Source organism: Drosophila bipectinata, chromosome XL, assembly GCF_030179905.1.
Source record: "Drosophila bipectinata strain 14024-0381.07 chromosome XL, DbipHiC1v2, whole genome shotgun sequence".
In the NCBI taxonomy this organism is placed as follows: domain Eukaryota; kingdom Metazoa; phylum Arthropoda; class Insecta; order Diptera; family Drosophilidae; genus Drosophila; species Drosophila bipectinata.
The window spans coordinates 10,351,586-10,466,125 of NC_091734.1; the positions used below are offsets into that span (position 1 = coordinate 10,351,586).

The 114,540-nt window shown below is 37.1% G+C and overlaps 9 protein-coding genes across 24 annotated transcripts; 4 read left to right on the forward strand and 5 right to left on the reverse strand.

Annotated features, from left to right (window-relative positions):
• Nucleotides 1-7,331: 7,331 nt before the first annotated feature.
• LOC108134057 (pre-mRNA-splicing factor 38B) lies at nt 7,332-11,086 on the reverse strand. 4 transcript variants are annotated; one of them, XM_017254219.3, is made up of 6 exons: nt 10,922-11,086; nt 10,667-10,840; nt 9,309-9,433; nt 9,082-9,217; nt 8,552-8,658; nt 7,332-8,469 (listed from the first exon to the last, which is right to left on the reverse strand). In XM_017254219.3, the coding sequence occupies exons 1-6, from the start codon at nt 10,929-10,931 to the stop codon at nt 7,774-7,776; spliced, it is 1,248 nt and encodes a 415-aa protein (XP_017109708.2). In that variant the 5' UTR covers nt 10,932-11,086; the 3' UTR covers nt 7,332-7,773. The 4 variants fall into 4 exon arrangements, with proteins under 4 accessions (XP_017109708.2, XP_017109709.2, XP_017109710.2 ...); XM_017254222.3 differs by having other exon boundaries at nt 8,291-8,469; nt 8,541-8,658; nt 10,922-11,085; XM_017254220.3 differs by lacking the exons at nt 9,309-9,433; nt 10,667-10,840; nt 10,922-11,086 and having other exon boundaries at nt 9,072-9,206.
• Nucleotides 11,087-12,816: 1,730 nt separating this feature from the next.
• Nucleotides 12,817-32,636, reverse strand: LOC108134050 (homeobox protein 5). Of its 5 annotated transcripts, XM_017254203.3 has the most exons (6): nt 31,484-32,636; nt 28,930-29,184; nt 17,675-17,872; nt 16,076-16,158; nt 14,645-14,757; nt 12,817-14,577 (listed from the first exon to the last, which is right to left on the reverse strand). In XM_017254203.3, exons 1-6 carry the CDS (start codon nt 32,119-32,121, stop codon nt 14,341-14,343), a joined length of 1,524 nt encoding a protein of 507 aa, XP_017109692.2. In that variant the 5' UTR covers nt 32,122-32,636; the 3' UTR covers nt 12,817-14,340. The 5 variants fall into 5 exon arrangements, with proteins under 5 accessions (XP_017109692.2, XP_043065791.1, XP_043065792.1 ...); XM_043209856.2 differs by lacking the exons at nt 28,930-29,184; nt 31,484-32,636 and adding an exon at nt 23,229-23,397; XM_043209857.2 differs by lacking the exons at nt 28,930-29,184; nt 31,484-32,636 and adding an exon at nt 22,903-23,009.
• Nucleotides 32,637-32,866: 230 nt separating this feature from the next.
• On the forward strand, nt 32,867-34,888 carry LOC108134043 (inactive peptidyl-prolyl cis-trans isomerase shutdown-like). 3 transcript variants are annotated; one of them, XM_070279039.1, is made up of 3 exons: nt 32,867-33,036; nt 33,105-33,338; nt 33,397-34,888. In XM_070279039.1, the coding sequence occupies exon 3, from the start codon at nt 33,398-33,400 to the stop codon at nt 34,592-34,594; it is 1,197 nt and encodes a 398-aa protein (XP_070135140.1). In that variant the 5' UTR covers nt 32,867-33,036; nt 33,105-33,338; nt 33,397; the 3' UTR covers nt 34,595-34,888. The 3 variants fall into 3 exon arrangements, with proteins under 3 accessions (XP_070135140.1, XP_017109684.2, XP_017109685.2); XM_017254196.3 differs by having other exon boundaries at nt 32,869-33,338; nt 33,397-34,178; nt 34,251-34,888; XM_017254195.3 differs by having other exon boundaries at nt 32,867-33,338.
• Nucleotides 34,889-35,064: 176 nt separating this feature from the next.
• Nucleotides 35,065-37,400, forward strand: Rab40 (RAS oncogene family member Rab40). 3 transcript variants are annotated; one of them, XM_070280489.1, is made up of 6 exons: nt 35,065-35,331; nt 35,401-35,501; nt 36,107-36,243; nt 36,308-36,531; nt 36,598-36,820; nt 36,887-37,400. In XM_070280489.1, exons 3-6 carry the CDS (start codon nt 36,111-36,113, stop codon nt 37,102-37,104), a joined length of 798 nt encoding a protein of 265 aa, XP_070136590.1. In that variant the 5' UTR covers nt 35,065-35,331; nt 35,401-35,501; nt 36,107-36,110; the 3' UTR covers nt 37,105-37,400. The 3 variants fall into 3 exon arrangements, with proteins under 3 accessions (XP_070136590.1, XP_017109679.2, XP_017109681.2); XM_017254190.3 differs by lacking the exon at nt 35,401-35,501; XM_017254192.3 differs by lacking the exon at nt 35,401-35,501 and having other exon boundaries at nt 36,338-36,531.
• A 3,956-nt stretch (nt 37,401-41,356) lies between these two features.
• LOC108134044 (uncharacterized) lies at nt 41,357-43,058 on the forward strand. The gene is made up of 3 exons (XM_070282052.1): nt 41,357-41,374; nt 41,540-41,710; nt 41,780-43,058. Exons 1-3 carry the CDS (start codon nt 41,372-41,374, stop codon nt 42,824-42,826), a joined length of 1,221 nt encoding a protein of 406 aa, XP_070138153.1. The 5' UTR covers nt 41,357-41,371; the 3' UTR covers nt 42,827-43,058.
• Nucleotides 43,059-44,257: 1,199 nt separating this feature from the next.
• Nucleotides 44,258-45,774, reverse strand: LOC108134047 (uncharacterized). The gene has a single exon (XM_017254199.3). It carries the CDS (start codon nt 45,596-45,598, stop codon nt 45,020-45,022), a length of 579 nt encoding a protein of 192 aa, XP_017109688.2. The 5' UTR covers nt 45,599-45,774; the 3' UTR covers nt 44,258-45,019.
• Nucleotides 45,775-47,637: 1,863 nt separating this feature from the next.
• On the reverse strand, nt 47,638-70,148 carry Pkcdelta (Protein kinase C delta). Of its 5 annotated transcripts, none has more exons than XM_070278191.1 (16): nt 69,924-70,148; nt 69,108-69,281; nt 66,037-66,488; nt 64,870-65,198; nt 64,693-64,808; nt 64,537-64,622; nt 64,335-64,464; nt 51,176-51,277; nt 50,683-50,766; nt 50,316-50,452; nt 50,070-50,243; nt 49,160-49,314; nt 48,682-48,829; nt 48,423-48,602; nt 48,215-48,355; nt 47,645-48,147 (listed from the first exon to the last, which is right to left on the reverse strand). In XM_070278191.1, exons 3-16 carry the CDS (start codon nt 66,148-66,150, stop codon nt 47,998-48,000), a joined length of 2,046 nt encoding a protein of 681 aa, XP_070134292.1. In that variant the 5' UTR covers nt 66,151-66,488; nt 69,108-69,281; nt 69,924-70,148; the 3' UTR covers nt 47,645-47,997. The 5 variants fall into 5 exon arrangements, 4 of the variants coding, with proteins under 4 accessions (XP_070134279.1, XP_070134286.1, XP_070134292.1 ...); XM_017254213.3 differs by having other exon boundaries at nt 69,914-70,148; XM_070278178.1 differs by lacking the exons at nt 50,683-50,766; nt 51,176-51,277; nt 64,335-64,464; ... (4 more) ...; nt 69,108-69,281; nt 69,924-70,148 and adding exons at nt 53,913-58,318; nt 60,190-60,343 and having other exon boundaries at nt 47,638-48,147.
• Nucleotides 70,149-101,846: 31,698 nt separating this feature from the next.
• LOC108134048 (uncharacterized) lies at nt 101,847-102,990 on the reverse strand. The gene has a single exon (XM_017254200.3). The coding sequence runs from the start codon at nt 102,757-102,759 to the stop codon at nt 101,992-101,994; it is 768 nt and encodes a 255-aa protein (XP_017109689.2). The 5' UTR covers nt 102,760-102,990; the 3' UTR covers nt 101,847-101,991.
• A 615-nt stretch (nt 102,991-103,605) lies between these two features.
• LOC108134045 (uncharacterized) lies at nt 103,606-105,461 on the forward strand. Its single transcript, XM_017254198.3, has 2 exons — nt 103,606-104,496; nt 104,556-105,461. Exons 1-2 carry the CDS (start codon nt 103,714-103,716, stop codon nt 105,366-105,368), a joined length of 1,596 nt encoding a protein of 531 aa, XP_017109687.2. The 5' UTR covers nt 103,606-103,713; the 3' UTR covers nt 105,369-105,461.
• The last annotated feature ends 9,079 nt before the right edge of the window (nt 105,462-114,540 follow it).

A 114,540-nucleotide genomic window follows, 5' to 3' on the forward strand; every position in this document is an offset into this window, starting at 1 on the left:
GAATTACCAAAGATATAGGCATCATAAGGGACCATATGCGAAAACACGGGCTTTTCAAGGGGTGTTCCCCACAAAAATTTGAAAAATTAGGAAAGAATATGTTTATAACCAATTTTGATGATGATTCATGGGAAATGGATCCTCAGAACGATTGAGGTATCCCTCTTGAGAATCGGATGAGAATTACAAAAAATATAGTATTGAAAAGAGGCCATATACAAATAAATATGGATTTTTATTTTTTTTTTTATAAATAATTTTATAACCCGGAATTTTACGAGGGTTCTTCCTCAAAATATATAATAAATTGTGAAAGAATATTTTAACCCAGGGCTTTGATTCAGATTCAGATATAATACTTGTAGATACAAAAATATTTTATGGTTTTTTTATAGCTTATAAATCTGATGGGAAATGGTCAAGATATAGACAAAATTTTGGGTCTCATATAGAAATCCCGAACTTGGGTAAATTATATGGGTGTTTCTATTATAAAAAAATTAATTACTTTCAATATCTATATTTTTCGATTTCCTAGATACCAAAAAGTGTATAAAAAAAGTCGACTATCTTTACTTTATAATTTTCTGGCTAAGAACCTGTCAATATCGTCTGAAAACGAGCTTAAACACTGAAAGAAAAAAGCCAGGCGGCTCGAGGGAGGGGTGGGTCGGAGGGGAGGAGCCAATAAGGTGCTGGCCCATCCATAAACTTGGCACATTGGCTTTCGGCTAAAAGCCCAAAATGGTCAAAACGAGCCGCTTGACGCATTCGAACATTCGTATTTCGCATTCGCATTCGTATTCGGAATCGGAATCGAATTCGCACAATCGCACACGCGTGAATTGTGTGCCGTTTATTGTTTTTACACAAGAAAAAAATGTGTGTGAGAATTGAGGAAATAGCTTAAATATTTATGGTCTTTAATGAGTGTTATGTAAGTTTTGTAGAAGGGAAGAAGAGCTATTATGTTTATAAAAAAAGCTCTTAAAGATTTTAAATAATTAAGTATTTACTTCTCTTGTTTAATTTTTGAATTGGTTTAATATTTTTATTTAAATGGAAAATAGTTCCTAATGAAAATATATAAATTATACTAATAAATAACATTCTTTAAGTAAATTTCAAGCTTAAATGTTTCAAATATAAGATTTTTCTTTTATTTTTGAGAGAAAGAGGCCTTTTTAGAATTCGAGTTCGAAATCTATTTCGAACAGGAATCTAGGATACATGTTCAAACCTGTTCAAATATATTATTATACTCCTGTTGTATACAAGTATATTATTTTTAATTTATTTATAAAGAACTAATCTTTTTAATTCTCATCAAAAACCCTCTTAAAAACTATAAAAAAAAATATTTTTTTCAGTGTTTAGTAGCATTTGATTATTCCAACTGACATTGATACGAATGTGAAGTGATATCGTAGATCGTGTTCATGTTTCGAGCCTGCGTGTGCGTCTGCCTATTTGCTGGCGGGGATCTTGGGTCTTGGATCTGATCTGATCTGATCGGATTATGGTTCGGCTAATTACATTTGTTTCGGACACCGTTTCGGACTCGAATTCGAACTCAGATTCGGCAACTGAGCGTGAGCTTTAATCGAAACGTAACGGAACGATACCGGTGCGCCCGAGAGGCGACAACTCGGCGCAGGCGTTGCACACTGACTGAAGCCGACACCGAATTCTCAAATTCGAATTTCGGATATTGGATATCGGAATTCGGAATCCGATCCGCACCCAGCCCGACCCCGTCCGGTCCGGTCGAGTCGGTCCAGTCCAGACCCGGCCAAGAGGCCCGACTGTCGCCTCACCTGCGCCCGGCTCACCGGCCTCACCTGCCCCGCCAAAATCTACGCAGCACAGGTGATTAAAATTCAGCTCAAAGCTCTCTTCAAGAACAGCCTCAATTTCGGGTACCCGGTGTTTTGGATTTCGGGTACCCCATACCCCTGCGGTTAAGATCATTCCCAATTCTCAAGCGGAGTACCTTACACAAATTCTCGATCCATTTTTCGCGATGGGACCCCTTGAAAATGGGCTTTTCCCCTATGGGGCCCACAGGGATGGCTATATCTTTGCCAATTCTCATCCGATTCTCAAGCGGATTACCTTAAACGATTTCTAGATCGATTCTCCACCATTCTGCATCAAAATTTAGAGACAAACTATTTTTTAAATTTTTTGTCCATTTTTTGTGATGGGATCCCTTGAAAATGGGCTTTTCCCCTATAGGGCCCACAGGGATGGCTATATCTTCACCAATTCTCATCCGATCCTCAAGCGGAGTATTTTAAACTATTTCTAGATCGATTTGCCACCATTCTGCATCAAAATCCTGAGACAAAATATTTTTTAAATTTTTTGTCCATTTTTCGTAATGGGACCCCTTGAAAATGGGCTTTTCCCCTATAGGGCCCACAGGGATGGCTATATCTTCACCAATTCTTATCCGATCCTCTAGCGGAGTACTGTAAACGAATTCTAGATCGATTTGCCACAATTCTGCATCAAAATCCTGAGACAAAATATTTTTTACATTTTTTGTCCATTTTTCGCGATGGGACCCTTGAAAATGGGCTTTTCCCCTATAGGGCTCACAGGGATGGCTATATCTTTGCCAACTCTCATCCGATCCTCAAGCGGAGTGTTTTTAACGATTTCTACATTGATTTGCCACCTTTCTGCATCAAAATCCTGAGACAAAATATTTTGTAGATTTTTTGTCCATTTTTCGTGATGGGACCCCTTGAAAATGGGCTTTTCCCCTATAGGGCTCACAGGGATGGCTATATCTTGGCCAATTCTTATCCGATCCTCAAGCGGAGTGTTTTTAACGATTTCTACATTGATTTGCCACCTTTCTGCATCAAAATCCTGAGACAAAATATTTTTTAGATTTTTTGTCCATTTTTCGCGATGGGACCCCTTGAAAATGGGCTTTTTCCCTATAGGACCCACAGGGATGGCTATATCTTTGCCAATTCTCATCCGATTCTCAAGCGGATTACATTAAACGATTTCTAGATCGATTTGCCACCATTCTGCATCAAAATCCTGAGACAAAATATTTTTTACATTTTTTGTCCATTTTTCGTGATGGGACCCCTGAAAATGGGCTTTTCCCCTATAGGGCTCACAGGGATGGCTATATCTTGGCCAATTTCTATCCGATCCTCAAGCGGAGTGTTTTAAACGATTTCTAGATCGATTTGCCACCATTCTGCATCAAAATCCTGAGACAAAATATTTTTTACATTTTTTGTCCATTTTTCGTGATGGGACCCCTTGAAAATGGGCTTTTTCCCTATAGGGCCCACAGGGATGGCTATATCTTTGCCAATTCCTATCCGATCCTCAAGCGGAGTGTTTTAAACGATTTCTAGATCGATTTGCCACCATTCTGCATCAAAATCCTGAGACAAAATATTTTTTACATTTTTTGTCCATTTTTCGCGATGGGACCCCTTGAAAATGGGCTTTTTCCCTATAGGGCCCACAGGGGTGGCTATATCTTTGCCAATTCTCATCCGATTCTCAAGCGGATTACATTAAACGATTTCTAGATCGATTTGCCACCATTCTGCATCAAAATCCTGAGACAAAATATTTTTTAGATTTTTTGTCCATTTTTCGTGATGGGACCCCTGAAAATGGGCTTTTCCCCTATAGGGCTCACAGGGATGGCTATATCTTGCCCAATTTCTATCCGATCCTCAAGGGGAGTGTTTTTAACGATTTCTAGATCGATTTGCCACCATTCTGCATCAAAATCCTGAGACAAAATATTTTTTACATTTTTTGTCCATTTTTCGCGATGGGACCCCTTTGAAAATGGGCTTTTCCCCTATAGGGCTCACAGGGATGGCTATATCTTTGCCAATTCTCATCCGATTCTCAAGCGGATTACATTAAACGATTTCTAGATTGATTTGCCACCATTCTGCATCAAAATCCTGAGACAAAATATTTTTTAGATTTTTTGTCCATTTTTCGTGATGGGACCCCTTGAAAATGGGCTTTTTCCCTATAGGGCCCACAGGGATGGCTATATCTTTGCCAATTCCTATCCGATCCTCAAGCGGAGTGTTTTAAACGATTTCTAGATCGATTTGCCACCATTCTGCATCAAAATCCTGAGACAAAATATTTTTTACATTTTTTGTCCATTTTTCGTGATGGGACCCCTGAAAATGGGCTTTTCCCCTATAGGGCTCACAGGGATGGCTATATCTTGGCCAATTCCTATCCGATCCTCAAGCGGAGTGTTTTAAACGATTTCTAGATCGATTTGCCACCATTCTGCATCAAAATCCTGAGACAAAATATTTTTTACATTTTTTGTCCATTTTTCGTGATGGGACCCCTTGAAAATGGGCTTTTCCCTTATAGGGCTCACAGGGATGGCTATATCTTTGCCAATTCTCATCCGATTCTCAAGGGGATTACATTAAACGATTTCTAGATCGATTTGCCACCATTCTGCATCAAAATCCTGAGACAAAATATTTTTTAGATTTTTTGTCCATTTTTCGTGATGGGACCCCTGAAAATGGGCTTTTCCCTTATAGGGCTCACAGGGATGGCTATATCTTGGCCAATTCCTATCCGATCCTCAAGCGGAGTGTTTTAACCGATTTCTAGATTGATTTGCCACCATTCTGCATCAAAATCCTGAGACAAAATATTTTGTAGATTTTTTGTCCATTTTTCGCGATGGGACCCTTTGAAAATGGGCTTTTCCCCTATAGGGCTCACAGGGATGGCTATATCTTTGCCAATTCTCATCCGATTCTCAAGCGGATTACATTAAACGATTTCTAGATCGATTTGCCACCATTCTGCATCAAAATCCTGAGACAAAATATTTTTTAGATTTTTTGTCCATTTTTCGTGATGGGACCCCTTGAAAATGGGCTTTTTCCCTATAGGGCCCACAGGGATGGCTATATCTTTGCCAATTCCTATCCGATCCTCAAGCGGAGTGTTTTAAACGATTTCTAGATCGATTTGCCACCATTCTGCATCAAAATCCTGAGACAAAATATTTTGTAGATTTTTTGTCCATTTTTCGCGATGGGACCCTTTGAAAATGGGCTTTTCCCCTATAGGGCTCACAGGGATGGCTATATCTTTGCCAATTCTCATCCGATTCTCAAGCGGATTACATTAAACGATTTCTAGATCGATTTGCCACCATTCTGCATCAAAATCCTGAGACAAAATATTTTTTACATTTTTTGTCCATTTTTCGCGATGGGACCCCTTGAAAATGGGCTTTTTCCCTATAGGGCCCACAGGGGTGGCTATATCTTTGCCAATTCTCATCCGATTCTCAAGCGGATTACATTAAACGATTTCTAGATCGATTTGCCACCATTCTGCATCAAAATCCTGAGACAAAATATTTTTTAGATTTTTTGTCCATTTTTCGTGATGGGACCCCTGAAAATGGGCTTTTCCCCTATAGGGCTCACAGGGATGGCTATATCTTGCCCAATTTCTATCCGATCCTCAAGGGGAGTGTTTTTAACGATTTCTACATTGATTTGCCACCATTCTGCATCAAAATCCTGAGACAAAATATTTTGTAGATTTTTTGTCCATTTTTCGCGATGGGACCCTTTGAAAATGGGCTTTTCCCCTATAGGGCTCACAGGGATGGCTATATCTTTGCCAATTCTCATCCGATTCTCAAGCGGATTACATTAAACGATTTCTAGATCGATTTGCCACCATTCTGCATCAAAATCCTGAGACAAAATATTTTTTAGATTTTTTGTCCATTTTTCGCGATAGGACCCCTTGAAAATGGGCTTTTCCCCTATAGGGCTCACAGGGATGGCTATATCTTGGCCAATTCTCATCCGATCCTCAAGCGGAGTGTTTTTAACGATTTCTACATTGATTTGCCACCATTCTGCATCAAAATCCTGAGACAAAATATTTTTTACATTTTTTGTCCATTTTTCGCGATGGGACCCTTTGAAAATGGGCTTTTCCCCTATAGGGCTCACAGGGATGGCTATATCTTTGCCAATTCTCATCCGATTCTCAAGCGGATTACATTAAACGATTTCTAGATCGATTTGCCACCATTCTGCATCAAAATCCTGAGACAAAATATTTTTTAGATTTTTTGTCCATTTTTCGCGATAGGACCCTTTGAAAATGGGCTTTTCCCCTATAGGGCTCACAGGGATGGCTATATCTTGGCCAATTCTCATCCGATCCTCAAGCGGAGTGTTTTTAACGATTTCTACATTGATTTGCCACCATTCTGCATCAAAATCCTGAGACAAAATATTTTGTAGATTTTTTGTCCATTTTTCGCGATGGGACCCCTTGAAAATGGGCTTTTTCCCTATAGGGCCCACAGGGATGGCTATATCTTGGCCAATTCTCATCCGATCCTCAAGGGGAGTGTTTTTAACGATTTCTACATTGATTTGCCACCATTCTGCATCAAAATCCTGAGACAAAATATTTTTTACATTTTTTGTCCATTTTTCGCGATGGGACCCCTTGAAAATGGGCTTTTCCCCTATAGGGCTCACAGGGATGGCTATATCTTTGCCAATTCTCATCCGATTCTCAAGCGGATTACATTAAACGATTTCTAGATCGATTTGCCACCATTCTGCATCAAAATCCTGAGACAAAATATTTTTTACATTTTTTGTCCATTTTTCGCGATGGGACCCTTGAAAATGGGCTTTTCCCCTATAGGGCTCACAGGGATGGCTATATCTTTGCCAATTCTCATCCGATTCTCAAGCGGATTACATTAAACGATTTCTAGATCGATTTGCCACCATTCTGCATCAAAATCCTGAGACAAAATATTTTTTAGATTTTTTGTCCATTTTTCGTGATGGGACCCCTTGAAAATGGGCTTTTCCCCTATAGGGCTCACAGGGATGGCTATATCTTGGCCAATTCCTATCCGATCCTCAAGCGGAGTGTTTTAAACGATTTCTAGATCGATTTGCCACCATTCTGCATCAAAATCCTGAGACAAAATATTTTTTACATTTTTTGTCCATTTTTCGTGATGGGACCCCTGAAAATGGGCTTTTCCCCTATAGGGCTCACAGGGATGGCTATATCTTTGCCAATTCTCATCCGATTCTCAAGCGGATTACATTAAACGATTTCTAGATCGATTTGCCACCATTCTGCATCAAAATCCTGAGACAAAGTATTTTTTAGATTTTTTGTCCATTTTTTGCGATGGGACCCCTGAAAATGGGCTTTTCCCCTATAGGGCCCTCAGGGATGGCTATATCTTTGCCAATTCTCAATCTTCTTCCTCAAAAAAGAAACAGTTTTTAAACAAATTACTTTTGACTTTATTTGCATAAAACACAACTTTGAAACTATTTAATCAGCATACGCATGGTCAAAAATTACAATATATAGCCTTAATGCTGTTCGTCTGATTGTGTCTAGGTGTCTGCGTTTACAATTGTGATCTGTGGGCAATAGTCGTATAGAACCTGAGTTTGGAGACCCCTCTGTCTGGTGGTCGTCCTCATATTAGAATAAATCATTTTTATAATTGACAAAAAAAAAATATGATTAGTTAGTTTGTTGCTTGGAGTACACAAAGTTGAGAAGCAACGTAAACAGTGGGCGGAGTGGGAGTGGACGTGGATTGGAAACGGGTCTAGGATCGGGACTGGAACTGAACTCTATGTGTGGCTAGGAGAGAGGGGAGGGTTTCACTTTTTGTTTGGATTTTTTTTTATTTTTTTTTTGGATAAGTCTTCACCGATAGCGTCGATCCCGCTCCTCGTAGTGATCGTTGTGGCGACTCCGGCTGCTCCGCTCATAACCGCTGACCCCTTCCCGCTTGCGCTCGTGCCGCTCGGAACGGTGGCGACTCCGGCTTCTGCTCCGGCTGCGCGAGCTCTGTCTGTGCTTGTGCTTCTTCTTGTGCTTGCTGCGGTGGCGGTCGTGGTCCTTCTCTCGTTCCCTATCCCGATCCCTGTCCCGTTCCCGCTCCCTGTCTCTGTCGCGCTCCCGCTCCAAGGGCGCCGGTGGGTAGTCCTCGTAGCCGCCACGTCCTCCCCGGCCATAGGAGGGTCCCGAGTTGGGGGCATAGTAGTCACGATCGTCATGATCGTTGCGGTAGTTGTTCATCGGTGGAGGTGGATAGGCGGCGGGCCGGCCTACCTGCCCTCGTCCTCCGCCACCGCCTCCGCCTTGATCTCGGCCGGGTCCGGCGCTCTCGTCATAGTCCTGGTAGTCACCGTCCTGGCCAGCTCCGCCGGCACCTGCCGCCGTCCCCGCTGGCGGGCGACCCGTACTCAACTGGCTGACGGTGATGCCCTGCTCGCGGCAATACTGCTCTATCCGTTTCTCGATCTGTTTCTGGATGGGCACGGGTATGCGCGGGAAGAGTGTCGAGAACCAGTCCAGCTTGGTCATGAACTGGTACACCATCTGGCCAATGGTGAGGACCTGAAATCGAGGCAGTTTAGCGGCAAAAACGCTTCAAGAGGGTGCTGGGGAGATGTGATTGGTGCTCATACAGTTGACTCACCTGGCCGCCGCCCGCCTTCACGTCGATCTCCTCCTCGTCCTGCAGGTAGTCCTCATACCAGTCGTACAGATCACCAGGTGGTTGCGTGTAACGTAAATACATGAAACCTAAGAAGGAGGATACTAATATTAGGGAGTGATTTAAGGATGAAGGGGACTAAAGCTTTCTAATGGGAGAGGAGTTGTTCGGGCGGGGGGGGGGATTGGCAATATAGCTTCTAGTTTAACCTCTTGAACCTTTTATTTAAAAACCCCCTTTTTTAATTAGCTCTTCCCTTCTTCAGCCTACCAGAACTTGAAACGGCAGCTGGAGATCGGATCTATAGTCTCTGGGAAACAATTAAAACTTGAAATTGGACCTATAGTGCAAATAAACCTGTTCGATGGGCAAACATCCACCGTAACCCACGACCCACCCCGTAACCCTCTATAAGGTCTGATACAGTGTGTAGTGCAAAAAAAGGGGGAGCAGGAGCAAGCGACGGCATCATCATGACTGTGGCTGAACTCATGCAACTTACCAACACCTACCTAGTGCCCGGATGTAGGCCGAGTCTGTGTGATTGAGCAGCCCGTTGATCTGTTTCCGGGTGAGGCGCAACGTATACAGCTTATAGAGCAGGCAATAGGCCGTGGAAACGATGCCGCCGGCGCCGACGCCACGCACCTGGAATAAAATACTGAATTTAGTATCTAACTTGATAAAATCAATGGTGAGCATCGCCAACGATTAGCGCTACATTTCATAAACCACTCACACCGCCGCACATGCCCGTCTGGCCGGAGGTCTTTCGGCTGCCGCGCTCCCAGGGCTCCATGTGCTTGACCTGGTAGTAGATCTCGTCCACAACCTCGTGGTAGGTTTTCAGCTTGAAAAGGTGTACTGGAATATTAGAGAAATGGATTATATAAGGGACTTTTTAAGAAGGAAACTAGTATAGTCTAGATTATGGGGTTTAGGGATGGAAAGTAGTTATAATTGTGTCTTAATGCATCTATTCTTTCTTATATAATTAGGTTATAGCTCTTATTCTGGTCTAGCTTGTCTTGTAAAGTCTATAAGGTATCTTAGACTAATCTATCTTTTCTTGTCAGACTCTTAAAAGATGGTTTCCTAAGAAAGCATCATCTTCTACAAGGTAATTCTATGCATGATACAGCTAGAAGTTTCTACAGATAGAATAGCTTTGTACTAACTAAGGGTAGTTAGCTGAGGTTATCTCTTAGATATACATATACTTATAAGAACAATAGACACAGAATAAAAAGAACAATGAACTTAATTAATTTCTAAACCTTTCCAGATAGGCTTAGCATCCTAGAGACTCCTAGATTCTTTTAAGGCCTGGTATTAGTTCTTATTTCCTCTCAAGCATGCTCCTTCTTCCCTTGCTCTAGAGAATAGTCTTCTTCCTCTGACAGTAGTCCTATCCTTGATAGTTCCAAGCTTCTTAGCTGCTCCTGCTGTGTCTATAAGCCTTTGCTTTCTTTGGACTTCAATATCCATTTTAGTTGGAGAGTAAGGATCCTTCCAAGCTTGTCTAGCATAGTCTTAACATTTGAAACTAAAAGATACACATTTTAAACTATAAGATAAAAGACTATGACAACTAAAGTCTTAGTTATCCTTAAACACTTCTAATATTCATACAAGCTCTTTACAAATATTGACTCTTTGAAGTGAATACTAACTCTTATATATACTAACTCTCAACAATTATAAGAACTATCATAGCAAGTAGTTATCCTTTTTTTTAAAACTTCTCCTTCTTCAAAAATAACAATAAATAGTCCCTCTTCTTACATAGAACTTTCAAGAACTTGTTGGGGATAACAGAGGTCATATATTACCAGATCTAATCATACATATAACGAGTTATGAAATAGACCACACTTAAAATATACTTATACAAGACTATAAAAATAATTTCTTTCAATTATCCATATTTCTCGCAATATAAACTATAAAGCTTGAAGATTCTTGAAGAAGCACCAGAAGAATCTATGAAGTCTTGGAAGATTAGCAACGCTTTCTTTCAACAAAAACAAAAACACACTGAAACTGGCAGAACAAAAAAAAGGCGGTAAAAATTTGATGGTCAGAGCACAGACTCACCTTTGAAGTAGCTAGAGCTCTGAATGTTGGCCAGGATCAGGGGATTGAGGTTCATTGAGGTCTCGTTGCCCCAAAAGGGCAGCGTGTTGTGCTGCTTGCCCACGCCGGCCTTCTTCCCACTGGCAGCTCCGCCACCGCCGCCGCCGCCGCCGGCCGAAGATGACGCCGAATACTCTGCTTGGTAGAAGGGGGGAGGTTGGAACGCATGAGTATATACTGTTTTGGAGGGAAATGCTGGACAGGATCTGGACTTACCTTCCTCCATTCCAACAACTAGTGCTTCTCCTCAATGGCGGGCATTAATTCCACAGCTTCACGGGGTATCTGCGCGCGAAAAATTCAACAGCAGAGCAACGAACACACAATTCGCCAAGCGAGACGTTCTTTTTCGTGGGCCAGTGGTGGCACTCGGCTGCCGATATCGAAAATATTTGCTTATATCGATATTTCGATAGTGACTGTGATCCGACAATCGATAGTTAGGATTGAAATTTGAAATAATTGTGTGACTAGAAATTACAAAATTTAAATATAAAGAAAATGTTACTTAAACTACAATTTCTTTGTTAAAATATATAAAAAAAAATCGTAATTTTTTAGTTTTTATATTTTTATTGTAATTAAACATATTTTTATTTTGTAATGTATTTTTTATATCGTTTAAAATACCTGAAATATCGCAAAAAGTATAGTTTTTATTTATTTAAACATGCGGATGTCATAATATCCAAGCATCATGTTTTGATTAAAAAATAAAATTAAAGAAATTAATTGAAGTATCTATACTTGATCCTTATAGCGTAGGAAACTAAAGTAAAAACGTACCAATATTTGGTAAATAAATACTATTAATAAAAATATCAAAATTAGTTACTTCATCATCATAAAATTACTATTTATTTTCTTAAGAGTGTGTGTGTGTATTTACACTGTAATAAAAAAATCCTTAATATTTATCTTAAATAAGGAAATATTAAAATTTCTACATAAAATAATAATAAACCTCAATTCTTGTTAGTTTATTGGTTTTTTTTTCTTTTAAAATAGAGAAAATATAAAAAAAATATGCAAAACTTCGCAAATTCTTCTTTTTTAACTATAGTTATAGTTAGTTATAGAATATTGATTTAATATTCTTTATAGATTATACTTATTAAGTTTATATTAAAATTTCCTTATTAAGTACTTTAATCTCAGTGAATTTAAGAATAATTCCAATAAAGCATTTAAAACCTGCCACATTATTTGTATTAACCATTTTATAGATAGATTATTGATTATTTAATTATCTGTCAAACAATAAACGGTTTCTTTGTCTCCAAACTTGAAATCAATTATCTATGTATATCGATTGGCTATAATCCACACATCCTTTTGTCATAAAATATATGTATATATGAGCCCCGAGCCTAGAAGTAGGCTTTAATTTTAGGATGACCCACAAAACTATGCTAAAGAAAACACAATTTCATAGATTTTTTATTTTCTTCTTTTTTATTTAGGATTTTTTTTTATACAATAACTTAACATTTTGTTGGTTTTGTTTTCTTTTTTTTTTTTTTTGGAATCGGAAATTTACAATATTAAATATTGATTTTATTGCTGCTCTGGCTGCCGGTTTTTTACTGATTTGTTTTGCGGATTTTTTGCATAATTTGGTTTGGAAACAATATTGCTATTTTTTTTTTATATATCGGTCTGTTTATGTATACATATACATATATATACTTGTTTTTATTTTGTATTTTGTATTTTTTGTTTTTTTTTTTTAATTTATTTACTTTACGTTTATCAAATGCAGCACATAGATGCTAGGCTGTAGGTGTGTAAGTGTGGGTGTGTGAGTGAGAGTGTGGGTGTTACTTCCTTTTTCGGTGTTCTCTTTACTTTGCTATTTGGTTGCTGCTTTTTTTTATATATTTTCGCTCAGTGTAAACTGTCTTGTACCTCGCTTTGCTTGATTTTCCTGCTTCATTGCTTTTGATTTTTTTTTATTTATTTTATTTTTTTTTTCAACTAAAAAAAATACTGAGTGAGAGGGGTGAGGTGGCTGTGGTGCAAAGGGGGTGGTGGTGTGGTGCCTAACTAAGCTGAAAAAAAAAACGGTGGTTCTTCCTTTTTTTCTACACTTTTCCTGGCCTCTTTTGTTCTCTCTATCTCTCTCTCTCTTTTCAATTGAAGCTTCTTCAAAGAGAAATGTATAAGCTTCTCTTATTTAAACCCTCTTTTGTCCCAGCACCGGTCGGTCGGTCGAGCTTACATCGTTTACAGTTATTTTTTCTTTGATCAGCCGCTAACAGTGGGCCCCAAAAGTCAGTGCACCCACACTTTCAGAGCCCACAGTGTGTGAATCATGTATATATGTATATAATGTTATTAAAAAATAATTTCTCATTACTTTTTTAGCCTTAGAAAATTGGGATTTGTTGTTTTTTTCTTTTTAATTTCATTTTCTACTATTTCATCTGTTCATCGTTCTCGTTTTCGCTTTATTTTTCTTCATATATATATATATATATGTGTATATATTTAGTATATACGCGTGTGTGTGTGTGTTTTGTATATGTATGTGTGGGTGTGTGTATATTTGTTTTAAGTTTTAACATTTAATTTACTTTCATCAGCATCATCGTCCTCATATAAATAAAAATAAATACATTTTTCTTTAGATTAATTTTTTTTTATGCTTTTCGTTTTTTTTTTTAATCATTTATGCATGAAAGCAGCAAAAACGTTCTTCGATTTAAATTTTTATATTTTTTTTGTTTTTCGAATTTTTTATCGAGGAACGTTCCATCTTTTAAAGAGCTGCACTAAATTTTACAATTATTAAAAATCCATACACATCCATATGTACACATGTATGTGTAATCTATATATTGAGTTTTAGGTCAAAAGTCGCGTTACAAAAAAAAAATAAATGTAACGAAAAAAAAAATGTATGTATAATGTATGTATAATAATGTTGAATTGCAATTATTCCAGACTAACAAATATATATAAATATATATAATTATATATAACATATACATGAATATATATATCTATATATATAAATATATAAGTATTTTTAATCTTAGATCCATTCTTTTTTTTTAAGGATTTACAATTCAAGTTTGGATTTTTTTTAGCCATTTTTTTGTTTTTTTGTCCAGCTGTTGCTATAATTTTGGCTCTCAGTGTTGCGCTGCTGCTGCTCCTGCTCCTGCTCCTGCTGCTTCTTGTTCTGTCGTGTTCTTCTCTCCGTTAGCTGCCAGATGGTTGCCAGATAGTTATATTTTTTTTTTCTTCTTAAGTTGTTGGTCAGAGAGCTTTAAGGTTTTCGTTCTATTTTTTTTTTTGAGTGTTTTTGTTTTGTTTTTGTTTTTGTTTTTGTTTTTGTTGTTGTTGCAATTGAAAGCAAAGCCAAGCGTTTTAGGCGGCATGAAAAATATCAACAACTCCGGTTCCGGTTTCCTGTTTCCCCAAAAAACATTAACATCCAAAAACACACCGTTAGCCGGAAAATAATGTCCCCCTCCATCTCTTCTTCTTTATCTTGCTCTTCTTCATTATCATCATCGCTTATGTTTATGCATTTTCGTCCTTTCTGATCTTCTTTTTCGTGTTTCTGATCCTCCTCCACCACATTTTCTCTTCTCTTCTCTTCTGCTCTCTTTTCTCCGCTGTGCTGATTATTGGATCACACAGCATCCCTTCTTCTTGTTCTTCTTCTCGTCGATGACCACGTGACTGGCAGAGGTGGGTCCCGGTACCACCTGCTTGGAGACCTGTCCCAGATTGGTAACCCCATTGTTGGCACCACCACCACCGTTGCTCTGATCCGCCGACGTCGCTGACTTGTCGCCAGCCTCCAGCTTGCCGGCATGGGAATTTGTACCATTTTGTGCTGTTGCTTGATTCTGCGAGAGCTGTAAAGGAAGGTAGTGGATGATTAGGTAACCCATTAAGGGGGGTATCTGCTATATATATACTCACGTTTGTTTTGGTCACGCTCTCGCCAATCACTGTTCCGCCATTGCAATTATCATCCGCATGTGCGCTACCATTGCCTATTGTACGGTCCTCTGTGGGTGTGATGGGTTTACCTCCTAAAAAAAGGGGGGAGGTCCATTACGAAATGCATCAAAGAGAAGAAAAAAAAGCGGAAAGGGGAAACCATCAGTATTACAGTTTATTATTATTTTCCCACCCACAAGTTTTTCCCACAAAACTAGTTATGAGGAAACCCCCTAGATCATTAAAATATTATAGATATTATAGATATTATATGTATTCCTACTAATTATAAACATTATAGATCATTAAAAGTCCATTATACGACTTGACTTTGATATTTTCTTTGAAAATAATGATTGAAAATAATATTTCAAGAATTTCAGGAATAAAACGTGCAATTTTCAATGATTTTTCCAAAAAGGAAATAAACTAAAATGTCAAAAAATTATATACTTTCTGACCTCTTAAATATTAAATCTTAATTTTGCTGGAAATGAAAAATAAATAAACGTGATGGAATGTGAAATAAATAAAAATATACAAATTTTAAAAGAAAATTTGGATAGAATTTGAAAATGTTTGAAGCTAAATCTTAATTATCTTAAGAAAATATAAGGATTTTTTAAGATTCTATAATGATTCTATGATTCTGATTATGATAGATGGGGCTCTGAAAGAACCAAATCCCTAAAACAAACCCATATTTTATTAAAATTTTAAAGTTTGAAGCTAAATTATAAATATCTTGACGAAAAATAGTACTTTCTTTGATTCTATAATGATATTATAATTCCGAATATGGTAGATTAGGTTCTAAAAGCTTCAAATCTTGAAAACAACCCCATAACTTATTAAAATTTAAAGAAATACTTCACTTATCTTTAGAAAAAATAGTGATTTTATGAATTCTTTAATGAATTCTATGATATGAGATAGTCTATAAGGCTATAGAAACCTCAAAACCCTAAAAAGAACCCATAACTCATTAATATTTAAAGATATACCTAAAATATCTTGTTAAAAAAAAGTGATTTGATAAATTCTACAGAGATATAAGATGTTTTATAAGGCCCCAAATATAGATGTTCTATATAGAAGCCCTAAATCCCTGAAACCCAATATAATAAACCCAATAATTCATTAAAATTTAAGGCTATATCACACTTTTCTTTAAAAAATAGTGCTTTCATAGATTCTACAATGGATTCTACGATATGTGATGCTCTATAAGGCTCTATAAGTTCCAAATCCCTAAAAAGAGCCCATAAATTATTAAAGTTTAAAGATATTTCACAAATATCTCAATAAAACATAGCCCTTTTATAAATTCTATAATGAATTCTATAATATATGATTATAGATCTGTAGGGCCTATAGACCTAGTTTCCAAAAATAAACCCCATAACTTACCCCTAATCATGTTGACGATTTCATCAGCCTCTCTGGAGAGATCGCCGCCTGGACGAAATGGGTTATCCCAGCCGGAATCAGTGCTGCAAGGCAAGGATGCAATAGGAATTAATATTATTATAATTATGAAATTTAAAACAATAAAGTATTAAAAAATATGAATAAGTAATAATAGTTATAAATAAAGTAGTAAAAACTATAAAGAAGGACTATATATCTATGCTTAGAATCTAGGCCCTATATATATTGAGTTTCTTGACACAGATTATGATGATCATCGCAGAGTCTTGAAGATCTAAAAACAGACTATGAATCGGGTTTATTATGCAGATCATGAATGTGATCTTGATATACTTTGGTATTAAAAGGTATATTGTAAGACAATGCTCTTCTTATTCTTATGAAAGGAAAAAGCTTATTTTTACACTTCTATTATTAAAATATAACAAGATCTATATAGATATTAGCTCAAGGAGTTGGAAGAGTTGTACAGGACTATTTAAAAAATGGTATTTATGTTGAAATATGATGGTTCTTATCTTTCTTGGAATTAGATCCCTGAGTTCCTAAGAATAAACGGACAGTTTTTATAAGAAACTAGAGTATATAATCTTATTAGGCTTCTTAATCTTATTATTAAAATATGAAAAGATCTACTAAGATCTTAACTTATAAGGTTAGAAGTCAGATAGGACTAAAAAAACCCGGTACTTATTGTGGTATATGAAGATTCTAAGTCTCATTTCCTTGCATTCCTCAGTTTTAAGGACAAAAGGAACTTTACATAGCCTGTGTTTAGGCAGAACTACCTATATAATTATATAATATTATGGAGATAGTCTATAAGAAACAGATAATAAAACAATTAAAGATCTAGATCCTAACTTTAGGTATTAAGAATCAAAGGACTATATGATATGCGGTACTTATAAGGAAATATAATAATCCTTACTCTCATTTCTGAAGATATCAGACAGAATATCAGACAAACTACATTATATCATCAATATTATGGGAATAGATCTAGATCCTAACTCATAATGAACTAACTTTTATTAAGAATCACATAGGGACTGTATGATAACCGGTACTTAAGATGGTATATTATGAACCATACTCCTATTTCCTAAGATTCTAGAGATTTTAAGGAGAAAGAGACCCTTTCTAAGGACAGTATCTATACAAAACTATATTATTTTATAATATTATAGAGATATTCTATAAGAAGCGGGTAATAACTCATAAAAGATCGAGATCCTAACTTGGAATTTAAAGAATAATAAAGAACTATCTAATACCCGATACTTATGATGGTATATAATGATCTTAAGTCTTATTTTCATCCATTCTAGAGATTCTAAGGACAAAAGGAGGTTTAATCAGGATTTAGGGACCTCATAAGGATCTCATTAGGACAGACGGACACTTTATACGGACATTTTCTACACAACACGATATAATAATCCTTAATAATAATAAGGATTTAATAATAAAACGGTATGAGATAATCCTTTGCCCTACTTCCTAAGACCACTTTTCATACAAAACTAATAATAATTTCTTAATACTCTTCTTATTAAAATACCCTTCCGATAGTACCTCTGTTGGCGGTCATAGGCCGCTCCCAGGCCGAGCTGGTGCTGCTGCTGCATCGCCGCCACCGCCGTCTCGTAGTCCAAGCTGTAGTTGTAGGCGAGTCCGCCGTCTATCGAATCCAGCAGATACTCTGCCGGTGGACAGATCTGCTGCGGCTGGTTGCTTTGGTAAATCGAAACGCGTACAATCGAGCGCTCCGCTCTGAAAAAAAATAAAAAAAATAAATAAATTAGAGAATTAGAAAGAATTCGAGAGAGAGAAAAAAAAATCACGCATCACCGCATGTGACCTTAGGAATAGTTGAGCAAGTGCGTCATCTAGAGAGGAGCTGGCCATACCCAACTCACCTCAATGTCAATTAAATTAAGTCATTTGCTAAATTGGCAATAGAAGTAGAATTAAAATAAAAAAAATAAAAAAAACTTTACTCTTCCATCAGGCTCTGCTTGACGGCATCCGATATGGGACTATTCTGGAAGGACAAGTCCACCACCTGATTCTCAACATTATCCTCAATATCTTCATACTCTTCATCATCATAATCGGTGGAACCGGGACCTTCGTCTATATACTCCATTGACTCATAGGCCTGCGCCATTAAATCTTCATCCTCATCTTCGGGAAAACTATTCCACATATAACGACTCATTTTCCACTTTTCTTTTCTTTTTTAGTTTTATTTTTCCAGGGAAGTTTTTTCTCCAAATATGATTGAAGGAATGAATACAATTTTCACCAATGACACGTTTGATTTGAGGGTCAGGGGTTACTTGATTTCAACTTAAAATTCCTAAAATGTATGGCCTACTTAAACTAAACCTTATTAAAAATTATAGAATCAACTGTTTTTTTGAATCATTTTTAAATAGAAGAAAACTTTGGCATAGTTTTGAACTCTTAATTTAAGCTATTTTTTGTCTAGGAGAGTTTTTTTTAGCTTTTATGAAAGTAAGTTACTTTTGAACTCCTTATTTAAACTTTTTACCAAATTTATAAGCAATTTTTAGCTTTTTTTTAAAAAGAAAACCCCTTAAAACCGCCTTCTCTCTTTCTTAACTTTAACTTTAAAATGAATATTTTTGAATGTCTGTTTATTTTTAATTATAAATATCTATAAAAACTACCTCAAAAATATAATTTTTTTAAAAGATTTTTCCCTGGCTATAATTTATAGACTATAGCTTGACTGAAAACTACAATTTTGATGGGAATATAAAGTTTTTAAGAATTTTGTATCATTTTTTTTAGAACAAACCCTCATTTAAATACCCTTTTTTCTTTAGAAACTTAAGCTTTCTTTACTTTAGACTCATTCTTGATTCAAAAAATGTTTATTTTTAGTTATTTTAACATTTTTTGGCCTAAGAATATAAAGAAAACCTAAAAAATATACATCTTTTTATGATTTTCTCCTCACTACAGTTTCGAACTTGTACCTAAAAATTCATTTTTGGTTTAAACTTTAAACTTACTTTAAATTCTTAACTTTTTTTACAAATTCTGCAATTATTCTTTAGCTCTTTTGAGTAGGAAACCCTCCTAAGCTCCTAAAGATGTATTTTTTCAATTTCCTAATGCTTTAGATGCGAACTCTGACCTTAAAGATACATTTTTAGTTAAAACTTTAACTTAGTTTATTGTCTAAACCCTATAAGCAAACTATCTAAGCAATCTCTAGTCTTTTTTAAGAAGAAACCCCCCTTAAAACCCCCTCGTTTCTTTATAAACTTTACCTTTAGACCCAATCTTGACCCTGAACTTGCTTTAATCCAGTTTAAAAACGCTTTTTTGGATTTTATTTTCCCAATTCTGTATTGGCCTTGGAATCAACTTGATAAATCAGTTTAAACAAATGGATTTGATTTTATGGCGCACTTTATTTTACAGGTAAGTTTTTTTTTTTTTTTTTACATTTTTTGTTGTTTTTTTTTTTATCTATATAACTGGTTTATGTCGATGACTTCATTTATGACGGCTACGAGATAGTGTAAAAAAAAAAAAAAATCCATAGGTTTACTGAACCGAAACGCACTGTAAAGCGATCTACGAATACGCAGCAGAAAGAGGAACAAAAATAAAAGAGACTCCAAGATCATCGCCATCTCGAATCATAATTTAATAGAATTTTTTTATTTTTTTTTTCCTTAAAATCGAACCAAACAAATCATTGACACACTATATATTAGCCCACACCACCCTAAAAACCACCCACTCCACTATCACCACCACACACACACACACACACACATACACATCTACTATCTGTTTACATTTCAAATACACTTCATAACCAAAAGTTTTTTTTTTTTTTTTTTTTTTTTTTGCCGAACATGTGAAGATTACGTCATGTGCCGAAATTGATATGCAATAACAACAACAACAAACAACAACAACTACATAACAAGTACAACTGTCTACAACTGGAACAAGAAGAAGAAGAAGAACAAGAACAAGACGAAGACCAACAACAACCAAAACAAGGGTTACAAGCTCAAAAAAAAACAAGTTTCCAACAAAAGATACATTTCCAAAGTGTATCTTTAAGATACAAACACGAAGCTCGGGGTTAGATAGAAGTACATTTTAAACATCAAGCTCATAAATGCGGATTCAAGTGCCCAGAAAATTAAAGAACTTAGAAAAACATGAGAAATTAAAAGCCAAAAAAAAAAAAAAAAAAGAGAAATAATAAGAGAAGAAACGAGAAAAAACTTGTTGCCATTAAGAAGAAGATCAGGAAGACAGAAAGAGAAGGCTGACCTAGCCAGGGAGGGGAGTGGGGGGCGATGGAGGAGGAGTAGACAAAGTAGTCGGGGGAGCAACATGAACTGTAAATGGGAAACTGAAGTAGATGCTGAAGATACAAAAAAAACAACAACAACAACAACACCAACAGCATCAGCTGCGATGAGAGCATCATCACATTGCCGCCAACGCTCCAAGAGCAGTGCTGAGAATCTAACCGTTTTCCCGCTAAATTTCAAAAGCAGGTGGATTTTGGCAGGTGATCTAGGGTTCAGTTTTAAAACAAGGTTTTTAGCTTTAAAACTAAGAGGTTTTTAAATAGTTTTTGGTGAGAATTTAGAGATATTTTAGAGATATTTTTATAGTTATGGAAATTAAGCAAAAAAAGAAGGAAATAAAAGCTAAGGAATCAAAAATAATGATTTTAAGAGGTAACTCTCCTATAACTCCTATAACTTACTCTTAAAATAGAGCTATTTTATATATTTTCCACTTGATAGAAATTTTAAGACACCATAAGGAGGAGCCTATAGGTCATACGTTTTTAAGAGAAAGTGGTGCAATAAAAACAGAAAATCTTCAAAAAACAGTATAGTATGAGAAGAAAGTGTAGTATAATCTAGTATAGTCTGTATAGTCTATACATAGTCTGTATATAGTCTGTGTAAGTATAGTACGTATAGTAAGTTTAATCAAGAAATACTTCATGTATAGTTCCTTATTTAGAGTTTCTCAGGGATAAACATCGAAATAGTTTCTAGAAACCGTAGAACATCCAAGAAACATAATTTTGTCCTAAAATCCTTAAGATATGTAGGATTTTTTATAGAAATTGTAACTTCTATCGAAAAAATACCCCTATTTTGGTCTACTCTAGTTCTATATTCGACAAACATTTTTTTAAAAAGACAAAATAAAACCACCAAAAGGCAACTTTAATTATCTAGTCATAATATAATGTCATAATAGGTCATAATAAGTCATAATCTAGTCATATATACGTATATTATCATAATATAATATAATATATCTAGTCAGTCATCAATATTTTAGTTATTCCTTCAAAGTAATAAAATCTATAAAATCTATCTATAGTTTTCAAAAGATTAAGTTACCTATTTAAGCATTTAAGCTTGAAAAATATATATATTTTCTTTCTAAAAATAATTTTCTTTCCTTTTAGGAATCTGAAATAAGGCTAAAACACATTCCAGTTGCTATTTCTTCATAAAATACGTGTAATTTCAACCATATTTTTATAAAACTAGAAATAAATTATACCAAAAAGAAGTAAAAAATTAATCTAAGTTATTAAATTAAAAAAATATATATAGTTTCTTGTTAAAAAACGTATAAACTATTATTTTTTTTAACTAAAACACCTGATTTCCAGCTAGAATCTGGCCACATTTCTAAGATCAGCTGGCGAGCTTACTGGGCAACACTGATGGTAGTGGGATATGACGCCGGCAGCGCGGCGGCTTTTCAATTAGTTTTGGTTTTTGTTTTTGGGGCACACACGCGAACAAGAAGAAGCAGCAGCAGCAGCAGCAAGGAGAAGGGCCCCAAGGGGGGGGGGCACTACTGACAAGGGGGCAGTATAGTAGTGAGTGCGACCGAGATGGCCATATTGAGAGTGAAAATTAATTTAACAAATTATGCGACCAGCTGACGGGCCCCACCCGCAAAAAAAAAACCTGGAAAGAAGAAGAAAACAAAAATCGAGAAAAGCGGAAAAAATAAAATCATTTTTGCTATTTTGCACTTGAAAAATGGAAAACCAACCAAACACACACACACATACACTAGCACACAATACACTTGCAATAAAAACAAGCACGCACAAGCGCTTGCAGGTAAATATGAGAGGAGAGAGAGGGGGGGAGTAGAGGGAGGAGAGGAATAACTGCAATACGGAGGTTTGTTTGTTTTGTTGTTGAAGGAATTTCATTCGATTTTATAATTTCAACACGTACCCTATACTATATTGTATAATATGTATATATATATATGTACATATAGTATAAATAACAGCGACTAAAGCTAATTTATGTACAAACAAGGCGCTATTTTAACACAAACACACATACACTAATACATTTATTTTAATTGCGTTCAGTGGGGTAGCTTAAAGTGACCAAAAAGGGGGGCTAAGTGGGGGGTGGCGGGGAGGGGAGGGGAGAGATCCACGGGTGCGGTGGCTCATCTACCGCTCTCTTCTCTACCGCTCCCGTTCCCTCTCTTATTTAGTATATGTATAGATGTGTGTGTGTGTATTATTTTTTGCGATGAACTCACTCACTGCGCGCATCCCATGGAGCAACTAAACAACAACAACAACAACAATTACAAGAGTACTCTACTAGCCGTTGTGTGGCATTAGTATGGGTTGGCCTGTGAACCAAATAGACCGAATTACTTTCACATTGTTCAATTTTTGTGCCATTTTACCGTATTTTGCTATTTAATTCAAGCCTTTTTTTTACCGTTTCCTTTTCACACACCAACCACTTGCACTTGCGTGTGCCTCTCTTGCCTCGCCTCGCCTCTCCCTAGCACCTTCTCTTTCCCACCCACCCACACACGCATACACCCTCTCGGGGTCTCACCCTAGCGCGCACTCTTTCCACACGCACGATTGACTTTGGCAAGGTAACTGTAACTGTTACTTTTTTCCCTCTTTTTTTGTTTTTTTTTTTTTTTGTATTTATTTAGATAGCTCTCTCTCTTAAGATTGCACTTTTCCGTTAAGAGTGATATTAGCTTAATATTACCAATTGAATTACTAACTAAAGTTAGTAGTAACACGCACCGTTTTGAAAAAAATCCACGCGCGCAAAAAAAAAATGTAAGAGGGGCGCGTATTTGATGCTATTCGTTTCTTGTTGTTGTTGCGCTTTTTTAGACGGCTTTTGCGTTCTGTTGTGGTTGCGATTGGATTGCCTGGCTAAACTGAATCTGAACTGAACTTGCTGCTAAAAAGTAAAAGATACAAAACAGCAACGCTCGCACGAGCACGCCAGCACGAATGTTTGCAGGAACTATGAGAGAGCGCAAGAGAGCGCAAGAGAGTGGGAGGTGAGTGCGGGCCTCTCTCCAAGTTTGTCCAGCGTTGCCACGTTGCTTAAAGTAATGGCGCGCTTTTAAAAGTTTGTTCCATGAATGGATTACTTTATGGAGTTTTTTTTACAAAAAAGACAACATATTTTTATTTAAGTTAAATATGACAAAAATAGAAGGCAAAACCCATAAAAGTTCAACTTTTGAACTCATAAATCACTGTTTTGAAATGTTTTATTTTACAAAAGAAGCACATTCACGGCAGAAGACACAAAGAACAATTAACATGCTGTTTAATGAGCTTTTTTTAATGTGCTCCTCCAGACACTCACTCCCCCACCCCCCGAAACACACATCTATCTTTTGTCATGCTTTTATTGCGATCTATTTTCAAGCGAAACAAAAACATTTCCCAATTTTTCATTTCGCACATTTCCTGGCTAGGAATATCTTTGCATTTCGGGACAAACAAATGAAAACAAACACACAGCCCCAGCCCCAGCACAGCAGCCGGCAAATTGTGGAATTTTGGCAGCTGCCGTAGAAAAACCAGATATGACACTAGGCTACAAAAAAATAAAATTGAATTTTTCTTAAAATAAAGATTTTGATTCATGTAAAATATTTCCTGTTGTCCAGTGTTTTTGCGTCGCATCTTGTAAATACACAACAAGATGCGCAATAAGAAAATCCGTACAAACCACAAAATAACAAAAACAACAAAAGAACAAGAAGCGCGCATTTTGTAAAATCGCAGAAAAAAAAAAAAAAACTGAAAACAAACAAAACGTAAATGCGCCACATCTGGCAACATTGCTAAAACCAACAAACATGACATCACTTTTTTGCGCACTCACCAAAGTAATAAAAGCACGCCCCGAGTTGGGGGGCTGGATGGGTGGTGGGGATTTGAAAGGGCGATAGAGAGCCAGCGCGTCGCCGTTTTGCCGCTCTGACTCTCTCTCTCGCCTAAGCTTACTCCCTCGCGCGCTCTCTCTCTCTCTCGCTCTGGCCCATGTTATACACAAGCAATGGAGAAAAAAAAATAATAATAACAAGAATGAGAGAAGTAAGCATAAAGGTAAAATTGGGGAAGCTGCTGGAATGGGGCTGATCGGATGGGAGTGGGGGTGGGACCATATGTACATATCTCTCCAGTTGATTAAAACAGTGTTGCCACCGGGCTGCCGAAAAAATGTTGTGCCCCAATCGCCCCCCAAAATCTTGGTCATTTATTTCCTCTATTGTTGTCAAACAGACGGTGAAAAGAACACAAAAAAAATAGACAAAAAAAAAAAAAAGCGAACCAAATGACACAAACTGACATCCCAGAAAAACATCCGAACAAATGCGGCAAACTATTTGGAACGCTCACAAGCCAAAGAACCATTTCATAGACAAGCACACCTGAGGTCAATGGTATAGGGAATTACTGCGACTTACAAAAAGTTATAAAATCGTATTATTTAAGGTTTAATTTATCTATAATATATAAGTATAAACTTTTTCATCGCTAGGTCCCATCTGTAGGTTCGATTTTTCTATCTCTTTAGATTAGATTTTATTAGATTCACTTCTAATCATTAAATCTTTGTTCTCTAACAATAATTACAAGATACAGATTTTATAAGATGTTTAAAGATAATAATTTTATTAATTTATGTTTTTCATATTTACATCCCATCTCTAATTAGTTAAAGATATAATGCCACATAGTTTCATCTCTAATTCCTCCCATCTCAAGATCCCTTCTCTAATAATATAATATAATAATAATATAATTCCTGTTAATAACATCTCTAATATAATTTAAATATAATTCCACATACTTCCATCTCTAATTCCTTTTATCACAGGTTCCCTTCTCTAATAACTATTGAATATAATTTCCAATAATTCCATCTCTAATTCCTTCCATCTCAAGCTTTCATCTCTTATATTCTTTAAATTTAGTTCCTAATAATTCCGTTTCCGTTTTAATAATAATTTGAAATATAATTCTTATTATTTTATTTATATGTATATATTTTTTTATATTTTTTATCTCCAACACCTATTTATCCCTCTCGGACTGTACCTACACGTAACTAGGTAATAGGACCAGAGTGCACGGTGGGCTGGCAGCTCAAAAGCGATCCCATTTGAATACGACATCATGCATAACTAAAGGTCTGACCACAGAGCTCTATATATAGAATTTACTACTCCCCGATTAATTCTTCGCTTGATTTACGCTCCCCAATATTTTCGGGGGCCTTAAGTGATTTGAGATTATTTTTGGTTATTTTTGATAACTCCACTCCGCCAGCCAGCTAACAAAAATGATAAGGATTCGCCTCAAAGATTGATGATGACATTGGTATCAAAATAAATGATATTTTATTATTTTTAAATTGATATATATTTTTGTAAAGGTATATAATAATTAAAAATACCATTTTTGGCACAAAACTATAGAAATTGGCATTATTCCCAAATATATTGCGATTTTTCCTAAAATCGAAACAAAATATATAAATATAAAGATGGTCTGTGATGTATTTGGAAAATATATTTATATATATATCTATATTTTCTTGACTTATTTGAGGTGATTGATGGATTTTTATTAGTTTTATGGCTAATAATATGGCAGAAATATTTTAAAAATAAAAGTTATAAATTATTTTAAATCTATAACTACAATCTAAAAATAAAAACCCCTTTTGTTATATTTTTTTTTAAAGGAAATTGGTAATTTCCATAGCCACCCAACAATGGGAAGATCTAAAGCTATAGTCTCTATGGCTATATAGACGGTTTGGTAATTACACACGCACTGCTGACCAGCGGCACAATTACCGTTAGCATTACAAAAAAAAATAAAAAAAAAAAATGTGACAATGGCTTTTCTCTTTTTTTTTGTTGTTTTTGTTTTTGTTGCACTTGTCTGCCTATGATGATAATTATGATTATGAACACGATTATGATGATTATGATGGTATATGCATGTCAAGTGTGCCGTGGGTACCGGAAAATCAATTGACTGAGTGACAGGCCGGACAGTTTTGAGATGTGATGTGTACTTTCACAATAGCTATAGATATGTGCAAGGCCCACCACCATCACCAGCCGATCGAATTTCTGTAGTTGGGGAGCAATAACAAAAAAAAAATTGGAAATGAAATCATGTCGAGGTCAGCATCTTCAAAACAGCCACCTTTCATAAGGTATTAACTGAAAAAAAATATTATAAGAATTTTAAAAATTAAAGAACGATAATTAGAAGTATCGTAATCCTGCAAGTACCATCTCTAGGAGCTTTAGAGATGAAGCTCGAACCAGGCTTGCAAAAATTTTATGAAAAAGATCTTTCACCTTAATTACCATATTTTTTTGTAGTATTTCTAGGTAATCAATAGGCAGATTGCGGGCCTTTCTTAGCTGTTTTTTCTTCTTCTTTTCATTTAATTGTTTCTTTTGTTTTTTTTTTATTTCTTTTTCGACTGACTAACTGTAAAGAAAGAAAGTTCTACAGCAAGTGACGAGCTCAAATCGCGATGACATCACGCTCTATCGGCAACTTTAAGCTCACCACACACACACACACACTTACACACTCTGAGACTCATAAAAGAAATTCAAAAAGAATTGGAAAAAGAAACACGCATAGCGAACAAAAAGGTCACAACATGTGTTAAGTCTAATCTCTCCCCAAAATGGAATATGCCACCTAGGCGGATCAAAGAATAAAAAAAAGGAGAGATAGAACGAGAGAGAAGAACAAAAAAAAATTGTCAGCAAATTTGATTTGAAGACCATAAGACAGGTATCGTTAAAAAAAAAAACACCTTTCCAAATATGGCATTATTTATGGCCATAAGAAGAAATAAATCTTTAAGATCTAATACGATAGGTTCGCCCTTTAATTAATCGCATTAGTTGCGCATATCTAAAGCTACAATCGATAAACGAGCTTAATAGCGCGCCCCTAATGTTATCGACTTTAAGCTAGAACTAAAAACTAAAGCGCTCGTTTCGAATTTCGGTTAACCCATTAGATACGCGTTCTGATACAGCTACAGATACAGATACAGATACACACGATGATGCAGTGCACCCGAAAAAGATGTGGGTCATCAACCACCGAATGAAGTTGACCCACTTATATACCTACACATATATAATGCTTTAAAATGCACACATACACACACACACACACCCACACTAACAGGCATCATTATGTAATAAAACGATGACGGTCTGTTTAACGGTATTCTGGTAAGAGCGCCGGCGCATTAAAACTCCCAATTTGGTGGAGTTCCCTAGGTGGTTGGGACGGACCCACATGCGAACAACCAGACGAAGAAGAACCCAAATAAACAAACCCATCTTCTTCCAATCGGACTGATAACAACTGAGAGCGGGAGAGTGCCCTGCAAAAGGAGTGGGAGAGAGTACAAGAGAGAGAGAGTGAGAGCAAAAGGATGAGCTTTCCAGGGGTGGGATGTTTTAGGTACAGTGGTTGCTGGACAGTTTGGAATTCTTATATTCTAAGCTTAGGGTTAATATTGATTTGATTTGATTTAATAATGATTTGATTAATAGGTTATTGCCTTTTGAATTATTTTTTTTTAAGTTCTTTTTTTTATTGCTTCCGCAATTATTTTTCATTTTGCCAATTCTGCAATTTTCTTATCATAAAAAAATTAACTTTGAAATATAAAGTCTAGGGTTTCAAGTACAGTGGGGATTGGGTTTTATTATAATTTTAATAAAAATAATGAAAATTTAATTAAATCTTTTGTTTTATTTGAATTATATTTAATATTATCTTTTATTTTATGAGTTATAGATCAAAATATAAGAAAAAAAACTTAGAATTTTAAATTTTAAATATTTTTCTCATAAACAGCTTTTTATAATACATTTATTTGCAAAATTTTAGCCAAATAGAAAGCCTTTTCTAAGTCCCCCCAAGAATTCTTTATAGTTAGAGACCCCTGTATGTGGTTTAAGGCAAACAAAGTTTTTAAATCAAAACTGCTGACGACGGTGGGGCTGTGTAATTATCGATTTTAAAAATTTGTGTGTCTCAGTCTGAGGCTTCCTGGTCGCTGGGGGCTTCGAGGAGGAAGGAAGGAAAGAGTTCTTTAACCGCTATTTGGGTTGTATGTCTATATAGGCTTATTATCTGTGTGACTTGGGGATCACATCAGACTTACATACATATATGGATTAGCCCCAAAAAAAACATTGCCTAACAAAAGTGAAAGCTGCCAAAAAAAAAAAAAAAAGTCATTAGACGGAAGTTTTAATGAGGTAAAAGTAGGCCCTATCCAGGGCACATACATACCAAAGCGTACAATCATTAAAAAACAAAAAAAAAGGGCCCGAAAATAATTAAAAAATTAAAAACACAAAGATGGGAAAAAAAGAGACTGCTTTTTTTTTATTGAAACATTAAAACTCACTCTTCCTGAACCTCGATGCCGCTATCGTCCATGTTCGCCTTGGTGTAGTCTCCACTGTAGCTACCTGACAGCGGCAGGTGCGACGGATGCGGATGCGTCGCAGCCACCGACTGCGGCTGTCCAGCGGCGGCAGCGGCAAATGCATCAGCGGCAACATCGAATCCAAACGTGGACTCCACGTGCTCCGACAAAGGAGTCGGCGTCTCGAATACCAGCGTCTCCACCATAGAGCCTTTCGAGGAGCCAAAGGAGACGCTAAAATTAAGAAAATGTATCAGTTTTTATTTTTAGGAAAGTATTTTTAAGAATATTCTTAAAATAAAGGCATCTAGAGGAGCATCTAATTATAGACAGAGTACAGGTGAAAAGGGAAAGAGTTGAGGGATCTTCTTCTCTTTAGAGGTCTCTATTTCTATTTATTTTATGATAATCTCATCTTATTCTTAAACTAATCTATAAAATCTACATAATTCTAAAAAGTAAAACCTGTCTTTGAAGAATATTTAAATATGGAGACCCCTTTAAGAGCTTTATTACGAAATCCTAAGTCCAAACAGTCCCAAAAGTTGGTATCCATATAAAGATATATCCAACCTTATATATTGTAAACCGAAAACCGGAATGGGAGTGAGACTTTTATGAGTTTTTTTTATTAAAAGAGTTGTTTTTTTTAAGTTTTTACTTCCTGAAAGCTTTAAAACAGAAGAACTAAATGTAATTATATGATTTAAACTATTATATGATATCATATCATATTATAATAGATCTATAATAATAGAATATGAATTTAATCGAATACCCATAAAAAAAACCTATATTTTAGTTATTTTTTAAGCCGGAAACTTAATAAAACTTGAAATACATTGAATATAAAGTTTTCAGAATCATTTTTTAAAAGAATCTTATAGATCTTAAGGATCTAGTAACCTATAGAGGATATATACATAATTATAGTTCCCTAAAAGACTTCCTAAAGACTTTCTTTTAATGATCTTATACGAATTTTATTCAATATTCATCTAAAAAAACGTATATTTGATGCATTTTTTAAAATAAAATCTTGGGGAGTATTTAAATATATATAATACTAAGTTTTTAGAATATTTTTTAAAGAATCTTATGGATCTAGTAACCTGTAGGGCTTAATATGGTTTTTTTAAAACAAGACTATCTCTTAAAGATCTATGTATGTCTTTTTAGATAAATTATAAGAATAAGATTCAATATTGATCTAAAAGACGTATATTTGAGGTATTTTTTAAAACAAAAACTTAAGAAAACCTAAGATTTAAGATTTTAGAATCATTTTTTTTAATCTTATAGATCCTATGGATAGAGTAACCTATAGGGAATAATATACATAATTATAGTTTCCTAAAAGACTTCCTAAAGACTTTCTCTAAGAGATCCTATAAGAATTTTATACAAAAACGTACATTTTACGTATTTTTTAAAACAAAAACATGACAAAACCAGAGATAATACTAAGTTAATACTGAGGAAACCTGAATAATACATTTAACATAAAGTTTTTAGAATATTTTTTTAAAGAATATAAGTTATATGTGTGATTTACTAAGTAATTCTATTAAAAATCAATAAAATAGTTAAACTATTTTACTGTTTTTCAAAGATCTTAACTTTGTTTTATTTAAAAGACTGTCTTTCAAATCTCAACTAAGTTTTCTGTAAAAAAAACTCGAAATTTTCGAAAAATTTTCTAGTTTTTCTCTTTATTTTCTAAATCTCTATGATTCTTTTTTATGAAATCCATAAAACAATGAATACTATAGCTTTTAATCAAAGATCTTAACTTAGTTTTCCTTAAAATCTTCTCCAAATTTAAAAACCCACTACGGTTCTATCAAAAAATCAATAAAATAATGAGTATTTTAGAATTTCATTAAAGATCTGAACTTAGTTAACCCGAAACCCAGAATTTTACTCAATTCTTCCAAGGTTTTATTAAAAACTTAATAAAACAAATAATTCTAAGGCTTTCTATTAAATATTTTTACTTAGTTTTCCTTAAAATTTCTTCTAAGTTTTAAATATCTTTAAAAATAATCAATAAATTAAAGAATATTAAGGTTTTTTATTAAAGATCTCAGTTATTCCAAAACTCTCTTTAAATTTTGGACTTCTCTCCCAAAACTCTCTTTAAAATCTACCTTTCCTTTCTCTCCTTTCCTTTCCATCTCACCTACCAGGTACATCTGTATATATGTATGTATGTATGTATATATTTTGTTAAACAAATCGCGGTATCCCATTGTTTCTTCCTCTCCCTCTCCCTATCTCCCCAGTCTACATCTTTTTGCCATTTTTCATGGGAATTCTTTGCGGGATTCCTCCTTACCCTTACCCTTCCCCTTGGCACCTTGCCCCTTTCTTCGTATTGGAACGATTAGCGTCTCTTGCGGGTATTTAAGTGGATTTTCACACTCGAGTGTAAATATTCTTATTAGCAAAAAACAAGGTGAGAAGAAGAAGTACAAAAGGTGATAAAAGAGAAAGAGAGAGGGGGAGGGGGTGAGGGGAGAGTATAACTTACCGTTTGAGGCCGACTTGCTTGGTGCCCAGTTTACTCAGTTTGCCGGGTTTCTTTTGGGGGCGTGGGAATTTATCGCTCAGATCGCTGGACAGATCCTCTTCATCAGCTGTTGTTGTTGTTGTTGCTATTACTGTTGAATTAATTTCTGTCTCTGTCTCTCCTGTTGCATTGTTGTTGTTGTGTTGATTTTGATTTTTATTCGTTTTATTGACCACATTTCTAACCGCATTATTGTTGTTTGTATTATTATTATTATTTTGTTGTTGTTGTTGTTGGGACGGTTGTATATTTGTTGTTGTTGTTGCTGTTGTATGCACCAGCGGCAGCGTTGTGGGCGGCGCAACAGAGACAGCAATAGCAGGAGTGGCGGATAAAGGAGGTGGCGGCGAAGAGGTAACGGTAGTACTAGTAGTAGTAGTAATCTCCTCCTCGCTCAATAGACGCGTCCGCTCATCGACGGCGACAGCAGCAGCGGCGGCAGCTGCGACAGAACCGTTTGACGTCGACTGCATTGCGGTTGCAGCAGCAGCAGAGGTCGCAGCAGCAGCAGTGGTAGGAAAAATATTCGATTTCACAGATGATGGTAGCAGTGGGGCATTTTGAGGGGGCGGCGGTGTGGGCGGGGCCAGGGCCAGCATAGGTGCACCAAATAACGGTACTTCGACTTAGACACACACACACACACACTTGTGCAGAAATTACCGCTTGATTGGATTTAAAAATTCAACAAAAAAAAAACCAACAAACACACACACACGGACGACACTCAGTTTAAAGGCAATTTCCGTCGCAATAAAAAAAAAAACACAATAAAAAAATAAACTAAAAAAACGAAAAAAACAACAAATATTAGCACATTAGCACCGCTCAGGAAAACAGCGACAGAGACAGCGACAGCGGCAGAGACGGTAGCAGAAGAAGCGGCAACGGCGTCGTTGTCGTCGTCAGTGACCTGCACTTTATAAAAAATTTATATATATATAATTCCCGAAACGATTGCAGAACTTGGCGCCCTAACACGAGTTTATAAATAAAACTAGATGTGCATTTATTAAAACGCGAACGCCAGTGCGAATGTGGGATTATCGTGTGTATATTTGGTTGCGCGTTCAATTTCTGTAATCCAAACGTCTCGTGCTCCGCTTTGTTTCTGTTTATCGTTGCTGGTGCTGGTTCTGTTAACCTTATGCGCGACCATAACAGAGCGCTGTTAAATTTATCGAAATACCATAACGATAGTTGGCAACTCTAATTAGTGGTGGGCCATTGTTGTGCCTTCCTTGGTGATGGCATGGCACTATCAATATTTTTGAATAGTTATTTTTGATCAGTAGGCCAAATTTTAATTCCTTTAAAAACAACAAGCTTACAATTCATTCAGTAACTGTTAGTCGACGAGATCAAAGCATTAAAATTGGTGTTCTATGTCAAGTTTAAAAATAAATAAATTTGTTTTTTCGATATATATCGGAAGAGCTTAAAAAGAGCTCATTTGAAATTAACGCCTTCATCAAGTAATCCTTGAAATTAAAACAAATCTGAAAAAGAAAACAGTAGGCATTGACAAATAAATTTTTAACCTTGTGAATAATATTTCTACATTGCTTCATTCCACTCGCAGTTGTGCTTCGGAAAAGTCTACCTTAAAACCAGCTCCATTTTTTGTTGTGTGGAAATAAAAATTTCAATTCGGTTTTTATTTTCATATAATTTTAATAAAAATTTATAGAATTCGTAAATTAAATATTGTGATTGAATTTCGGCATTTATTTTCATAGTTTTACAAAATTTCTAATATATTTTTGAAATTTGAAATTATTTCGTGAATCGAAATTTTGGATTGAAGGAAACTCAGGTAAATATTATTTCGAAAAATATTTCGAAAAATAATTCGAAATAATACCATACGACAGGATGGCGCCAACCAACTTCTCGACCATGATTAACCAGGAGCATCTCTGGCCGGAGAACGCCGGCAAGACATTGGAACAGCTCCGTGCCAATATGCAGCCCTTGAACCATTTCATGAAGAAACGTGTCGTCCGCGAAGGGGACATGAACTACGAATGCTATCCCCACGGCATTAAGCTACAGATGCGTTTCTGCGGCTACTTCGATGATGACCGACGCGACCTGGGCACCCAATGGGAAATGGATTTTGAAACTGGGCAACATCCTTATCCGGGATTCTTCTGGTGTTTCAATGAAGCCCTGACCTCGATGCGACCAATGGAGATAGCCGAGTATTCCATCGATCGTGAGATGCTACATGCCCAACTGAATAATGATCCGAGGTACCAGCAGAACGATGGCATCTTTTCGCTCGAGGTCCTGCATGTGGAGAACATGCATATGGTGCCGCTTCGACAGCCCCAATCCACATCCAGTGTCCAGGACTCGTCGCAGTCACCGCCGCAGTGCCAGTGCCAGACCCAGGCCCAGACCCAGACCCAGACCCAGGAGCAGACCCAGTCCCAAACCCAGTTCATGGGCGCTTACAACAAAGCGGAGATTGTGCGTCGCCGGGCCGAGGATGCATTGAATGGAAACAAATTCCAGCAATCGGTGCAGCTGTGCGAAGAGGCCACTATGCTCCTGAGACAGTTCAAGACCGAAAATGAGGAGGAGCAGGCGAAGCGTTTCAACATGCTGGTAACCATATCGAACCTATTGCTGGAGTGCTACGAAAAGAGGGGTAATTATTGGCATGTTACTGGTATTATGCGTGAGCTACGACGCCTCACCGACCATTTGCCATCCTTCGCAGCCCTTGTCCACGAAGGTAAGCAGCACGAGGACCTCGGAGAGCTGGAGCAGGCCCGCGAGACCTTCTTGGAGGCCCTGCGCGTCAATCCGACTACCATTACCATTCACGAGCTGATCGCTAACATCGATGCCAAAATCTTGGCAGAGGTGCAGGCTGGCAAGGAGAGGGAAGCCAAGGAGCAGGCTGACAGGAAGGCTGCAGCCAAGGAGCGGGCTGCCAAGAAGAAGGCTGCCAAGGAGGCTGCACTGAAGAAGGAGGATGACGTTGTCTTTCTTCCAGGACCCGAGTCCCCCACTAATGGCAGCGAGGAATCCATTGGCTCCGGAAATCCCCAGCAACGTTAAGAGGACCTTCCAAAACCGGAAATCCCCCAATAATTGCAGCCAGGTATCCGGAAATCCCCCAGAAGCAGGCGTATCTCGTTATTTAGTTACAGATGTTATCTCGTTATGCAACCCATACAACGTATTTTTTCGATGGAAGCTTGAAAATTCAAAATTTTCCCAGCCATATCTTTGGAATAACCATGTACCTCAGTGGCTATATGCTTCCCCCCATCATGTTTTGTCTAAATAAGCCTCTAAGAGGCTCTTAAATTATCTGTATTGTAATAAAAATACGTTTATGGGTTAAATTTATTTAATTTGCTTATTTATTTTCTTAAAAACTTTAAATTTGACAGAAAATTCAAAGAACTTTCAAGCTTTTCTGTTTTCTTGACAACCCTGTTTTGTTGGCTCACCCCTAGCAATCGATATTCACTATTACCGATTGTTTGCTCATCCCTAGCAATCGATATTCACTATAACCGATTGTTCATCTCTAACACTAGTGCGCATCTCTATGAAGAGATGAGCAAAATTGCAATTTTTTTCGCTTAGATTGGTTTTTTAAGCAATAAAAACATACGAAACAACTGTCGCCTAACTATAACAAATGGACGACATTTCCCCCGATTGAATTCAACCATCGGCTTGGGATTCAGACGCCCTTTGAAACGAGCAGCGAGTGGATTTAAGGGCGAGGGCTATCGCCCATCACTATTACAAATACGAAAATGAAATTGCGTGCATTCTAAATGGTAAGATAAACTCCAATAAAATGCTACCAAGGCATTCGATAACTAAGCTAACTAACACTATTCATGTAGAGTTGATGGTAATTAACAATTAATTAAATGCGGTAATGCAATTAGGCCAAAAACAAGCAACAACAACAACAAATAATCAAAACACACGCACACCCATGCAGGTAAATGTTTTATTTTTATTTTTTTTTCTCACATTTTTGTATGGTTGTTGTTGTTGTACAATACATGTGCATTAGTTAAAAGTTAAATAGTGACAGGTAATTAAATAAAAATTTTAAGCCAGATAGTGGGTTTTTTTTTTGTCGCCAAAAACACACCCAAAATGCATATGTGAGTGTGTGATTGTGTTTTTGCAAAAAAAAAAAAAATTGTTGCATTAAAAAATTCAAAGAAAATCCCTTTATAGGTTCTAAGGTATAAAAATAAACAAAAATATATATAGACATATATATATATATTCCACCGCCCATTTGTTTTGGTTTGGCGGTGCACCTTACGGATTGCATTGGAGGCCGTGTGGGCTGAGCACCCCGCGCGTGTGACTCACAAAATGAATTACTTTAGTTTTTGTGGTTGGTTTTGCAAGAAAAACATTGAATAAACAGAAATAGAACGGAATTCCGCCGGTGCATACCGGTTAGCCCGGTTAGGAACTATGCGCCAGTGTCACAAATCTTTCCCAAGAACTGGCCATTTTTTTTTAATGGGCCTGCCTAGCTCCCAAGAAGCCCTCTCTTAATAAAAAAAATATTAATTTATATTACAGCCACATGGGAACAATGACCAAGGACTATGACTATCTGCTGAAGGTTCTCCTGGTGGGTGACAGTGATGTGGGCAAGCATGAGATCCTCTCAAATCTGGAGGATCCCTCCACAGAGAGTCCCTTTTGCAGTGGTAATGGTAAGTTTAAATATTTCTCACTCTGTTATGGAACCTCAATTGGAATTGAACTTTAACCTAATAGACTGCACCTCTCACATCCTCAAAACGGTAGCATACAAAACAACGACCATACTGCTGGAGGGTAAGCGCGTCAAGCTGCAGTTGTGGGACACATCCGGCCAGGGACGGTTCTGCACGATCATTCGATCGTATTCGCGCGGCGCCCAGGGTATTATACTTGTCTATGATATAACTAATAAGTGGAGCTTTGATGGCATCGATCGATGGCTCAAGGAGGTGGATGAGGTAGGCTTGTGATGAGTCAATGGCTGATGTTTTTCTTTAATAATTTTGTATATTTTTTGGTTAAAGCACGCCCCTGGAATTCCAAAGGTATTGGTGGGCAATCGGCTGCATTTGGCTTTTAAGCGCCAGGTGGCCGCCAAACAGGCCGAGACCTATGCCAGCCGCAACAACATGTCCTGCTTCGAGATATCGCCGCTCTGTGACTTCAATATACGCGAGTCCTTCTGCGAGCTGGCACGCATGGCATTGCACAGGAATGGCATGGAGCATATCTGGCGTAGTAATAAGGGTATCCTTTTTATTATCCTTTATAAAAATATTGAATTATGATATCTAATCATGTACCTTGTTGCAGTGCTGACTTTGCAAGAGCTGTGCTGCCGGACAATAGTGCGTAGGACGAGCGTATATGCGATCGATTCGCTGCCACTGCCACCGTCCGTCAAATCGACGCTCAAGTCATATGCACTGACCACATCGCAGTGCTACAACTCCTTGACGCAGAGCTCCAAGAGCAAGAATCGCTGCAAGACGCCGACGAGCGGTAGCCGGAATAGCTGTGCGATCGCGTGATCGTTGCCTTGTATCCGCATCCGGATCCGGATCTGGATATGGATACCGATATGGATAAGCTGTTGCCACACACACTCCCACTCCCCTCCCCCCCTACGCAAGCGACATTAACTTTAAATGAACTCTACTTACGTACTCTAGGCTAACAAATACACACACAAAAACACACATCCTTACAAACACACACATCCTTACACACACACAAACACAACCAAATGGAATATCCTTTCCGAATTTCGTTTATTATATTTTTTATTATTTTTTTTTCATCGACAATTATACTTTTCTTTTTTTTTTTTTTGAAAAAAACAGTAAAGTTTACATTTATTTGTAACTCCCCCTCCTCCCAAAACCCACCACGCCCTCACCCACACCCACCCCGCTCTCTATCTTTTTGCATTACTCTAATGTTGTTAATATTATTATGTTTGTATAATTCTAATATTTAAAGAGCTGATTTTTTTAAGTACAGCCTTTTCGTACAGCAACACAAAAAATAAAAAATACATAAAATAAAAACATTAATATTTAAAAACAAACAAAAAACTGGAAAATATATCAAAAATAAGAAATCGCAAAGAAAAAAGAAAATCATTTTTTGTACGAATTAAAAAAAAAATGAAAATAAATAAGAAAAGGATAAATTAATTATTTTTTCGTTTGTTTACTTATCGGATTAAAAAAAATATTCTTAGAGATGTATTGTAATTGAAGCGAAACACACACAAAGGCGAATTGATAAAGATAATTCATAATGAACAAGAAAAACAACAACAACAAAAAAAGGCTTTTACTTTTTCGATTCTCCGTCTCTTTCAGCTTCCTGGTTGACCTTTATAGCCGTCTCTGTCTGTTTAAATAGGGAAAGTGTGAAAGTTTAAGATCTAAGCTTTAAAATTTGGAACGAGAAGAATTTTTTAATATTTTTATTACAATTTTAAGAGACATTTTTAAAGAATATGTGTTTTCTTTTTTTTTAATTTTATGTTTTAAATCCTTTAAAGTAACAATAATACTAAGTGTTTAAGGTCGTAGACTGCCTACTTTTTATAAAGCTTATTATTTGTACTTTTCTAAAAATCACCTCTAAATCTTAAACTTTTTATTAAAAAAATTAAAATCTTATAATTTGGAAAGGCTTATGTAAAATCAAGAGAAACAAAACTATTCCCACATCTGGGGGCTCCAACCACAAATTAGATTAGAGAAGAAACGCACTATATGGTGTATACCCTGGGAATTGGAAATGAGACAAGGGTATTATAGACATTATTTCAAAATTTTACTCGAAATTTTTAAATTTTATTCCAAAAAGTGGGATGTTTCAACAAATCCTTATAAAAAAGGAAAGAATCTACTAATAATTCAAATAAATTAAAAGGGGAAGTAAATTAAATAAAAATATTAATATTAATATTAAAATCACGCTGCACAGTTAAGAACTGCAGCACTATGATTAAAGAAAAGGATTCCCTGAAGCCCACAAAGGGCCACCTACATACATAGGTCATAGAAAACTAAGACTAACAATATATTTTATGAAAAAAGCTAATAAAAAAATATATGTAGGGATTTTCCAGTCTCCTACCCGAATATTATTAGTGTTGAAAAACGATTATTGTTAAGTGTTGTATTGTGCCTAGTGTTCTATAGTGTTGATAAAAAAATATTTACGTCCGGCTTTTCCCATGATACAATAATACAAGGTAGTCCATTCGGCTGTTATAGTCGTTCGGGATATTATTTATAATTTATAATTGTATAATTGTATCCCCTAATTTATAATTGTATCATGGCTTTTCCATTCTCCTACCAGTATATTATTTACTACAGTGTTGAAAAACGATTAGTGTTAAGTGTTCTATTGTGCCTAGTGTTCTATAGTGTTGATAAAAAATACAATATAGTATGTGGATCACGTCCGGCTTTTCCCATGATACAATTATACAAGGTAGTCCATTCGGCTGTCATAGTCGTTCGGGATATTATTTATAATTTATAATTGTATAATTATATCCCCTAATTTATAATTGTATCATGGCTTTTCTATTCTCCTACCAGTATATTATTTACTACAGTGTTGAAAAACGATTAGTGTTAAGTGTTCTATTGTGCCTAGTGTTCTATAGTGTTGAATGAAATAAGTAGGCCATGAAACTGGGAGTTTGGAAAAAATTTCCGTATATAAGGAGGTTCTGTTCCCGAGAGAATCAGTTTCTGCCCGTCTTCAAAGCAGTAAGGAACTCACTCTTATTTTCTTTGTTTTTTAAGTTTTTTTTAATTATTTTTCTTTTTTTCATTCATTATTGAAAAAGATGCAATGGTAGGCTTTGGTTAGGAATTCCGCAAAATTGTAGTAACCGTAGTACGATCTTTTTTCTCTGATTTTATTTTTTATTTCAACAAAAATAAGACTTTAATTTATTTTTATTTTGTTTTTAAACATTAATTATCAATCGGTTTTGTACTTACTACTGCTTGTTAGGGATGTTTGTTTTAATCATCATCATTTAATTCATCATCAAGTCTTATTCTCTTTTATTCTTTTTCCTTGGAGCTTTGTTTTTTATTTCATTAAAAATAAATTTAAAAAAATATATACATAACAGTAGAAGAGATTAAAAAAGAAACTTATAAGAAGAGTTGTTTATTTACAAACAACTTAGAACTGACTTTAACGAAATTAAAATTGAAAAACAAAACCGTTTTTCATAAACATTGTTAGGGATATTCAGAAAATCAATATAATTTTAATTAAATTTAAATTTAACAAAAGCTAAGAAAGTCTTAAAAATTAAAAACCAATAATAGAGGAACATAAAAAACATCTAAGAATGAATAATCAAAAAAATAAAGATACGAAAACTATATAGCCCCATAGATAGCTATAGCTATGTATATATAGCCCTAATAGATAGTTATAGGTATGAAGATATAGCCCCATAGATAGCTATAGCTATGTAGATGTGTACTTATTCCAGGGTATTCCCCTTTTCGATAGAAAGAAATCCTCTCTAAGAGTCTGGATCGATTTGTTTCGTTTTCAACATCTGGGGGTTGTCCCATGTCTGATGTGATTAATCGCCTCGCTGCAAACCCAATTTGATATTGTAATATTATTTAAATGATTCAAATTGCCTTTCCATCGATTTGGCTTAGCTTTTTTTTTTAACTTTTATTTTTTTGGCTAAAAGCCAAACCAAAAAAAAAAAAATAAATCTGTTTGTGGCTTCTTCGTCGACAACTATTTCTTTTACACAATTCCCCCCAGAGTTGGCCAATACAAATAAAACACAAAAAAAAAGGGCTGGAGAGGGGCGTGACTAGGGGGTCTAGGGGGCATATTATAGCGGACTCGTTATATTTTCGGAGCATTATAAAAATTTGGCGGGGAATTGGCGAGGGACTTAATGGGGAATGACGGCGAAATTAATGCAATAATTTGCATATCTTGTGACTTGGTTTTTAATTCAGTTTCTATTTACGTTTTTGGTGTTATTGGTTTTTTTTTTAAGATTTAATTTTGATAAGCTGAAATGATTTTTTAAAATTAAACTTTTAATTTAAATATGAAGTTTTAAGTGTTGTTTTTAGTGGTTTTTAAGGAAAAATTGAGTTTTTTTTAATAGCTGTTTAGATTGGGAAATTATTAGTTTGGTGTGTGATGTAAAATATTGATTATTGCTTATTTATTTTATATATATATATTTTTATATATATATTATATTTAGCTATTTAGTTAAATATTTTTTTTAATGGGGAATCTCAACAGCACTAATGAGACTATAAATCCTTAGAATTTACTAGATCTTCAACTTAATATATATACTTTTACTTTTAAAAATTAAATTTTTCAAGTACTGGAATGCAATTTTGAATATTGAATATTAGAGACAATGCTTTTTTTTAATTTTAATTTTTTTATTTAAGTAATCTGTCTATAAATCATTATGAAAACCTTCTAATAACTAATAAACAAACAAGTACATTCTTCATTTATGATAATATAATAAGTTAAGGATAATATTATAGTTAAAAAAAAATTTGTAACAAATATTTAGTTACTTTTTAATATAATTAAGTTATTTTTTTTATAATTATAGCTTTAATTAAAGTTTTACACCAAATACCAGATGAATTGGGGATTTTCCTCTCTATATTTAGAAACTATGCATGTAACTCTATAATCTGAACCCTTCTCCAGGTGAACTGACCTGACCCATCGATCAGGTGACCCGGCAGGGGGGCGGGGCCCCTAATCGAGCAGATGGTACGAGCCCCGGGGATTAATTTCGGTGGCTGGTGGCCCAATTATGGAACTGCTTTTTATTATTTATTTCGTTTTCATTTTTGTATCTCATTCGGCTGATTTGCATTTGGTTTTTGGGTTTCTTGTTGTTGGACCTCTTCTGATCCATTTTGGGGATGACGAAAGCCGGCAGAGAGCTTCGGAGTTGCATCTCGTAACGGAGCCCACAGAGGCGGAGCTATAAAAGCCCAGATCGGCTGGGAATGGAGCATCAGTTGGCATCCAGCTTCCTCTTCGGCTACGCGGAGTTCCCATCAGGTTTTCGACCCCCCAAGCAAGAAACTTCCAGCAATGAAGGTTCGTCTTTGTTTAAATCCTAAGAAATTAAAGAGGATATTTAATTAATTTTTGAATTTTTTCCATCAGATCTTTGTGTGTCTTTTGGCTACTCTGGTGGCCACTTCGTCCGCCGGCTTCCTCGGCGGCTCTTCCGGCGGTGGCGGCGGCGGAGGCGGTGGCTACAGTTACGGAATCGGTTCCGGAGGCGGTGGCGGCGGCTACTCTGGCGGTCACCAGGAGGTGAAGACCATCAAGGTGATCCAGGAGGGTGGCGGCTATTCCGGCGGAGGCGGTGGCTATGCCCTGGGAGGCGGCTACTCTGGAGGACATGGCGGCGGCTACTCTGGCGGTCACCAGGAGGTCAAGACTGTCAAGGTCATCCACCAGGAGGGTGGCGGCTACTCCGGCGGACATGGCGGCGGCTACTCCGGTGGACACGGACATGGACACGGCGGTCATCAGGAGATCAAGACTGTCAAGGTCATCCATGAGGAAGGACACGCTCTGGGAGGCGGCGGCTACACTGGCGGCTACTCTGGAGGTCATGGAGGTCACCAGGAGGTCAAGACCATCAAGGTTATCCACGAGGAGGGCGGACACGCCCACGGCGGTGGTCATGTCCATGGCGGTGGCTACTCCGGAGGTCATCAGGAGGTCAAGACTGTGAAGGTCATCCACCAGGAAGGCGGCGGCTACTCCGGCGGACATGGCGGTTTCTCCGGCGGCTACTCTGGTGGCTACTCCGGTGGTCATGGAGGTCACCAGGAGGTCAAGACTGTCAAGGTCATCCACGAAGAAGGACACGCTCTGGGCGGAGGCGGCGGCTACACTGGCGGCTACTCCGGCGGCCATGGCGGTCATCAGGAGGTCAAGACCATCAAGGTCATCCACGAGGAGGGCGGCCACAGCCACGGAGGACACGATCACGGACACGGAGGTCATGGCGTCGGCGGCTTCGAGGAGGTCAAGACCATCAAGGTCATCCACGAGGAGGGCGGCCACGCCCATGGCGGTCACTCCCATGGAGGCGCCATTTCCATCAGCAACGAGTACCTCCCGCCCAGCAACGAGTACCTGCCCCCAGTGTCCGCACCCGCTCCCGGCTACCTGCCGCCCTCGTCCAGCTGGAAGTAGGCGCTCGTCTCCGGAAAGTATCTCACGGATACACATCCCCACTGTGATTCGAACCGATTCCGTTTCGATGAGAGCTACTGATCCCCCAGTTTTTTTTTTAAACCTTGTTGTTAAGTAGTTTTAGGCAATCTATCCTTTTTTTTCTTCCCATCTTTTTTTTCCTGTTGAATCCATTTTACCTCACTTGTTACAAAAAAAATGAAAAAAATATATGCCATCTGTAAATTATAAATATCACGGAAGTGTTTGATTTTTGGGCGGGAAAGAGAGCTTTGTTTATTGATGGTTGTTTTTAGGGAAGTATATTGATACCTGGTACTATAACCTGATAAATATGGCTATTTTTTGGGAAGTATATCATACCTGGTACTATAACGTGCTACATATGGTTATTTTTTGGAAAGTATATGATACCTGGTACTACCATATAACCTCTATTTCTATTGGCTTAATATCATCTTTATGGAGGTTTGTTTCTTTATAGTTAAGGTCTTATTTTTTGCCGTTTTGTAATAGAGTTTTAAAATGCCTCCTCTTATAATAAAATGTTTTCTAATAAATTCCCTTTTAATAGAACCTACGCCCTGGAAGTAAGCCCTATAGTTCCTTATAGTTTCCTTCTCTAATAATAGAGGCTCTATAGTTTAAAATAGTAATATTTTATAGTAAATAGTTTCAATAACTTTTTTTATGATTTCATAAATTAGTTTAGCCTGATTCTTGAGGAAAATGGTTTAGAATAATACAACTTTGGGTATATTTTTGTTATAGAGCACCCCAAGTATACCCCAAGTATATAAGTATAGTATAGTGTAGTATATACCCTAATATACCCTAGTATATACCCTATGTAGTATAGTATATACCCCCAAGTATATACCCTAATATAGGAATTAGGTATTAGTATACCTAACATATGAGCCATATATAAACCTTATATAAACCTAACATATGAACGAGGTTTCGTTATGATTTCGATTTAAAATATATATTTAAAAACTCATAAAATGTACAATAAACAAATATTATTTGTAATGCGTTTAAAAAATAATTTAATTTTATGGTGAAATGATTATTAAATATTTCTATTAACTTTGGTATGTTAAAAGTAATTTAATGTGAGAATATGGATTAATATAAAGTTCGAACATAACATTAAGTACTTGAGAAAATTCGAAGAAATTCAAACAATATTCGAAAACGTAAATCTACATTACAAAAAAAGAGTTTTTTATAAGAAAACATAATATTATTGGGTGTGTCAAATCTACATTCCAAATCGGAAAAAATCTATCGAATTTTTAGGAATTGTCTTCACCAAAATGGTTCGATTTCCCAGTATCTATAATATTATAGATTCTTCAATATGCTATTGTTCGTCTAAAATATTATTTTGAACATATAAAAGTGTAAAATTGTGTACTGTTTCAAAAGAAAAAAGGAAAAGTTTAATTCAAATATTGAAAACATAGTGAAATATAGTTAAGCAACGTTCAAGACAACTATATAATCCATGAATATTAAAAACTACTTAAAAAATCAATATAAAATGTTATGAATGATATATGGTTTAAATATCTATATTTCTAGTCTATTTCTATGAAGTGTCTAAGTTTGAAATATGGAATTAAGAGCAAAATTGTGTGTTTAATCAATTTTTATGTTAATAGTTTCCCAGATGATTAGTCGTATGAGTTTAAAAACGTGTATTTTCTTTCACGAAAGACTATTTTTTAGAAGTGTAGCTAAAAAATGGAAAAAGTCAAGTATTTGAATATCAATAAATCTTAGAAACATCCGACAAACCATTCCCATTATTTCGGGCATCTAAACAAATAGTTTTTAAATCGAAACTTGATTCACAGATCATAAAAATAAAAGAATTAGCATTTTGGCTTTCAATAGATTTACTTTCGGATTGTTTTTGTTTTTCTTTTGGTAAGTTTCTGACTTTTTTTGTATTTTTATTTTCATTTTTATTTTCACTTTCAACTCAATCGATAAACCAAATGGGAAATTAACATAATCGTCTCGTCTTCTTAATTGTCAGTAGCTCGATGACCTCTTCGGAGTTGAGCTCGTGTATCTCACAGATACATTCCACAATCTTATGGATTAATTTAGATTTTAAATTGAGAATTATTTTAAACGATAATTATTTAAGTAAATAATCAGCTCCTGTCTGATTGTTTATTACTTGTGCGGCCAAATGTCCTGGCGCCTTCGTTTCGCAGGACTCGGCTCCAGGCGATTGCTTTGACTCAGATACTGATGCAGTGGCAGTGGGCGTGGCGAGGACGAGGTCACCGCCAAAGGATACTCGCTGGTGGGTCGCCACTTCGAAGGCAGCCAAGGTGAATCGTAGTCCTGATGGTATTTGCTGCGATACGGGGTCTTATCCTCCGGTGGAAGGATCTTTGGCGGCTCCTGATGGACCTTCAGATTGAGCAGCAACTCTCCATCATCGTCTATTAGATTGTAGAGCTGAACACCCTTGGACTCACGCAGGGGATGGGCTCTCTCCAGGCGCACCTGTTGCCGGATTGGTTTGGGCCGGAATGTCGGCTTCGGCCTTGGGGCCATAAAACGCGAAGAACGATCCGGCGACTGAAATTGCCTGAGGATTCCCAAAGGCAACAGCAGATCCGATTCAAAGGGCATAAAGCCACTGGCTCGCACTTTAATAATATTCCTCAACAGGGGCTGGTGGCTCTGATAGCTTCTGACCAGGCCGAAAAGGCCTAAAAGGCTCAGAGTGTTTATGGCTAGCATTGCGGTGGCGGCTTGTTTCCTGCTTAGCTCATTTTAGGATCACATTAAAAAAATATATACAACCGAATGATGTTATTATTTCGCTGACGAAAGACCCACAATGCCGACCCGCGTTGCACCAACTGAGTAAACTGAATAAACTCGAGTCCGTTCGAGTCGAGTTGAACTCGACTCACTGCCGAGCTCGTCTCGTGTGCACTGTGCGCTCGTAAAAGCGAATTAATTAGAGAAAATACCGTACGGTACACGACTGCACAGTGGGACGAAACTATAAAGAAAATGCATATTTAACTAAAATGAAATATTTATACCCAGTACAAGGGACTATAAAGTATAAATATTTATATTAGTTATACGATTTTATGTATTAGTTATTAGCTTGGAATGTTTATAGATCATCTTGATGAATAGTTTAATTTATAGATAATATATCTTGAATATATTTAATTTTATTTAATGTCATTTTTTAATATATAATATTATTATAAAGAATTCTTAAAAAATCCTAGGACTTAAAAGGACTTAGGTTTTGTTAAAGACTGACATTCAAAATACCTTTCAGTTTCAATTTAAGAGACCTTTTAAAGACAAAATTATTTTTTTTAAATAAATAGTTTGATAATTAAACAATATTATAATGGTTTAAGCTTGAAATAAAAAGTAAGTTCAAAGTTCAAAGACTAAATATATAGATTTATTAAATTCTTATAGATATAGAGTTAGAGTTAGAGTATGTATGTATCTCTAACTTAAGATATTAAGTTAGATATCGACTCCATAAGTTCTACTTTAAAAAAATATTTAACTAGAACTATATTTATTGTATCAATATTTAGTATATTTATTATAATACCTATAAAATTCTTAAAAATTCTCATATAGTTTCAAACCACTGTCCATAGCGATGTCCGAACACTTTGAATTGAAAATAAAAACATAACTGGCCGAGGCCTCTCGACGTTTATTGTTTATTGTTTGGCGACTTACTCTTTTTTCCTCTATTAGTTACTCTATTATTTCCACTATTTTTGTTGTGGCCACTGGGACAGTACAAATTTATTAAAAAAGCATACTGTGTGTGTGTGATTTATGCCAGAGATTTAACAAGAATAATTCTTTAGATTCTACTACGTGTTCCTCTTTTTTTTGTTTGTGGAATGGACATTAAACTGGTTCACACAAGCCGTCGGTTTGGGCCATTATGCCGGCCATTAAAACCTCAACCCCAAACCGTCCACTCTCGCTGCCATTGCCGGCTCTGACCCAAACACAACATACTATAGTACTACCTAGGTATGGTATATATTTCCATATCTGGTCCAGGCACAAGTGCCTATATAATGGGTCGTATCTCCGGCCCATTAGCATTAAAACAAAAGACACCCGCATTGAAAAAACAAAACAAAACTATAAAACAAACTATACATGTTTTGTGAAATTGAGATTTTATGGAAAATGTTAGATTTTTTCAGAATTTTCACTCGAATTATGTAGTAGTTGACAATTCAAAAGTTCAACGCTTCACAGATCACTCTCACTGCTCTACATTTGCATATGAGGGACAGTGCGGTTCATAACTAGCTACAGGTTTTGGGGAAAAGCTTGAAAAAAAGGGGATTTTTAAAAATGTGTGTTGGAGTTAAAAAATTTGTATGGGGGATGCTTATTTACTTACATATATAGTTTTATAAATTATATATCTAATATACTAAAATATGCTATACTCTCCAAAATATTTATAGGTTCTATTAAGTAAAAACCAGGAGTTTTAAAGACATCTATAAAATAAAATTATATTTCTTAACAAAAATCGTTAGGCTAAAAATCCACTAAAGATTCTTAGATTCCTATAGACCCTCAGACCTATCTTTTCAGATCCCCCCGCCCGGAATTTCCATTATGAAACGCACTATACTCATCCATAATCATGAGAAAACACACAACTAACGGTAAATACCATTCCAAGTTGATTGAGACACATTGTTCAATCACAAGCCTCAATCACCAGTCAACCTGTTTTGTTTTTAATTTTTTTTGTAATTATTTATTTATCGTAGACGTAGACTTGGCTTTATTACTAAAATTAAGAACAAAAATATTGCAAAAAAAATGGTTTATATAATAATGTATATATATATAGATTATGATGAGGAGGGATATCTGTACAATTAAAGTGTAGAGAGACTTAGATATACAAGTACTGCTAGCTGACTAGAAAATTATATAAGATTTTAAAACTTATCTATATAAATTAATCGATTTCTCTGATTCTTTATAGTTCCTTCCTTCGAATCCAACACATAATTTTTTTGTGGGTTTTTTTTGAAAATATTTACATATACAAATACTGTTGCTCTAAATATTATTTATCATTTAGGATATATTTTTAAGGTTAAGCTCTAGTCCAAGGTGATGTGCGGATTGGTGTACGTAAAGCCATGGAACTGTTTCTGATCCATAGAGGCCAGTATTTCCTTATCGATGGGGGTCAAGCGGACCCGTTCTCTGGTGAAAACCCGATCGAAATATTGGGTATCGAGTGGATGTTTCTAGTGTGGTATTATATAGATAAAATAATATAGTAAATACGATTTATTTTTGGGGTCTAATACTTACCACTTGGGGCTTGAAGGGTGGTTCTATTTGTCGCTTTTCCAACAGACCCCAGTCGATGGGCCGGAAGAATATATGATCAGCTATGTCTCCAGCTGGACTATATTGAGACCCAATACGCTTTGTATAATCCTTTTCCAGAAGCTGTTAAATATAATATAATATTTATTAGAATCTTTATAAAAACTTAACTATGTTCCCCTGATCTTACCCCTTTGAGAATTCCTGTTGCCTCGGCGGATATATAAACGGGGAACCATGGAATCTCATTGCAAATGGACCAGAAGAGCTCGTCCTCATCGCAGCCACTAAATGGCGACTGACCGATCAGCATTTCATAGAGCAGCACACCGAATGACCACCAATCCACATTTTGATTGTACTTTTCACCCTGAATATTATTAAAAATAAAATATATTCAATATAATGTATATATTTCAATGATTTATGGGGGGGGGGGTATAACTAACCTTAATGATTTCGGGCGCCATATAATCGGGTGTGCCGCAAAAACTATCGGCTGTTTTGTCCAAATAGATTTGCAATTTGCACATTCCAAAGTCGGCAATACGAACATGTCCCTCGTAATCCAGCAGGACGTTATCCAGTTTGAGATCCCTAGAAAAAAATATATAAAAATCATATTAAAAGGGGAAGCTTTAAATAGTCTTTTAAGAAGTTTCAAAACTTTTCCCTCAAAAACACAATAGCTATAGTTAGTCCTATCTTTTCTTTATATGATAGCTTTGGTATATAGTCAACAGATCCTGGTGATTCCAACATATATAATGTATTTGGGTATAATAAGGGTTTGTCTAAAATTTCAAGTCGATAGCTTTAAAACTGAGAGACTATTTTAGCTATAAGGCAGCTATAGCTTTCTATAAAAACCTACTTTACATTAAAATAATTCTAAAAAATATACTACCAATTTTAGTTATAACTCACCTATAGATAATGCCCTTTTTGTGCAGGAACTTGAGACCCGAGATTATTTCGGCGCCATAGAATCTGGCCCGTTCCTCGGAGAAGCGTCCGCTCTCCTGGATGTGGAACATGAGATCACCGCCATTTAGATACTCCATTACGAAGAACAGGTGGCTCTACAGGAGAAACAAATAACAAAAACAGCAAAAAAACAATTAAAAATGTATTTAAAACAATTAAGAATCGTCCCCCAAAGTCATAAATAATTAAAATACCTTCTAATCGGTGTCAATGCAAATGGCAAGATGCAGATTCATTTACGGGTAAAAGATACAGATACAAATGAATCTTTCAAGATGCATCTAAGATACAAATGCTAAGAACACGAAACAGACGGACAGGCACCCTGATCTACATGATGTCCGAATATCCGAACTCTCTGACTGTCCCTCCTGTCCCTCTGTCTGTCTGTCTGTCTGTCCGAATGTCGTGTGCCCCAATCGATGGCCAGCCGCAGTCCCAATTAAATCAAATATATATTTAATTATAGAGCGTTTTACCTTTCCTCTGGCTATTTATAAGCCCAATCGATTGTTCTATCTAACATTTGGATATATCTATATTTGTCCCACAGACACACCTTTTGTTTGTGGGGATTACCTCTAAACGATATGGTAATTGAAAAAAAATTAAGTGCCAATGGGATATACATACGATTTTGTGTTTTTGAATGGAAATAGTCATAGGATTACTTTAGAAACTAATTCGAAAATTTGGATAAATTCTTAAAGGTATGTTTTTATAATTTTTTATGTACTTTGTAGAGTTTTGATCTTAAATCACCTTTAAAACAAAAGCACCTTAAGCTATATAGTCCAATTTCTTTATGTTTTTTTTATGTAAACCCCTTTAGAAAAATTTTAAAACCCACCTCCGTTTGGAAAGTGCAAAACAAATGACACAAATAGGGATGTTTGGTGCCCAAGGCCAGGACCTTTCTCTCAATAAGAGTCGAGTCCACATCGTCATCCTCCAGAACGACATCCTTTTTCAGACACTTTATGGCATAATAGTACGTTGTATCCCTCAGTTCGGCCAGCAGGACCTTTTTTTTCAAAAAATTAAATATTCATATTAAATATATTAAAATAATAAATAAAATTAATAATATACTCACTTTGCCGAAACTTCCCTTGCCAAGGACGGCCAAAAAGTGGAAATCATCTACCGAATAATTCTTAAATCTAGGTATTACTGTGGCTGGCGCAGTGAAACGTCCGGATTTTTGGAATTGTGAATATGTATATGATGTTTCTGTGCAAGCGAGATAGCAAGATCAAAAGAGCAAGATAGAGAATATAGAGGATAGAATATCAAAGTTAGTTAAGATATTTTTAAAAAATATATATATTAAAATTGGATAGAGATAATGGTTTATGAGTTTCTCTTTCAGGAGATCACTTGAGTGGCTTAGAGGTATAATGTCTATTATAGAGTTTATATGGAGGGATCTAGAATACTATATCATTTCTATTCGGGCATACCATCGTGTTCTTCGCTGGGTTCGATCTTATAGGCTGGATTCAAGCTGGGCGGTGTACTGGGGGAGTCGCGAGCTTCTCGAGCGCCTAATATTTTTTTTAGGAATATTATTTATTTTATTGCTTAATATATCTTGTTTTTAGTTTTAATTTTTTCAAGGCTTGATTTTGCTCAAAAAATTGTTTTTAGGAATTATTTCTTTCTTAATCCTCCTTAACTATTTCCTTTTAAAATAAATCATATTGTTTTGAAACTAATTTAGGTTTCCTGTTTGCAATAAATTCATTAAATGCATTTCCCCCACTAATTGCCAATTATCACCTTCTAAATTTCTGTTTTTGAGCAAAATCAAGCCACAAATTTTGAAAAGCACAAATTATAAAGATTTTATTATTTTTTTTTTGGTCGGCCTTCAACCAGCTTGTTCTGATTTGGCGCCTTTTTGTTTGATTTTTTTTTTGTGACTTTTCTGCAGTGAGTTGGGGCGAATATTACCTCGCTTCACGTAGTTGAGTGCCTCGACGATGAGTTTCTGATTGACGCCGCATAAATTGGCCGTGAGCCGTTCGCATTTCTTGTGGCAATTCACGTCACATTCTGATTGTTTTGGGTTTTCAATGCGGAATACGGTCGGTATATATCGTTATATATGGCCCACGCATCGCATTTTATGTCATTTGAGGGGAATTAATTGCAAACAAATTTTTATTAAATTTTTTGGCTTAAGGTGGGTATAATTCAATATTCTGTTGCGATTTTATGGGTTGGTTTTGTTTCTGAAGCTTGCAAGACTTTCCTTTTCATTTCAAACTTTCCTTTAAAGACTACGATTTCTTACTAATTATTAAGTTCAAATAAAATCCTAAAAATTTTACAAGATCCTTTTAAAATAAACCTTTAATTCCCCCACATCCTAACATATAAGAATCAATAGTGGTTGGAAAATAGGTGCTTTCCTAAGCAAGTTTAAAATATATCTTTAAAAATAAAATCTTAGAACTTGTTTTCCAGTTAAGATAGAAAATAATTGTTTAGAGTTAGGACTCATTTCCGATATGTTTCTAGGAAACCCGTGCCCATATATTTCAAAGTGGAAGTACTCTGAACCCGAAACCTTCAAAAGCCCAAAAACACTTATTTCCGATTAAAATAAATAAACACAATTGATGTGTCTCAGTGTAGTGAGAACCATGAATTTCCGTTGATTATTTTCACCAAGGGGCACATAAACAAAAATCGAAAGAGCCATTGTTTGGGGCACACTTTGATTGCAATTTCAATAAATTTCTCGATCTCGCCTGCCCGGATATCACGTATACGCAGTGTGCTCGCACAGGCAAGGTATTATATAAAACTTTTGCAAAATCGAATCGAATTTACTATCTGGCTCATAACTGCGTTGTATATAGACTTGAATTTAGCCAGATTAGCTGCAGCTAATATACATATCTATATAAAAATATATATACAATATATTATATAGAGGATATATATTATTTAGTATATATGGTATGAAAAGCTTTCTTCTCTCACGACGATGACCTAAACAATTTGTTTTCATTTGTTGTTTTGGCTAAAAGTAAAATGCCAACTTGTCGATTGTCTAGCCAGCCACCCTGCCTCCCCCTCACCTGATATTCTTCCTCTCTTCACTGCCACTCTTTATATATATTATATCGTTTCTTTTTCTCACGCTTTCTTTGCTTTTCCTGCGGCTTCTGGTGGCGATTCTCTAGCAAATTCTCGCAAAAAGCATCAAGGAAACGCCGCCACGGAACAGTAATCAACGATAAACGATAAAATTCTCGGCGAAAAAATTACATAAAACAACGAAAGATATAGGAAGTTGATTTCCCATAATCCACTCAAAAAAATAAATAAAGAGAATATAAGAAGAATATTTCACAGGAAAGGGAAGTAACTTAGAAAAGGTCTTCATGAGATCACGGGTTTTTTAAGAATATTTTCCATATCTTCGGTTTTAAAAAATATTTTCCAAAATATGTTTCTTAAATTCATAAAGAACACTTACAAAAAAAATCTCCAGAAAACTGTATACAATATTTTCTTTAAAATCCAATTGCTCACAATTCACCAAAAAAAAAAATAATACAATTTCTGAAAACTCATTCACAAATCATATTTTTGCACACAATTATATTCCTCCAGTCGCACAGGTCACTGAACCATTATTTTTCTATATATTTTATATATATATTCTGCATCCGCAAAACGATTTCGATGAGAAGGACGGTGCTTTTCTAGCACTTCCTAGTTAACAGCTTGAATCGGGATCTATTACTAGGCCAAAAACTATCAGCCACTATATTTTTATACCATATTCTTGGGGGCATTGTTTTCCCCGGATCATGTACTCTATATATATAAGTATATATTAGCTATTGAACATTATTATGACTTTGTTTATTTTTGCGTTTTGTTGTTGGCGTTTCTACGGAATTGTTTGGATGCCTTTGGTCATCTCCATATAGTATATATCCCTCATATATCCCCCATATCTATATGTCCCGTCTAGAAAACGAAAGCATTCCGAAATGCCCCATGATTTCAGACAGTAAGAAAGCTCATTCTTATTATTATACGTATTTTTTTTTTGTTTTTGTATATATTTACTGGGACACGTGCCGCACTCAAGTGATCAACTGGGAATCGGGGTGTACGGGGGCTATGTTTTTGGTAAGATACACAGAGAAAAATTCTGGGGGGTTTTGGCTTTTTAAATTGTGTGTTTAATGGGAGTTTAAAAAATATCCTTTTTTTGGGAATAGTATGTTTGGAAAACGTATTGTTTACTTTATTTTTATTTAAAAAAATACTGGAAAAGTTATTAATATTTTTAGGAATATTATAGTATTTTTTTTAGCAAAAGTTCTATACCATTTTGTAGGATTTTCATATTAGTTTTTATTTTGTTTTTAATATTACTATTTAACTCATACTTTGTGAAACTTTTTTAGAAACTAATTCAAATCCAAAACTTTATACCTTTTTGGGAAAATAAGTATAATATTTTCAAAAACCTAAAAAATCATATTTTTTTTCTATTAAATAATTTATTTTCCAACTTAGTCTTCTAAAACCCATTATTTTTGCCCATTTCTATTATTCCTTCTAACCCCTAATTTTTCTCTGTGTACTTGGATTAAAGAGAATGACAAATAAAGACAAAGAGAGAGAAAGAGAGAGAGTGACTATGCCCCGCGGGCCTTACCTAACATCTTCTTGGGACTGGAGGGCGCAGTGCCGCCCTCGAATCCGGAATCGTTGCTGCAGGTGCTCATCCGGATGATGGAGGGCGAGGTGCCGGCCGGAGTCCCAACCACGCCCAGTGTCGCACCCACAGCCGCCCCCGCCCCCGAAGAGGTTGAAGATTCGGTCACCCCCGATGAGGAGCCGCCTCCCTTGGTGGCGCCACCGCCGCCACGCAGACCACCCGCCCCCGCAGATCCCGCCGAGCTCTGGCTACTGCCCGAGGAGCTGCACTCCTCGCCGCTCTCCTCATCGCTTGTCGCCTCCTCCTCCAAGGACTCGCTGCCCGCCTCGCTCTCGCTCTCGTCATCGGTATTCTCATCCGAGTAGACGATCTTCTCCCGCTTCCACAGGGGTCGTGGTGTGGCCACCAGGGGATAGCGTGGCGCCTCCTCCTTCACGTAGCACTTGTTGGTGGTATCGATTTTGATTTTCTTGTGAGGATCGAAGCGTGGCGGATCGGCGGCAGCGGCGGCCGCTTTCTTTTGCTTTCGCTTCTCCTTGCGCTGTTTCTTCTTCATGCTTTCACTGAGAACCCGACGGGGGGCACCGCTCGCACTGGAATATTCCGCCGAACTGTCGCCGTCGGTATCGGAATCGGTTTCAGAATCGGAATTATCCGCCGACGATGGTATATAGTCCTCTAATTCAGCGTCAACGTCTCGCAGACACTGTGCCAAATTCGATACTGTTGCAAACTTTGATAAATTATTGCCGCAGCTGTTGTTGTCTACATTCACATCGGCAACATCAGCTACACCAGCAACACCACTATCACCAATAGCTGTAGCAACATCTGATGTTGCTACCTCAACAGCAACATGCAATGATTGCTGCTGTTGCTGCTGCTGCTTCTCTTTCGTAGGCGTTGTTGCAGATTGCTTTAATTGCGATGACGCATGTTGCTGTTGCAATGTTGGTGATATTTTGGCCGCCTTTGTGGGGGCCAAAGTTATAAATTGATCGGCATTGATTGGGGTCACATTGCTCTCAGTTGTTGTTGCATCTACTGTTGCTCCTGTATTAGATGTTGCTGCTGCTGGTGTTGTTGCCTTCTTTTTGGCAGCATTTATTTTGCCGGCTTTCGGTGATTGCACCTTTGACTTGGCGGTTTCCGTCAATTTCGTTTTGGTTTCCGTCTGGGATTGCTGTTCCTTTTGCTGTTGTTGCTGCTGCTGGGCTGGCAGTTGCTGTTGCTGTTGTTGCTGTTGCTGCTGCTGTTCCTTGTGCGTTGTTTTATTTATTTTCGTTTCGATTGCCTGTTGTTGTTCAGGTGACTTGGCCATTTGCCCGCTATTTATTTTTGGCCCTGTTGTTTCGTTCAGTTTTGATTTGCTTGTTGGTGTTGCTACTGTGGCTGCTGCTGCTGTTGCTGGTGTTGCTGCTGTAGATGTTGCAGTGCTGCCAGATTGTTTAACTGTCACAGCTGTGGTTGTTGTTGTTTTAGTTGTTATCTTTGCAGCTGCTATTGTTGTCTTTGGTGTCAATGGAATTTCTTCTGTTTTTGTTGCCTGTATTTTGATTTGCGTTGGTGTTGCTGGTGTGCTTGTTGATGTTGCTGGTTTTGTTTGGCTTTCGGTTGTTGTTGTTGCTTTGACTTTTGGAGATTGCTTCTCTGACTTTGCAGTCGTCACTTCGACATGATCTTTTGTTGTTGTCTTTACGTCCAGAGTTGTTGGTGTAAGTGTTGGTGTAACTGATTTGGCCTGAACTGCTGTTGGAATTGCCGCCTTCGACTTCTCAGCTTCCTTAGTCTCGATTTTGATTAGATTATCCTTGGATATGGCTATTTTTGGCTTAGCTTCCTCCTTTGTTTTTGTTGGTGAGTCTTTTTTGGTGGCTGCTTGTGTTGTCTTCAGTTTGGCAACATCGGTTGCAGTTGTTTTGGTCTTGGCATCCCCCAATGGTGTAGTCGGCGTTTGGGGAGAGTCTACTGAAGTTGCTGGTGTAATTATGGGCTTGGTGGTGACACTTGTTGGTGAATTCACCGGCTTAGTTGGTGTTGTTGTGGCTTTGTTTTCGATATTGCTTGTTGTAATGGTTGTACCTGGCTTTGTTGTTGAGATTTCTGGAGTTTGTGGTGTCACTGGAGTCTTGGAAGTTGTTACTGTTGGTGTGCTATTCAGCTCTATGGTTATTTCCGACTTGAGCTTTGGTACTGTTGGTGTCTTTGTGTCTGGAACCTTAGTTTTGGCTTCTTCTACGATTGTCTTTGTTTCTTTTGGCGTAGTGGGTGACTGGGGTTGCTGTTCTTCTTCCAGAAGACGATCTTGCCTTTCGGTCAAGGCCTTTTTGCGATTAGTCATGTAGAGGGTTTCCCTCGATCCGATCTGAGACCAAAAGTCCTCACCGCTCTCTGACTTTTGAATGGCTTTCCTGATGGGTTTGGGTGTGGCCACACCCTCCACTTTGGGTTCTTTCTTCTCCGGCTCTTGCTTCTTTATGGCCGCCTCGTCAAAAGTGAAAATCTGCGCCACACTCACATGTTGCTGTGGTGGCGGCTCCTTCTTCTCTACCGGCTTTGGAAGAACCTTCTTCAAAGGCGATGTCTTGTTGGTTTTGGGAGCCGCCTTCATGAATCCCTCGGGTAGGGCTGGCTCTGGCTTTTTCTTCGGCAACTTGAAGACCTTGTGGATCTGATGGTGCTCTTCCACAGTCTCCACATTCACCGTAAATTTGGGCTTCGGACTGGGACTGGGCGTGGAACTGGAGCCCGAGGTGGAGACTAGTCCTTGACTGGCGCCAGCGAGCTCTTCATTCAGCTCCAGGACACTGGGCATGTGCTCGACTTTGGCAGAGGGGGCTGGGGCATTCTCCACCTCCACAATGGCGGTGATTTTGTGGCGCAACTTCTTGGACTTTTTGGAGCGGCGTTTCGACCTCTCAGTGCCGCTTTCATCGGCTGTGGTGGTGCTATCGTGGCTGGATCTCCGCTCCAGGTGGATCATCTGGAAGCTACCGGAGCTGGACTTTTGCAGCTTGTTGAGGATCTCCTGCTCCTGTTCCTGAATTATGGAGGCTCTACGTCTCAGCTCTCCGGCATTTAGATCATCGTCGATCTTGTCGGAGGATATATCCTCGCAGATATCATGAAATGTGGGGCACTGGACCAAACTCAATCTTCGGATCTTCTGCTGCATCTCCTCAAGGTCCTCCTGATCATCCAGGGACTCGGAATCTTTCTCCTGATCGTTCTTCTGGTTTTTCTCCTCTTTTGGGGCCTCACTTTTCTGGGCACTTTGTGGCTGAATTAGTTCCTGGACCTGGGCCTGATTGGCAACTGGTGCCTCCTCAGTGCCATCCCGGATGTAGAATCGTTCGCGCAGCAATTCTCCGGGGGATTTCTTATTGCTGGTCACTGGAAAAGCCGCCAATTCTTCGGCCAATTTTTGGCGCCAACTCAGACTGGGTTCGGTGGCTGGTGGCAGATCCCGGAACTGGTGTTCTGGCGGTTGAATGGGTTCGGTCTTGCTGGTAGTGGTATCCTTGAACCGATCCTTGCTACGACGTCGTATAGTGGAGAGTCGAACCACGGCGCGATTTCTTCGGATGGTGGAACGGCGCTTGGGTCCCGATTCGGGAACTTCAAGGAAGTTCTCCTTTGGTGGCTCTTCCGTTTTGACTTCTTCTTTTGTCTCTGTTTTAGTATCCTGTTTCTTGTCTTTATCCTTGTCCTTATCTTTGTCCTTTTCCTTGTCCTTATCCTTATCCTTGTCTTTGTCATCCTTTTCATTGGACTTGGGAGTCACTCCCCGACGATATCGCGAGGAACTCACATCGATATCCGCCGTATTTATGGCGATGGGGCGTGGTGGGATATATCGGGTGGTGGGCGTGGTTGAGGTGTAGCTAGTGGATGTGTACTTCGGGGACTGGATCCTGGTGAGGGGCATCAGGCTGCTATGGCCACTGTGCCTACCACTTTCGGTGATCGTCGTCAGCTTGGGCTGATATCTGGAGCCGAGGCCATGGAGGGAGCTGCTGGAACTGCTAGAGGAGCCACTCGTATAGCTGGGCGAGCGGGGCGAGGAGGGGCTAAGGGGCACCATATAGCTGGCCGGATAGGAGCGATTGTAGCTGGAGGTATAGCTGCTCGAGCCTGGGAGGTTGAGGCCCAGCCCAGAGCTATAGTACGGCGAGTAGAGCTGACTACTGCCGCCACTGTAGTAATAATTCGTGGTATCCGAATACAGAGGCATTTTGTCACAATTTTTTCAAATATTTTAAAACTTAAAAAAAATCACGCAACACTCTTGATTTTCAAGATAATTCTTTGTTTTTATTTCGTTGATTTATGAAGTATTTTAAGTAGTTTTTTAAGATTTTACTTTTTTTAAGATTTCATCTTTTTTTTTGGTTGCTGCAAAGCTGTAATTATGATTTATTTTAAATCTACTTCTAAATGGCACACGTCAAGGGCTTAAATATTTATTTTTTTATAATATTTATTATAAAAGTTTATTTATTAGATTATCATTTTATTTTTTAAGCCAAAGTTTATGAGAGTTGATTAACTTTCTGTTGAGTTTCGAAACTAATTTTTGAAAAACCTAAAAATACCTTTAAAAAGAATCAACTGAATTAGCTTCTAATTTATGGTCTGAATAGGTGTTAATTGTATGAGATAAACAAATAGGAATTGACTTGGAAAAAAAAACACATACTATATAAGAAGAGCCACGCAGTTTCCGGCTAAAAGCCACTCGGTTTCGTGTCAATAACTCAATTTAATTGCAATTGTTGGCCACTAACAAGGCTAATCCCACTTGGCCAACTTGCTTGGGCAATGCGATAAATTTAGATTCGTATGTAGAATCGCAGAATGGGTAAAGATTTCTTCCCATAAATTCGATGGCACTTCAGTTGATTTCTCGCAGGTTAACGCTTGCTTGAAAATACAGTATAAATCTATATATATAATATATTTTTTTTGTATTTTTTTTTTTGGTTAGTGCTTCTACCGCATAAATGTATATATAGGATGTATATTGCTTCGCCCTCTGCTATGGCTGTATTCTGTCATTTAATTATACAATTTTTAGAAATTTCAAAACTGCTGTCATAATGTGCCAGCATTTGGCAATACATGGCCGAGACATCGAACCAGCTTTCTGGCCAGCAGGCGGCATTAATTATATGGCCTAATTGGCCAAAAAGGTTTAATTCCCCTTGATTGACCGCACAGTCGGATCGATTTTAATTCTAAATCGAAGAATTCTATTTATGATTTTGGCAAATTTTTTTTTTAGGGAATTATAGGTAAGACTTTGTTGAATTTTCTGGTTGTAAAAGGAATTATTAAGATGACTACCAAGTATTTTTTCCTGTTTCTTTAAAGGTTTATATTGAATCTAGTTATTTATTAAATTTTAAATGGAGAATTATAGATCAGTTTTCAATAAAAACTAAAGCATTTTTAAAAGACAACTTTTTGGTATTTTGTAGGAGAATTTATCAGATCTGTTTGGTAATTTTTCCTAGAGAATTAATAGATGAAATGTGCTTATAATGCTTATAATTGTCATGTTTTTGTTGGATCAAAACATGGTTATTTTTTCCCTGAATTTTGTTTTTGTTGTAAAAAGTAGACTTTCTACAGAAAAAGTATAAATTTTCATGAATTTTATTTTAAGATTAAACCAATTCTTTATAGCTTTTCCTAGTAATTTCAAATAGAGTCTGAAATCTACACAAAAAATTTTTATTTTTTCTGGAAATTTCTGCAAATTTGATTCGCTCCATGATTTGCTAAAAAGTTTGCCAAAAAAAAAGAGCAAATAATTAAGAATTTAAATCCATTTTTAGTGAAAAAGAAAAGAAAATGGACTTGAAATTGTCATTGATTTGAAGCTGAAGGTCAGAAATGGTTTCTGGAATCGATGGCTTTTCAATAATTAACGCGTCGTTTCTTCTATTTTTTGTTGTTTAATTTTTTTTTGGTTTATACAATATGTTTATTATTGGCTTTTGCGTTTGCCCACATGTGCCATATAGAAAATAGATGGATATATATTCCGATATAATTTTTTTTTTATTTTTTGTATGACGTAAGCGCTCACGAGTCGTTGTCTGCGATTTTCCACGCATCTGACAGATAATTTTTATTCTTTTTGTTTTTGGTTCTTTAAACTTTGTGTTTTAAGATATTATTTTATTAGTATTGCACACTTTTTGATATTTTTAATTGCTTTTTATTTTAATACAATTTTTTATTATTTGTTTAAAAATGAATATTTTACCGTTAGCGCGACAGCAGTGAAAAAAAAAATGAAAATAATAAAAAAAGAAAATGCCAGCAAAGTCGACGTGGCGAACGCATTAACGGAAACTACTGAAATGTGAAAGGCAGCGCTGAAAATTTTTCAATTCCGATTCCTGATCTCGACGATTTCGAAGTCTATATCTGCAAATACATATATACACACACAGAGTGTGTGTATGGGTGAGTATCTGTGTGAGACAGGCTAACTTCGTTGCTGACGAGATACACGTGTGGCGGCCAGTTTTGTACAAGTATCTGTTGCTGTGAGGATGTATCTTCCATTTTTGTTTGTGTTTGTGTTGAGGCAAGCAGCAAGAGGCCCCAGATCATCGTTGTTCTGTCTGCCAATTTCGAAATATGCTAACCCCCCGCACATACACCTGCCCCCACACACACCCACCGCCGACTGCCATAAATTTTCACACCAAGACCCCCAAAAGCACTTTTTCGAATTTCGAAAATCGTCATCATCCGAAAAAAAAATAAATAGGATTTTTGACTCTTTTGAAATATATTTGCATAGCGAAAGTAAAAGCGAAAATGAGTACAATTTTTGAGAAGAGTTTTCTCTCACATTAGAGAGCAAATGTCCCAGAGATCCTAACACCTAACTAAAATTATAATAACTAGAATGAAGTTCAAAAGCCTCAAGCATTTCCTTTAAAAAACTATAGCTTTCGATCCCCAAGACCTCCATTAAAAATCACATTTTCTTTCACAAAATGTGTGACCAATTAATTGTCACTAAAATTTGTATAAACCATAAATTATAATGAATTCTTCTAGAGTAATCAAACATCAAAGTCTTTATGGTTCTGACTTTTCAAATTTCACAAGATACTCTTTACTAAATATATCATTTTATGTGTGGATATAATAATTAAAAAAATAACATATTCCATCCAAAAATAAAAAGTATTTTCATTAGAGTATTTATTTTTTAAAAGTATGAGAATATCCATTTTTTATTAAGTATTTTAGTTTTATTTACTTAAGTTATTTGGCAAAAATAAAGCAATACAAAATTAAGGTCTTGTGGGGGGTTTCTTAGTATTATTGTTTTAGAGAAATACACTTAAGTTTCTTTATTTATTAAAATATCAAATTCTTCTTGAAAAAGAGTACAATTTTCTCTCAAAAATATTAAAATAAGTGATGTTAGATGTAAAAACAAATTATAAGATCAAAGAAAAGTTACAAAAATGGTGAAAAATTCTTCAGAGATATTTATTGATTTAGATTTGAAACTTATAACTTATAAAGGGTTCTAAAAACACCAATATTTCTATAATTTTGACTCTCAATTATAGATTTAATAACATGTTAATATTTCTAAAATAAATTCTTTTTTTTTGGCAGAAAATGGAAAATGTCAAGCCACGAGTCGAAAGGGGCAAGGAGGCAACTGCAAATACTTAGCTGGGCTCGTCAGATCATCAATCTGCTCGTTTGTGGCACCTGCTATCAAGATGTTTGGCTAAAATTGTCCATCGACCCAACACCACCCCCTCCTTCCGTCAAGACACGAGGCAAGGAAATCGAAAACAAATGCCAGAAATGCCTTACGTAGGATGTATTCGTACAATCCGTACTAAATCGTACAAAATCGTACATATAGCGTACATTTTGTACCAAAAAGTCCGCGTAAATGCGATTCCTAGTGGTGACGCTATGTCGGTTCCGCAAAATACATTTATAGATCCCCAAGACAAGAGGGTGGAAGAGATGGGAAAGCGCCAAACAACCAGAAATAGAACTGCAACATGCTCTTCTTTTTCTTATTTTTTTTTTTCTAATTTTCTCTAGTTTTTGGTTTTTTTTTCTGCCACTTTTCTGTGGTAGTTTTTGCTCGCAGTCTTAGTACTTAATCTTTTGCGATTTATAGCCACTAAAACAACAACAACAAAAATATCAAGTGTAGAACTAAAAAAAAAATAAGAACAAAAATTGAAAAACAGGGGAACGATATATACTTTGTGCGATATTTTTGCGCCTGCATTCCTGTCATGTCAGTTGTAAAGGTGCCAAGCTCCGGGCACACTTGTACACTCAGAAAAATTTATTATCCCTCAACTATAGGGACTACAGTGAAAGAAATTGAGAAATTGCTTGTTTTAAAGTTAAGTATGGAATTTTGAAAAATAATATCTATTATTTTAATAATATTAAGACCAAAACGGTTACAAAATTTAGATATTAGGAATGACTGTAGGAGTGTTTTTTAAAAAGGATTCAATTTTACACAAGAAAATAATCATATAGGACTATTTGAGGACTATGCATTATATATAACATTAATACTACATTTCTTAAATTCGAGAAAACATTTAAATTACATTTTTAAGAATCTAATAATATTAATATTTGAGGCGAAAGGTATAATCGATTTTTTTAAATAGAAAAACTTTTGGAATAAAAGTTTGAAAAGAGTTTAGACATATTGTAAACTATTTTTTAAGAATTCAATCATGTTAAAGAGTAATTTATTTTTATAGATTTTAAGAATATTTTAAAAAACAGTTCGAAAATTGTTTCCAAATATGAAAATTTCTTTTGGAAAATATGCAACAGTACTATTACTATTTATTTATTATTGTGAAGTTTTGTACAAAACCAATCTTTTAAAAACCACATAGCTTAAGAACTTGTTTTAAAGTTAAATATGTTTTTTGTTTCTCTGTAAAATGTACGTGTTGTACTTTTTTGTATGTCTTTCTGTTGGCAAAGTCGCAATAAATTGATTCCTAATGCAGTCTGGCTATCTGTCTGGTAGTCCATTTGCCAAATAAAACGATTTCGGTCTGATCGGGCTTTTTGGCATTATTTCCGCTTTGATCGCTCAACCGATCGCCCACAGCAAGTGAAAGTATATTCTTTTCTTTGTTTTCCGCAAAAAAACGTTGCACAATTTCTTGCACATCTGCATAATGCAGTTGCATGTCAAAAAATTATGGCATCATGAAAGAATTTCAATTCTATCTTTTCACAGCTCCCACATTTCAGGTCTTTTTTTTTGCAGAAAATGCGCATTTTTATACACGCAGTATTCTTTCCTTTTTTTAATGAACAAGGAATGGCCCAATTTTTATTTTAAAAATTTATTTTGACACATTTGAAGCAGGAAAAGATTCAGAGACACAATTATGGCATATATGTGGAAAGATTATAGGCGAAAAGTGAAAATTTCACGGGACAAGTAAAATGGGATGCATCCATTAATTACCAGAAATTAAAAATATAATATTTGTGTATTTTAAGATGGCTTTTAAAAAGGGTAATGTGATGTGAAGGAATATCTATTTATTTCACATAAACTAATTAGATAAATGTGTGTTTTTTTTACATGTAAATAAAATAATAGTTTCTTATTTTAATTCCCTTTATTTAACGACGATTTTCTTTAAATTCCCTTTATTCGACCCTCTATTTGAAGTGACCGTTACATTTCCCTGGTTAAGAAAAAGCCCAAAAGCCCTTTGGTTCTTAAAATTGCTAAAGAATCTGAAAGCTTTCAATGAAAAGCTATTTTTGCACCTGTGGCATAGATGGTGCCACCTGGAAAAAGCTCTAAGAAACACTACCCTTACAAAATCGCAACAGAATAGGGATATAAGGATATATAATATTTTAACAGACAAATTTTAAACAACTAAAATAAGAGCATATAAAGGTTTTATAGGGTTGTTTGAAAAGTTATAAGAAATGAAATACTTTTATTATTTTATATTATTTATCTAAGTATTAGAAATTTATTACTTTTAAGACGTTTATAAAATCGGAAGGTAAAAATAACAAAAGGGTTTTAGTTTCTCAAATATATAGATTTTAAAACCGGTTTTAAAACATAATGTATTTATAAGAGTAGTAATTAGAGAATTTCAATTATAAATTTTATGAAAAAACAATATCAATACCGATTTACCGATACCGATATCAATATCAGATTAAATAAATAGGTAGAAAGGAAACATTTAAAAGCTTATTGAGTTTGGTATTTAAACAAAAAATATTGATTACTTCTAAGATCGGCAATTGCCATAGTTTGCCTTAAAGTGCTCTTATTAAAGTTTCAAAGTTAAACAAATAAAATCAAATAAAGAATTTAAAGAATAATAAGCTCACCTTCACACTTTAGACCCTGAATAAAAAATCCTCCCATCAGGGAGCCACAGTGATCGCAAAAAGTCGGTGACATAAAAGTGTGGGGCTTGAAACGATGCGGCATATCGATCTTAAAACGTTCCCGCAGCAACTAAATCATAAAGAATAATATTAAATATACATAATACAATTTTAATTAGAAATATTCAATAGAAAAACTCACAATTGTACTAGCTGAGGTAAAAACAGATCCAGAACACTTGCCCAACAACTTTTCGTGACACTTTTTATGCACCACCGTCTGACAAACTGTATAGGAATTATTTAATTTATTATTTGAGACACATTTTAATTTAAAAACAATACTTTTAAGACTTACTAATGCATTGATAACCTTGTTTACCAAATCCCCAGAGGAACAAGTTGCAAAAAGCACAAAAAGTTGGTTGTCGAAAGAACTTGGCCACAAAACGATGTCCATTGATATCGTGGGTTCTGAAAAGGATGGTATATAATATAATTATTATTATTATATAATTACATTTTGTCAGCTTACTTCTGATGCTTAATGGCGCCTCGTCGATTGGTTATGCTCCGAGGACGAGTTCGCCTGTCCACATAGACACCGCTTCCTGTGACACCAACGCCTCCTTTTTCGGGCAAACCAGTGCTGCTCTCCCGATCTCGATCCCTGTCCCTATCCCGATGGTAGGCCTCCTCTTTGGAGTGCTGCCTGGGCAGCTCAAAGGAATGCTGCTTGCCATAGTGATCTCGTTCCCGATCACGATCTCTGTCCCGATCCCTACGTGCTCCACCGGAGGCACTACTGCCACTTAAACCACTTCCAGCTCCACTGCTGCTGCTTGAGCTCTGTTTGTAGCGCGTCTGGAATAAATGATATTAAAATAATTAATATATATTTGGAAAACAATATGTTTACAAAAATCACTTCATTATGGAATTCAATAAATTCTGGCACCTGTTCTATCAAAAAAATCATTTACAAATACTTTACACAATGTTTACACATTAGTTTAATATTTTTAATTGGATTCCCCGAACGAAATCCAACGCTTTGGTTTTTGTAAATAAAACAGATCTGTTTGTTTTAAATCAAAACAAAAGAAATTTTGGTTTATAATTACAATTCATTCATGCAGATATTATTAAATAATAGTTTTGTTTAATAATTACAGAAGGCATGTGGAAAAAAGAACGTATATAAAGATCTATAGTTGTAGTATTATAAGGAGAAGTTATAAAAGTTGTAAGGGTTTAAGATTTAAAAAAATAGTTTTTCAAAGTCATTTTTAAAAGAAAAAGTAAGGTAACTGGTATCATATAGCTGAGAATCTATGGTTAAACTTGTGATTAAAAATATAAAGTCTTTTTTTCTAAAAATTACTTAAGTAACGGATATGATATACCTATTATATCCTATTATATTAATAATTATGGTATTATTTATGTTTCTAAAACAAAAGTCGTGATGAACAGATCACCAAGGACTTTAAGTACTTGTAAGTACCGAGTATCATATAACAGAGAACTTTTTGTTTCAAAAATAAAATGTAATTATATTTTAAAATCGGAAAGTACCGGGTAACGTGTAGCTAATAATATGAAACTTATACTACAATCATCTTCTGATATCGGGACTCTTAGGAAGCTTACTTCCTCTAGGCTTTGGAAAACCCTAATCCTTTGTAGAACCTCCACTCACCTCGTGACTCCCCTGACCACCCTGATGACGAGAAGAGCCCCCCGAGCTGCGGGGTCGCTGGCTGCTGGAATTGCTGGACTTTTGCTTGCGCACCTGGGCGCGTGTGAACATCATCTTGGGGTCTTGCTCTGCGGTCTCCTGATTCCGTTACGGATTGTGATTCCGATTCCCATCTATATACAAATATATATATATATTTTTTTTGTCTATATATTTCGTATGTGGCGATCTTTTAGGTGTGTTTTCTTGGGGCTTCTGTTTTGTGTTTCACTTTTGGCGCTTTATGGCGGCGAGTACAAGGCGATTTCTTTTATATTTATATTAAATAAACAGTTTGCATTTTCAGTCAGCTGTGTGTTTCTGCTTTTGCCTTATGCTTTCTGCTTTCAGCTTCTGCTTTCTGCTTTTTTCTGGCACTTCTTGGCCAGGTTTAAAGCCGCGTTGATGGATACCTGAAAGACAAGCACAGTGAGAAAAATACATATTTATATACAAAATATTTTGAATTTGAATGTTGTGGCTGGATCGACATTGGCCTTTAGCCGTCTGCCCCTTTTAGTTTTTTTTTCCCCCTCCACCAACACCATTTTCCCCTAAGGGGAAATTGTGTCACGTATTCCGATATGACATTGACATTTTTTTTTTTTTTGGGCCGGAGCGAGTGGGTGGAAAAGTGTTGAGGAACCATTTGTCTGATGCCAGACTGATGATCGCTGAGAATCTATTAATTACACTGAGAGAAATGTCATAACAGAGATGTATTTATAATATGCTTGTGAGAATTTAGAAGTGGAAAATGGTTAAAAACTCGTTTTTAAAGAAAGTATGTATATCTTTCTTTCAACAATTCTTTGATTTATTAAAACTTTCAAAAATTTTCTTTTTAAACATTAAAATGAACTTGTTAATGGAGGTAATGGAACTCTATCTAACTCTACCATATCTCAAATAAATGAATTCATCATCATAAGAATGAATTTAGCAACAAACTAGGCAAAATATACATTGTGTTATTTATAGATTAATAATTTGAATTCAATTTAAATTAATTTCAAATCATTATTATAGAATAAACTCATCAACAAATGAACCGAATGAATGCGTTCATTAGAAATTGAATACGTTCAATATACCCTACCCATTAAGATAAATGGTAATTAGGAAATGAGGTCAAATCAAAAATGATCCTTAGTTCAGGATTACACATATTTACCTCTCTTAAGACTTTATTCTATAAATTATTAAAAAGAAAAATTATAAATGATTAAAATGTATCTATCAGATCTATTATCAGATCTACTATCAGATCGTATCTATTTGTCATCAGACTCAAGTATAGAAAATTATTTTCAATGGCCATAAAGTTGGCTTTTTAATGTTTAAATATGCTGAATAATTTCTTTGGAAAATTTTATTTTCGGGGGAATAACAAATTTTTTTTGATTCATCGTTAAGAACATAATTTCAACATAATTTCAGAATTAGAGTGTATTTGTTTGGAATTCTTCAATGATTACTATTTGAAAATTCGGTTGTTTTCGAGACTGTTTTTGTTTCAATTAAATTCTATTTTGTTTCTTTTTTGTGTGATTTGGAAAGTTGACTGGAGGATCGGTCGAATAATAATGGATTCGGAAATTTATTGAAAATCTAACAGCCCACACAAAACAGGAGAGCAAAAATACACAAGAAAGTTGTTGGAGGGAATCCGCGCAAATTGGCGAAAAACGTTTTGAAAAATATGATTTTTGTTTTTGGCTCTTTGGGCTTTTTTTTTTCATTTTCGGGTTATAACGGAAGGGGGATTTCGGTTTTTGGACGCGCCACCCCAAAAATAAGCTCTTGATTCATTTAGATGATTTTTGTTGTGAATGCCGTACCGCTTTCCATTTCCATGCCCGATTGTTGTTAATATTATTAAAAATAGAAATTAAGTGGCGAATTGTGCGCGATTGCGTGCCAATTGATTGCCGGATATGATAAAAACACAAACAAGATGTGCCAAATCCTTCGATCCGCAAAGGAATGAATCTATATATCTAAGCTATATGTAGGCTAGATTTCTAGATTTCAGGGTTAAGGTTCTCAGCTCTCCGTCCATCAAGGCTGACTGTCGCATTACAAAATCGAAACGGAATTCGAAAGAATTTTAATCCAATTCGGGGGTCCCTGGAAAATATTTATTTGTCTTTTTGTGTTTTGTGTTTTTTTTCAGAATTTATGGTTCTAAACTCATCAACAAAATAGGGTCCTTGAGTAAAATGTGGTTCGTTTTCAGATATAATTTTACAAGACCTACAAGAAAATTTATGAGATTATTCTAGAGGATGTTTTGGAGATAAAAATTTTAGTTTTTTGGCTTCCTTTTACTGAATAAATGTTGTATTTCTTTGAAAGCCTTCTTTGAAAATTATACAGAGATTTTTATAAGTCATTTACAAGAAAACATCTGAAGTTTTGATAGGTTTTTTGTATAATTTTATAGGAGAACTATGTATGTTTCATAAATTATAAAAACTGTTTAATGCTTAAATTGTTTTAATTGTCCTTTTTAGAGTTCCTATTTTTATTTTTGGTTTATATTTTTCTAAATAATGTCTGTTGCTTTCGAATTTGTCGAATCTTTGTATATATATTATTGTTTTGACATTGTTATGATTGCTTTTTAGCCTAGTTAATCCCGAAAATTTGTGTGGTCTTTTTAATTACTTGAAAAATATTTATTTTTTCAAAAAGAAAGGTATTTTGTTTTGCTTTAAATATTTTTTTTAATGTATGTTTTTTGCAAAACTTATGAAGGTAAAGAAAGGAAAGAAAAAAACAAAAGTTCAAGATTTTTACAACATATTCAAGGTAAATTAAGAGAATCGTTAATTGATTTTAAAATGAATTTTACGAACTATGTATTATAATAGTTTCCCATTTCCTCTTGCAGTAGATTTTTAAGTTTCCTTCTCTTAAGTTAATTATTTATTATTTGGCATTAATTTTATTTCAAATAAATATTTGTACACAATTGTAGAGTGTCTGGAAGTGTTTAATTAACTGGAAACACAAATGTCTTAACTCACACGATCGTTTGGCTAAATGAACTGATTTTCCAGCGGCGGTTCATGTTGGATTTTTGTTATTTTGGCGGCCATCGTATGGCGATAATTGAACTTGTATTGATGGGCCATCGGCGATTGAGATGACAAGTAGTTTATAGAGCTCGATTCTGATTGATCGAGTGGGGCATTCCGAGTCTATCACGAGCACGTGTTCGACCGCGAAAATCTTGAAAAAAAAGTGATCCATTTTTGTGAGAGAATGAAAATGAAGGAAAATACGGAGGATTTAAAAATTTGTGTGGAGAAAAGTGGAGGAAACTTTTTGGATTATTCTGATTGAAAATCTGAAATTTTTGGGATTGGATTGGGGGGTTGGGAAGAAGAGAGAGAGAGAGAGAGGGAGAGGAAAGCAGGGAGGGTATGGGGCTACTATAAACACATTCCACATTTGGTACACACAATAATAAATATTTCGTAGTGAAATGCTTTTGTTTTAATGCCCCGAAAAACACATCGCAAATGAACTGTATGATTGTGCGGTTCTCTCTCTTATTCCTTTCCATCTTATTCTCTTATTTTTCATCGCATTTTCCTCCATTTTATTCATTTTTCCGTATATAATCCCCCGTATATAGTTCTATATGGGTGTGACGTCATAATGCCAGGTGTACAAAAGGCCCAGGTGCACCTGTAATGTCTGCCTGGGCCTCTATATATACTTTTTTTGGTCGTCTTTTTTTTTGTGGTTTTTTGGGCAATCCTTTCACTTTCACTTTTCACTTTCCACTGAAAAAAAAAATAGAATGAAGAATGTACTTTTCACGCACTTTCACTTGCCTGCAACACGCATACGCCGTGTTGCACGTTCTGGTGCAAAAATTATTTCCACCAAAAACAACGAAAGCACAACCGAAACATGGCCAGAACGTGCAACAATTTTCGCCTTTTTTTTCTTTTTTGGAAAATAAATAGAATCTCAAAGTAACAATAAATAGATTCGAGTATCTGTCAGATACAGTCCGCTCTGAATTTTCCGCAGCGTTTGCACGGGAACGCTCAGCATTCGTATCTGAAAGTGATATACCCGAATTGTATCTTAGACTCTGGCCTATACAGCTGTATCTGTATCTGAGTATCCGAGTATCTGTGTATCTGCATCTCCGCGAGAGCGATCTCTCATACTCTCTTTTCGTATTGAAACTTTTCTTGTTTTTCCTTCAGTACCGTCGCCTTCGATCCATATAGACAAAATATATGTTTTTATTTTTTTGTGTATATTTTGTATATGCAAGATCATGTGCTCTTTTTACATTGCTCCCTGGCGTTACCCAAAATGTTGGGGTGCCCAGAGAGAAACTGAGAAATTGAGAAAATAGAGAACAAGAAAAGCTTTATTTGTTTGGAATTTTTTGAAAAAAAATTAAAAAAAATAGTTCTTTTTGGAAATCAGTATTTAAAAAAATAAATAATCTTTAAAAACTAGTTGAATTTAAATAGTATAACGTTGTAAACATAAAATACATATTTTATTTTGGGTATAAAATTTGGTTTTTAATTATATGGGAAATATAGGAAATCTCCTATTCTATACCTTTTACCCAATCATGAATAAAGCTTTAGAAGCTTTATTATTTTTTTGGGGGTTTTTGAAGGCACGCGCCTCTTAAAAATCTTCTCGCAAAATCTCAATGTTTATTTATGTATTTTTTCTGTTAATTTTAACTTGAAAAGCAAACAAACTGAGAGCCCGAAAAATATAAAAGCTATTTGTTTGAGAGAATTGTATTGATTGGTACTCGGAATCTTAAAGTTTCCACTTCGGAAAACACACATGACAAATGATTTTGATCGATCTGGTAATTCCCATCACTTGATTCATTGATTTTCTTCAATTTTGTCAATAAATTTGAAGAATTTTTGTTTTTTTTCAAGGTTAAATTAATTTTATTTATGATTGAGTCTTTTTGGTGAGGTTACAAAAATCATAAAACTCTTATTACATAATAGGAAACTATCAATATCCGGTACTTATAGAGTACCTATAAGATATAAGCCTAAAGATATGCACCAGAAAATAATTTTTATAGGAATATTCCTTGAAAACTTTTAAAGAAAAAATTGTGGAAGGCTTAGCTTTTGTCTCATTATTTCTAGAATATCTTTAAAATACATCTCAAGATTGTTTTTAGAGTGTCTATAAAAAAATAAGCCCACAAGTCTGCATCAGAAAATTGTGTTGCAAACAAATATCCTTGAAAACTTTAATAAAAAAAGTACCTGGTCTCTGATAGTCTTAATTTTTAGTCTTTCCTTTAGCTTTTGTCTCATTATTTCAAGAATATCTTTACAAATTTCTCCAAATACAAAGGCAATTATTGAGCAATGAATGCCAAACTCTTAACAACTGTCTGGCTGTGTGAACTTTGGCCCTCGAGGACAGAAGAATACCAGAATATTGGCCTGGCCTCGTTTTCGATTTTTTTTTGTGTTTAGTTTGGCGAAAATCAAATGCCGAACAATGATTGAGTTTCGAGTCAAGGCCGAGCTGGGGGGGGAGGGAAAAAGTTTATCGTTTAACTTTTCCGGGGTCAGAAGCCGGGGGTCACAACGGCAGCTGCTCGGCATTTGTATTCGGTGTATTGGCCTGGCCGACTGATTCATGGGCTTCATTTTCCGGCGGTTTGTCTGCCGAAAGCGAATTGAATGGCATAAATCAGTTCTTGCCCAGACAATAATGAAAATGTCGAGCCCATATTGCGGCACACTTGAAACTGTATCTTCGAGACACATCTGTATATTGATATTCAACTAGATAGATAGTTAATCAAGCAAAAAAATATGGCAAACCTTCGTGTGGAAGGTGCTGGATCCTGAAAAGAATGGTCGCGTGCAAGGAGCTTATAAGTAAGTACCTCTGGGTTGTGGCATCCGACAAATATCAGTTGCATGCCATGCCATGCCAGAAAAATAAAAGGATGCTGCCGGTTGCATGCTGCAAGGATTTCCCCAAGGCTTTCATGAAGGAAAAATCTCTGAAATTCTGCACCTGGCATTTGGCAGTCATTACCAAAAAGTTTAAGGAGCTTAAGCTGGGGCTTCTCTCACTCAAAATCACCTGCAAGCCTTTAATAATTTCACACGACAAAGCCAGGCACAAAATGCCCTGAGAAATCTATACAGAAATTATAATCATTTACATAAACTATGAATGGACCTTGTGACTCAGCTATTTGGTAGCCTTTGAGGCCGTTGAGGGTTGGTCCGGTTGTGGGGTAAGCCCAAACAATCAGTTTTTGGTCCTGGATGGACGCAACATTTTGATGACCACAGCTGGAATGGCCCCAATGGCGCAATAAACACAGATACTCACCCATACTGGGAATGGAGTGCTTACAATATATAACCATTATCAGGTGTCAGTCCCGTTGTTTACTTAGTCAGCGACAATTTCCATTTGCCAGCCAAGCTAGCGGGTCAAGACAATGTCCTTGCTAAAGATGGGAAGGAAACATCATTATTTAATTCAAAATATAAAAAAATACCAAAAAAGTATGAGTGGGGTCACACTTTAGGGCCAGTGTTACCTTGCTATGCGACAAAAAGTTGCTCAGAGTTTTAATATTTCTTATTTTTTCCAGAAATCAGTTTCAAATGGCAAACAATCTCCATGTATCCTTAACTTCCATCTCTAGACAAGCCCAAAAAAAAGGGTCCTTGGCATTCGTACACGTCGCACAATCAATTGCTATTAGTTTTCATTACCCACAAATTACCATAAAATCACATAGCCAGGCAACTAGCCAGAAGGCCTTTTATTTTTTTTTTCGCCCTTTTCTTGGACAAACTACTTACGACCGCAAGGTGAACACTTTTTCGATATTCATGGAATAATTACACTTTATCAGGGACACTTCATGAATTAGCAACAACAATCCAGACAAGAAAAGGACCAAGCACCAAGGACCAAGGACCCGGGACCCTTCTTTCTTGCTCAACTGAAATTAGTCAAGTTTTTGTTGCGTTTACGTGGAAATTATCGTAATTAGAATATATTGAGCAATAAAAGTGATTTTTATTATTGAACTTGTGCTACACTCACCTCCCCAGCCATCCTTTCGGTTCGTCGTCGTTTGCACTTTATTTTGGGCCAGCCAGTCCAGGTAAATGGCAAACTTTTCTCAAGTGCCGGGGATGTGAAGTGGGGGGGATGTGTGCCTGGGGGAAAGTCGATCCTTTGAGGCAACTTTACCGCTTGCAGGGCTACCGAAGAGCTGGCCAACTTTTCGTAGCAATACTATAGTTTTTGAGTTGAAGCTCAAAGAGTTTCTCATCGAAGCCCTGGACATCCGGATACAGGACATGGCGAAATTAACTCTCCGGCGACGGGACATAAAAACGCAGGCAGGACATTTCATTGGCTGCTGTTAAATAGAATCGGTGAGTGTACTGAGAAAAATATTATTGAGAAAGTTAGAGATTAAAAGATAAATCGGGCACGATTTAATTTAAATCTTTTTTCTGAATATTAAGTAATCTTTAAAATACGTAGCCTACTTTAAGGTGTCTTTAATATTATTTAAAAATTATTGTAGGACTTGAGTATTTAATAAACCTACAGGATAACAAATTAATTATTATTTTTATTATTTTTTGGGATTTTTTAGTTAACAACAATGTTTTCGGGCTTCGATTAAGTTAAGTACTCCCCAGCTAAGTATGGTACACCTTGCCTACTTTAGGTCTATGTCTTAAATATTTTTCAAAATTCTTTTACAGACTTCAATATTTAATAAACTAAAAATATAATTAAAAAAATAATTTTAAATGCAAATTTTACGTTTGCAACATTTTTTTTGAGTGCACAAATGAGATCTAAATGGATCCGAATTTTAGGGGCTTCTGATTTGGAGTAGGGAAGGGAAGGTCCTAGGTTGGGATGAGAGGTTATAGGGCCCGAGCACTTCGCATGTTCTGGCTGTTGTCCTGCCTGTATTTGTGTAGTTGTGGGTGTTTTGTCAAGAAGCGAATGTCAATGGCCAAAAACAGCTGTCAAAACACAGACACTCCTCCAGGAGCATGATAATGTAATTTGACAATCAACCGAGTGCCACCAGGGCACCCGAAAACGAGCTGAACTTTGAACTGTGCTCCCTGTTTTTCGAGGGAAAGCCCAGGATACCGGACTCTGTCGGCATACTCTGGCCTTTGCTAATGCAACTTAATCGATTGGCAATGCTGGGGCATTTTCTAGGTAATCGACTTTGATGGCCAAGGATTCGGATACGGATTCGGATTCGGCCATTTGATGTCCTGCGAAAATGTGCAAAATACAAAGATATCGCAAAGGGACATGAGGATTTAATGAGCAGACGCAACACTGAACTGACAGGGAAGGACTCATAAATTGTTTTGACCAGAAAAGAGGGGGCTGCTTTTATGAAAACATTTCCGTGGACATTGCCCATTAAAGTGTTGACGTCCTGCCACTGCCACTGCCACTTCCACTTCCACAGCCACTGCCCAATGCACTTAGGCCAAAAAGGTCCTGGTCGTGGAGTCCTGGAATCCTGCGGCATTGGCATTGTTTTGTTTTATATGCAAAGAGCTTATAAAATTGAATAGAGAGCCGCGCGCGGATTCATAATAATGGCCTGCAATGTGGGAACTGCGTTAACCCGCTTAATGTCTGCACTTAAATCTATAATATGGGGCATATAAAAAAAATCATAGCACATAAATTATGCCCTTTTTTCTAGGGTGGAACTTGTTACCAAAATAACTTAGAGTCTATACTTACAGTATACGTCATAAATCTCGTTGCAATTCAGGTCCACCTTAAAACTTCCATCCAATAAATAGAAAAATTACATTAAAATAATGTTGTGTAAGCGAAAATTGCATTTACAAATCCAATCTGGTGTTGGGGGAGGCACCTAAAATGGAAAAAAAACTGCCCTTTATACCTATAGGGTTATAGACAAAGTTATACTAGAGAGTGCCTACCACTCCGGGTCGCCACCCCACGGTACCATGGTACAGTGTGGCACAAAATGGTCGAGTTTTTATAGTAACGCCCACATTAAATTACAAGCGACCAGATAACTTTGCCAATGACACTTTGATGATGCCGTTTGCCATTTGCCATTTTCCCATTTGCCATTTTGAAATCCGAACACGGGGTGTACTTCCCCCATAGGCGGAATGGGGGGATCATAAAGTTCCTGAAGCTTCGTCTTTTTGATGATGAAGAGGAGCTGGGCAGACGTATTCGTTTTCAGCAGAAGATGAAAATGCTATGGGATGCTTAGTGCACTGAAATTTAAAAAAAAGAGATCAATATTAAAAATATAGATAAGTATCTGGGTTATGTATTTCTGGTACTCAACCCAAAAAAAAATAGGGAGTTGTTAGGAGACTTGCTTTATTGTAAGGAGTTCTTCTTTAAAAGATTTCACAAACCATATTTTTTAAGAGGCTAGAAGTGGAGTTATACAAAATTTTGTAAAAAAAAATTATTAAATTATTTTTTAACTATATTTAACTATAAATAAAGTATAGTTAGTTTAATGAAAAAAAGTCAAAATATCACAGCACTAACTCCCATAGTTCCTGAGATAGAGTTGTTTATTCTGGTTAAGACAAGAAGATTGTCTCTAGATTGGAAAACATTTTACATTAACATACGGTATCGATTTTCGAACCAGCATTTCATGTGATGTTTTCTTAAGATTCGCGGACAGCTTAACGGACAGACGGACAACACAATATAAAAAGAGGTTATTATAAAGATGCCTTAAATAGAGAGTTTATTTCAATAAAAAGGTACAAGAATAGTTATTAAAATCAAACAAAAAAAGATATATATAACTAATAGTTAATATAATTATATTATTTACAAATCATACCCTTTCTTCCAGTGTAATGAGCGAATGAATGGAGTGACGGGCCATTCGCTTTTGCGGTCTCACTCTTTTCCCAGAAACAGGAACGGAAACAGGAACAGGACTCTTTGAACTGCTTCCCGTCACTTGTGGCTTTGCCCAGAGCAGGACCACGAGCTGGCCAGGAGGAGAAAGCGGAGAAAGTGCGCCAGGAGAGTAAGGGGACTGGAGACTGAAACTGGAGAAAGAGCATCCGTCGGTTGAAGAGAAAACTTAACAAGCTGGTCAGGCCGGCAAATAGATAAACTAGCACCGCATGCTCGACAATTTGACTCCGCTCCGGCATCCAAAGGTGTTGCCCCCAAACGGAAATGGTCAGAATGGGAAAAACAGGGTTGGGGGAGACCACTTCGTTCTAGCCAAAAAGGAAGGTGGAGGGGACAGGACTCCACATACATGTCATTGGCATAGACAAGCGTTTCAGATTTACAAAACATTTTATTCAGTCCAAGTCGTAGTGGCAACAACAGCTCAGGTTCACAGGTTTCGGCCTGGGATGATCTGAATACAAGGCACTGAGAGAAATTATTATTAAAAGTATATTACATAATGTTTACTACAATAAAATTCCATAAAAAACCATAACATAGAAATAAATTAAATAAATATTGATAGAACCTTTCTTCAAGAAATATTTCCTCAGTCAAAAGTTTAATTTCTTTATACTTTTATTTTATGAAAACTCAGACTTTTTATTTTTTTACAAATAAAAATGAAAAGAAGTAGTATTTTATAGTTTTAGTTTCTAACCGAAAGGAGTTTTTTAAAGAGTTTCCATTTTACTGGGAATGCAACCTTCTTTGAAGAACTTAATGGCCATTTTTGATTAGTTCGTTTTTAAAAGTATTCAAAAAATAAAAAAAATACCCTTTAAAGAATAAAATAAAAATATTTTGTAAAAAAGCTTCATCAAGGATTAAGGACTATTCTTAAATAATTTTCTAGCAGTGCCAAAGTGGCTGAAAATGGAGCGTCTGTGTTTGCGGTGGCAGCTACTAGTCGATGGTCGGTAGTCGGTGCTACTAACGGTACCTGGCACTAGTAATAGCTACTGGACTGGCTCTACTTACTGGCAATAGAGGGGGGAATAGCTGGCTGTGGAGGGGAATGGTGCAATTGCAGCACGTCCATCAGTGGCCCATTGTCTGTGTCACGCATACATAATGAAGTGAACCCTGAACTTTTGCAAGAGAAGGAGACTCCGGAGAGGAGGAACGGTTGCTGGTCAGGATGCTGTGATTGGACTGCAGGGGGATGGAGTTGCATTTGCACCTGAACTGGCCACCTCATCATCGTCATCATCATCATGATGATGATTGTCATCATCATTGGCGATTGGCTGCTGTTTGTTAGCGTACATTGTGGAACAAAAGTGGGCTGGGAAAACTCGGTGTCGGATTGTGAATTGAAAGAAGCGCAATTAGCACTTCGATTGTGTTCTGTTGACGCGATTTGCATCAAATTAATGTCTTCATCAGCAAACGGACAAACGGACGGATATACGGACAAACGGACACACAGAGTAGGAACAATTGGAAAACATTTTGCATTTTGATGCTCCACCAACCAACTGTCAATAGAATCAAGCCAAACGCCAAACAAAAAATATAAAAATGAAAACAATTACAAAATGCCAAATTCAAACTCAATCTAAACCATGTCAGTTGGCTGTTAATAAAAAATTGGCTTTAATCGGCCAATTTTTGGCTTCAAATTGCATGCAAATTTCTTACTAATTTTGTTTACAGTTCGATTGAATGATAATTTGTCAAAAGAAGCAGAAAATGGTTCAATTTTAATCAAAAGCGCAACTAATCGGACCACAAATGTGAATCGATATGGGCAGGTTACGGACCAGTCTGACCAGGTTGGTGTTTGTTTATTAATTGCAGATATTTTGCAACAAAAAAATTAAGCGAAACTGTAAATTAAATTTAGTTGTTTTAATGTTAAATTGGTTAATTTTAATATAGTTTTTCTATGATTTATTTTAAAATGAATAGAAATAAAATGAATTCTTTAAGATATTAAAGAATATTTTATAAAAAGAGCTACATATATGATATGTATGCGATGGCTAAAACAAATCTATAGCTACTATTGTTTTTAAGAAAAGATACAAAACTAAACGAAAAAAGGGTTCAAAATTTTCAAAACAAGAAACAAAAATATTGAAATAAAAAAAAAAGGGATTAAAAATACATTTAAAACAAAGTTTTATGTTTAAACTTTTTGTTTTAAGAAACTTTTAACGAAAAAATGTTCAAAAATGTACATATTAGTGTTAGAAACCTCTAAAAATAGTGCTTGAAACTTTTGAAAAATGTTAAAAAATTTCAAAAATAGTGCTGGAAAACTCCGAAAAAACGTTAAACTTAAAAAACTATTCAAAAACTAAAACAAACACAAAAAAGGATAACGAACAATAAAAACACTTGTTGAATTTTCAAAACAAAGCAGGGCACCCCTTAATCAAGCCACCTGTGGGCTACATTTCTCGTACCTTGTACCTCGTATCTTGTAGAGCGTATCTCAAGGAAACGAAAAAGATGATCTGAATGTTTTGTCCTGCCAGGATTTCTGCCTATCCTCTGCTTTCTCCTCTCTATCTCTCTTCTGTCTGCTATCTCCACTCAGCCGGCTTTCTTTTGTTTATTTATTCTTTCTGCTTTCTTTCGCTTTGGTTTTTGGTTTTTCTACTCCAGTGTGTGTGTGTGTCGCCATTCCTGTGCTTTTCTTTCCACCTCCCTTTCACTTCCCTTCTTTGTTTTGTGTTGTTTTTTTTTTGTTCTTTTTGGTCGCCTTTCTTCCATGTTTCTCTGGCTTTCCTTTTCTTTCATTTGCCTTCAATGCAATTATACTGGATAAATATCTTCTTCCGTTTTAGCTGTAATTACAAAAGTTTAATTGAGTTTTCTCGGCTCGTTGTGTTCTTTTTTTTTCTTTCTTCTTTTTGCTGCCGCTCCTGCTTCTGTTGTTGTTGGGGGGAAGGAGTAGGCGTTAGGAGCCGGCAGGAGAGGGCATGGCCAAAGAAGTTTCGCCCCAGCATTCGTCCTGAAGTTGTCGTATCCTTGTCGCCGCGGCTGCTGTTGACGTTTCGCCCCCAAACCCCCTGTACTTCTGGCCCGTCGTCCTCATCCTTACAAAACAGAGATACACAGATACAGATACAATTTTTCTTTTTTTTTCGCAAAAGTATCTGCCGCTCTTGTTATTGTTGATGTTGCAAAAAAAAAAGAAAAAAAAGAGTTGTCAGAGGCTGTCTATCTCCTGGCCACGTGATTGTTTTCCTTGCCTTTGCCGGGCCTCTGGCAAACACTTTGTTAACACCCCCACCTCCCCCCTAGGACACACCACTACCCACTACCCCCCTCTACTCCTTCCTCAAGGACGTCGCATAATAAAAAGTGATTAAAACAGAAAATAAAGCTGCAATGCCATCCGCAAGAATTATTGATACAAAAAAAGAAAAGCTAAGATCCACTCGGGGGATTAGGGAAAATAGGAAAACTTTACCAAGGGAGACCAGGACATTATTATGTTTTTCGCCTTAAATTAAAGAATAACAAGGCAGATCTAAAGACTCTTTGTGATATACGATATTTAATCAAAATACCTGTCTTTACATTTTAAAGTTTTAGTTAAGGCATCTAATTGATAAATATTTAAGCAATTTACGATACAAATTTTGTTTTTAAAATAAACGAAAAATATTAAAACTATTGAATATAAATTAAAAAATAAAAAAAAAGAATATCTTAATTCGCGTTTTCCGGTTCTGCTTAAGTGCAACCTATGAGAATCGAGGAGGAAGGCGATAATTTTAATTAATTAAATTATTATATATAAATAATATTTTTAGCAATTTCATTAAATAGTTACCAAATTTAAGAATCTTCTGGATTGTTTTCATACGCAAAAAATGGTAAAATTGTACTCGTCATTACTTTTAGACTTCTAAGCGCCCTTAAGGGTAGACAACGGAGTGTTTTTATTTATTTTTTATAAAGTAACATGTTTTCCTTTTGAAATTATAGGAAAATTAGGTTAACAAGGGATTTACAAACAAGGAATCTAAGGAATTAAAGATATTGTCCATTTTTCGTGATGGGATCCCTTGAAAATGGGGTTTTTCCCTATATGGCCCACAGTGATGGCTATATCTTCCCTAATCCTGATCCGATTCTCAAGCGAAGTACTTTAAACGATTTCTGGGTCAATTTCCCACCATTCTGCATCAAAATCCTGACACAAAATATTTTTTCAATTTTTTGTCCATTTTTCGTGATGGGATCCCTTGAAAATGGAGTTTTTCCCTATATGGCCCACAGTGATGGCTATATCTTCCTTAATCCTGATCCGATTCTCAAGCGAAGTACCTTAAACGATTTCTGGGTCGATTTCCCACCATTCTGCATCAAAATCCTGACATAACATTTTTTTTCAATTTTTTGTCCGTTTTTCGTTATGGGATCCCTTGAAAATGGAGTTTTTCCCTATATGGCCCACAGTGATGGCTATATCTTCCCTAATCCTGAGCCGATTCTCAAGCGGATTACCTTAAACGATTTCTGGGTCGATTTCCCACCATTCTGCATCAAAATCCTGACACAAAATATTTTTTAAATTTTTTCTCCATTTTTCGTTATGGGATCCCTTGAAAATGGGGTTTTACCCTATATGGCCCACAGTGATGGCTATATCTTCCCCAATTTTCGTCCGATTCTCAAGGGGAGTACCTTAAACGATTTCTGGATCAATTCCCCACCATTCTGCATCAAAATCCTGACACAAAATATTTTTTCAATTTTTTGTCCATTTTTCGTGAAAATGGATCCCTTGAAAATGGGGTTTTTCCCTATTGGCCCACAGTGATGGCTATATCTTCCCTAATCCTGATTCGATTCTCAAGCGGAGTACCTTAAACGATTTCTGGGTCGATTTCCCACCATTCTGCATCAAAATCCTGACACAAAATATTTTTTCAATTTTTTGTTCATTTTTCGTGATGGGATCCCTTGAAAATGGGGTTTTTCCCTATATGGCCCACAGTGATGGCTATATCTTCCCTAATCCTGATCCGATTCTCAAGCGGTGTACCTTAAACGATTTCTGGATCGATTTGCCACCATTCTGCATCAAAAGCCTGACACAAAATATTTTTTCAATTTTTTGTTCATTTTTCGTGATAAGATCCCTTGAAAATGGGGTTTTTCCATATATGGCCCACAGTGATGGCTATATCTTCCCTAATCCTGATCCGATTCTCAAGCGGAGTACCTTAAACGATTTCTGGGTCGATTTCCCACCATTCTGCATCAAAATCCTGACACAAAATATTTTTTCAATTTTTTGTTCATTTTTCGTGATGGGATCCCTTGAAAATGGGGTTTGTCCCTATATGGCCCACAGTGATGGCTATATCTTCCCTAATCCTGATCCGATTCTCAAGCGGTGTACCTTAAACGATTTCTGGATCGATTTGCCACCATTCTGCATCAAAAGCCTGACACAAAATATTTTTTCAATTTTTTGTTCATTTTTCGTGATGGGATCCCTTGAAAATGGGGTTTTTCCCTATATGGCCCACAGTGATGGCTATATCTTCCCTAATCCTGATCCGATTCTCAAGCGGAGTACCTTAAACGATTTCTGGGTCGATTTCCCACCATTCTGCATCAAAATCCTGACACAAAATATTTTTTAAATTTTTTCTCCATTTTTCGTTATGGGATCCCTTGAAAATGGGGTTTTACCCTATATGGCCCACAGTGATGGCTATATCTTCCCCAATTTTCGTCCGATTCTCAAGGGGAGTACCTTAAACGATTTCTGGATCAATTCCCCACCATTCTGCATCAAAATCCTGACACAAAATATTTTTTCAATTTTTTGTCCATTTTTCGTGAAAATGGATCCCTTGAAAATGGGGTTTTTCCCTATTGGCCCACAGTGATGGCTATATCTTCCCTAATCCTGATTCGATTCTCAAGCGGAGTACCTTAAACGATTTCTGGGTCGATTTCCCACCATTCTGCATCAAAAGCCTGACACAAAATATTTTTTCAATTTTTTGTTCATTTTTCGTGATGGGATCCCTTGAAAATGGGGTTTTTCCCTATATGGCCCACAGTGATGGCTATATCTTCCCTAATCCTGATCCGATTCTCAAGCGGAGTACCTTAAACGATTTCTGGGTCGATTTGCCACCATTCTGCATCAAAAGCCTGACACAAAATATTTTTTCAATTTTTTGTTCATTTTTCGTGATAAGATCCCTTGAAAATGGGGTTTTTCCATATATGGCCCACAGTGATGGCTATATCTTCCCTAATCCTGATCCGATTCTCAAGCGGAGTACCTTAAACGATTTCTGGGTCGATTTCCCACCATTCTGCATCAAAATCCTGACACAAAATATTTTTTCAATTTTTTGTTCATTTTTCGTGATGGGATCCCTTGAAAATGGGGTTTGTCCCTATATGGCCCACAGTGATGGCTATATCTTCCCTAATCCTGATCCGATTCTCAAGCGGTGTACCTTAAACGATTTCTGGATCGATTTGCCACCATTCTGCATCAAAAGCCTGACACAAAATATTTTTTCAATTTTTTGTTCATTTTTCGTGATGGGATCCCTTGAAAATGGGGTTTTTCCCTATATGGCCCACAGTGATGGCTATATCTTCCCTAATCCTGATCCGATTCTCAAGCGGAGTACCTTAAACGATTTCTGGGTCGATTTCCCACCATTCTGCATCAAAATCCTGACCCAAAATATTTTTTAAATTTTTTCTCCATTTTTCGTTATGGGATCCCTTGAAAATGGGGTTTTACCCTATATGGCCCACAGTGATGGCTATATCTTCCTTAATCCTGATCCGATTCTCAAGCGGAGTACCTTAAACGATTTCTGGGTCGATTTCCCACCATTTTGCATCAAAATCCTGACACAAAATATTTTTTCAATTTTTTGTTCATTTTTCGTGATGGGATCCATTGAAAATGGGGTTTTTCCCTATATGGGCCACAGTGATGGCTATATCTTCCCCAATCCTGATCCGATTCTCAAGCGAAGTACCTTAAACGATTTCCTCAAAATAGAATTCTTACAATATTTAATCACATTTTTAGTTTTCTATTTGGACTTGAGCCCCGATAGATTCTTTTTTCAGCTGAACTCCCCGGAGACGGCGTAAGCCGGAGAGAGCCCATTTGACGTATGTATATAGCTAAAGTCAATTTATATTTTAATAAATAGCGAAAGTGTTGAACAGCGTCACAGGCACGCATTTCAAAAAAGCATCCTCGGAGGAGGATGTGGTTAATTTATTCATTGCAAATTTACATGCTCATGTTTGCAAATTTAAAAACTGCTCACACCCGTGTTGTGCCGAAGTAGGGGAAGTTTATTCAGAGCAGACTTTCCCTTTAGTAATATGTAAATCGAATTGCCAGCCCTGCACTTTTCCGACAAACACATGCACATTCTATATATGGTATGGTATGTGTATATCTGCATCAGCGTCTCCACTCGAAAGATATAGTCGGGCATTTACATTCCCATTTACATGCATATCGTCGAGTTAAACCAACAAACTGCCAGCTAACTTAGTGTTATGATTTTGTAGGTATTCGATAGAAAAGGTAACTCTAACAAGAAAGGAAAGCTAACTTCGGGCGGAGCCGAAGTTTATATACCCTTGCAGTTAAAACCGGATATATATCGCAAACATCGGATATAGTTGGCCGATCCTTATGGAAATAGGAAAATATAATCCAATTTATTACAATACAAAATCTAAAAAGAGTCCCAAACTTCTATCTTCAAAAATACGAAAGTTGATATTTCTACCAAATACCATTTCCGATCGTTCAGTTATATGGCAGCTATGGGATATAGTCGGCCGATCCTAATGAAATTTGGTAGGTTGGGTCAACTGACCAAAAATAGAATCTGTATTAAATTCCAGCTTTCTATCTTCAAAAACACGAAAGTTGGGTCATTTCCGATCGTTCAGTTATATGGCAGCTATAGGATATAGTCGTCCGATCCTTATGAAATTTGGCATGTCGTAATGTTTTGGTAAAAATAGCTCTCGTGTCAAATTTGAACTCTCTAACTCTAAAAACACCAAAGTTATACCATTTCCGATCAATCAGTTATATGGCAGCTATAGGATATAGTCGGCCGATCCCGGTCGTTCCGACTTATATACTGCGTGCAAAGGAAAGAAGGGTGTGTGCAAAGTTTCAAGTCGATAGCTTTAAAACTGAGAGACTAGTTCGCGTAGAAACAGACAGACGGACAGACGGACAGACGGACAGACGGACATGCTCATATCAACTCAGGAGGTGATCCTGATCAAGAATATATATACTTTATAGGGTCGGAGATGTCTCCTTCACTGCGTTGCACACTTTTGGACAAAATTATAATACCCTCTGCAAGGGTATAAAAAGAATGCTTAAATTGCCACCAGTTTCATAAGGTTTGGTGAATTGGTTAAGAAAACTATAAACAATCAGCTCTTATGAATATCTTAAAATAGTTCATATTTGTGTATGCACTGCTGGTAGTGTTGAAAAGAACTTTATACTAAGTTTTTATTATTTAAGTGTGACCGGGCCTAGATTTGGTGTTTATCTTCTTCTTGATTTCTGTTGGTCATTTTATAATTTGAATTATAATGCATACCGAAAAGATACTATGTAAAGATCAGCATATTATACATACTAGCATAAATTTTAAAAGTGTGTTTGATGAACAACTTGTATCATTCTTTGTAGTATATTTTTAAATAAATATTTTTATACCCTTGCAGAGGGTATTATAATTTTGTCCAAAAGTGTGCAACGCAGTGAAGGAGACATCTCCGACCCTATAAAGTATATATATTCTTGATCAGGATCACCTCCTGAGTTGATATGAGCATGTCCGTCTGTCCGTCTGTCCGTCTGTCCGTCTGTCCGTCTGTCTGTTTCTACGCAAACTAGTCTCTCAGTTTTAAAGCTATCGTCTTGAAACTTTGCACACACCCTTCTTTCCTTTGCACGCAGTATATAAGTCGGAACGGCCCGGATCGGCCGACTATATCCTATAGCTGCCATATAACTGATTGATCGGAAATGGTATAACTTTGGTATTTTTAGAGTTAGAGAGTTTAAATTTTAGGTGAGAGCTATTTTTGGCAAAATAATACGACATGCCAAATTTCATAAGGATCGGCCGACTATATCCTATAGCTGTCATATAACTGAACGATCGGAAATGACCCAACTTTCGTGTTTTTGAAGATAGAAAGCTGGAATTTAGTACAGACTCTATTTTTGGTCAGTTGATCCAACCTACCAAATTTCATTAGGATCGGCCGACTATATCCTATAGCTGCCATATAACTGAACGATCGGAAATGGTATTTAATAGAAATATCAACTTTCGTATTTTTGAAGATAGAAGCTTGGGACTTTTTTTAGATTTTGTATTGTAATAAATTGGAGTATATATTCCTATTCCCATAAGGATCGGCCAACTATATCCGATGTTTGCGATATATATCCGGTTTTAACTGCAAGGGTATATAAACTTCGGCTCCGCCCGAAGTTAGCTTTCCTTTCTTGTTTTTATTAGTTTTTTATATTTTTGTACAGTTTTATACTATAGTTTTATACTATGTATACTATTTTGTACTATAGTTTTGTACTATAAGTTTTATTATGATGACAATTATAAAAGTGTGCCCAAAGCTATGTTTAATCTCTACTTTTAAAGATTCCCCCCAGAATATATTTAAACAGATATTGTTGTGGTGAGTTTCTTAAATGTTTTACAATTTCTAATAAAAATGTAAATAGTATACTATTATGAAATCATCCAAATAATCCCTGAAATATTTTTTTTGGTTAATATTTTGTATATTTATGCATTTTGTTTAGACGAATTCCCCAATTGAACTGAAGCTGGGCCGAAGCAGCCGTTTCAAATCTAATATAATAAATTACGTACGCCTGAGTAATCTAATATTTATGATGAAAGTATACCTATGTAAGCATAAAGCACTCGGCCCGAAAGAAGGCATAACCAGACTTATCCACACCCATTTCATATGCATTGGATGAAAAGAAATTCGCACACATGGGTGGCATGGAGTATGATGGGGAGTACGAGTATGGGTGTGAGGCCGTGGGTGTGGGTGTGCGTGGGTGTAGTGTATAGTATGTGATTCAGTGGATGGTTTTGTGCGGCACTCCTGTCAAAACAAATCCGTAAGAGATTACATTAAAAGGCGCATTTGGACAGCTCAATCGCAAAATAGCAAAACATTCCTCCGGCATCCAGTCGGCGGCAGTCGAGCAGTCGGCATGCGGGTCCTGTATCCAGTATTCAGTATCCTGTATCTGTGAGATATCCCCAATGGATTTACTGAATGCCAACACCCAAATCAAATCTGCAAACGCCCCCGTCCTGTTAGCTCCAGGACTCCCCTTTTTTGAGACCCCTCCCCCGCCCCAGACCTAGACCTGGAAATGATGGAAAGTTCCCTGATGCAAGCTGACAGTAGTTTTTTATTACGAATTCATGTAATCTTTCTACGTGGCTCGCTTTTTTAAACGGCCAATCCGACACTTTGTTCTCCCCAGCTTTCTCTACTTTCCCTCCCTTTTTCTGGGAAATCGAGCAGAGGGATATAAAGGTGGTTGACAAGCTGGAACCTCGATTGATTCAATAAGCGATAAATTATGTTAATTTCTGCCCGCCTTGGGGGCTTTTCTTCTTCTCAAGAAAAACAAAAAAAAAAAAAGGAAAGAGTTCAATTCAGATTGATGATTTTAGGCAGATTGATGTATGTACGTATTACGTAGCATTTATTTATAGGAAAATAGTTGAGAATAATGAATATTAATGGAGCGTGTTTTGCTCACGAGGGGGAGAGGTATTTTTATAAACTTTTGCAGAACTAGGCTCTAATGTGGGGGAATTTGAGGCTTATTTTCCTTTTTAAAGTTTATTTTATAAATTTTTTAATATTGAGAATATAATCGAATATATTTAAATATTTTAAACGAAAGAAGTATCATAAAAACAAGTTTAATAATAGTTGGAAGCTATGTCTGAGATTGCGTTATTTTTCCTGTTGTGATACCAATTACGTACTAGAATACAACTTATTTATTAATTCTTAAATAGATTATTTAATTTATGCGAGCTATATATTTATAGATTAAACACAGAAAATGATTTTTTAAAATAATTCTCAAATAGAAAAATAATATGCCCATTTTTTTGGCTTATTTTTTCAACACTTCCCATCTAAAATTTGCATAAAAAAGATAAACGTATTTCAATATAAATACAGTTAATATTTAAGACTACCTGCAAGGACTTCACTCGGAGGTCCTTGGTCCTTGGTCCGTTTTGGCACACATAACTTCACTTGATGCGATTCCTTGCATATAACCAAACTTCGGTTATGGCCATCTTGTGTGACTTGGCCGTAAGCCGACAAATCAGCTTAGATGGAGTGCGATGCTGCTGATGCCGGGAAGGACAAGGACTTTGAGCAGGACTCGGACTCGGACTCCGTGAATCGGGAATCAGGATACACACACAGAGACACCGAGGAGGACTTAGGAGAAGCACTTCCACCCTTTTGGGCTGAACTGAGCCGACAGTTGAACTGACAATCTGAAGGACCTGGCAACCGCAAGGAGCCTTTGTCATGCAAAGAGCAAAGTGGGCGCCCCAGCCGCAGTGCCACGCCCCCTTGAATCGACTAGGACAAAGGCTAGGCCAGGACAGGTGCCAGGAGGAGGCAAGACCAGGTGCTGGTCGGGGCAGGGGCAGGACCTCTCTCCACCTCTATAAATTGTAAAACTATTTTCAATAACAGCACACAACAAGGATGCTTCGGGGCTGAGGTCCCTGATTATTTGCCTTCTACCTTGACACGAGGACACCAGGACGAGGCACCTTTGTATCCTCCCCCGCAATCGTCGCCTGGATTCGTCCTGCTAAAGGGCTTTCCCTACCATACCCCGTGATTCTCCCCGTGAAAGCAGGCGATTGGGTTTGCATTTTAGTTTGCTAGATTCGATTTGATTTAAGTTGATTTTGGCATTTCCGGTTCAGGAATATTATTATTTTATTGAGAAGTGGAGTATATTGATGAGGTATCCTTTAAGAATATGTATCTGAAGGATTTCTATATGGAGGCATTATAAAGTTAAGAAAAAGGTTAAAGAATCTCAAGGAAAATATGAATAGGAAATATTTCAAAAAAAGTTTCTAACTATAAATATATATAATTAAGGTCTTTAATAATATTTTTAATATTCTATTTTTATACTTTTTCTTGTAGTATTATTAAAAAATTTTATGGCGGGTATCCTGTAGTCTTAAAATCAACTTCTGATTTGGCTTTTGGTTTTTTGTCTTTGGAAGGCAAGTGGAGAACTCGACTTTGGGCAACTTTATAGACGTTTTCCACAAAGAGGAGCCGGGGCCCGGGGAGCAGTGTCTCCTAAAGACTAAGGGTGGTAAGGGAAGACTGAAGACCGAAGAGTAAGGAGTCTGGAGAGAGGGGCCAGAGTCTAACAAAGTTTATTCTTTTTCGTGTTTTATTTTTTCCATTTTGGGTTTTTTGTTTTCGGGCATGTTTTGTTTTTTGTCTTTTGGTAATTTAGCATATTCCTTGCAGGACTTGTTGTCCTTGTCTGCTGTGTTCTTAAGTTTTGCTTCACCGTTTGCGGTGTGCAAATGCAAATTGCTTGGCTTGCATATTTCCTAACCGAGTCCTGTATAGTCCTTGCAGTCCTTATACTCCTTCACCTCCCTGTCCCTGCTGTCCATGGAGATCCTTTGGAATGAGCCAGAGGATTGCCAGAGGGGCCGAACTGAAGTGCGGCCAGCCGCATTGATGGTTCCATCTTAGAACCGCCCAGGATCTCCCCAGGTAAGTGGCTTCTTTCCAAATGCACTTCTCCGTTTCCAAGACCAAAGGACACCAAGGACTATAGACTTTGGACCAAGGAGGAGAAATCAATTCGCAAATAACTCAAAGTTAACTCAATGAACCCGCAGGGAGTTGACAGGACGTGGATGGGAGCTGGTCTCCAGAATTTATTGGGTTGGGCGGCTTGCCAGACTTAATGAAGCGGTTTTCTAAAATATTCCCAGATAATTGAATACCTGATTGCAAAGGTTGCAATTACAATTGATAAAATCCGGCATGCAACTCTTCATTTTTTGTTGCTCAATACTCAGACCCACACTCATACCGATACATTTACTTTATTCAACCATTTCGGTTTGAATAAATAGTGTGGAGCTCGCCATCGTTTGTTGTCTTTTGGGTCGTGTGTCCAGATGTTTTGATTCACTTTTAATTCATTTCAGTGGGCAACCCTACGACTCACTATAGCCCACTGCCACCCACCACCCCTTCGAGTGCTTTTCCAACTGTTATTGTTTCGCCAATTGTTGTTTTTCTTACTTGTGTTGTTGTGCTTTCCTCCAAGTTGCTATTAAGAAAAACGCCTCCAAGAATAATCGACTAAACGAGCGAGCAAACGATGATTTCAGAGCAAAAAAAATTATTTTAAAAATATACAAAATAATAGTTATAGTTTATATAATTATGGTTTTTAATTAAAAAATTTATTTCCCATCCCAAGTATTTAAACAAACCTCAAGAGACAAACTTCAGACTTGAAAAATTAATACGCTTTCAAAACCCTTTCATGTACAGCTTTTAAAAGGCCTATTAATATTTTAAAAAAAATTTCTCTTAGTGTATGTTAGCTACAGTGATGCTCCTTGATATCCTGTACCCGAAAACCCCCACTCCCCGCAGCAATGTGTCCGCTTCCTTGGGCTCGCCTCGAAATGCAGCCAACCAGCCGGCAATAAAAATATGATTGTATTTTCGCTTGAGTTGTTTTCATTTCTCGATGATGTCGAGGACGAAACGAAGGGAAACTGGACCTGGAGGTCCTGTGTCTGCGGCCGAGTCCTCTCAGACCTCAGATCCCAAGTCCCCGAGTCCTTGGTCCTCAATTCTGACCCAATGCATGGTTAAATCAGGCGAATGCCAGCGGTCGAGCATTGAACTGCTTGGCGTTGTTTTTCCATCGCCGCCACCGCCTTTTGTTTTGTTTTTCCCCATTCGGGTTTTCCCTTCAGTTTTCCTCTCGATTTTCCCCTCAGCAGACCCCATTTTTGAAATCAGGACGGCAACTCTCGCATATTCGCTACATTACATTTCTCGTTGCCATTAATCGTGCATCTCAGGATCTGAGGACTCACAGGACAACAAACACACACACATAAAACTGAAGGCCCACATTTCCCCAGTCTCCCAGACTACCCAGTCTCCCCCCTATTTTCCATTTATATTCCATTCCCTTCGAGTGTCTCTCTTGTATTTACTCGAGTGATGTAATTTTTGAATAGCTTAAGGCATTTCAAAAATGTTTAGCAAGGCAAATCCTTTTTAAACGTCGATTTTCCCCAGGACCTCTTGTGTTTTTGTTGCGGTCTTTTGGGCACTTTGCATACACATATGCATATATGCTCTATTATTGTTATTAATAATCATAAATCATGTGTTTTTTTCACAAGCAGGGTAAGTAAGGTGAAGAAATCCCATTCAACAGGAGTTTGACTCAAAGAGCGCCATTCAACACTGCTAACTATAAAATAAGGCCTTTTCCAGCACTGAAGAAGTAAGGTTATGTTTTAAAATGGCTTGCAGCACTTAAAGTCTCAAGAATCCTTTATGATACATATTTTTATCAAGAAAACTAATAAAAACTATGATAAACAACAGGAAATTATCCAACACTGCTGCCAAATGAAAAAAAATAGATCCCAAAACAGGAAAGTATATGCTTATAACCTTGCCCTCTCAGCTTCGAAACAAAGAAAGTGGCCAAACACAAGAAACAAGAAAACAAAAAATGACGCAAACAAATTTGTAATGAAATTTTGTATGCTGACATTTCGAAAAATTGCTTTTTAACCTTTGTGCTGTGCCGCTGCCTCTGTTCGCCCCCAGAAACTGCAGTTACTTCGTGTGTGTCAGTGACATGTTAGACGTGTATCTGTATCTCGACTCCTCGCCACGGGTGGTGCCACGACCCGGGGTAAGGACAGGAATGTCGTTCCAGTCGGGACACTTTTACATTAAAAGAAAATATTGCCTAGTTTTGGAAATATCTAAAAGATTTTACTAGCAGGGTTGTAAAGGAAAATAAAATACTGGTTTAAGTATTCATTTTCTTAATTAAAAGATAAAATTACTAGGTTTTTAGTTTGTCGATAATGTAGACCCTATACTCTTCTTTTAAATATTCCTCACCTAGATTTATGTTTTAAATATTTTAAAAATAATTTATATATTTTTTTTTCAGTGCAGCAAAGCAAAGTTCTGTGTGCAGCTTGCGAAAATCTGTAAACCGAAAAGTCTGTGACATGTTTTTAAGTTTCTCAGCTTGGCATGCAGATTATTATTAGGTTGTCCGTCCGTCTGTCCGTGTGTCCGTCCGTCTGTCCGCCTGTCCGTATGTCCCTGTTTCCCTGTGTCCGTCTGTCCGCCAGTTTGTTCATCTCTTTAGCATCGTACACTGCTGTCGCCTGCCAGGTGAGTCTCCAAAAAACTTTGCCCATGTCCAGTGACACAGGGTGAACTTCCTACAGTAGAGTTAGTAGAGATTCAGGGGCGTAGCTCAAAAGGGGCGCTATGCCTGTGCCATAAGTTTTGTTCTAACAAACCAATTACTCGCACCAATTTTCCGAAAACAGGCTGACTTTCCTTTAACCTCCATGGATGGATGCAGCATGATGGAAGAGTTCGACTTTGAGATATCCAAAAAGATATATACATATGTATATATATCTGCAGACAGAGTGACAGAGCCAGACTGAGATGGAGGAAAAGAGATAGGCAGCAGAAGCTGAAGAAAATACAAATACGACTTTGAGTTACTTTTTCATTATTTTTCCAAAGAGTTTGTCCTTTGGCGTGTGCCATACACTTGCAACTGAATACACTGAGGAAAGTTTTATTCAAATAATCAAGAATTATATAAATATGCTAATAATTAAATAAAAAAAAGTCATTAAATTTTTTTGAAAACCATTTTTTTGTCTATATCTATCTCTATTTTTTCTCTGTATAGCTTCTTTCACTCTTGGGCTCTTTTTCTGCGGCAATGTGTGTGTTGCAATGTTCAAAACATTGGCAGATGTCGCCGCACTAGCAAAAGTTACGAGAGCGGCAAGTGGAAAGTGGCACGGGAAAAAAAGAAGTGGGTGGGTCCTGGATGGCTTAAGGTGGTTTTAGGGTGGCCCAATCTGGCCGAGTGTGGGTTGTCTTGGGTGGCTGAGACAAGACATGCCAGCCAGCCAAGTCAGCCGTCGTCGAGTAACAAGAAAATAACCAAAAAAAAAAAAACTGAAACATACAAACACATCCATATGAAAAAAGTTGTTTCAAGTTTTTCATGATTTTTTTGTTGTATGTTTTCTAAAAATTTGTTGCTATTGTTTTTTTCTTTTCTTATTTCCATCCAGAATTTTCCGAGTTTTCCACAAAAATTTTTTGGTTGAAATGAAGAAAATGAGAAATATTTTTTTTTCTTTCAATTTTGGCCAGATAATTATTTATTACCTAAGAGAGATAGAAATATTTAATAATAAAAAGATAAGTATATAGTACTTTTACTATTAAAATATGAAAAGAGAGTATATTAAATAATTCTACTATTATATAACAAAAAAATATTCAGAAACTATGGAGTATACTTTTCTTTTATGTTTTCAAGAGTTTTTTTTGAAGAAAATACAAATTTTTTTAAGTTCAAAAATACCAAAGAATCTTTAATAATGGAAATTTAAAACTAAAGAAATATTTAAAACATATTTTCTATATGTTTATTAATTAAACTACAGCATATCACAATTGCTAAACATTTAAAATAAATTTTAAACCCCTTAAATAACATACTATTACAAAACTGAAACGATAGACTCCCCCTCCCCCTCGATAGAAAAGAAAAAAGATTTGCTAAATTGATTCATAAATGTTAATATTTAAATCGCCTTAAATCTGACGATTGAGCTGCCTTCGCCATTAGCAGGGGCGGGGTGTGAGAAATTGTCAAGGACCTGCTGGCAAAGGGATCGCTTAAGGACGAGCAACTTTCGAGGAGATCTGACATGTTGCATGTGTGGCAATGTGGGTGTCACCGCCTGCGGTTGTTCTTAGTCCGGGATTAAGACGCATTTTTTGGCCAGGGGCAGGGGCAGGGGGTTGTTCTAGTGCGACATAATCTTCCCTCCACCCCCTCCCTTGCCCCATCTTTTTTAGCCGCTTAACTTTTTCCACTTGCATTTTGGCCCCGCTTACAGGATATTATGGCAAAAAAATAAAGAAAAACGAAGCGCATGTTGTGTGCGCGTTGTAAAAAGTTTTTAATTTTTCTTTTCAAACATTTAACTAAAAGAGCAAGTTCAATCCAAACACCCAAGCCCAAAGTCCTTAAAAAAAAATAATAAGAAAAAGAAAAAGATGGAAAATGAGAATCCCCATTTTTCCTTTTGGCCTGAAACTCATAACTTTGGCCTGGAAAAATATCATACGCATAAAACAACATACGATGCAATCTGCCTGACGTCGACTGCACTTTTCCTCAACTCCTTCCGCACTCCGGCATAGGTTTTCCTCAGCGATTTTCCTCCTTGTTGGATGTTGGGCGGTTTATTTTTCTTTTAATGAAACATTTGTTGCCCGGCGGCATTATGACGATTATTATTATTATTATGAGGCATGCAAAAGTTGCCGTTAAAGCATCGTGTAAAATAATATTTAGATGGCAACTTTCTGAAGCTTTCCAGCTTTTCATTCGGCAGGCAGCAGTCTGCGCGAGTCTGCGGCCAAAAAAGCCTCTGGCCTGGCTTAATTAAATTTGCGGATGGAAAGCCGAAAAATCCAAGCCCACGACAACTGAAGACCGCCAAAAACTGACTGAGACTCTCTCCTAACTCTTCTACGAAAATTAATTGAGTCCCTGTGGAAAATATCCTTCTTAGTTTCGATCCAAGGAAACCTTTCAAAAATTCTTTAGCTTTCCAGCACAATTTTCCAACTTGGTTGACGAAATTAATTTTCCTTTGTTGTCACCACAAATGGCACGAAATGTGATTTGTAAAGTGTGAGGCCACAGGATTTGAATGCACTATTTTGATTTTGATTTTCGGTTTTGATTTTGTTGTGACGGCAAGAAGCCTTTCGATGCCATTTCGTCCTGCTACAGGATTATAGACCCTTCTCCGGCCACTCTCTCTCGCCGGGCATCGACATTTTGGCCAAAAGAGCACTTTTATGTCTTCGGCAGACGGTGATTTTAATTTGTATTTTGGTCATAATAGGAGCTATTTTTAGTTTACAAATTTTAGTTTGTAAATTATACTCTTTTAGTTTTTAAAACTCTACTTTCTCATTTTTGGTTTTTAATTCTTACAGACTATAAAATAGCCTTCGCCTTCTAAAGCATTGAAAACTCCTTTATAGATCTTAATATGACTGACTAATTGACTTTCGAAGCAGGATAATTGGTAAATGGCCAGGCAGGCAGGCAAGCAGATCCTTGACTCCTTGGGGTGGCCGAAAAATAAAGGACTCGGAGCATATGTCCTTTGGGAAGCTGGGCCGCCATAATCATAATACGGGATGGATGGAAAAGTCTGTCTGGTGCGATAAGAAGCGAGTCCTTTTGTAGTTTGTCCTTTTGACAAGAATTGCTGTCCTGGACTGTGGTAGCTCTGTGGATGGTTGATGGAAAACAGGATGCGGGCTGGTCCTATTTGGTCCTGTTTTTGTGTGCGGTCCTTTCCTGTGTCCTGTGTCCTGTGGCAGCAGTGTCAGTGCCAGAAGTCGTCCACTTTTTGGTTGGCTAAATCATCTAAAACAATTTGGCATTAACATTAACGACAGCCATCGGTGGGCGGTATCGATGGCGATGTCTCTTCATTATATTGGGCCCTTTCTGGTCCTTTTTTGGTAGGACTTTATGATGACGTTACCCCCCTCTCAGCACACCGGCTCGTCCTGTAATGGAATTCAATAAAAGCTGAGAGTGCAGAAGGCAATCGTTTCGACACGAAATCCAATAGCTTCACCCCACGGCTATTGACTCTGCACCGGAATCGAGGGGGGGTTTTCTGGGGCTTTTCCGGGGTTTTTCCATCCACCCCCCCATACCCCGTTATCCCCCAGTCCTCCGAAAAAGTGGCATGAAAACTCATCAGCCTGTCGCTTGTCGGGCTCATTTGTTAATTTTCAGCAATATCGGCGAGTGGCCGAAGGATGTTGCAAGTCCTGCCTGCTGTCCGCTGTCCAATGTCTCCACTGCCTCCAATCTGGGGGGCGAAACATTTAACATACGACAGCAATATATCCTTTGGAAAATGGCAAAGGATGTATGGGGTATATAGGATTTTAAGGGCTACAATGTCCCTACTATTATTTTAAGAACGTTTATGTTTATGATTGTATTTTATACTATTTTTAGAACTATATAATAAAATTCTTAATAAATATTGTGGTTTCTTAAAAAATACCTTAACTTTTCATGGAAAATTCTTCAATACTTTTTACTCAAAATCCTTCCCTTCATCCTCTTCTCAAATCCCCAAAAAAAATCTCATCAATACCAAAAGTCCAAAATGTGACCGCATTTGTGATGCGACTTGGCCGCTGAACTTCCTGCACGCAGCCTCATTAACCCCTAGTTAGCCCCAACCCACTCCTTAACCCCTTAACCCCAGGCGTTGGTGGATTCGCACCCGGGCTAATAGGAGAGTCAGAAGGGCAGTTCGATTGCCAATTTCGGGCCAAACAGGCAAATAACTTGGACAATCCGTCAGGGCTACCAAAATGGAATTGAATGGCTCGGTTTTCGGATTGCCATTGGAATTGGAATTGGAATTGGTCATTAGCTTCATATTGGCAACTGGAACGAAGTGACTTGGCCCGATAATCGCATTGGATTTGGCCCAAAACGGTCCAACCAGAAGGTGCAATTTCCCACTGGTCACTGGGCCAATTGCCATTCAAATTGCTTTTGTCCTTGTAGCTTCAAGGATTAATCGCCTTGAGATTGAAGAAGTTGACAGATTTTAAATGAAGTTTTTTTTTTTAATTTTCCAAGCATTAATAGCCTACACGGTAAGCTATATTTTAAATATTATATTCTTTATATTCTTACAGATTTTACAAGGGGTCTTCATTAAAAACTTGAAGAAACATATTTTTTATTTAGAATTTATGAAGATTCATAATGAATCAATATAGGAATCATTTAGAGTCCTAGAAGAGTAGAGAAGCGAAGATAAAGACATCTAAATGGCCCAGATATGGGCACATGGGCAAAAGTATAAAAAAAACTTTTAAAAATATGTGGTATTTAGATTTTGGATGTAGATTTATGAAGAATCCATATAGAATTCGCTTGAGGTAATCCGCCCAGCGTATGGATAAGAATTATAAAAGATATAGACATTGCAAAGGGTCCCTATAAAACAATAAAGCATTTTAGAAGAGGTAGTCCAACAAAAATGGGGGAAAAAATAATATTTATTTCTTGAAAATCGTTTTAGAAAATCTTACATATCTCAATAATCGGATAAATATTGGCCAGAAATCGCCTTGGCAAGTGTATATGCCTTCCCAGGGCAGTAGTTTTTGTGTTTCTTAATTGTTATATAATACTTCCCATCTGTAAAGGATATTTATACGTCGGTTAGCAACGAAATAGACTTTATTCCGTCATCCATTCCAGAACTGACTTTATTTTTAAGGGTCAAGCTGTCTCAGGACGTGAAAAAAGGACAAAGTGGTGGACAACAACGAGGACGAGGACGTGAACGTGGGCGTGGACGTAGAGGAGGAGCAGCAAGTTGCTTTTATTGCATTTGCTCTGGAAGAGAACGGGTGGAAGTGCCCCATTCCCTCTGATCCTGCCAGGATGTCGATTCCAATAAACGGGACAGACATTAACCCAAGGAGGGGTGTGTGTGTGTGGCATATGTGGGCTATCTGCCATCGCCTGCCACTTTAATTAATTTCTTTAAGTTCATTAACGTTTGACTTGCCGGGGATACAGTGCACACACAGTACAGTGCGGAACAAAACAGACAGCCATCAGACAGCAAATGGGTGGCGATATTGGAAGGGCACTCTTATTCGCCATTTGACGACATTGTCATCCTTGCGACTCCTTGCCCGATGTCTGCCTTTCGCAGCCCACAGCCCAGAGCCGGTAAGGACGATTTCCTGGGTGTCCTTCGAGGGCTGTTGTGTCACTTTGGTTATCCTTGTGTCACACCCTCTTGGGATGGCAGAAATTAAGATTTTCCAGGCGAAAATTGGCACTGTTTTTTTTTTTATTAACCTGAATGAATACCTTTAGTTTCTTAAAATAAAACAGGATAGATTTTGCAATTTCTGGAAAAAAAATAAACCGGTATGGGACTACAAAGGAGTATCCTGTTTAATAGACAGTTCATAACATAAAATTTCATTTGTAACGAGAGAAATTAGGTTACCCTGCTGAGGGGTAGTACGGGATGCTAAATATTAATTGTGTTTATCCAGGAGTCGGTCGGTGGGTCGTTTAGTGTGCCATGTGGGCATTAAAGAATTCTAGGACTCTGTCTGGCACTCAACTTTTGGGCTTGACCCCATTCCGCGGCATGTATCCTCTTTTGAGGCTGTATCGCTGATGGCTTCCCGGCTGCATCCCGGCGGATCCTTAAACCGTTCGCGTTCCAATTCATTTTTCAAAGCCATCCTGCCACGATGGCCAGAATGGCAGCAACACCTTGGCCAACAAAAAACCCGCCACCATGCGCCATCAGGCAGCAGCGACCATTGGGCCATTGGGCCGTGGATGTGTTTTTTCAACGTTCATTTTTTGGCAGCTCATGAATATTCATAGACATGAGCGCCCCCAAAAAGGACCTCCGATGGCGTGGGCTATCTGACACAGTCAGCATTCCAGGGGCGTTTTGGCCAAAAAGGGTGGCGCGTTGTGGTATGGGATGGGGAAGGGGGTGTTACCAACAACATTATGCCGGCAGTATTTTGAGAATGACTCGCCTTAAGGTGGCGGAGTTGGGAATTCAAAAACTGTCGAGTGGCTTACATTCTGCGGCATCATACGGAAACCCATTAAAACGAAGAAAGTGCTTTCCAAAATAATCGTTGCATTAGATGGGTTCTTGTTCTTGGGAATTCTTACCTTGCTAATAGTTATGGGCTTCGTATTACTTTTGTTTTTCACGTTTTTTTCACTTAATTTTTAGACTTGGACTTTTTAGACTCACTTTTTAATGCTCACGAGGTTCCAGGTTATAATCGATACGTCATTTTATTTTCACTTTTCGTTCAGTGCTGGTTAAGGTTTAGTGTTTATCGGTATGTGTTTATCGTTATATATCGTTATAATATCGTTATCGCAAAAATAATTTAAGAACTCTAAATACATGAGATCGTAGTAGACTTAAGATCAAGATCAAGATCACAAAAGATCTTAAGAAAAAAACTGATAAAATATATAGATATCGATAGGCTTTTTGGCTGTCTCATATCTGTATATTAATAAAAAGTGTTGAAAAACGTTGAGTGTTGAATAGTGTCAAGAGTATGCACGAGTATGGTCCGTCTGTGGAATCATTTCGTATAAAACGAGGTTCTGTCCTGAAAAGAATCAGTTTCTGTCTGCCTTAAAGCACTAACCATACAGCATATAGACAACCCATTTCATACAACGAAAATGGACGCGAAAATTTCTTGCTACAGGCCCCAGCAGGCCCCAGAGCGGATTTCTTACGCTCTCTTACGCTCATCGTTCGTTCATCTTACGCTCATTCTCGCATTAAATGTTTTCTGTTTCTCAGTCTCTAAACGGAGCGCGATGAAGAAGGTTGGCCTGCGCTTCGGTTGATCTTTGTATGTATGCGTGTCACACATTCACATACATGGGTGTATGTGTGCGTGCGATTTCGTTTCGAAGCCAGCGCACAAAATTTTGATTTTTCTTACTTTTAAGGCTTGCTACCCTAACAAAATTCGGGTATTCGTTATTTGATGAAATGACGAAAGAAATTATATTATTTTGTATATTATATTTTTTTATTATTTCAGCATACATTTTTAATTTATTTAGGAATAAGATTAAGTGTTAGTAGTAAAATGTTTTCTGTATATATATTTTTACGAATCATTAAAAATCAATATACTGAGAAAGTGTCAGAGTATATTTCGGTCGGAGTCACTTAAAGCGCCGTTTGCTTTTAAGTTTTTGTTGTTCTGCAAGAGGCTTGTGCATGCCTACTCTAACGATGGAATGATTTTTAGGGGAGGGTGAAGACGGGTGAAGAATTAAATTACTTTTTAAAGTTATTATATATAAGGAAATATATATAAGGAAATTATTAAATTAACGACAATAATTTAATTAAATCTCACAATAACCCAAAATATAATAACAAGTGCCTGAAAAATTGTAAACAAAAAAGGTAAACAAGTCCATCAGCTGTTTTCGTGTCTTCACCCTCCCCTAAAAATCATTCCATCGTTAGAGTAGGCATGCACAAGCCTCTTGCAGAACAACAAAAACTTAAAAGCAATCGGCGCTTTAAGTGACTCCGACCGAAATATACTCTGACACTTTCTCAGTATATTGATTTTTAATGATTCGTAAAAATATATATACAGAAAACATTTTACTACTAACACTTAATCTTATTCCTAAATAAATTAAAAATGTATGCTGAAATAATAAAAAAAAATAAAATAAAAAATAATATAATTTCTTTCGTCATTTCATCAAATAACGAATACCCGAATTTTGTTAGGGTAGCAAGCCTTAAAAGTAAGAAAAATCAAAATTTTGTGCGCTGGCTTCGAAACGAAATCGCACGCACACATACACCCATGTATGTGAATGTGTGACACGCATACATACAAAGATCAACCGAAGCGCAGGCCAACCTTCTTCATCGCGCTCCGTTTAGAGACTGAGAAACAGAAAACATTTATTGCGAGAATGAGCGTAAGATGAACGAACGATGAGCGTAAGAGAGCGTAAGAAATCCGCTCTGGGGCCTGCTGGGGCCTGTCGCAAGAAATTTTCGCGTCCATTTTCGTTGTATGAAATGGGTTGTCTATATGCTGTATGGTTAGTGCTTAAAGACAGTAAAGAACTCGCTCTTATTTTCTTTTTATTTTTCTTTTTTAATCTTTGCAACTTACATTGTTTTTTTCTAATAATTTTGTATTTATGTACTTTATTTTTTTTGTTATTTTTTTCGATGATTCTTTCTTTCCTCCTCGTGCTTTAGAAAGGAAATGTTGGCCGATCATTTTATAATTTTTATTTTCATTTTGAAATCTTATTATCTTTTATAAATTTTTTCATAAAAAAAAATAATTTTTTTTACTTCAATTGGATAAATGGAAGATAATAGCCATTTAAAGTAGCAAAATTATAGGAAGGAGCATTTGTTACAAGGCTGTTGTTGCTGGTTCCGGATCATTTCTAAGAACTAAAGTATTGTAAACTAAATAATAAGACTGACCCATGGGTTATGGCGTTGGGGCGATCGACTCCAGAGCACAGGTCTCGACTAGGAACCTTCCTCATTCAAACCATTTCCTAAATATCTTTTTATTTTTTTTTGATTTTTTCCATCCGATCAGGAAATAAAGTACGGGTTTGTAATCAGCGAACCCAGAAGGGCCTTTCCTTATTCAACCCATTGCCGACCATTTAAGCAATTTTAAGCAATCATAGTCAATTTCTTTTTTTAATTAATTTGTTTTTAAACCTCTTTTATTTTTGTATTCTTTCTTTCGTTGGTTCCTCTGTTCCTGCTGTTTCTGGTGGGAAGTGCTGGTGGGAACTCCGTTTAAGTCTACGCGCTTACCAACTCAAGAAAACCTATTCTGTTTATGTTTTCTTTTTTTTTTTTTTACTAACTAACAAACTAACTAGCTTACTAACTAGTATTAAGTTTTGTGTTTTTTTTTTTGAGAGAGTTGCTTACTCGCTAAATTGTTAAGTGCAATATTGGATTACATTCAATGCAGTCTGCTGCATCTTTTTTTTTGATATTTTTTTCACTTCAATTGGATAAATGGAAGATAATTGCCATCCAAAGTAGCAAAAGTATAGGAAGGCTCTATTGTTACTAGGCGGTCGTTGTTGGTTCCGGATAATTTTTATGAACTAAAGTATTGTAAACTAAATAATAAGACTACCCCATGGGTTAAGGTCACATGTCTCGACTGAGCCGGGGTATTCATCGATGCTGGGGTGTCTCTTCTATCGGTGTGGATGGATTCTCCATCTTACTTATTCTTCCTACGATCTTCGTGGCTGTCTATCAATACAAAATATTTTATATAAAATATAAATACATATTTTTTCCAAGTTTTACAGATTTTTTTGAAAATCAGAGGCACAACACTGACATTTTTTCTTATTCGAATTTTTAAAAATTAAACTTCATACCTACATAGGTCACAAATTTCATATAAAAATAAAACCTTATAGACCTTTTGATATTCGTATTATTATTAAAAGAATGATTGATTGAATTTCTAAATATTATACATTTGGCTAAACTATAGCTCAGAAAATAAAAATGCAAATATATATAATGAAATGCAAACTAAAATAATAGCAATAAGTTTTTCAAGGAATCTCAATCATTGATAAATTAAATAAATAAAGAAAAACCATAAGATTGCACGCCTTGATATATTATAATTGTTTAATGCTAAAGGCAAAATGTAAAATAACCAAGTGATCGATTTGGAAGAGTGCATGACGAGGCTCCAGACCTTCTAATCCTTTGCCGAGGACTGCTGTCCCTGCTGATACTGCTGCTGCTGATTTTAAACATGATTTTGCTGATCCTGCTGTTGCTCTTGTGTATTATCGGTAGTATCGATGTCCTGTTTGGTGTCTTTGCTTTCCTTGGGCATGGCGAAGCGTTGGGTCCAGTGGCGGGCGATCTTGTCGTGCTCATTGCGATTGGTCTTGTACTGATCGGCAATGCACATGACCAGCGGATCGTCCGGATTGCATTCGCCCATCAGGACATAGATGGACAGAAGGACCTTGGCCACGTTCATGACGGGCGACCAGCGCTCACCAAGAACATCCAGGCAAATGGCACCGCGGCTATCCACGTTGCAGTGATAGATTCGGGTGGTGAACCGGATGCGGGGCGGCCGAAACGGATAGGTCGGCGGGAAGCGGATGTCTAGCCGGAAGTACCCGCCCTCGTAGACGGTGCCAGTGGGTCCATTAATGCCCGCCGTCCAGTGTAAGAGATCGTCACGAAGCATGTCAGCGGAGCAGTTTGGCGGTGGCTGCTTTCGGATCTCCTGCAGCTCCCGCTTGATTCGCACTGAACAGCCATTTAACGGTGCTGCCACCATCGGCGAAGGAACAGATGGCCCGGTGGTGTTGCCTAGCACAGAGCGGGCAACCGGGCATGTCATCACCGGTGGACGGTGACTGGTGCTGGGAACGGCCTCGTCCTCGGAACTGCTCATGCTGCTGATCGACGGTACTTCTATGGGCGCATCTGGTTCCTGATCCTCCTGCTCTTGTTCCTGGTTCGCTTCGGTTTCCATTTCCGGTGGATCGCTGGACATCCTGACTTCTATTGTATTCTCAGAGCTTGGTTAAGATTTCAAAAAAATAAACATATATTTTAAGTTTGTGCGTTGAGAATTTGTATGTTGCTCCGTATTCGGTTCGGATAATTTGGAGATTTTGATGAAGGCCTTCACATGATTCCGATTTTGCCAGGTCGCTTTGTTTGTTCCCAGAAAACAAGCAAGGCTTTTTAGGGCGAAGTAAGTCAGTGGAGCGGTGAAATGTAGACGAAAGGCAACTGAATGTCAAATAAAGTCAGATTCGATCCACATCCATCAATTGTTTTTATAAAATTATTTAAAAACGGCTAGCAATAAACATTTAGTTTCTAGTTCTTAAGCTCAAGTGGCGGCCATTTTGATTGTTGATTCGTAATGGCGGCAGTGCCAGATACATCGTTTACCAACACTACATGCTCGCTGAGTTATCGAGCTATCGATGATTAGTGATGCCAGATTTTCTTAAGAGAATTTTAATATATGGGCTTTTGATAAAAAAGGCTTGTTCTTAATTCCCAGCTTTTTTACAGTTTTGTTTTATTTAAAAATTTGTATTTATAGTGCCTTCAATTTTTTGATAATACCTGATGGCACCACTTGCAAAGCAGTGTTGGAAATCGCTAGATACGTGGAGTGACCATTAAAATACAAAAGTCTGCTAATAAACATTAAAAAGCATGGTTTGAAAATAAAAACTAGAATAAATAAACACAATTTGAGTTACTTTTAATTCAAAAAAGCAAGCTGACATTTATTTACTTTCTAAGTTCCTTAAAAACATTATTTTAGAAGCTTGTGCCTTTTCTGTCACTTTAGTTTTCGTAATTGTGACTTACTTGTCCTTATATTTTTCAGTTATTCGTAAACTTTTGCCCGGTTCAGGCTTTTCCAAAACGGAGCGTAAATTTATATTTTGTAACTAAAAATTAAATTCAAAAATTTAATTTAAGTATGAACTGTGTAATGTGCCAACGTGCCATTCTTCGGCCCTTCTCGCGGGTGACCACTCCGCAGGTCTGTGTGTGCAAAATGGAGCACTACCAATGCCTCGAGTGTGACGAAAGCATGGCCTGCCACTGCGGATTCTGTGGCGGGACCACACACTTGCTCAGCGTCAAATTGCACCTCGAGTTGGCTATGTCACCACGCACGACTTCTCCAACCTCACAGCCAATCAAGAAAGGAAAGATAGTCCTCTTCCAGAACGATAATCCTGCCAACTTGTCAGTCGACTCCAAAAAAAACCGCGGAAACTACGTTTTGGAGAAGAAAAGGGACCTTTTGGAGAGGAAGCGCTCCCTATCGGAGGTAGCAGAGCGAAAGGATGTAGGGGTGATGACGCGAAGTCGCAGCAGTTCTGTGGCCAATGAGAAGACTATTTGTACTAAATCACAGCGCGAGGCCAATGCCAAATCAGCCAATCCGACCGAGGAGTCGGAACCGACTTCACAGAATTTCATGGTCCCAAAGGATCCTCGAAACAGTGAGCGTGATGGAAATCTGAGCGGCGTCTCGTTGTCAGTGAGTTTGAAGAAGGCGTCGAAGCAGGTTAACCCGGCTTTGTTAAAGTTAGAGCCTGAAAAGAAGGAGGTCGGCACCGAAACGGAGCGCGGGAAGATTGTGTTGCCGGTGAAGTATGATGTTCTTGGCCGGCCACACATCTACTCCTTATCACTTCTAGGCTCCAATCCTCTCAACGCAAATCCGAATGCACTTTGCAACTTGATTTCCATGGTAAAGGGAATTAGAACTCTAAAGATTGATTATTTTTAATCCAAACAACATCCTTTCAGGTACGCCGTGTGGTCTATACGGGACGCACTTGGCAGGCATGGCACTCGTCGATCGTGTCATGTCCGACAGTCTACTTCGATAAGCTCATGAAGCTTCGCAAGGGTGTGATGTCGGTGCAACTGCCGATCGCCATGGAGGACATGTTGAAGAACTTTAATGTGGCCAAATGCCCAGAGTTTAATTGCTCGTCAAGTATCTTTCTGGAAGAACTAAACGATCACTTGGTGAATTGCCATCGTTTCTGGACCATCTCAAAGATTCGTCTAGGGCAGCCAAAGATCTTCAGCTTGGATCTTCGCCTGACGCTTCGCAACGTGCCCAAATGCCATGCCGTAATGCTGTTGAAGAACGTGGTCACGGGCTTTGGAAAGGATGTGGTAAAGGATCTTCTGCCGATAATGGTGATGAGCATGCATATCAAGCTGGGTGACATTACGGCCGACCCGAACTCGGAAGAGGAGTTGACCGTAGTATGGGCCACCACCGTCAACTCGGAGCTCCTGCCTCTGCGCATCACTCTCACCATGTGGTCGTTGGAGGGCGATAGACCCGAATGCATTGTATCCTACACTGGACAGCCGTACGACTTGCGAACCAGCCGCCGCCCTCTGAAGGTTCTAAAGAGCGGACGCGTCATTATCCTGACTTCCGACCAGGTGGCCGGGCTGACCCAGAACGGCAACGAGATGGTGGGATTTCAGATCTCCGCCAAGATGGACGTCAGTCCCATGCTCACCGAGGATGCTCCCGAGGACACCGAGACCCAGGATGGCAGCGACGATGAGTCCTCAGATGGAAATTTAAAGAATTAATAATAATAATTTTTGTTTGTTATTATTTGAACTCTGTATGTATCTATATACAACTTGTATTTTTGTGTTAATAATAATATTCTAAGCCTTCAAGCTAAATGAATTAAAATTGGGTAGTACTTTATTTCCTTGGTAGTCTTTAATGGAAATCACTTTACGATTACCAACACTAAAATACCTAATGAACCTGTATCATGGTGTCTACCTTATAGGATATCTGTAGGAAACAATTCCGGCTATCAAAATTGTATATCCTTTAAGAACACTTTGTAGAGCTCCTTTAAATACCCAAATCGAATTGGCTACTTTTTTATTTTGTAGGAGATTTCTTTCGCATATTTTTCCAGCGCTGTGGAAAATTAGGAAAGTGAGAAAACAGGACAGGATGATGATGTGGCCAGGACGAAAAATTACAAAAAAAAAAAGCGAGAAGATCTAAGGAAAGCGACACTCAATTTGCGAAATGCAATAAATTGAATGAAAAGTGTGAAAATGAAGAGGAGTCATCAGCAACAGCGACAACACTAACGACCAAAAAGAGACAGAGAATCGGGGGGTAAACGAAATACCGGATAGAGATAGAACGACAGAACGGGGATAGAAAGAGATGGAACAGCGCTAAGAAAGCCAGAAAATGTAAATGAAAATTCAAGAAAATTTAATAATAAAAACATCAGCATAAAGTGAAACGCATAAAATCCAATGAAATGTAAAAGGCGCCCGCTGGACTTCGTTCTTCCATCTTCATCATGTTGTGTCCTTGTTTTCTAACGCCCTCTATCGTACCATCTCTTTTCGATACCCCATTGCGCCATCTCTTTCTAGTCCTGCGAATGTTCGGATGGATGTGTGTGTGTGTGTGTGTGTGTTGAAAATAGCGTCGGGTAATCACATTTCTCTGGTATAGTGTCCTGCAGCCGGCAGGATATGCTCAATTGAACATGTTGATTGCTGACAGCACCGAGTCCTGACCCACCGACTGAGTCCCAGCACCGCCGTACCGCCGCACCGTCGCACCACTGCAAATGAGGAGTCAATTGAAAATCAAGTTAGAGCTGGCTTTAATGGAATTAGTTCTACATGGCAGCGAGGCATCTGCGAGATGCAAAGCCAAGGATTCGTGCGAATACAGTTACGGAAGTTCCTCTTCCACATCCACTCACTCACCCACTCACCTGCCACCTGCCCGCAGTAACTAGATATACATATGTATGTATGTTCAAATATACATATATTTATTTATAGTAGAGGTCAGGGATATAGCACAATAGAAATTCCTTTGTGAGAAGATCCTAGTTATAAGGTATACAAAATTAATCACAAATTATGTGGTTTACATCCATAAATATCCATAACCATTAATATTCTGTCGTACAATTTAAATCTTTATGATTCATAAATCATAAACCTTTTGTATTCTGGGATAGCTAAGAGCCATAAGGTATTAGGTTTAAAAATACAACTAACATATTTTATTCGTTTCCATAAAATTAAAGGATAATAAAATATTAAATTAAAATCCTAATTACTTCCAAAGCTCCCAAATATGGATATATTGCAAATATCAATTCTAATCGGTTATTTATTGACAATTAAATTATATTCTGCAACTGCCAAATCCCGATAGTTCTACCAATTCCCCCCGTATTGTACGTGTAGCTGACACACCTGGGAAAACATTTAAATGGAGCTCGTTGAAAAGCGTGTAAATGAAGTTAGAGGCACACCCGTCACACTGCCACTATCGTTAGCTTTTTTTTCACCTAAAAAACATCCATCCGGATACCCTGGAAATGATGGGTATTTTTAGCCATTTACTTAGTCCCCGTTTTAGGGCTTTCAAGTCGTACTATATGCCATTGAAATCAAATGGTCTTGTGTTTAGGGAAAATACTAAATAACAATGCCGTCTTCGAGCCCTCGAAGCGAAAAACTATAAAGCCAAAGAAATGGCTTCGAGGACTCGCCAGAAATGATTGAATGAGGGACTTGAATGGTTGAGGGAATTGGTGCATGAATCAATGAATGAGTGAGTGCACGAAGGGCAATGCCGTGAAGTCTGAAGCACTGAGAGAAATCACTAAACAGAAAGCCTTACAACTTTAGAGATTTATTTATTTTCGGATATCCTTTTGTTCTGACAGTGCTGTCTGGAGAGTGGTTGTGAGTTGGCGGTTGCCTGCCGTGGAGTGGGTGGTTTCGGTGGTGCGACAGCTGATGGGTTATTGGACGCTTGTGGTGCCCGGTTCCCGGTACCCGGTACCCGGTTCTCGGGGTCCTTTTGGGTCCTTTTTGGTCCTTCTCGTCTGCGCTCCCTGTATGGCTGCCCTCTTGTGTTGTGTTGTGTAACTGCCTTTGTAGCTTAATTGAATTTAAGTGCGACGCACAATATGCAATATTGCAAAATGAATCATCACAAGCATCCCCAGGACCTGCTCCCCTCCCCTAAGCCCACCAAAAACCATCACCGCACTTTCACAATTTTCCGTGTGAATTTTGAGTTTTTGTGGCGCGGCTTGTCGCTTTACTTCAAGGTTCCTGCTTTTCAGTTTTTCGTTAAATTTCTAGGATATTTTTTCCTTTTTTTACACCGAGAAAAAAGGAGAGTGCTTAAAAATATATAATTACTTGGGTGTCAAGTGAGTACTCGCCGAATGTGAACGAGTGCGGCTGAGTGAATGAATGCACTCATGCGACACTCACTCTTCCTTTTCGAGTGTCGGGGTGTGCTCTCAACTTTAGAGCATCGTTAAATGTCGCTTTAAAAAGTTTAACCCCTCCCTCCACCCTTTCTCCATTCCCTTTCTCTCCTAGCCATTTCTTTTTTTTTTGTAACCTTTTTTCTCACCAACCAGTTACGGCACATAAACAAACACTGCCAAACAAACAACTCCGATGCAAGGCTCCACCTTTCCATGTCCTGCATGTCCTGCACCTCCTGTCCTGCCCCAGCCCCACCCCCTTACACCACTGCAAATAAAAAGCACTGAGCGAAAATCGATGTGCATAAAAGAGTAGCCAACAAGTGTACAAAACAAAACAAGCCAAACGACTACGAAAATAAAAAAAAAAGTTTCGGAAAAAAGCGAAATATAAACGGAGGACGAGCCAGAAGAAAACTTGGACCAGTCCAGTACACATTAGAGAGCAGGTCCTTTTCCCTTCACAAGAATACAAAAAATTACGAAAAAATGTCAAAGGTTTTTTAGAACAAAAATCGAAGAATAGGTTACCCCTTGAAACTATCTTTTCAAGGATAGAAAACTTTCAAATATAGACCATAAAAAAAGGACCATATACTATAACTTCACTTATAAATGGTATGTCAACTTTTTTTATTATTTCTAAGGAATATTTTTAATAAGTGTGGAATATTAGGTTTATATTTTGGTTGAAATTAGTTACAAATCAGATTTAAAAATTGCCATAATTACCTTTAATAATTTTAAACATAATAGTTGGAGGGACTCCACAAAAATTGGAACTACATATACTCTAATAAAGCTTTAATAAAATATCTTTCTATGAAATAATTGCTGAAAAAATTACTGTAATAAGTAGTTTCTTTATCCCAAATACTCTCTTTATCCCCTCCATTACAGGGTATCAAAAATGCAGGAGCGTAGGAACAATTTGTTGGGCCGCGTTTTGGCGACCAACGCAAACGCAAACACTTGGCACTTGGCACTTTTTGATGTTGTTAGTGGCCATGTCTGCTTTTCAGTCTGGTTCTGTGTTGGTCCTCTATACTGCCAAAGGGAGCTGGGGAGGGGGCCTTTTTTGGGGAGAAGGTGGAGCGGATAGGAGCTGTTTTGGCCACTCCTGCAGGTGTCGCCGCGCAGACTTGCAAACTATGCACATGGCGGTAAATACTCTGCTCGCCACGTGGCCAAAACCGCGTTCCATTGCCGTTTCCGTTGGCCAACTACCAACTACTAGCAACTACTGGCCATCTACCACCGTGCCCAGGACACTGGCAGGACAGAAAGTCCTGGCGGGCGCTTAAATTTACTGCCCTCAGGCATTTCATTTGGTGTCGCGGCTAAACGGGGGGGCGGTTATACCTCCTAGGGAGAAGTCCTTCACCCCCAGATCCTGTTTTTTTCTTACACCCTCCTCCTACCGCCCCTTTGCCAAAAAAAGTAACAAAAATCGCCTAAAAGAAATAGGAACCCAACACAAAACAGTCGCAGACCGATATGCTACAGATAGGTTTGAATTTTTTGGCAGGACGTACCTATTTTTGTTTGTTTTTGGCCACTCAGGTTTCAGTTTAAGGCCAAAAATAGTTTTGTTCAAAACAGTTCAAAGATAAGGTATAGAGATATATATTTTCTTACGTTTTTGATATTTTTTTTTCGAAGATATAACATTTTTAAGGATTGAGGGTGCTATCACAAATATTCTACATAATCAATACGGTCTTACAGTTCGCAGCTCGTAGTAGTAGTAAAGTATTCATTCTTCCTTAAATTAAAATACATTTAAAGAATTTAAATGTTGAGTTGGATAATAAAATAAATAGCTTTACTAATTTATAAATTTTTAATTAAATAGACCACAATGACAAACAAGATAAAGAACGACTACAGTTCTAGAGTACAGCCTTATTAGAACATCACTTTTTAAGGTTTCACTTCCTTTAGATATAGTTTTAGGGTCCATGAGTACCATTTATGTTTTAAGAGGTAATCTTAAATATATAAATATTTATCCATTTTTCTTGTATCTATGTATATAACAAGAATTCGATTTATTTAATTTCGATTGCCAGTTTCCAGTCAGCTGGAGCTTGCAATTGCAATTGGCAATGAGCAGAGTTATCCAATAAGTCGAGGCTAATAATAAATTGAATCAACTTTAATTCGATCAACCGCCACTCCCCTCACTCGGAGGGCTCCCCCCTCCTCCTAGCTATTTGTGCCACCCACCATTTCACGCGGAAATCAAAGACGCTTCCTTATTTTTCTTTAGTTTAAATTGCAGGAAATTACTTTCCAGTGGGACTCGCTCGCTCCTCAAGACTTTTCATCTTTTTCGCCAGATATTAAACTCAAAGGTAAAGCCCCCGTGCTACTGAGGCGTGGACTGAGGGGTGGTGGTTAGAGTTGGAAAAGTCCTTGCCCGCCTCAGTCCCTTTGCGCTGACCATGCGGATATTGAGAAGAGCAGCGAAATCTTAACTGCTACTTATCGAGTCGCGCTTTCATTTTGGCCCCGTTGCCACGGAAATTCATCAAAATCATATAAACTTGTTCCCTGTTTGCTCACGCCCCAGCCCCGGTCCCGGACCCGGCCCCCCATCTCCCACTCTGCTATCCTATCCTTAAATCTCATCTCGAGGATTCGTCCTGCCTGGCTATGGCAGCATTGCGGTCTATCGTTTTGGCCAAAAACTTTCCGTCCACCATCTGCATGTTTTCTTACACGGTTTTCCACGATAATCGGCTTCTTCTTGTATTTGTTGTCCTTGTTTGTTTGTTGTTGTTGTTCTTGTTGTTGTTGTTGTTGTTGGTGGTGGTGGTGCGGATGTGTTTGCGGATGCGGATGCGAAGGCGGATGCCAAGGAGGAGGCGAATTTTGTTGGCGGCTGGGCTGCCAGTGGCACTTGAGCAATATTTGATTTTCTTCTTTGATGCCATTAGTTTTTCTTTTATTTCTTCTTTTTTTTTTATATTTTTTGATACTCTAAGTAAAGGGTATTTAAGATTTTAAAAGGGTTTTATTATTATAAAATTTAAGAAAATATTTAGTCATTATCATAAGGTTTTTGGTAAAAACATAACATATAACTTGGTCTGTTACATTTCTTAAAATTTTCCTTAAAAAACCTTAAAATTACAATATCAAAGTTAAGGTATACCATTCATCGACGTTTTTTTATAAGTGACAGCAGCATGTTGCTTTCGTCCTTTTGGTCCTGGGCCTCTGCCACCTGAAATGCCGAGTCGCTGGAGTCCTGAATCGTTTGAATCCCTGAATCTGGGCCTCCACCTGGTCGCAGTCACAGTCCGTTTCCTGGCGCAAATCGCGCACTCCAAGATAAACTTTTGTAAATGAAATTGCAAAATATATTTCTTTTGCTGCATCCCCGCCCAGGCATTACTTTCTTCCCTGTATACCCCTTCTATGCTCCCACTTTTCACCCACTTTCCCCATCGTTTCCCCCAGTAGTTTTCCCGCCCCCCGCTCTCCAGTTGCTCTCCAGCTTTCCACTTGACAGCTGAAGCAGATAATGCGTTTTGCCACTGTTGCATTGGCTTCGAATGGAGCTCGCGGGGTGGGGCAAAGAGAAATGGTGAAAGCGGAAAGGAGTCGTCCTTTTGATGCTTAGAAACCGTTCGAGTAATCAAAGCTCGACTTGAAGCAGCCAAGGAGCCGCCAAAGCAATCAGCTGTCGGGCCCAGGGAGCACCTGGAATAACAGTTTCCATCGCTTTTCTCCAATGAGCATTTCACTCTTTATGTGTGTGTGTGATTCTGTGCTTCTGTGTGAGTTGCATGTGTGAGTTGGCAAAAACAATCACAGAATTATATCGATTAGGGATGGTGACGTGACACGAAAGACCAATCCATCCATCGCTTATAGGACATTGTGACTAGAAACAGTAATTAAATATTTAAAAATTAAATTATTAAATTATTCAAAAAAATTAACATTTTTTTATAATTTCTTATAATTTTTAAGTTTATTAGTTAAAGTACTTTGCTTTTAAAAAAAACTATAGAAACTAAACTGTGCCCAAGAGGCGTATACTTAATGCTTTGGAACCTCATATATGGCAACATGGCGTATACGTGATGTGAGAGTACATCTTCAGCAAATAATCTTCAATCTATTTAAAATACAATCCCTAGGTGATTAACTTATCATTTACCTTTAAAAATGAACAACTCATTATTGAAATATAATCAACAATATAATATTAAAACACCTTTTCGTACTTTAAGACCCTAAAGTCCTGAAACCAAACAAATTTCGCCAAAAGTGTTGCACGTCTGTCAAATGTTTCGCATTTGTGTTGTACAAATACAAAAATATTTCACTCATAGAGCACAAAACATACACTAGCATACACACCAGCACACTTCCACATATCCACACACACACACACACACTGAAAGAAAAAGAGCAAGCACAATCTCAGTTGCATTTTAATTACCGAATCAAAAATCAGAGAAGCGGAAATACTTATGAATTTCTTATGAGCGTTCAGCTGAAGGAGACGACGTCTCAGTCGACGATAATATCAGAAAGATGGAAGAAGGAGAGCAGCGGCAGGAAGGACCTCTGCAGCAGCAGCAGCTGCTTGTAATGCTAGCCGGAGTCCCCAATGTCCCACCCAGTCTGCCATCTCTTCGGTAGAAAAAAGGCCACATAACCCTACCCATGACATTGCCTTAGTTTTTGGCAGTGAGGAGATTGAAAAGTTTATGGTTATACTATATGGATTAGTTATTAAAAGTCTTAAAGTTGAGTAATATAATATATTTTAGAAGAAGTTTATAGGAATTTCTTGATTAAAATATAGCTTATGTTTATATATTTTATATATAATATATCTAATATAGTGTTATACATAGATAATATGGTATAGAGTTTTTATGTTTTTCAAAAGTTTTTTTTCATAAAAAACCATAATGTTTGCTGAAGATTACATTTTGGTATAGCTTTTGGGAAAAAAAGTATTTTTTATGATTAATTTTAAATGATTCAATATTTTAAGCAAAAACTCATTATTTTACATAACTTTTTTTATTAAATAATTAGTTTTGCGAAAGAATTTATACCGGGTATCATAAAATCAACTATATGATATGAAACCAAATTAGTTTTCGCTGAATTTTAGAGCTCTTTTTCATATTTATTCAAAACTTTAAATTTGGTACAATAATACAATATAAAATAGAATAATAATATTATAATTAAAACAATAATAATTAACAACTTTTTGCTTACAAAAAATAAAAATACCTCCTTTCAAAAACATTAAAAGCCACTCTCGCAAAAAAAACGAGTAAAGCACCCACTAACTCACACATCCGCAGGCAGTCAGACAAATTGGTTTAACACACACAGATACACACACTCACACACACATGGAGCCATGTGTAGGCGAAAATATCAGTGTGTGAGTGCATCTCTGCTACCAAATGTGAAAGATGTTTAATTCAAGTGCGGGCGTTTTTGGGCCAGCTTACATATTTTGTATCTGTAACTGTATTTGTATCTGTATCTGTGTCTGTGGCTGAGTGTATCTATGAATCCGTCTGAGGGTCGAGGCCACGCCTTCTGTCTCCCACCGCCCCATCACCCGCCCATTGCGGCTGCTCTCTTTCGTTTTGCGGCTGTTGCGGTTGCACTTCACTAAAAAATGATATACTACTGACATCCCCGGACTCGAACTCGTTACTTAAGTTAGGTTTTTTGTTTTTTTGGGGTGGGGGCGGGCGGCACCCCATCTGCGAGACATTCACACTTGTGGCCATTAGAGTGGAACTGATTCGGTGCCGTCGTCATTTTCATTTTGATCCACTCTCGAGTGGAGCTTGATGAGCCGTGGCTCGTTTCTTTGCTCCTCAATTACGATATCCTTGCTTGCTTCTTGTATCTTTGTATCCTTATATCCATGGGTCCTCCAAAGTGCAATCCAATGCAATGAATTGCATTTCGATGAATGGCCAGGACTTGGCCAAGACGTGGCCAAGACTTGAAAATTGCAAAAAGCAAACCACACATTGTGACATCACATTCCTGGCTTAAAATTAAGAGCTTACTACATATGCTGGAATTTTATGATTTTTAAGGACAAAAAAGGATATCCCACAATTAACAGAATTAATTGGCTGGACAGTGTCAGTTAAGTGAATTACAAGTTTCAATGCATCGGCTAACTAGGCGTATACGTGATTTTCGGCATCAGTTTGTCAAATAAACTTAATTAGCATTAATTGTGTGCATTTGAATCCCCTGGTTGGACAAACTGGAAAATAAAACTATGCCACCACGGCGTATACGTGATGTGATATAAATAATTATACTTTTCCATCCAGAAATCATAATTTTATTTCAGCATTAAAAAATTGCGAAAAACAGTAAACAATCTGAAGGATTAATATTCGATTTTAAGTAGACTTTAAGTTTTCACTGTGTATTCTCTTGCCGGTCCTTTG

Coding starts and splice junctions, on each gene's coding strand:
- LOC108134047 (XM_017254199.3), bottom strand. CDS start 45,598: ATGCTAGCCATAAACACTCTGAGCCTTTTAGGCCTTTTCGGCCTGGTC.
- Rab40 (XM_070280489.1), top strand. CDS start 36,111: ATGGGAACAATGACCAAGGACTATGACTATCTGCTGAAGGTTCTCCTG. Junction 36,244..36,307: donor TCCCTTTTGCAGTGGTAATG/GTAAGTTTAAAT, acceptor TTAACCTAATAG/ACTGCACCTCTCACATCCTC. Junction 36,532..36,597: donor GGCTCAAGGAGGTGGATGAG/GTAGGCTTGTGA, acceptor TTTTGGTTAAAG/CACGCCCCTGGAATTCCAAA.
- LOC108134048 (XM_017254200.3), bottom strand. CDS start 102,759: ATGTCCAGCGATCCACCGGAAATGGAAACCGAAGCGAACCAGGAACAA.
- LOC108134043 (XM_017254195.3), top strand. CDS start 33,398: ATGGCGCCAACCAACTTCTCGACCATGATTAACCAGGAGCATCTCTGG.
- LOC108134050 (XM_017254203.3), bottom strand. CDS start 32,121: ATGCTGGCCCTGGCCCCGCCCACACCGCCGCCCCCTCAAAATGCCCCA. Junction 16,159..17,674: donor GCCTATGACCGCCAACAGAG/GTACTATCGGAA, acceptor CTTGCCTTGCAG/CACTGATTCCGGCTGGGATA. Junction 14,758..16,075: donor AATCGTCAACATGATTAGGG/GTAAGTTATGGG, acceptor CCCTTTTTTTAG/GAGGTAAACCCATCACACCC.
- LOC108134045 (XM_017254198.3), top strand. CDS start 103,714: ATGAACTGTGTAATGTGCCAACGTGCCATTCTTCGGCCCTTCTCGCGG. Junction 104,497..104,555: donor TTTGCAACTTGATTTCCATG/GTAAAGGGAATT, acceptor ACATCCTTTCAG/GTACGCCGTGTGGTCTATAC.
- LOC108134044 (XM_070282052.1), top strand. Junction 41,711..41,779: donor AGAAACTTCCAGCAATGAAG/GTTCGTCTTTGT, acceptor TTTTTCCATCAG/ATCTTTGTGTGTCTTTTGGC.
- LOC108134057 (XM_017254219.3), bottom strand. Junction 9,218..9,308: donor AGACGGGCATGTGCGGCGGT/GTGAGTGGTTTA, acceptor ATTTTATTCCAG/GTGCGTGGCGTCGGCGCCGG. Junction 8,659..9,081: donor GGCCTACATCCGGGCACTAG/GTAGGTGTTGGT, acceptor CCTCCTTCTTAG/GTTTCATGTATTTACGTTAC.
- Pkcdelta (XM_070278178.1), bottom strand. CDS start 58,149: ATGCCTCTGTATTCGGATACCACGAATTATTACTACAGTGGCGGCAGT. Junction 50,244..50,315: donor GCAAGGGAAGTTTCGGCAAA/GTGAGTATATTA, acceptor TTGAAAAAAAAG/GTCCTGCTGGCCGAACTGAG. Junction 48,148..48,214: donor CACCCTTCAAGCCCCAAGTG/GTAAGTATTAGA, acceptor ATACCACACTAG/AAACATCCACTCGATACCCA.